The sequence below is a fragment of the Cygnus olor genome, chromosome 2 (genome assembly GCF_009769625.2).
Source record: "Cygnus olor isolate bCygOlo1 chromosome 2, bCygOlo1.pri.v2, whole genome shotgun sequence".
Taxonomy (NCBI): Eukaryota; Metazoa; Chordata; class Aves; order Anseriformes; family Anatidae; genus Cygnus; species Cygnus olor.
The window spans coordinates 11,504,703-11,625,824 of NC_049170.1; the positions used below are offsets into that span (position 1 = coordinate 11,504,703).

Below are 121,122 nucleotides of genomic sequence, written 5' to 3' on the forward strand. Positions count from 1 at the left end.
AGTGTAGAAAAAACATTTTATGACATTTTAAAGAAGCCCCAGGATCAAAATGCAACAAGTTTCTGTGATAGTAAATACTGTCTGGATACTCAATTGCATTTAAATCTTCCCCATTTGCTATTTCTCCTCATGCCCAGTATGAAAATAAACCATTTCTTCAGTGTGAACATTGGGGCAGCCATCATCTGTCACTTCATACTGGGGAAAACTTGCACAAAGGGGACACTGCCTAATTCTGTTGTGTGGGCAGATCGATCCCGCGTTTCGCCCAAGCAGGGATGGCCCTGAGGAGCTGCTTCAGTATCGTGGCCACAACACTGGTGAGTTTCCGTGCATTTCTATGTGTTAGGTAATAGGGGACTAAGTTCCAAGAGTAGAAAAGCACACTCTATTCTGACGTTAAAATTGGTTGTCTTCAACTACTTGTAGTCCACACGAGGACCAAACGTTTAGCTGGCACACCAAGGTTTTCTATCATGCAGAAGCCTGCAGTGCCCAGTATGCCAGGGACGGTGTACGCCGACAGTTCAGTGCTGCTCCACTCTGTCGGGCATACAGTCGGGGAAAAAACAGCAGCACGCAGCCTCGCCTGTACAAAAGCCTACAGAACATCCAGCCTGTAAAATAATACTGCAATACTTCCCAAGATGAACACTCAGACATGGAAGTCTTAGGAATTATGTCCATCATTAAGCCTGGTCAAATACAGGTGAATGAGACACAAACCTAAAAAAGAAAAACTGTTATAAGCATTTCTAAAACAGATGTGCTTAGAGGGGGAAGCTCTTCTTTCCTAAAGAAGGCACAACCACAATAACCTAAAAATAATGCCAGGACACCCCCAGATTCAAGTAACCAAAACCTTAAAATGAATGTTTTGAATAACGTTCTGACTCAATCATAGACTCTGAGGAAAGCACTAATAAAGACAAGAACCCCTTGTGAACAAAGCATCATATCAACTCTTCCCCCCCGCCCTTTATTCCCACCCTCAAGTTAATTATAGTTAACTAAGAGAGATATTGCTGCCTCCACCAGCGATGTTATTTGCTGCTGCTGCTGCATAGCCCTACGTGATGGTTACAACAGCTGTGCTGAACAGGAAAGATTTTTTTTTTCCCAAAATTAGAAATAAAGAATTTCCAAAAATGGGAGCAAAAGACAAAAGGTAATAAAATACTGCTGAAGAAAGGTTTAATTAAAAAAATCAGGAATTCAACAGTGCCTAAATCTTTATTTTTCATAACCTACATATTTTTTTTTTTTCAAATTAGACAGTTTTACATTTTATGACACAAAAGGAAACTTAAATTACTGATAGTTTACATGTAAGCTTGATTCCAGTCTTAATGGAAGAAGAACAAAAACAAAAACCCTCAAGAAGGCTTCCATATTACACTTCTATTTCATGAATTGGCAGCTGTTAGGTCTCCTTAGAAATCTTCGATTGTCTGCTGCTATTAGTGTAATAGGTTACAAAGCACATAAAAATCCCTAACTGTAGCTAGCTGAAGGAGATACAGAGATAGGTATGCACCATTACAGTCAGCTGTTGCTTGTGATACACTGCACCACGCTCAAACAAGGGCCTTTCTGTGCCAACTGCTGAAGTCTTTAAAAGGATAAAGCAGCAACCGAAGAAAATTGCCACCGTTCATAGGTTTCCACGTGGCAAGTGACAAATGTCGTGGTGGGGGACTGATCCGAAACAAGATCACACAAAGTTTTAAAAGCAACCCTTGTTTTGTTTTTTTTAAATTCCTGGAAGAAGAGTCTCAGATCCCGTTTTAGCTTGTTTGCAAAATGAAGAGCACCACCACACAATCCCACAAGGTAAAATGCCAATTTTAATTACTGTATCCCTGAACCTTTAACTCAGCTACTGCTTTGGGGAGGTTTTTCATTTTAAAAGCCACATTTTATTATCTCTATGTATCGTAGCAACAGTCTGCATGCAACTTCACAACTCTACTCCGAAAACTCCATTTTGTCAGAGTGGAAAAAAAATCTCCAAGTAAAATGCAGTAAGGATAAGTTGTACATTACACAGCTATTTGGCGTGTCACCTTTTTTTTTTCTTTAAAAAAAGCTATAAAAACCACATCAGAGGAAGATTTAAACTTTCGATGCAACAGACTGTTGCTGGGTAAGCAGTAATTACAGTGTATTGACCTAGCACAAATGGCAGCAGAATACATTAGAACAGCACAACACATCCTGCTGGTCTCAATATATTACCTTATGTACCAGTTGAGCATTATGACTAGCTGTACACAGTCGCTGTAAGTAACCACTTGTGATTGTTTGCAGCTGGTAAGCCTTTCACTTTCAGCAGACAAACAAAATGAACCATACAGCTGGCCTAAACCATACACAAATCTAGCTACCACTTTCACTGCCACCGGGGAAAGGATAAGCATGTTAAAATCCAATGACAGAACTAGTTGAGCAGTTTTGGTGATGTTGTCAGAGTCCTATCTCCTCCCACGGCATTCACAAAGTGCGCTTGTTAAACGAGAAAAATCAACGGCTTCCAGCATGCCCTATTTTAACCAATTCTGCAGCATACAACAGGCTGGATTTAGAAGGTCAACTAGTTACCGATTGATGCTTTTAATAGGAAATTTATCAGGAGTTAACTTCTACGGTTACTTTACAGTTCTACGAATCATACTTAGGAAAGCACTGATATTCTTGAAAGCAGACAAATAAGATTCAGTGTATATTTTCTTAGCAGTCTGAAGATTTTTCCAATTAAGTTTGATTTTATTAATGACTTAAAATTACAGTTTGACTGCTAAAATTCAATATTTACATTGCAGAAAACTTTGGAATTGGTTAAATCACTTGTTTTTAGAGGGATTTAGGAAAACATTTGAGGGCTTTCAAATAAGACTTTCGTTCCATTTCCCTTTTGCAGTGAAGAGGCAGAGTCAGTTCAGCACACCAGAATAAAATAAGAAAAAGAAAAAACAACAAATTAAAGTAATATTCAAACCACAACATTTAGTTTATCTACATCCAGCTCAACAGCAACATTTATAATATCAATAATTTTTATCAGATTTTTTTCTTTAGGGTACCTTTTTATATGTTCTGATTATTTACAACTGTACAAGCAAAGCACACACTTCCAAGTGCACATATTTAATACAGTATTGACTATTTGCATTTACAGATTTTTCAACAATCTGAAAAAGATCAACTGTTTAAGATCTTTAAGGTATATTACAAAAACTGCTGCTAGTTCCTGTACTACAGTATGTTTACCCAGTAAGACCAGTGACAATAGATACATACTGTAACTGAGTAATTCTGTATTCCACTCTTGCTAACCCTCAATGGGGTCAGACCTCATTAACTCTAAGCTGTCTTGTACAAAAGTTAAGGCAAAGTCATTTTCAAGTTTAAATAAAATTCAAGTCTTTAAATATTGGATGGAAATAATTCTTTAAAAAAATCAGTTGTTTAAATAAACATTTTTGTGGAATAAACTGTACTGTCATAGTCAGCAGGAATGAGTTTAGGCTGAACTTCCTGCAGTTTAAACACTTAAAGAAAAGCTTTAGGCATTTTAAAACAAAAATAATTTATATTCAACTTTATTAGAAACTTGCTAATTTAGTGCATCCTTGTCCTTCAGAAAGCGCATCACTTCTAAAGTAAGTGTGAGAAACCTCATCCCAGAGGTAAATATCAGGGATCTCTTCCTCCACCACACAAAACAAACACCATTATCTCACGTCTCGAAAAATTTAAATCCTTATGCCAATGCTTGTAGTTACAGGAAGACGTCAACACAAGGCTGACTAAGATATGAACTCTTTCAAAGAGCACTTGGGGTAGAGTTTAAAAAAAAAGTCTACACAGAGCACAGGGGTAACCAGAACATACAGCGCTGACTCAGTTAACTCCCTTACAAGCACAGGGAAGCTAAGGTTATCACAAGAAGGCTACAGTGCTTTCTCCTGATAACATCCACTAATAAGCTTCACCACCATAGAAGCTCAAAGACTTAATTCTTTCTATTCACAATGTGCTTTGTATTTGCAAATTATAACATCAGTTTTATTCTGGAGTGAGAAGATGGTTACTTGCTTGCAGTAAGTCAAAAAAGGAAACGTTTTAGAAAGACTGCTATGGTGCTCCATAGGATTCATTCTCTGTGTGCAAAACATCAAAAAAAGATTCGATTTTTAAAAACGCTAGAAACAACTACTCGTTTAACCTAAAAGTGCAAGTTCATTTGCTGACATTTAGTACAGCAGCCCAATAAAAAAAATCTTCAAGGTCACATACTAACTCGTAAAATGTATCTACTTCCTTGCACTCTACACACTAGCTGCCGTTATCAGTCTTTTGGACACTTTAGATATGTACTTGCAGACCAGTTTATTAAAAATATTGCAGCAGCACATTTCTGCTTAACAGTTTAGAAAAAAACTCACTATACAGAGCTTGCACTCACACAGCCACAGAGAGGCTTAATAAAAAGTTGATTTTTTTTTTTAAGACAAATATTTTACATCTTGAAAAAAATAATCACACTAAGCTTCACCTCCAATTAAGCACCAACCTAAAGGTAAGGTTTAGAACAACTATCCAGAAATATCCAGAAAAAATAGAATGTTTGTTCAAGAGGGGAAAAAGTATTTCACAGAAAAATAACTTGCAGGCATTGTTATATGCCTAGTATCACTGCAAGCTCCTAACCAGCAACTCATTCTCAGGTATCTTAGTGGGAACATGGGTTTAATTTGTGGGAAGCAGACCTCTTTTTGAATCCCTCCCAGTTGTTAGTTTCATCACTGAGGAGATTTGGGAGGGGTGTTCTGTTCTTTATTTAAGCGTTTGCCAACAGCTGGAGGGGACGATCTGCGTCCTGACTGTCTCCTCTGGTCTTTGGGTTGTCCAGGATGTGACTTCGCAGGAGGAGGTTCTCTGTTTTTCTCTATTGTTTCTGTGGGCTTTCTTTCTTCTTTCCCACATGCTACAGTGTTTGGCTTCTGTTCTTTCTGGGGTTGCAATGTAGGAGGATCCTTAGTTGTTCTCTGGCAAATTTCTGCATAACTAGGTTTTCGCAGTTCCTGTGAAATCAACAGCAAACAGGACAGCAGAGTTTAAGCATCCTGAGCAAAAATCATTTACTTTAATGAACAAAAAAGGAAAACCTTTAGTCACAAGTGACTGATGTGCTTAAATGTGTATAAGAGTTAGAATATGAAGTTTACAGAAGTGGTACAGAAAACAAGGAGCGAGACAAGGTAAAATGCAGAACACTATTCCAGAACAACGGAATACTGTGACAGAGAAAATACTTCTAATTCAGGTAAACGCTAAAACAGCTGAAAGAGCACGAATACTCCGGTTTAGGTATCAACATACAGATTAATACTTCTACCTCAAGGCAACCACCAAGTAAGACGACAATTCGGGTAGCGCTATCATTCACTGGAAGTTATCTTGAACATTTTTGAACTGTTAATTGCGTATCACATGATCAAGCAGCAATGGAGAGCAACAGAAGCGATATTCTGTTAAATACACCAAAGTGAATCATTAAGAGAAAGTGAAGCAGTAAGGGCACTTACTGTGGCAGCCCCATTGACCTGTACCGATTTGCATGCAGTACTGAGTGTGGAAGAAGAAAGCCTTTCTGTGCTCTGTGTCTCTCTCTGCTGTTTATCCACAACCTTGGAGTCCCTGTAAAGCATCCAGCAGGAAAAAAGTCTCACGAAAACTGAAACATCAGGATAAGTGATTGATCTAATAATGGCTCTGAAACTGAAACTGTGTTTGAGTATGACTGTGGGAAGTTATAGCTATAATTTGCCTGGCACACTATGACTAGCATTGCATTTAAAAAACACTATCAAACAAATATTAGTGTGGAATTTGACATGACCTAGTATTTGTGACATTCTGATAGCTTTTGGTAGTCAGTTATCTTACTCCTGTTACTTGAACACCTCAATGTGATTTGCAGGCTCCCTCCAAATGGTCTTACTGAAAACTTTCTTTCTCCTATGAAGACAAACTGAGGGAGTTGGGGTTGTTCAGGGAGACCTTATAGCTACTTTCTAGTACCTAAAGGGGCATACAGGAAAGCTGGGGAGGGACTCGTTATCAGGGGGTGTAGTGACAGGATAGGGGATAATGGCTTTAAACTAAAAGAGGGGAGATTTAAATTAGATATTGGGAAGAAATTCTTCACTCAGAGGGCGGTGAGGCACTGGCACAGGCTGCCCAGAGAAACTGTGGATGCCCCATCCCTGGAGGTGTTCAAGCCCAGGCTGGATGGGGCTCTGGGCAGCCTGGTCTGGTGGGAGGGGTCCCTGCCCTTGATGGGGGGGTTGGAATTAGATGATCTTTAAGGTCGCTTCCAAGCCAAACTCTTCTATGATTCTTTATTGTATGGACAATGACACTGCCCACAGGATCATGGATTTACTCCCTATGCTTCAAAGCTATCTAAATACAAGACAGTAAAGTACTCAGTAATTTTTCTTTAATACTTGCCAAAGCTAAAATACAACACTAAACTTTTGTCTGTTGAATGACCGTCTGGATCACTATTATGATACTGTTCAGAAATTAAGTTTTATTGCCTTTACTACAAGTACAAAAAATTACTTTCATCAATATTTTAAAAGCAATTTACAGTGTTCCATCTTGCATTCTGATGACAGCAAATGCAAACATGACAGAGTAGAATAATTACAGATGTGTAATTAAGTTCTTACTCAGAAGACTGGGTTGGCGAAGGAGACCTTTCAAACGTCCTGGGCAATGCAGAAGAGACTGGCAACAATGGCTCCCGAGGAATTCCAGATGGAATAGTGTTTGTACTTGCATCCACATTAAGGTTCTGAAGGAGAAAAAAGGCACAGAAGGGCAATCATAGTATCCAATTAACATGGTTTGCCTGAAAATTAATGCAATCGGGAAACAGTTTGTATGTTGATTTTAAATTGTGAATTAGCTACAGGAAGCTACAGAATTAGCTACATATATTGGAAGGGTCCAATATATGGATTGGAACTAAAGTTTTTTCCTTTACAATTACTTAGAAACACTGACAAATAAATCACATCGAGGTTCTTTTGCAAGGAGTCTGAAGCTTTTTTCCCTGTGGGACATATCTGGATGACAAAATCACTTTTCAACCTTGGAATTTTGCATCCAGTGGTGACAAAGAAGGCTTGGTGTCTCCTTACATACCCATAGCTAGCTTATTAAGACAAAAGTCTCTCAGAGTTATACACTAAAAACCAGCTTCTGCAAAGCTCTAGCTTCTAACTCAGCACCATCCTGATAGCTGGTGCTAAAACCAAAACAACTCTAAAAAATTAAGTTTTTGCAAACTAGGTTATGAGCATCAATTCGAAGTCCCTTTTCTATGCTTACACTGTGATTTGCTACGAAAGAGGCGGCTTCTGCAGCCCTGACAAGATTGTTCTAATATCAAGTGACATGGTGCTTCCGGATAAAGGCCAGATAGATTCGAGATGCACACATGAATTTAAGTTGTCACAAAGTAAGAAGAAAAGTGAAACAAGACTTTCTCTAATTTTAAAAATGTATTTCTAATATTTTAACCATTTCAGTTGTTCTAAAAAGTGCTCTTTTTCATACTGCTTCTGACCTGACTGATTCTAGAACCAGAACTGGAAAGAAGGTAGATGTTTAAAAATAAAGGAACAGCTTCTATAGTCGTACTCACTGTAGCAGTACGTGCCTAGTCTTGAAATTGCAAGTTGCTGAGTATTCTGGCCCAAGTTCATTGAAATTCACAGGTACACGGTTAATTGAGAATAACTTCAAGTGAAGCAGGCATGCAAGTGCTGTTGCTAGGCCAAAACTCTCAGCCTCTCACCTGACAGAGCTGCAGTTTCCCAGTTAGAAAACATGGGATGATTAGCTCCTGCCATTCCCCAGAGCTACATCTAAAGTGCAGAAAGACATGATGCCTCTCTAACAATTGCTGGAAATCATAAAACCTAAGTCCGCTTAGCTTCTTTACACGGGTCTTGCTGATCTATAAAACAAGAGCACTACTGCATAAATCTAATTCAGCACTACGTAACTCTATGTCACGCAAGAAAAAATTGCTGAGATTAAGATGAAAAGTAGCCTGTATAAACTGGCAAGATTCCAATGTTAACCTTACTAGCAGAACACAATTGCTCTTTGAAGCCAGTTACTGCTATCTTATTCATTATTCACGCCAACATGGAAAGAGTGCAGTTCCTCTCTTGCACACAATGGTACAGACATTAACTCATGGAACCCAGAAAAATAAAAATAGGAAATCAAAGGAAACTTGACAGTGCGTTGTACCTGCACGGTATCACAAACCATCAGTGCCTCTACAGGGGAGAAGTGCAAATTCATTACGTTAAGTACACTGCAAAGCAAGTACTGGATTTGCAACAGGAGGAGCAATGCGTTTTAAATCGTAGCAGTGATAGTGACTGCTGAAGTTACATTTAAAACATGAAATATGATAGCTAAAACCATTCTAGAAATAATACAGGTAAAATACAAATACACAGATTGCCAAGAACAGATCACAATCTAGATTACTGGCACACATTAAAGACTGCTCTTATCACGGCACTGTTCTGCACATTCCTTCTAAACACAGCCCTGGAACGTAGCTGTCTCTTGTCTACATACGCAGGAGACAAAATAAATACCACGTCTGTGTAATTTCGTTTGGATGGGGACTGCCCTGCTACCACTACTTTCCTTTACCAACCTATATCCTAACAACCTCTGATACCTGGGCAACAAGAAAACATCTGCAACAGTCCAGGTTCTAGAGGAAAAATCAAAAGATTTTGGCATTCATTGGGTTGCTTTGCACTGCTATATCCAGCAGTTAGCTTCTTCATTTAGAAGTCAGCCCCTGGATATAGAGCTAGCAAAAATTTTAAATGATACAAACTTCCATAGCCTGGGCTGTTCAGTAGTGCACAGGGTGTATCACTCTTGATAGAGAACATACTGTCACTCACAGTTCTAAGGATGAAATCTATGAACAGCTACTGAACGTCAATTCTCACCTGCATCTCTACAGTATCTAGAGAGCAAACTTTGGTTGCCAAATCATAGTTATATTTTATCTTTGTGCAATATGACAAGACAACTCTTGGATCCAGCTGGTTTTGATAGCAGTTCTTGTTCCAGCTGTGATGCTTTGTGTATTAAGATTACATAAACAGCTTCTTTATATTTCAGCACTTAAGTTTGTCACTTGAAAGTGTTTTATATACAGTTCAGAAGTTTTGACTTTCAAATAGGACGAAAATTAATCATTTTTCACGTGGGTCCATCAAAAACGCTGAGGCAATCAGGAACAGTAAAGAGTACATTTTCTAATCTCTGATAATCTACTTATGTGGGTGCATGTATTCCACACCATTTCAAAGAGAATACCCAACAAATTCTAAGATATAAATGCGGAAGGCAGTCGCACGACATTTGACAGCTGTTTTTTTTAAAAGCATTTCTCACGACCCATGTCTTTCTTACATATAAGACACCAAATCTGAAAACAAGAGATACGCAATTCTTTGTTTTCCCAATGAAAACACTGACTACTCACTCTTTCTTTTGACGTTCCTATTACCACACTGGACAGTCTGTTTTCAAAAAGGTCTTCAGTCTTTAAATTGCCAGCAGCCCCAGGTAATGGAGGAAAGCTAGATAAACCCAATTCAAAGCTAGGAGATGGAGGTTTTGGTGGTGGTGGAGACTGTGTTTGGCCTCTCTGGAACAGAAATAACATGCTGAGGTTACCACACTGGGTGACAGAAAAGGAAGTCATGACAATAAGTGGTAATTTGCATTTGATTTATATGTGCGAAGCCCTACAGACCTCCCCCACCCCACTTCCCAAGAAAATCACAGTACCCAGGAACTCATTTCCCATTGGTGCCCTTAAAATGTTTAATTATAATTTAAATAGGATGGCATAAGTATCTTTAAAAATGTCACATGCATAAACTTTAGTGCTGCTGGTATAGTTAAGTCTTCTCCCTGACCCTTCTTTCAGGATGTGCAATACACTGACATGGAAAAGAAAAAGACCCTTTTAGATATCATCATATAGTGAAAATTCAGATATAAAGCCCATTTACGTGTTGCTGTTAATATTCTACATGAAAGACAAGAGTTAACAAGAATCTTATATCGTTCAAGTTCAGATATGTTAAAAATTGGCAAGACAGCATGCCTTGCATTTAATGTAGATGACGGCACTTTTAATCAAATTTACTAAGTGACCATATGAATTCACATTAAAAATGCAAATAAGCTAAGTTATTTTTGAAACATGAACTTTTCTAATTAAACCTAAGAAAAACAAAGTTCCAGGCAAAAACATTATTGGGGTAAAATCTGTACCACCTACAGCATTTCAAGAATTAAATGAGTCCTTCAGGCAAAGATCACCCATGGAGACTGCTTGTAAGAATTTGTAAAACTGTTCTATTTCCATTGAAAAACTAAATTCCTTATGTTATACACTGTAACTTAAGTTACCCATTAACTTTGTCTACAACATGTAAACAAAGATGTAACTGTTTCATGACTGTGCTAACATTATCTCTGCTTCAAAATAGTAAATGCAAAGTTGTCTTTGAGATGATTCCTATTTTTGACAAGGGAAACAGTTACTGGTATATCACTGAATGTGAGAATAAAGCTTATAGACAGAATAGGAAAAATGTTGCATTACTTACTGTTTTATCCCCTTCTTTTTCACGAAGAGCAATAGACATACAAAACTACCCTTGAGATCCCTTCACAAACTACATTCTATGCCAAAAGATGTGTGTATCAGTTGGGAAATAGGGAAAGAATAGACACAGAAGCAAGAACAACTGCAACCCTCAGGATTGCTACTAAATCAGCATTGTGCCCCTCCAAAGACAGAATTCAAGAGTGTTACAGCAATGAATGGTGTAAACCTCCCAAAATAGAAGCTAGGTGACCCATCAAAGGGTCGTGGAAAGAAACTACACTTTATCCAGCTCAAACTGTAAGAGGGACAACCTTTTCCTTTTTAAGACAGTATTTCAAATCACAGAACTTTGTTTTCTTAAACAGGACTCAAGTCCTGTAATAGATACTGCTTTAGATATTCCTAAAAAATAGATCCCCCTAAAACTATGTAAGAGAGAAGTAGCATGGATATATTAACATCTTGAATTAGACGGACTAGGAAAGACTTAAACATAACTTAAGCTGCCAACTGCATAAAATTTCTCAAGTCAACTTATAATTGGCTTATGTCCCTATATAGCCTCAGATATAAACTGATCAATTTCAGGTTTTGTGTGCTTTCTCAAGCGAGGATGCATTCTTCCTGTAAGTGCTCCTTCTAAAAATTAAAAGGAGTCATCACTCCTTTCAAATACAGCTGGCTGTGCTGATGTCCTACATACAATACACAACCACTGCACATGAAATAGGATCCTGGATTGTACAGTCTGAAGGTGTCAAATGTCAATCTTTCACTTCAGGATACGTTACCTAACAGTGTACGCACTGAGGGCATGCAGCTGCTCCCACCTTTGTTGAAGCTGCAGTATGGGACAGTAGAGAGTACAGATTCATGGGCCAAAAGAGACTGGAAGGAACCTGACTACACAGGCTGCAGTTAAAGTCTGCTGCTGAGAAAAGGGAACTGGTAGACCTGACTTCCAAAGAAGTCAGTTTTATCAGTTTTATCAGTTTTAAAGTTAAAACAACCTTTAAAGTCAGCCGAGTCTGAAGAGCCTCTTTGTTCAGTAAGAGTGCCCCAGGTAATCCTTGCTCTTGCCACTCATTTATACATCATGCCTAACCTGTACCACTTCCTTATTCTTTCAAAGGAAGGAAAAAAAGTCATTGATGGAAAAAACATCAAGCAGCTCTTAAAGAGCAGAAGAAATAAGTACTGAGAACCTTACATGTAATCTGATCTTACTGAGTTTTGAGAAGTTTGACAAGAACCAAAAGGAACCACTTGCCCTGTTATACTTCCTAAAGCCTTGACGTTCTTTCTTATCCACGTCCCATTAAACTACTCAACAGCAGGAGGCACCAGTATGCAAATGCAATTATTTCAGACTTCTGAGAATGTGTTATGGCTCAAGCAGTGGCATTTCTCTGCAACTGTAACGTGAATCATGAAATAATCCAGTGAGACTTCATGAACTTGCCACGTGAAGCAGAAATGAATTGCAGAGAAGTGTCTGGTTTTAGCAAACCAAACCCTAAGCGCTATAAAAATATAGCTAGTGGGTAGAAGAAAGAAATAAGTCCAGACTTTTCAAGTATTTATTTAGGTATCCACCTTGAGTTTAAGTTCACAAAAATCACAGTATTTCAAGTGTTAGTATATCCACCCTTATCAAGTGGTCCTGAACACCTTAGTGCCTCTTGCATAAGCAGAATCTCTCATACACTCCCTATAAATGAAGGATGATAATATGGTTCCTGAAAAAAACAGCTTTGTCCTTCCAAGGAGAACTAGAACTGTTTATTTTTTTATTTTTATTTTTTTTTAAACTCAGAGTTGGAAGTAGAAATGGAGAAAGAGGTATTAGATTTAAGAAATATAACTGATCTCTTCATAACTAACATTCTAGTTATACATTATGTGACACATAGTTCTATAAAATACTCAATGTCTACATGAATGATAATCAAATCTCAAGCTAAGCTAAAGTTGGCCCTCCGTGAATGCGAACAGTCAATCATACTGACAAAATAACACTAAGGTAGAAGTCATTTGCCATGACAAAAGAGTAATTTTAACTTTTTCCTGACTTTTGAATTAATGGACAATCTTCTCGGATACCCAAATGCAGTAAACTCCAGTGAATTTAATCAGCTATCTTCCGTCAAACAAGTTCTTATGCAACAGGTCATCTCACCTGCTATTACACATAATATCCATACTATTGCCTTGCTACCCCACTTTAATTATAATTGAATGCGATCATGAAAACTCACCGTAAACTTGTCCTCCCTTTTCTTTCGGTAGCCATACGAGTTTTTCCTAAGGGAAAGAAAACAGTTATCAGAACCTCGCCTTTACATGAATAGAGAGATTAGTTTGAATCACTATTTCATTCATCTTTAGTTCTTAATAACCTGTCTACAGTGTTTTAGGGGAAGGTTAGCAAACTCATTAAAATAAACACACAGACTTTATACAAGTCAGCATAACACACTATTTGCAAGTAATTCCTGAGTTAAAAGTGCATCTCAGTGCCAAATATGTCTAACGCTTAGACAAAACCTTTGAATAGCCAGGGGGAAAGTTGTTTGTTTTTTTTTTTTTTTAAACACACAAGTTTAATACAGGATCATCTGCAAAAGACTCAAGTTATCTTCCAATTCTGGAAGCAACTCAAAATTATTTAATTGGAGACAAAAGCACAACCATCATTAAAGAAAGTACTTCTATAAAGCACTTATTAGAACTGCACTGTATTTCAAAAATTCCAAGATAAACCTGCTAAATTCTCAAATTAAAATTGTTGCCATCAGTTTTCAGCTTCCCCCCCCCTCAAACTGCACAACAATAGGTTTTCTTAGTTGCACATAATCCTTCTTCCTCCCTCCATACAAAGCCATCATCTCGGACATTGTAAACATCTAATATGGGTAAAATTCTGGTCTTTCGACTGAAAGTATTAAGAATAAGCTCTGCTGGTACAGATTCAGGTGCACGATCTACACTGTGACAATGGAATGGCAGAACTGCTTCATTAAAGTCAAACATGCAAAAAACTTTCCAACAACACGTAAAGAAAGCAGAGGATTAGATCCATGTAAATTGTTCATCAGGTGCCTTTAATGGCTTTCATTTGGTAGGAAAGTATGCAGTTCCACTTTGCATTTTATTTCTCTATTTAGGACTTCCTCTGAAGTACTTTCCAAGATTTTAGGTATGAGGAGAGAGTCTCAGATTAAAACAGTAATGAGAACAGTACTGATAGCATTCCTCTTTTAGTAAAAGCAGCAGCACCGATATTGTGTTCTTCAACAGACACCTACAGAAGCACACTCACCTTCCTCTACCTAATCCAGGAGACGAGTCCACGCTGGTCTGTTCCATTCGTCCAGTTCCTACTTCCCTCTTGGTGTAACTCGTAGTAGCATTCTGCATCCGTGTCCTGTTTTGTCCCGGCTGCCGCGTCTGTGGACTCCTGACGCCATTGATTAAACGATCAGCAGAAAAGTTGAATATTGTAGGACTGTCTAGAAGCCCAGGTCCCCTTTCTGCACTGGGTATTGTATGTCGTATATGGGACTTGCTAGGATTCCTACAAATTCAAAAGTCATTTCAACATATGTACTATGATAGATCTTCTGAGGCCTAAGTCTATACACAGAATTCAGAAGAAGCAAAATCTTTGGTCCTCTACTGAGCGTTTCATTTACATGTTAAAATATTCATTTGAACAGGCCACGTGAACCATCAAGTTAACCTTTCCATTGTATTTTCAACTCTGGCTTAACTAAAAACTACTTGAAACTGAAAATGCTAGATCAATAATACTGCTGGTCACTTACTATCATTCAGAATATTTTATCTGAACGTATTAAATCACGGAACAGAAGTTCTCAGCTTTCAGACAGTCCATTTGCAATTAGAAGCAGCATGTTCACTAACAATAGCAACACCATCTGGCCTTTGCTGTCACTTAACCTTGCACCAAGTTCAGTTGCACAAGTATTTTCAAGTTAGGTGGTGTTTCTAAGATAAGTAGATTAAAACCCCATATACCGGCTAATATAGTCCTGTATATATGGCTAAAAGATAAGTTGAACTTGCCTGTTCCTGGGAGGGTATTGTCTGAGTGTAGTCAGTGGAGAAGCAGCAGGCTTGAAGGTCGGAGATGTGAACCCATTGATAAATCCAGTATTTGGAAATGGTGTTACCTAAAAAAAAAAATATATATATATTGCATGCTCATAATTATAAGCAAACTATACTATTTTCTCTTAGCCTTGTATTTCATATCTACACAGGTATTTTATATTCTATATTTTATATTCTATATTCTGTATTTTATATAACTGAATATTCTATATTCTGTATTTTATATTCTACACAGGTCAGTACTTAAAAGAATGTCTCAAACAGCAATAGAGCATTTGCCCAGTACCTTGTAACCATCTTACAAAATGCTTTTTTTGTTTTGTTTTGGTGGTGGTTTTTTTGAGAACACAGCCACTATATACATATATTCAAGCTCTGACTTGTTAAAAGTATTGAGAAATATTGAGCCAAAATTCTCAACTGTAAGCACTCCTCTTATTTCAGACCACACTATGAAGCGTCTCTAACCCTGAAGCCATACATTGTTAGTCTCTAATGTACACAACATGTAAATGTTTCTTATTTATATGCAAATCACTCCTTAAAATAAACCTTCTCCATTAGTTCCTCATTCTAGTTAGTTATCTTCCACATGACACCTACATAAAGCCAAGAGAACTAATGAATGTTAAACAGATCTGATTCTTTTTGCATCTTACTAACTTAAACTGCACGTTACTCACTGTCTCATTCCCAAAAGAAAATGCATTAGCAAAAGATTTTACGGGGGTGGGTGCATATCAACATCTGATATTAACAAGATACCTCAATTTGAAGCACATTCATATTAGCTTCCCCAACATCACTAGTGTACTTTTTTTTTAAGGGTATGAATGGGTTTCATTTAGGAAGTATTATTAGCGATAGCAAATGCTTGCTTATCGTCTTCTCTCCCTGGAAATAACTAAAATGCAGAAGAATAACACTATTTTCAATTAACATTTACATCATACTCAGGAATAAAGTTCCACATAGCACTCTTTCTGTACATAATTAAATGATGAAAAAGACTGCATCTTCCAAAAACAGCTGGGATTAACAGTTTCCTATAAATGGATCAGTAAACTTGTCTAAAAAAGCTTGTCTTTGTTCTTGTGAAACTTAGAGCAAATCACTAATCAATGAAAACACCAAAGCTGTCATCCCAAACTACTGTTTGCCTAACCTAGTGCATGTTAGCAAATGCTACCTCTGACTCCCAAACCAGACCCTTAAGTTTAATGAAGGAACAAAGTTTCATCAAAACACTGCTTTGAAGTGCTTTGTGCTTTGATATTTATAACTTGAACACTGTAAATTCAACCAAAGCTAGCAAACAGCTACTGAACCTGAATAATGAAAAAACACTGAATGCAGAAAAGGAAAATCCATTTAATTCATTGCTTAAATGGACACTAGCAATATTCACCTCTTCTTTCTTTAGAGATGATCCTTTTAGAGATAAAAACATATTTCCATTTTGCAGTAATGACAAATGCCTTAATTTGCTTTCTCCACAGAATTAATTTGATTCCTCAAAAGTACACCTATTTTTACAAATAGTACAAGACAGATCTTTTTTCAAATACTATTATGTACTTGATGAAGAAGTAGGTAATTTTAAAATTTGGAGGCCATGCTGCCGTACTCTAGTTTCAGAATTAAAGCTTTAAGCCCACAGTGTTGTGTGTATTTCATCCCAAGCTGGAGATGAGAAAGAACAGTTAGCATTTATGCTGAAGCAGAAGACAAGAGAAACTTCTGGCATATGTGCACACCAGTCTCTACACGCAAACTGCAATCTTGTCTCATGAAAATTATTGCAGTATCATTGTTCTTCTTGGTCCCTGTTCTCCTCACAAATGATTTCTATTCAAATATAGCTTTTTCTATTGTGTGAAACCACCATGAAGGTTCAATAAATATCATACTACATTCATGTACACAAACCGCAGCCAAATGCTGTAAAGAAGTGCAGCCAACCAATGGCAATATGCCTCAACACAGTGGGAGGCAATGCTCTGCCAGTTAATTTTCCTATTTTTACTAAGAAAGGTATGAGAACTTTTAATGCTGACAAACTTTTAAAGTCTTCCCCCAAAAGCCAGGACTAGTAAGCTTTCAGGAGTACAAAGTTCCATGATAACTTAAGGCAGACGCACGCTACGTTGTGCTTGAACCTGTGGCCAATCAATCTACATGTACATCGGTGCTACCAAATGACTCCACTATTCCACAGCAAGACTTGTGAAATAGCTGGGTTTCATTTTTCTAGAGTAAGAACCACATTCATTTTAGCTTCTGCTTAATAACATGTCTGCCTCTTAGGATAACATTGTTCGCTATGCTCGTTACCTTGTCTCCTCCACATTCTTCATCCCCCTTAAAAAGCCTTCCCCTGCAAGGGCTCTGGCTGCCTTCCCTATGCGTGAAGTGTTTAGCACACCAACTTTTTAATTAGCTTGCTGTTTGGTACACAGGAAGTTTGCTCAAGTTTGTTCAAGGACACTTTCATCCTCTGCCAAAAAAACTAAAAAGCTTCTGATTTTGAAGCATTACTACCCTAGTTTTTCAGCTGCGAGCAAAGAGGCATTTATAGAGGGGACAAAGCGGCTCCAACAGAGGACAACATTAGTCCCCGACTCATTAACAGAAAACTATATTCATATTAATTTCCATAGGATGACAATGGAAGACTAAAATGAGCCAAGAATGTCATAATGGAGGAAAAGATGGAACACTCACTGCAGGATCGATGTCCCAATACAGTATAAAAGGACTTACTGTTACCACTCTAGCTCTAAGGCTTACCCTTTTTTTTAAGAATTTGAAAAATAATTAAAAAAACTTTTAAAATGCTTAACAGAATTAATTCTATTTTTTATTGCCAAAAAGATGCACAGAAAATATTTTACCCTGTTTGAAATGTTCTTAAGGGAATTTAGCAGGTTAAGCTAGAACTTCCCTGCTGGAAGACCAAGACACTAAATCATCCTCATTTATGTGATATGGTAGCATTAAAGTTATTCAGTACAGATTTTTTTCTGGTATTCATGTACATATTCTGAAGATCTAGTTTCTACAGAAGATTTTTGACCATTACTGAAAGAAGTCTTCACTTGGCCATTATCAAGAGAAAACTTTGCTAATCTCCGGAAAGAACTACTGCCTCAAAACCTGAAAGGTTAAGAAGAGAATCTTGCTCCAGTTTAAGAACAGATGCTATTCTCAATCTTGTACATCATGGAGAATTTTGAAGAACTGTTTTTCAAGAAGAATCAGCATCTTAAAACTACCCTTTTTAGGATACGTATGCTTCCTGTACCTCAAGATCAAGACTCCCTACCAAAAATACCAACTTTGAGCAGAATTAACTGCTTCTTAAGCAAGAGACTTACCAAAGCAGGGTCAAGGTAGCTGTGTGTGGTTGACCAGGTCTGTGGGGCGATTAAGCTGTACAACGGAAACTGCTGTTGGGGGCTGTATACTGGAGGTAAGTAAAAGGATGTTGTGTAACGCTGCTGCGTGTAGAGGTTCATATCCAGAGGTCTATATCCATTCTTTGGCAAAAATGTGTTTATAGCTATTGCCTTTGCTTTTATCCTTGCCTGCAAAGGAGATGAAATTATTTATTACAGCAGCCTTTCAAATGTAATCAGGATGGTTCAAACTAGCAGATCTCAAACTGGACACTTGTCAGTCATTGCTCTCTCCTTCAAGGAAGGCAGGAACTGCTGAATGCTTCCCTGCCGGCCTGATGCTGGGTTGGACATACTGCTGCCAGAAAGGAGGAAAAGGATAAGTATAACAGCATCTGCTACATTTCAAAACCAATCTCCAGGTCAAATGGCTGCTGAGATTGGACCACCTTAACATATATCAGAAAACACAAGTGGGCCCCCTCAATAGAACAGAACATATGCACACACACAAAAATAAAACTGAAAGCTCTACTTACCTTAATGGGTTTTCCTTGGAAAGTTTTCACTTCTTCTCTAAGGTATCTGTAAGCCTTTAAAAAGTCATTGTAAAATTTGTCAAATATAGTTTAAACAAAGGCAAGTTAAGTTTTGACAGGCTAAGCCTAACAATAATTCTTGAAGTGTCCGTAAAGAAAACCCCCATATTTAATCTGCATTTGGCCAGATTTAAGTTATCACTGCAGAAGTGCTTCAGTAGCATTAAAACAAGATTTTAAGTCTTACAAATGAAGTGTTTCAATGCGTCATTTAAAATATCAATGCTCTTAGTACATAGTATTATAGCTTTGGCCAGGAAGCCAGGATACGCAAACAAGATAAAACTTAAAGGATTATGTTTAATAGTACTGATAACTGAGTATTAGCTAATGGGAAGCACTACTGATTTTTAAAGGATTTTTTTCTTCTTAAGTTCTTACACATTTGTAATACAGCTTATAACACCTTTTCCAGGAGGGCCCATGGGGGTTGGAGTTTGATGATCTTTAAGGTCCCTTCCAACCTGAGCCATTCTATGATCCTACAACCCAGCCAATCCTCTCTAATTTCATCCTTGTTTCCCGTTATAATTTCTAATGCTTCAAAAAAAAGTGTTACCTGCTGTGCATCAGCTTCTGATTCAAACGTGATGAACCAGTTGTCATTATAGGCAAACTCACAGTTGATAAACTTAGGCAAATTATCTCCTTTGAAAAGTGCTTCAACCTCCTAAGGAAAGCAGTTTTGACAAGAAGGAAGAAAAAAGTGTGGGAGAGAAGAAGTGGACAGATAAAAGAAAACAATTTGAAACAGGATTCAAAAATTCCTGGTAAGAAAAATTAAAAGCACTTTTCAGCTTACAGAACAGGAACCGAGAACTTCAGAACACCTACTCTAAGTGTTCTCTCTCCAAGCTCCCTGGTAGTTTGAAGAAAGAGAGGGAAGCACTGTCTAGGCCATATCAAAGCAGCTCCTGCTTGCTCCCTTGAGCTAGGGGAGATAAGCTATTTAGGCCATAGAGAGACAAATAAACTTGGCATCAAGTGCAGAATTCTTCTGAAAAGCTGTTGCACCTTATCACTCCTGCATAAAACCACTTCTTCCTCCCTCCTTTTGTGAGGCACCAGTGTCCACGAGAGATGAGGAAGCTGATCCAGAACAATGTCTGCATGTCCCTTGTCCCTAGATCCATGGAGCCACAAAAACTTGTCCATACTGCATGGGATAGGAGATCCCTGACCTTTTGGCAGAAATTTGGAGATACACTTTAACTCAAGTGGCTACAGATTAATACATTTGAGAGCAGGGTTTATGTTACCTGGAAAACAATGAACTGATTTTTATAGAAAAACACACCTTAGACTTATTATTTTGCACACTATTCAGTTTTGTCACTGAATTGAGTCAACCAGCATCAAAAAGCAATGCAACTTGGGGGGCCTTACAGTAGGTCAGAACATTGCTGCTTAAATAAAGCCTGACCATGCTCAGCCAGAAAATGTATCCTGTTAAGCCTGGCTGGTTAAGTCTAGATTTTCCAGTCCCACAAGTTTAAACACAATGTATAAAACGTTTCACTTCAGACTTCTCAGAACTTTGTTTTTGTTTTTAAGCATTTAAGAGAGACCACCCAGTGCTAATATATCCAACCTGACACACTGATGACAGTAAGAAAAACAATATATTATATTAAAAGCCAGGCAGTCTTTGAAAGGCTACATTTCATTTAGAAAGTTAAAAGCAGCTGATATTTTTAAGCAGTGTACATAACACATCTAACTTCTTCCCTCTGATTCCTTTGAGCATTTTCTTTTGTGCTCCAGTCTCTCTAGGCCACTTGTTTCTTTACTGTAAGTTTTTAATCTAACAGTACTACTTGCACATTCAAAAAATCAAGCTCACCACTCTTATACCCATTCCACAAGCTAGCAAGATCCTTTGTGACTTGTTGACACATTTACCTTCAGCATTGTGGGAATGTTCGCAGAGCTTTATGAACTTTATCCTGAAAAGGTGCAGCAATGCCATTTTCCATCCCAAGATTTATCTTCTCTCATCTTTGTTTACTATTTATCCAAATAGCTAAGAGCTAAATGTGTATGGATACGCCAGAGTCCAAGAAAATTATGGTATCTCTACTGAACACACAGCATCATCAGTTATTCAGCCCTCTTTAGAGCTACAGATTTTACTGCAGTCTTTCTATGAGTGATATGCTTCTATCAAATATATTTATTATCCAAACAAAAACTATAAGCTAAGGCTTAGAAATGCAGACAGTAATAAGAAACATAGTAAGAAATATGATGCTCTTATTAAAACCTGGGAAAAAAAATCTAACTTCCAAATATTAAGTAAGAAACGTTTCTCCTACTAAACCGTTACTTACTTCAATGGGGGTAGATTCAGGTACTTCACGTAAAATCACAATACAGCGATTCTGATTTGGCCTAACTTTTTCTCCCTTCTCATCCACTTGGACTAAAGGCAACGCTAAGAGAGGAAAAAAATGTATTTTAGCTGTCAGCAATCATAATAGCTTTGCACACCAGAAGATGCTGTAGACACATTTTTACGACAAAATTGTGTGTTAAACTTTAAATATTTTAAAATATTAAGAAATAATAGAAGACTGCTGATAATTTCAAACACTTGAAACTGAGCAGACGTGTTCCTTGAACTCTCCACTCTTTTCCTACGCTTCCAGACCAGGAAATCTCAGTTCATTAGTTATCCCTTTTAAGTTGCACATTGAGTCTTGTTCTTCCTTAATTCTTACTTTAGGGGTAATGTCCAGTAGCCTTTTCTGAGAACCTAAACTCACATTACTCTCGTTCACATAGATCATTACTCAATACCTCAAATGTGAAGTAGCTTTTACAGGGCTACCATTCCAAAAGCGTGATGGTCTAAACTGGAAGATGCCTGCTCTTTAAGCTTTACAGTAAAAAGGATGACAATTTACTGTAATACTTGACAAGCAAAATGAAAAGTTATTGAAAATCTTGATTAATAGTCCTACAGCAGTTACCAAAATGCATTCAAGCATTGAGCTATTTTTACTTACATCTCAGCACTTCAACAATCAAATCCATATCAGTACTGAGTTTCTTGACATGATCAAGGTTTGCTACTGTCATTATTGGCACATACTGATCACTGTCCATCTGTGATATAAGGTACATGTCACTGGCAAGATTTTCTCTGTTGGGAGAGAAAAAAAAATGGGGACATGTCACAGACGTAGCTTTTTGTGATCTTTAATAAACTTGAGACAAAAACTGGGTAGAAGACACATTCCTGCAGTAAGCTGTATTTTCAGTGTTTTCAGTTCCCCAGCCCATTCAACTTACCATGTTCAGCTGTTTCACCTCCCAGAAACCATGAAAATGACTTTTTTTTTCCTTCATGCAACAGTACTGGCATCTTCCTGTTAAGGCAGCACATTACCCCCACAAACATGTAATACTGGTAAGCATTTATTACTTCAAATGACCACTGATTGCAACAGGCGATGCAGGAACATATGGATTAGGAGTTTTTCTAGGTTACTAAAACAGGTGTTTAGGATTTTTTTTAGACTAGAAACAAGTACTGAGAACAAATGGCTTTGATGAGCTTGCATCGGTCTATACTGGAATGTATATGTTTCAAAGCCCTTAATTTTTTTAAACTGATCATTAAAAGATAAAGGAATCTACGGATGCATGTACAAAAATCCTAGTCTGTTTCAAGCCAAATTTTAAAAGATTAGTTTACTCAAAGCTTATCACATGGGTTAAGCTACCCAGTTTTAATTTGCAAAAGAAACCCAGTAACAATACAAGCTGTTACACATCAGGTATATTTTAACAACTCTTACTTCAAAGCAATATATCTACTAGCTTAAGTTTTACCCTCGGAAGTTTCGCATGAGCTTTAGGAGGTACATCAAATATGATACTCTATCATCCTAAAAGGACCATCAACATGATTTTTCTGCTACTTTCCCCAAATTCTCATCCTTTCCAATCAGTTTTAAGTGGTAGTTGTGAAATATATTAACATACATGCCAAATTTGGTATGAGATCTTGTTGGTAATTCACCAATTTGCTACATTTAGGTATATACATACCTAGATAAGCAGAATTCCAGTGTTTTTTTCAGTAATTCTCGTAGATCTTCCTGCCCCTCTGGCTGCAACTGTTCGTTTCCACCTAGAATTAAAAAAAAAGGTTAAAATTTAGTTCTGCTATATTATTAAACGACAGATATTTTAATCAAGTCATATTTACTACTGGCTGTCTATCTAGTAAACAATTTTCAAGTTCAGTAAACATTTGAGTATTATAGTTCACCACCCAATAAAACTGCAAAGGGAACACTTTGAGACAAAAGAAAACCATATACACAGAGATTTGAAACAGCTTTAGAAGAACAGCTACAAACACATCACAGTAAATAGTGAACTGATGTAGCTCGTACACACGTCTTCCAGCCTCAGGAAACTAGCCAATTTCTAGCTGACTAAACCCAAGAACACAGCAAGAACGCAATGCAAGAGGCGGATCCATTCTTTCTTCCGTTCCCGCTCTAAATTCTTGATATAGTAATTCAGAAAAGGTTTTTAAAATGTAGTTATGAAATATCAACAGGTGTGATCAATTAACAACAGAAATGTAATCATTAACCACCTCTCGGCAAAGGAAAAGAAGTTTTTTTCTTATATCCAGAGGCTTCCAAATTATTGCATGGAAAACAATTTTTTGTTCATTTTAGTTTGGATCCAGTATGCTATAGTCAGTCAAGTGAAAGCTAAAAGTGTCAGTGGGAGAACTGTTTAAAGATCAGAACTTCGATAAATTTCTAAAAGCCACACTAAAGTGTTCAGTAACATGTTACGCTATCAGGAATAGTGCAACCAGCAGGACCAGGGAAGTGACTGTCCCCTTGTACTCTGCTCTGGTTAGGGCACGCTTCAAGTGCTGTGTTCAGCTTTGGGCCCCTCGCTACAAGAAGGACATCGAGGCCCTGGAGCATGTCCAGAGAAGGGCTACGAAGCTGGTGAAGGGCCTGGAACACAAGTCCTGTGAGGAGCGGCTGAGGGAACTGGGGTTGTTTAGTCTGGGGAAGAGGAGGTTCGGGGGAGACCTTATTGCTCTCTGCAACTGCCTGAAAGGAAGGTGTGGGGAGCTGGGAGTCGGCCTCTTCTCACAGGTAACTAGTGGTAGGACTAGAGGGAATGGCCTCAAGTTGTGCCAGGGGAGGTTCAGGTTGGAAATGAGGAGACATTTCTTCTCAGAAAGAGCAGTCAGGTGTTGGGTTGCCCAGGGAGGTGATGGAGTCACCATCCCTTGGGGAGTTTGAGGAAAGGTTGGACGTGGTGCTTAGGGACATGGTGTAGTGGGTGACACTGGCAGTAGGGTGATGGTTGGACCAGATGGTCTTGGAGGTCTTTTCCAACCTTAATGATTCTAAATGTAAGTTAGCTAAAGCTATTGCACACAAACTATTACCCTCTATACCCTTCCCTTCTTCAGTAACCTTCATCCTTTTCTTCAGCTCTCCTTAACCTTTCTTCTTCCTAATGCAACTTTTAAATTTCCTGCCAGTATTGTCCTTCACATGTTCTATTTCGAGGTAGATAATGCCAACATCTGAAAAATACATATGTTGCATACTAACCAGTATTCCCTTTCCCCCATCTCCTTTTTCTTGCTTGGACAAAACCTAGCAAACATTATTTGATAAGACCAAAATTATATGCATTTTTAAATATTATAATGAAGAACAGACAATAGTTGGAACCACCTAGATGATTATTTATCAAACAGAATAGATGCAACCTGCTGTTCAGCTGCTTTATAACACTATTCAACTCTTGTAAGAAATTAACTACTTTGGACAAGTAAAGCATATGCTGATTAAGTTCTAACATAAGTTGAGGAAAACCGTTCCCTTCTAGAGTGCTAGGCACCATTAATGTAATTTCTATTTGCCAGTTATTATTTAATATTCCACAACAGCACCTTTAAGTAGAAGTGTCAAAAGAACTGTTTTCAACACAAGTAAGAATGATGCCAGCAACTGTGTCTAATTTCAGGTGTCTTTATTCCAAATATTATGGATGCTATTCTGGTTATTTAAAATACATGTTATCATCAGCTAGCCACAATAAATAAGGGGCAGACCTCTCAGGAATCTCAAAACAGAAACACCCACAGCACATTCTCCTCTTCTTCATCTCTTATCTCAGTTGAACTAGTAATCCTACACAAATCTAGCAGACCTTCTGTCCGTTTCAGTGAAATATAAGCATGGCTTAATCTCTACACTGGTTTCCAGAAGTTTCTTAAAACATGCCATCTGGTATAGACTACAATTGCTAAGGGCTGTACTGGAAAAAAAACATGAAGGTCAAAGAAATTACATTAAGTTGTTGCTTATTTTAGCATTTTAAGTACTAGGCTCATCTTTAAACACACTAAACTTATCACAATAATACTTGTGAAAGACAAATAGTATGTGAATTTCATCTCAGCACTTGACCCAACTAGAAGCATGCAGAGTAGACAGGTGGATTATCAACAAATACAAATATCGGCACTAGGGACTTGCATTCGAAATATTCCAGAAGAAAATATTCAGTTACATCCAAAAGTTACAACTGGTTCTGTATGCATCTCGTGAGGCCTATTCTCTTAACAGGAAGACTGTTTTCTAAACATGCCTGAGACCAAAAAGGAGTTTTTTTCCCACTAGGATGTGTCTACAGACCATATACACTGAACAAATATATATATATATATACACACACACACATATATATATCTTTTAATGGATGTTCATTGTTCAACTTTTTTTTTCTTTTAAATCAAGCCCAAACAAATACCAGCTTTCTGTTACCTGTCTGAGCAGTTTCATGCATAGACTCATACTCAGAATGATCGAGAGCCAAAGGGTTCATATCTGTCTGGTCTGACACCGAAACAGCTGGCGACGGTTCCTGCAGTTCTGTCACCACTGCATTCTGATGCTTTTTGTCGCTGTCTCCATTGGCATCCAGTCCTGTAGTGGAGATCGCAGAGGTAACATACTCAAAAAATCTTCCTTCCAAGCACAGTAACATCATAGCTGAATCTAAATCTCAAGGATAAGAGTTGCTTACATACTTGCATTCGTTTTTTAAATACAAAATAAAAGTTGAAAGAGTTCTGCACTGATTTTTTAACCTTTGCTTGAGCAACAGCCTAAAGACTATGTTATTCATACCTTCTTTACAGGAATCTGGAGGCTGGTCAGGTATTTCTTCCCACGTTTTGCTCACACTACCATCAGTGGCACCACTTGCTTCCAAATGTAACATATGATTTCCCCACACCTTTGCATTAGGATTTAACTCAGAAACCTTGGCTGATTCCTACAAAAGAAATTTTTATTTTGGTTACGCGCTTTGTGGATACGCAGCACACACCTATGTGCATGCACATACATTTCAAAGAATAGTACCCAACATACATCTTAATATGGTAGTGCCAGGTGTTTTCACACCTGAACATATTGACTGAGTTGACATCCAATAGTGATTTTAGGTACAAAAATATCTGAACTGTGTAGCACGGAATTCATTTTCCTGATTAAGAAACACCAGAAAATACTAGCCAAGCGGCACAAATTACAACAGACATTTCACTCTCTGCTTTTGACAGACTGATGCAGCCTGAACTTGCCCTAGACTTCAGGCAAGTCTCTAACACACGTTAACAATAATAACAATTTTATTTCATCTGCTTCTGTGAACGAACAAAATCAAATACAAAACCATGCTTGGTTTTCCTTTGGACTCTCATTAGTACATAACAAATAGTTTTAAGGAAGCATTACAGAAAACTGTGCACGAGATGTGTGACAACTACCTTTACTTCCAGAGAAGAAACAGCATTAGCAAAAAATTAGGGTAGTTTTTTTTTCCCTAGGCAAGACAAAAAAAGGAACAGATTACCAGTTCCAGTTAAACCATCGTGATCTACCTCCGTTAACCTGGACTGGAAATCGTTACGTTTAATGGTAATATATAGAGACATATAACTGTTATGTGAAGAGTTATATTTGCACTTCAGAGACTGCTCTCTGCAGTGCCATCATCTACAATATTTTCTTCTAATAGTTTTCTCTTATTTTGCTACCGCTCAAGCAAAATGTATTATTTTATTCCATGTCCATATCTTTGGTATGTGCTAATATGATTAACATATTGCAAAAAGAGTAGTACCCATGATATCACGTACTACTTAGACTTATTAAAATTTGTTTTGTGAATTAAGGGATGCTAGGAACATCATGTAGTTCAACATCAGCACTTCAAATCTCCGTAGAGCTTTGATAATTCTGAACACTGGCACCCAGGTAAGTTATTGTTGTGCATGGAAAGCAAACCCAGAAGGTAGGAAAATCTAAGGAAACTCAAACACATGTAGTAAATAACAGAGAAAGGGCTGTTACAAAGTAGAAAAGACGTTGGACGTTACTACTTTAATAGTAAGGATTCAAAGATGATAGCAAGTTCCACCAGTTTCCATTTTTTAATGCAAAAAGCTCCCCTAACAGATAAACTTAGCTGCTAGCGTGATCCACTGCTGGCACTGCAATTGCTGGGCAAGGTCAGAGCAGCTGCCGCAACGCGGCCAGTGCGGAGAACAATGCTAAGCGCCAGCTCTGCTCAGAGGCAGAGGAAGAAGAGCAGCAGCTGCCACAGGTCATGTTTGTTGCTTTCTTACCCCAGCTAGCCAAGATGCAGTCTAGCTCATTCCCCATGCTTCTCCTGCAGCCATTCGTTTCTACAGCACTTCAGAAGAATATCTCCAGAAGTGAGCAAAAGGTTTCCTAACTGCTATCAAGCAACAACTTTAAGATTTCAGGAAATCCACAAACATTTCTTCCTATACGAAGGTAAAGAGCACTATTAACAGCCTTCCACATACCAAAGTGCTCGCCTCAAGTTCATCTAGAGATTGAGAATTCACAATCAAGACACTTTACCCAAGGTTTAAGCTTTCAGACAAGGTAAACAACCAAAAAGGAAATATCAATATTTAGTAACATTTTGTACTATTCTGTACATTCTGTTTAACACTACATTTTGCAAAGGAAAGAGACTGATCAGTTTCAGGACAAAAGAAACTCATACGAAACTGTTAACTATTTAACGAAACCAAGGTTTGACTTAGTTTATTTCAATTACAGCTTCAGCCTCAAGCTTTAACATCAAATCACTTCTGCAGAATACTTACAAATTCATCTTCATCTTGCCATCCCCAAATACCAACATTTTCTGATGCTACCAGTTGATAAGGGTATCTTCCCACGGCATGTGATGCACCTGTTAAATCTTCAGTTTTGTTCTGGAAGTTTTTGCTACCTTTATGTCGTCTGGCATTCTTTACAGTTCTGTCAGAAATTTTATTATTCCATAAAAAGCCCATCAGATATTGACCATTATCTGCAGTGACACAGTCAGAAAACAGCTGATGCGTCAAATCAGCACTGCCACCCTGCAGACTTAAGAAGTGTGACCACATTTCAACTTGGGGATTTTGTCTGTCCAGTTTATAGGAACACTCTTGGTTACTCAATACATCTTCCACCAGATCTAATACGCACCTCTCACTGCCTCCCTGAAATCCTTTGGCACCAGAAGAGGCGCTGTGTATTTCATATGAAGGAGTAGCAGCATATTTGTCTACCTGCTCTGGGTCAACAAAAGCTCCAAGCTCTGTATTTGAGAAAACCTTGTGCTCTGACTGTTCACAACTTGTGGTCAAGTCATTCGTTTGAGTGTTTAATACGTAACTGGTATTTTTCAGTTCAGTAGACTTGGCTTCTAACTGCTTTGAATTCCCAGTGGTAAAAGCATCTACTGTGCCAGCTGACAGACTAGCAACAGTGAGGTTTTCCTCCGTTGAGTGGATACTGACACACTGTTTTGCTTCATTCTGAAGATGACATTCATTTACATCACACACACTTTTTTCATGAGTTTCTGACTGTACTTCAGTAACGGGCCCAGAAGAAACTTGGGTATTCCTGAATTCTGGCTCTGGGCTGGCACGGTTACATAACTGACTCTCTTCCATTGGTTTATGATGCACATGAGAATATGAATTTTGATGTAATGAAGGTAAACAATCAAGGTCTTTATGAAAAAGATTAGTATCTTCAGAAGTTTTAGAGTCGTTTATTAATTTTACGCTCTTGTACATACAACTGTCCAAAACTGCAGGTACAGCGAGCCCAGAGCAAGTATTTTGATCACGAGTCAAGTCTTTATAGAAATTTAAGGTGCTGCTGTCATGATCAATAACATTAGCATCAGAATTCTGTTTTACATTTTCTGTCTTGTTATTAATCGTTTCATTTGGATGAACTTCAAATTTTGTCTGTTTCACAGATTCTATTCTATCCCCAGCTACTGTGTCCAAGTCAGTCCCTGCATTCCACTGATCTTCCACTGCATGGAAGGAACATGCAGCCTGTTGCTTGTCTTGTCTACAGTTTGAGTCCACTTTATTCATATCCTCATGTTCCACAGACACAGAAGAGACACTGCTTTTGCTATCTGAATTTGAATAGTTGCATACTTTACCTTTATTCCCTAGTGACTGTTGTGAAATCTGAAATTCAAGGCTGTTTTCCTTTAGGAATATTTCGTCTGTGCTTGTGTTATGAAGTTCACAAGATGCCAAAGCACCACTTACCCATGATCGAGTTCTGCTCAATCTACGACCTTCCTCAAGCACGTCGTCTTTTAGCTCAATGCTACTCATACAGACATCTTCCTGCACGATCCTTTGGCATGCGCTTTCAGTTGATGTCTTGTTTTCAGTGCAATCCTTAATTTGAGTTTGAAAATCAGAATTTTCTTCCAAGCTTTCATGCATATCAGTCACATTCAAAGTTTCACAGCTATGCAGAACTGTACCTGTGCATTTCTCTTTATCTTTCAAAAATTCTTCCAAGGTGCTGTGATGTTCACATGAGTCAGGAGCAAGCTTTTGGCTATTGCAACACCTTCTTCGAAATGTTCCCTTTTCCACAGACGAGTTTTCTTCACTTGCTGGCTTTAGGCAGCATTTTTCAGCAAAGTTTTCTACATGTTGACTCATCAAAAAAGAGTCATTGCTTGTTTCATGCAACTGTAATGATAATTCAAAGTTACCCTTCATATTCTCTACCACTTGCTTAGTATTTACGTCCTTTGCAACAATTGAGGAATGCATACTTACAATCTCAGAATCATTATTTTCCTCAATTTTCCCTGAATTGCATACTCCAGTGTTTAACAATACACTAGAAGTACAATCACTAACACGTTTCATGTTTTCTGAATTAGGGCTGTTTTGGTCCTCTTCAGCAGGATCCACAGTTTTTACGGAATCACAAGTTCTATTAAGTGATTCATTCCAACTGACACCGTTCTCTATGTCATATTCCTCCTCTTGTTGATTCTCAGCAACAACTTCATCGTATACTTTTGCTCTTAAGCCAACTGTTACTATACTGTCAGTGTTTAACATATCCATATGACACCTGTCAGCCAGTAAGTTATTGTAAGAAGATTGGGTGTCCATGTTACAATATTCCTTTGTTTCATTTTTCTGCATATTTGACCTGTCCTCTTTTTTACACACAATCCATTCTTTCTGTGAATTAAACTTAGCTTCCACTTGTGCCGATTGCTGCACTGGAAATTCCTTCCCAGTGTCTAGAGGCTGTGCCATGCTGCACATTCCTTCGTCAGTAACAGCTGAGTTATCTACGTCTGCTGCAATCTCTTCATGCACAGTAGCTGGCACATCTTCATCCCCTCGCAGATCTTCAGCATCTACAACACAAAGGCTGTAAAACTCCCTATCTTTTGAATGTTGTCTGTTGTCTACATCAAGATAGGAAAAGGTTGGAGACATCTGCCTATGCGAACTTGAAATTTTTTGTGAGCTGTCACTCCTATCGTCTTCAACATTTACAATCGTTTCGTGCAGTCTTGAATGGTTGCATGTAACTGCATAATCATCCAGAAAATTTCTATTTAGGGAAATTTCATCCTGTAGGGCTTTGTCTGTGACGGCCGGTACACATGAAGTAGAAATATGATATATCGAACAATGCTCTTCTGCAGATACATTTTCATTATTACTATTATTTTCTACATCGTTCATGTGCTGACCACTATTATTAGATTTTTTAGGTGCTCGTTTTTTAATAACCCCATCTTTCTTTTCTTCACTTTTCTGCAGACTTCTGTACCCACCAGAGACCTTCAAGAGGTGACTAAAGGAACTAAAGAAGCTTAAAGGTCTGTCACATGATCTCCTACAGCTCTCACAGTGACTGTTCTCCACGCTTTTGTATGACTGATACTTTGCTTTTCTATCCCAGAGCCCGGATTTAGAATTTGACGCCGCGCAATCATCGGTACAAACGCATTCAGTGCCGGCTATCCCAGCTGCCCCGTTAACCGTCCTTCCCACTGTACGCAGATCCTTGCTGTCTACAGTTCCTAAAATTGAAGATAAAGTTTTACTTATCCTCGAGTCTGGTGCCTCCTCTTCCACAGATTTTTGTAACAAGCCAGTTTTCTCCTCATTTGTGCTGTTACTCAACTCCTTACTGAAGCAGCAGCCCATGTTCAATTAGTGTCAAAGGAGCCTTCTCATTGCAAATCACCTTCCTCTATACGCTAAGCTAGCTTTCTACAGCTACTGAGGAGACAAGCCAACACCCAGCTGCCAAAAATAGCACTTTAAAACCATGCAGGGGTTCATATGTCAGTGCCACTCAAAGTCCAAATCCCAGTTGCTGAGCAATGTTTTAGTGTTTCATCATATGCGCTGCAATATTCAAGCCAAATAATTTTCCTAATGAGATTACAGTCTGTTTACAAGTATTACTAAGTCTTACGAACTTCCATTGTTTAATTTCCTGAAGGTTCCTTCATCCAAATCATTAAAATATTTAAATGACATCTTTCACAATGTCTGTGCGCCAAAAAAGCTGCCTGCTTTCAAGCTTAATGTGATTCCCACTTTCTATACTAGGAAAAATGCAGTCTGGCTTCACATGTTTAAACCTGACTTGAAGACTAAATTAGTGGAAGCTATTAGATCAAACAAGTTCTGTGCCATTTTCTCCTTCTCTTCTTTCCCCCTAGAGCTGAATCTACACCGAGATGACTTCTTTTGGAAAAACAGGCTAAAGATAGATAAGACCTCATGTATTCCATTGAACAGTCACTGTACGTTATCAGAAGCTAGTTCTGTTCCAGGATTTTTTTTTTTATCATTATCTGTGTGAAGAAAAAAAATCACTCTGTGAATTACAGCACTGGAAGAGGCCTCACAATCATCTAGCCATCTTGTGGAACTGTGGCAGGATTATACTTAATTTCCCCCCCAGAATTGTGTATTCTTTTACAAAAAAACTCTAAAGATTTTAAAAGGTAGTTTGACTAAATGCTGCCTCTCCCAGAAGTCTGTCAACAGTGAGTTTTGTTTATTGCATGTAAACTGACTTCCTTCTATCCTCCTGAGAGCACAGACCATCTTTGTGAATGCTTTTAAATACTGGAGGACTTCTGCTACTCTAAGCCCCTTCATATGTTAAAAAAAAGTGATTCTCCTTCAAAAATAAAAGCCCAGTAAAAAACTGAAAATACCCAAACTTTTCTGTTCTAAACAGAGTTGCTCTTATTTGCTCTTACTTAACGTTACAACATTTATATCTCCTCTCAAATCCATTGGTGTTATTTCAAATTTGGAGCCCCTCCTTCAGAGAGCTTGCAGACTCTACCACCACTCTACCCCATCAGTTAAAATATACCAAAAACACTGACGAAGGCAGGACAAGACAGACCCTTGAAGTACCTATTTCAAATGCTCTTTCAGCCGGACATCGAACTGAGTGCTATTTTTAATTAGTTATGCACCTTATGGCAAGTTTAATCAAGACGTATTTGAACTAGACTTTCAGTTTAGCCTGGTAGTTTGCCTTCATTGTATTCATACAGCAGCATAAAAGGGTACTAATGCTAATTGAAACAGTTAACTTTCAGATAACTGGAACTAGATCTAGTTTAATTTTTACTAGAAACTATACTTGCAGGGTAATTGTTGCTTAACACATCTAGATCCATGCTTTGGTTTTCCATTTTATTTTTTTTAAACATGATAGTCATTGTAACTTACTTTACAGCTGCTTTCGTGGCAAGTCAAGTAGCCCACATAATAAGGCTTCGGACATGATCCAGCCTTATTTAAGTGATCATTACGGTCCCTATCACTGCCATATTGGAATCTTACAGTGTTTTGTAAACTGCAGTAAATTTTGTAAATTACAGTATTGCAAACTTCAAAAACTTCAGGATTTTTTCGTAAACCAGAGAAGCCCATAGTCACTTCTTCCTTTCAACCTCCCTCACTTCCTTTACTCCAACAGGAAAACCTACTGCTATCAACAGAGCAGTATATGTAGCTGATGCTTAATCATAATTAAATTAAGCATTAGTTCTTCTTTTACTCGTTCATGTCTAGCTAGTAAATAAAGTTCACATCTGTTTAATGAACCAAAAGGAAGCAAACTTCCTTTGTTCCATATTGAAGAGTGAGGGGGAAAAATGATGCTGCACTGAACCACAGTAAGCAGAAGCAGGCTGAACTAAAATCAGGTAGAAAGAAAAAAAAAGGTCTTGCTATCTCAAACTGTTTGCAATCTTTTGACAACAACTTGTAAATACAAGGTAGTACTGCGCAAGTGCAGAAACACTCTTGAAATTCAAATGTTTCACTTCAGACAGCCTCCACTGCAGTCACCATGAAGTACTCCTGTAGTAACAATAGAGTTTACAAATTTAGCAGCTTAAACCAGACTAGAGGTCAATCATCCCATAAACCTGACAGGTAATGCTTAAGGGATAATGTCCTCCCCAAACAGAGGTGAGAATCTGAAACCATTCACCTCTTTTCCTAACACAGCCGAAATGCTATTGTTCTTTTCTCTGAAGCTTTCACGAGATATTCAAATATTTATTTCAAGTAGCTTCTTATCCTACTTCTCTTATATTCTGTACACAAATGCTCCACGTAACACAAAAAAGCATAACGCTATAATGAAGCTGCCAGCATAGCTTTTTCTCCCCAGGCAAGCGTTCTGCTTGCAGGACAAAGGAATCAAAAGAAATGATGTTTCAGATTGTGAAGCACAGGTTACTATACATTTAAATGCCATATACATTTAAGTGCCTTTGGCAGACTCAGATTAGTACCTAGAAAAGAACCATACTGGCTAACTTTCAGGGGAAAACTCCTACTCACCACTAATCCTCTGACCATTAAAAAGATTACTGAATTGGCTAGGAAATAAATACATTCCCGCTCAGCAAGTCCACTTCGAAATCACAGAGTACCAAGACAAAGGTTACCCTGCCCCCCGGGTTATCTAACACACCAAGCCTTCCAAGCACCTGCAGCTATACTGCTCTCAAGGATAGGAAGTCTGATGCATCATTGCTGCCATCTGCTGCATTTTTTTTTTAATTCTCCCCTGAGACAAAGTTATTCAAGCTGTATCCAGCTTGATTCAGACTTAAAGCTATGCCAAGGCACTCCCCTCTTTAGCATTCCCTGGAACGAAGTGCAGGGAAAGGGGGAGGTGGCTGTTTGTAAGAGGTTTTGTTGTTGTTGTTGTTTGAAGAAATGCCACGGGCAAACAATTCAGCTGTTTTTAATGTCTGCATAAAGCCTCACCAGTACTTCCAAAGTTTCTAACTTCTCAGAAAAATCTCTCGTCAGGTAAAGAAGTAGCATGACTTCCCCCCCTGTGATACAGCCATCACTAAGCACATGCTTTCTGGTGAGGAACTGAGAGCCTCTAAAAGACAGACCTGGGCAAAGTCCACTTCTCTTGTGCCTTAACAAGCAATTCTACTATCAGCTAATGGAGAGAAAATGGCAGAAGCAGTTCAGGCAAGCAGAAGGTTCTTCTGGTTTTCCCATACTCTTCTTATGTGCAGAGGTGCATTCTGTACACGTTCCTTTGGATTTTATCTAAGCACCTATAGCAAACACGAAGTCACACTTCTCAATGCTGTTCATTAACTTCCAAGACTCACTAAGTCTTCGAAGTCCTCTGACTAAGCTAACACCTCCACCTGACTTGAAAAGCACTACCAAAGCTAACAGAATTTGTGCTTTAACACTTCAGAGCCTGATTCAGTGGAGTGAGGCATTTGTATTTGCATTTTTTTTTTCTTTCTTGCAATTTTGGTTCTTGTGTATTTCTCATATACTCAAGGTTTCCCTTCACCATGTCACAGAACTGCTCCGAAGCTGCACTTTCACAGCTTGAAATTTTTATTTAATTAATGTTTTAGTCATATATCCTGCATACATCTACATAGGACACCACAGGTCAACATGCTCATTAACAGGAGTATACCTCCAACCTACTTTCATTTCTACATGTATCTATTAACGCTCTCAAGGAATAAGGGTTTGAATCTATATATAGACTGTATTTTAAAACTAACGTCTACAAGGCTATCTGTAAAGTTACAATAGCACAAGTTAAAACAGTCCTTACAACCTTCTGACATTTAACTTCATTTATCCTTTTCCTACAGTAAAGTCATGCAACTGTAATCGGCTCTGAAACAGTTACCCTAGGCAATTACCTGATGTCATGCCCACCACCAGGTACAGGAAAAGGGCAGAGCAGCGTCATGACAGACATCGCAAAGACGCTGTTGCAGGTTGCAGGAAGACAGCTGATCAGACTGCTTAACTTCCCCCCAGTACATCAAGGTTAAGTGTACACATCAAAGCAATTTAAAAATAGCATTCAAAGTCACCTAAATGTGCAGAGCTATTAAATACTTCTCTTATATTCTAAATGTATAACTGTGTGACAGAAAAAAAGAACACTGAGCAATATCAATGCTTCAAGACGCGATACTGCACATGTTTGGTTTAAGGTCTAATCCTCCCATCTCTTGTTTAAAGCTATTCATGACCTCTTGAATTATTAAATATCACCTACATGTTATACAAACCGTTACTTAACTCTTAATTGGCACATACTGTAATGCTGTATATTGTCAAATGGTCTCAGAATTATATGCTATACCGAATTTTTGCTCAGGGCCTTGTCTTAAAACTAATTTCCTTAGTCCCCTTTAAATTCGATCAGGCTTATTCTTGAATGGGTTGCAAAAGAATTTTTGAACATAACATAGCAGCTTGTAAGCCCAAGACATCCTTTCATATTAACTGCTGTGAAAAACTTCTTACCAAGTTACCATCAAGTCCCATCTTATGCTTTTGAACTTGCTAGCTATTTTTATTTGGCTTAGAAACAACAATTTGATTGAACTTGTATTTACAGTAATTATGAACACCGGCAAAAGCCAGCAAACCACAACAGTTTGACTTTCCACTAATAGAAACCCCTGACAGCACCTGACAATTGTTGAGTTAGAGACAGTATGGGTGATGTGCACATCACAATCAGCAAGGGGTTTAGGAGACACCCCCTGCCCCGCAACCTCCTCCACTGGAACAAACATTTGCAGAAGCAGTTGCTGCTTTATGTCAAGAATCCCTTCTAAAGCTTGATTTCAATGTCCAGATTAGGTCTCTGATTCAGCTGATCAATGAAAGAAAATCCTTTGGTCCTTGGAAAGTGCTCTAGAGGCCATGTTCAAATGACAGCATGGCAGGAGAAGAGTTTAGGGTCAACGCACTAGGTAAGACTTTAACACTAAAGGTTAGGTAAGTCCTGTCTGGCAGAGAGAGGTCATACAAGCTACCTCCACCACGGGACTTGGATCTCTAGTAGCAAAAGGTTACTGATCAAAAGTTCACAAAGGAGTGAGTGAAAAGCGAGAGAAACATTTCTCAAACACAGACTTTCCTGGGTCCAGTTTGACAAGGGCTTTCCGAAACAGAATTATAATCAGGATACCAAAAAAAAAAAGAAACTAGAGAAACTGTGGTTTGAAATGAAACACCTAGTGTACTGTGATATTTTAAGACAAAAGAAAAGACTGCCTCCCTCACCATCAGGTTAAGACTCTGAAAATTGTTAGTAAGCAAATGACCTCTGTATCGCTAACATAAGCAAGCCTGGCAAGTGACTTCTGGAGGGTTCCGTCATGAGTCACAGCACCAGAACTTGAGTCTGAAATCAGTCACTACTGACTATCTGTTCAATGTTAGTAACAGCAGAACACGTGTTAAGTTTTGGTCCTGCCAAAGAAAACAGAACAAATGTAGCGATAATTAGGAGAATTTAATATTTAAAGATATAGTAACGAATACATCATATATTCACTCTGGGGAGGTATTTTTCCAGAATCTAAAGAGCCACATGAAAACTCCCAATAGAAATTCTACAGCTTTCTTCCTGAAGTGCCAGAGAAACACTCAGCCAAATTAGCTAGGGAACATAATTCAGCAAATTTCTCTTAAAGGTATTAAAAAAGACTCCTAGAAATCTTGCCAGATACCATGGAAGTATGGCTTCACATCAAATACACACTGGAGGATGGATCACCAAAGACATGTATCAGCCCCGTGGAAAGGGATCTGGGAGTTTTGTTCAATGGCGAGATCAGGATGAGCCAGCAGTGTGCCCTGGCAGCCAAAAGGGCCAGCCGTACCCTGGGTGCATCAGGCACAGCACTGCTACCTGGTCAAGGGAAGGGACTGTCCCTTTCTGCTCTGCGCTGGTGCAGCCTCACCTCTAGCACTGTGTGCAGTTTGGGGGTCTAGATGGGAAGATGTACGAGGAGCGGCTGAGGCCCCTGGGTTTGTTCAGCCCAGAGCAGAGCAGGCCGAGGGGAGGCCTCATGGCGGCCTGCAGCTCCCTCACGAGGGGAGCGGAGGGGCAGGCGCTGAGCTCTGCTCTCTGGGGACAGCGACAGGACCCGAAGGAACGGCATGGAGCTGGGACAGGGGAGGGTCAGGCTGGGGGTTAGGGAAAGGGTCTGCACCCAGAGGAGGTCGGGCACTGGGACAGGCTCCCCAGGTTACGGCACGGAGCTGCTGGAGTTCAAGAGGCATTCGGACAACGCTCTCAGAAATGATCTGATTTTTGGGTGGTTCTGCGTGGAGCCAGGAGTTGGACTCAGTGATCCTTGTGAGCCCCTTCCAACAACCTTGGACATTCCTATGATTCTATGATGAAACTATACCTCTGTGCAGGCTAAGAAAAAGCTTTGCCCTCTGATCCCAAAATAAATAACACGGAAGGAACAGCAGGCAACTTCAGTTAACTTGTAGCACGCACTTGCTAAATGTAATAGAATCACAACTTCAGAAGTTTTTCTCCTTTTTACCTACCACACTCTTGGAGAGGTAAGACTGTCTTCGGAAGTTTTACTCAAACTATAACATTGTTATAACATTGTTACAGTTTGCAAATGAAAATTTGCAAAACTTGCAAATGAAGTTCTGAAACACTGTCAAAATACACTCATGCACGTACACCATTATGAAAGAGACCTCCTTTAAAAGAACATGGCAGCATGTATCGACAAGAATTCTGATATAACAAAATCTTGTGATACTGTGCATACAGAAGTATAATACTGGCACAATTAAAAAAACTTGAAAACCTACAGAACCCATCTTTTGGGAATAAAATATTCAGAAAAGGAAAAGCTTTCCTCTCAAAATAATAAGTTATTTGAAATGCATTATAGCACTACAGATAGATTCCAGGATATCCATATTAATATTAAAATAATGGATTCGTCTTCTGCTAAGAAATTGAGCAGTTTTCCTGAAACTGCAAGAAATAATCTTTCTCCAAGTATGAAAGAGCAGAAATTGAAATTTAGATCCAAGTTTACATATAGCTTTATAAACTTTTAAGAATACCAAATTACAAGAACTACCATCAATGCAAAGACTAATCAAACTACCTCTAATACTAACGCACTTGTTAGAAGTGCACTGAAAGTTGCAAGTTTGTGGCAAATGGCCTCTTACTCAAGCTTACACATTGGTTGAAGCATGTGGCAAAATAACTTTCAGAACTTCAAGGATTTCTTAGAATTAACAACCTGAATAATCAAAAAAGGTTCAATTTTAAGCCCACTTCTGTGCCAAAACTTACTCCTCTACTGTCAAATAGAAGAAATTCATACCTGAGAAAGGTAAGACAGTAGAGATGAGATCCCAGAACAGCCAACACTTTTTTTTTGGGGGGGGGGTAAGGGTAGGGGTGTGCAGCATACAGGAACACCAGCTCCATTAGTTAAGCAAAACACAAGTCTGAAGTGTATTTGAAAACGTTTCTTAGTGCTTGCTGCAAAGTAAGTTTAAGCAGCAAGCATCCACTAATGCATAGTACAGATTAAGTGCCTAGCAGAATATGCAGTGAAACCAAACCCTTCAAGATGTTCCAAGAGGAAACATTCCTCCCAATATACAATTAACTATCAAAGATGAAAACATAACATTATGAGTAAAGCTTATACACAAATCAAGTATTCAATCTACTTGAAAACATCTGTAACATTTACTGCAACATATATTCATAGAGCACTATCCACTGTATTATCTGCCAAAAAGCATCCCATAAAGCAGCTTACTGGATGCTGCACAGCAGCACCAAAGCAGCAGCAGCACGTGCCATTTGGCAGAACTGACTGAGCAAATCCTATTACAGAAGGCAATTTTCTATTTTTAAGGGTTTACGCTTTTTTCAGTTGTAAATTCAAGTGCGTTTGCTACATGTTAGTTAATCTGTGAGCCAGAATCCAAGTCAAGACTGGCAGTACAAATCCTGTATAGGCTACAAAGCTCTGTACCTTACTGAGTGAAAACTGAGTTTATCTATCTTCTCTGTAGGGTTGAAAAAAAGTTAAGGTTCCTACCAGGTATGGAGACGTAGCCACCTTCAATAGTTCTGTTCTAGGATTTTATGTTGCAATGGTATCATAGCCCACTGTCTTCTTTTAAAACATTCTGAGATATAGTTTTGATGAAGAAATACTAAAAACCTGCTTCACGCAACACTTATGTGATGGGAATGTGTAATTATAATACTTACTAGATGAGAACCGTCTTTAACTTCTTGTACTTGCTGCACCTGCGGTTCAGCCACAACTTTAGTGTCCTGATCAGAAGTCATGAGCTGTCTGCTTTTTGGCTGCTCAGAGAGAACTTTACTGGTCACCTTTGGAAGCTGTGGAAATACAAAGACAAAAGATTCTCTAAGCAGTGGTTGAAATTGCTGCAATTTCATAGCCATTCCTGACGTGCCATGCTGATTCAGACCAAAGGCCCAAAGAACTTCCCCACGATGCAGTCATTATGGGTTCAAGGAAAATGTTAGGGCAGCAGGCACGGATAAAGCAATCCTGTAAACGCGCCCAGCTTCTAGTAGCTGACAGCCCTTGGAGTGCAGATGAATAGCACGCACAACACTTGCCGTCGCACAGGACAGGGAAATTCCATGGGGAAGTTTCATTTCAATCTCACCTTAATTATTCAGAGTGGTTTTCAAACTCTTCTTTACACCACTTGGTAGACTTACTCATGAAGAAGCATTCTAGTCACAAACCAACCTTTGTCTTCTACAGCTACTCTGACAGTCACTTAATCTTCGCCAACTGTAAGAAGCATGTTACAACACTTCTGCTCTATTAGTGACGCTCAACAAGTTGTTCTGCTCCATCATCCTAAAATGTTATTTTATTTGATTAGACAAGTGGAAAACTAAGGAGCATTGAATGTCTGAATGGCTTAGCTTTGAAATTCGAGCCTATTACTTAATATTGTTATTGTAAACAACACCTGGTCAATAAGCAAAGTAAAGGTTCATTTAAATGACGTTTCAAAAAGTAAATACTGGGAAGTAAATCAGGGTAACTTTTTTGTTTGTTTCTGTAAGGGCTACAAACAAGCTCTACTACGCTTCTTGGTTTACATATTCACCCAGAAATTACAATTTTGCAGCACAGGGAAGATAACTGTATGATTCCACTCCTTAGCTGCATAAGCTCCTTTTATGGTATCTTGACACCTAAAGATTGGAGTTGAAGAGTATTCCTGTCAATCTATGGCTTTACGGCCTTCTGTGCAATCCCTTCCCCATTATATTCTGAAAGGAGCAAGTCTTTCATACAATTTAATACATTCCAAAATTTTCAAGTGTAATCATAATATTCATCTACGTATGGGACAAACTGATTCAAGTGTCTGTACGACAGTCATTCAGGAGAAAAGTTGTTTTGCCAATACTGTTGAAAAAACTGACATCCCGGACAGGAGCTGATATTCAGCTTAGATGAACACTTGAACATCATTTCATGCTATTGGTGTAAAGTCAGCATAAAAAAAAAAGCACGTTTTCAACAGAAACACACACACTATGTCACCGTTCAAACACTCAGAAGCTTGTTTTGTGTTTTTGAACACACTGCCTCTCATCTTGGACTAAAAGCTATTCAAGTACAGGAGAAATGAATTCGACACGAAAAGCAAACAAAGAGGAAATAAAAAACTATACTGACCCACACATACAAACATACACAGAGTCTACACAGGAGAAAGTCTGGAATTAATTTGGGATGCTTGTCTTTTAAAAATAAAGAAAAATCATCCTCAGGATGAAAACCATTCTTCAAAAGCTAGTAAGTAGCATGATCCTACGTCGTCCAAAGCCCCGCATGGGAAGCTGTATGCACAGTAACACTACAGGTGTCCAAGCTTCTTGCTGGAAGCTCCTGTTAAAGAGAGGCTAAAACCACTTCCTTTAAAATTTTGGATTTTTTTTTTTAAATATAAGAACGGCACAAAACTTATTATGCATTTTATGTTCACTCTACATAAACCACATTGCTGTTCATCCTAACCTCAAGCATGCACGTTAGTCCTCATCCACCAGCTAAGCCCTACAGAAACACTGCTGTGTTTTAGTCTGTTATGACATTATCTCCTCTGCACGGTGATTCCCGAATCAATGCCACGGTACTCTTTGCATCCCTCTATGTCACCTGCTTATCTCATAGATTCCCGTTTCCCTCCCAGGCTCAGCTCGTCCCCAGTCACACCACAATCTCTTCCACCCTCCAGTATGTCGTGTAAGCGCCTGCACTTTGTAAATCCATGGATTGTGGAAGGAAAACAGCCAGGAACATGTGATTCTAACAAACAAGAGTAAAGTTCCACTACACATATGCTCTTTAAAGCATTTGCTGACTGGCCATCGAGCACAAAATATTCAGCTAAATCATTAATTTAGGCTGAGGGTAGACTAGTTGTTAGCCAGCTTGATAGATAACAGATGCCTGCAATGTTCACATTACTGGTGGCTTGCCCGAGCAGTCTGAAGTTGCAAGAAGAACAGTACAGCATTCTATTGCTTTTCAGAAGCCCTTCAGATGAGATTACACAAGACCCTTATCACGGACTAGGCCCAGATTGAAGCTCTAGGTAACTTTGTTTGGATTGCTCAGACTAATAATTATTCTCATTAGCGCACATATTTGTTGAGATAGACATCACGACAAATCCACTGACCTCACGAAGAGTTATATTAACAAATGTATGGGATTTGCATTGTTGTTAAGTCGCATTTCCACCATTAAGGATCAAAACATTTCTCAAAACAGATGAAATATTATCATCTGTTTTAAAGGACGTTCAAGCTGCCTTTTAAGTCCTATGCTTTTAACAAAGCCCAGCTATTGCCTTTCTACAAATGGGTAAACCATACTGAAACATCCTGCAGCCTTCTTCCTTTAGTAGTCCACACGGCTTGAAGTCTGCAGGACTGCAAGTGCTCTGCTGCAAAATCCCATCTGTTGCGCTGTGCTTCAGTACAACTTCACGTGCTGGGCTGTTCTGGGAAGTTAGTTGCATGCACTTTTCCACCACAGTTTCCACTCGCCAGTCTCTTAAAGCATAAAAGCTGTATGACAGCAGCTTCCATGGCTGTCATGTCAGAGAACAAAGTGCTCGTGGAAAAAAGCAGTGCTATTTCATAGAGAAGGAAAAAAATAGGAATTAAAAAGAAAACAACACCAGATGTTAAAGGCTACTGGCAGGATGTTTTTAGCATGCTATTCATTAATATTGGTATTGTTATAAATACCTTCACACACAAGCTTATTTGCAGAACCAGCCAGTATTTGATAGTACCAGCAACTACAGATAAGGATTTATAGTTCTGAAGAGTTTATCCTCTCTTGTAGTTTAATGGTCAAATTCACAAGTTCAACGTGGCATTTTAAGACAGCAATAAAGTTTTTAATTCCATTAAGCAGTTAACTTGCCCACCACTTTAACAGATACACTGGCTAGCTGATTGCTAAACCATATCTTTGCATAAATACATACTGCCACGGTAAGTAGGAGACAAGGAAAATGCAGGTCAGCAGAGCGCTTTGGGACAGACAGAGCATTCCCTATGGCACAACACTGAGCTGTCAGAGGTATTTTTTTCACTCAAATTATTTAAAAACGAGAAAAATCGTCATAGGCATGCAATCTTTTAAATAATATTCTTAGCCTATAGGAAGCAGATTCACAAAAAAATCCATGTCTTCTATGAATTATGTCTTGTCATGTAGCCTACAGAATGGCTGGATTTATGATTTGATTTGGAAGCACCCCATTACCATTGCATTCTTATATATCATTTCAATTCTGTAAATATGTACACTACATCATTACTTTTCCTTCTGCCTTGCTGTTTGATCACCACAGAATAATAAGTCAAGTTGAACAACGTCAGGTCTATTATGTGAAGAGCAAACGAACTCTTGAGACATGCAAATACTCATTTTCAGAATTGCCTAATCCGAGAGAAGCCGAACGGCTTTTACCTCAGCTTCTCCAAAGCAGTTTGGACTTGGTTTGTAAGCAGGCAAGACACTTAGCCCCAAAAGATTAAAATACAGGTGAAAACAAATTTCTTTAGAGACGACAACAACAAAATTCCCAGAACATTCAGCCATGAAGCCCTTACTACTCCCCAAACTGTAACCCTACCTGGTCTGCTAGACTGGTAATTGCAACAGGAAGGGGAAACGGCGCATTAATGCGGCTGTTTTCTCATTAGAGCGAAGACACAATGAGCGCAGTAACTCTTTACAGGTACTTGTACAGAAGCTGTCCCTGTAGGCACCTGGTAGCAGTGCTTGATCTGAGGAGCTACAAGAATATTCTCAGCAGGGACCGAGCCACACCGACGGCAGGCATTTCAGCCTCTGCTGAGCTGGTCTCCCTCCGAAACAACGCAACCATCTTGACCAAGGTTTCTGAAAAGTTGTCAACGTGATTCTCTACAAAGCCGCATGCCCCTTGTTGTAAGAAGTGTCGTTCCGGAAGATCCCACAGTGCCCACGGGACACCTACAGAGGCAGCGCGCACAACCACGCGATCGCCCTTGTCTGGGTGCCAGGCCAACCGCGGCTGGGGCTGCGCTCATACACCGGCCACACGTGCGTGTCAGCAGAGTGCCGACATCAGGCTAACCTTTACACCGCATGTTAGCTCGGGCTGAGGTCTCTTACAGCACTGGCAGAGTTAATGTTCAACCATCCGAAGGTATTTATGCACAAACACACCACATCCACGTATACCACAACCTTGCCAACATCTCCCGAGACATCTACCGAGTCGTTACGCAGCCACTACTGCGCCCCCTCAAATCCCCCAAAACCTCCCTTGAGCGCAGCTCCCGATCCCCCCACACCTCCGCCTCCATTAGTCGCCTCTAATTTCTCTAATTCATATTCAAAGCACGCTGTTATGTAGGCTGTTTTGCTGCCTAGAGTTACAAAGGTATGAGTAGCAGCATGCATTCCCTCAATCAGACCGGTCAGATAGATCTGTTATTTAAAAACATGCAAAACCCAAAACAATGCTCTAGGGCTGAGATCTTGCCTGCCAACTTTCAGCCCAGTGTAATCAGCCCTTAAAAAGAGATTTACAAATGCAAGCGCTGACAACTAACTTTCACACTGCAAACAGCAACGCCATAACACAAAAAAGCTCGCTAGAATAAAAGATCTTTTCACCGCTCTTCCAGCAGGCAAAAAAACAAAAAACCAAAAACAGATTTGAGCCCGGCTGTGCGCGCAACTCTTCCTCACAAACATTTTCGAAACTTTAAACACAGATTAAGATAAACTTTTCACAAGGCTAATAATGCAGAAATACGCTTCCAGGAACATGAGAAAGCATTAAATGTTTTCAAAACAGAGGTGCACTTCTCAACTTACGCCTCATAACAACCTGCCAGTTGCCGGCCAGAAGCCCTGCTTCCCCTGGCACGCAGCATACTTTCTCACCGTCTTTCACACCCTCCTGAGAGCATCCATGAGGATCAGGAGAAGCAAGCACAACTACCACTGACTTCAGCTTTGAAGAGAGCTCCGGCACCTGCCAAATACATCACATAGCTGGTTTCCTGCAGCAAGAAACACCCGAAACATACTGATCACTGGGTTAGCTACGTAGCAGCATGAACTCTATTAAATACCTGGCTTCTGCATTCAAGCCTGTAATAGAGGATGGAAAAACAGTATTTAACCTCCAAAATCACTTTCCTAATTTGCCATGACACTGTCTCATATTCCTATGAGCTAGGAGAGTCTGAACAGCATTTGGTTTTAGAAATTTACTTAAGACTTCACAGTTGATAGGAGAAACAACACATGCCTCTTCCAAAAGTATGTCACCAGTTTAATACATTACCTGCTGGTTAAGTTTACTTTTTTTTTGTTTTGTTTTCTTGCTCGTCTCATGAGTGTTTTGAATACCCAAGAAATATGTGGTCAACTCTTGGCATATTGCACTCTCACTCCAAGTAAAGCTGCTTATAGAGCACCAACAAAACCTGGTGAATCCAACTCCTTAATGGCTGCAGGTTTCCCTCCACCTCAGCGTTGAAAAGCATTACAAATTGGAGCCTGCCATTTTTAATCAGAGGGCTGTTTTAAAAGACTTCCAAAGAAAGATTCCAGCTGTTAATGCCAGAGCAGCACCATCATCCCTCTGCATGGGACCAACGGTACTGTTTTGAAGATAAATAACCACACAAAGCTCCATCGTCGCGATGGTCCCCCCAGAAAGCCCGCGACACAACTCTTACCTAGATGTCAGGTTCACATATTTCCTTCCAAAACGGGAAATCAATCTCCTCCAAGCAGCAGATGGGAAAAGCAATACATCATTCAAAGGGCAGTATTATTTAAAAGAAGATACACTATGAGGTGGTTACATTACCACAGTGGACATCCAGAAGCCCAACAACACCAAAAAAAGAACCATTTGTCAGCGGCGATCTGTGCAATCACCATCACGTCTACAGAAGTTGTAAACTCCGTGTTACCCAACAGCAATTAAAGAGCTGACGCGACATAAATATTTAGTCACAGCGTGTGTCCGCAGAAGTTAAATATTGAATACACTACTTTAAAAATCAGCACACGGCTCCCGATTTGTTTAACTGCTAATTAACTCCACAGCAGGGGGGAAAAAGTTGAAAAGTTTCACCCAGTTTGACCACATGCCCAGACGTTACCAGAGCCTGCCAGAGGAAGGCTTCGGAACACGCATGCAGCCAGGGCAAGTGCCGGCACAACTACGGGGAGGTTAGGTTTCAAAAAACCTGAGAAGTACCAGCGGATTCTCTTCATTTTTCCTTCCTGACGAGAAAATTGCCTGCGCCCAACCACTCCCCGGGAAGCACCCAGAACAACGCAGAAACTGGGGTTTTGACGAGGAACACGTACATACGCACGGCAGGTGAACCCACACCCGGGTACTTACCTGGCAGATGCGAGGCATTTTAAAACCCATGTGGCACCACGTCTTAACGACACACTGCCCCAGAAGGCCACCTACATTTTAGTGCTGTACTCTCTTTAAAACGTTCTGCAACAGCAAACACTTGCTCTGAGGGTTTAGAGCTGCTGCCTCTGCTTCCCAAGTTTTTGTTGTTTCTGTTCTTTAAGCAGTCGATAGCTTCCAAAACTATTCCGCGATCCCAGTAATGATCTCTTCAGGTGTAGCTGCTCCTCTAAGAACGGTTCAAATTTCAAGAGCACGAGTTAACTTTGCCATGCAAAGGGAACACCGAGTCTCCTTATTTCAAGGCCTACCAAACATTTCTGTGCTGGGCTTCGTGAGCGATTTGCAATCTCATCCCGGGCTAAGCTTCCTGAACCCGACTCGCACACAAACACAGGCAACGGCGCTGCGCGGAGAACTGATTACTCTGCAAGTCTAGAAATTCAGATCGTTAACAGTAATTAGCTGTCCGAGAGATACCGAGCAATAAGTTACCGAACAAAGGTGACAGATTACCAAAGAAACCTGATACTAGCGAATAAGTGCTCTGTGCAGAGGTATATGGAAAGGTCTGGCAGTCACAAGCGAGAGAAATCGGGGGAAGGGCAGAAAGTTGGAGCCTTTTGCACCCGCTCAATCCCAGACAGTAAGAAGAAAGTGTGACAGCCCACGGAAGGTGAGGGGATGACCCTGGCCAGCCAACAGTCCCGGTTATCATTTTCAAGTCTAGCCTTCCAAGCGCTAGATTTCAAATACACACACTGAAAAGGAAATCCCTTTACTCTACCGAAAGGGATCACAATTTCTGCTGGCCTCTCGCACACCAAGAAAGGTTTACGTGCAGGTACTATCCCGTGCACACCTGAACATCACTCCAAGAAGAGTAACAGACCTGTGGAACACGTCCTCCTCGTAACACAACACACCACGGACTTCACGGTATATAAGCTAAGAAATCCTGCCATTTAAGAACGCTTAGGAGCACCCACCAAATCAGGAATAGCCTACTGGGAAGAAGCTTTCGTTCCTGATAAGAGCACCACGTGCCCCGAAGACAAGTGACATTGTGTCAGGAGCAGTTTCAGTTTGCTTACAGCCTGTTCTCAATTTTCAGATCTGAAGCAGCACTTTCCTGCCTGCAGACCGAAGCACATAACATTATAAACCCCAAAGTATTAATTAACCGGAGTTGCTGCATGCAGCACATCCATCACAAAGCCACAAGCTTGTTTTCTTCACCTTAAGTGGACTAACAGCACACACCCTGCAGGTTATCCATACAGACGCATATTTCATTTCCATTATAACGACTGCATGTCAGATAGGGTTGTTGTTTTTTTTTTTTTTAAATCAGATGACGATTTCAGAAACATTCCAGACCTAATTAAAATAAACTCTTCACTCTCCTATTGTGCATTATTTCAGCAACCCTCAAATGGCAGCATTAAATTTGTCGGTAGCTCAGCCACGCCGTGACAATTTTGCAGAGAGAGGTGGAATGCCACCTCGGCATAAAGCAGCTGCCATCGCAGTGCTCCTCAAACCCATTCTCTGGAGTAAGCAGATAAAAAGTATCGGCTGATGTTTTCAGCTGGAGAATCACCAACACCACGCTCATTACCAAGGCCTACCAAAAGCAGAAGACATCTCACACTCAAGGAGAGAGGTCTTAGCTCTTTCTCAGGAAGGAGATCACAAATGTGACACTCGAGCACTTCGGGGAAGTACCTGAAGGTAGGATTTTCCATTCAAACACTCCCTCGCTTGCCCTCAGTTCGGTTCAGGAGCGTTTGACCTCCACCCTACCTCCCAGCCCTGGTCTCTCTTCTTATTTACCCAGGATGGCAAGCAGCAGCAAGAACAGAGATGCAACAGACCTGAGCGAGCTCCTTCCCACAAGGAGCTGACCAGAGACCCGCACACACGCACTGCTACTTCTGGCACCACCAGCAGCGCGGTGGAGGAGACGGAGCCCAAGCTGAACAACTGATACCATTAGTGTTCCTTTCCTCCTGCTCCCCAAGGAACCATCTCCGTCAGCAGAGCGCTGCTAACCCAGCGCTGCTGCTCTGAATGAAGTTAGCAGGGCAGGCCCATCTCTGCTGCTGCTGTTACTGGCCTACAAAGCAGCACCTCCGCTCCCAAGCCGTAGGATGGGGACCACGCACGTTAAAGGAGCCTGACCATAGCGGGAGGCTAACTTGGCAAACAGTCCTCTAAAACAGCCCGCACGTATAACGGCCCGAACTAGGAAATAAAAGCCATTTCTGCTCAACGTGGATTAAAAGCAGCTATAAAACGTGGTGGAAGCTCCCTCCTTCCACGAGATTTTTTAAATATATGGACACGCAGACAAGAGAAGCCCACCGACGAGGCTTTCGTCAAAGCCCAGGCACCGCACGCTGTACTCACACGCTACTCGTTAATTTCTCGTGATGCTCCCATCCATCCGCATTCACCTGCTACACTCGGCTACACCACGAGGCATCAGCCCGTGTCCACGCGGTGCCCGGAGTGCTGGGACTCTCATCTGCAAATACTCGTTTGCAAAAAATGAGGCAATACAAAGAGAATGCGTTGGTACTTCAACTAACAGAAATACTTGTAACCGCTAAAATTGTCTCCCTACTGCAGAAATACTGTAGATGCTTTGGTGGGATCTTTTATAGGCTAAATGCATCCTTCTCGGAAAGTTAAAAGCTTCTCAACAACTTTAGAAATGTTTACGCCTACCAGCTCCAGGCTTTTCGTGTTGTACCACTGTTCACTGATGCAGAAATTATATATTTTTTTGATGCAAACGTTAGGAAAGCATCACAGAAATACAGTTCCGAAGTTTAGCACCGTCAAATGCGAAACCTCATCGAATTCCTCATCGGCTTCCATCACCCACTTTGCTCATCTGCGCCGAGGTCACATGAATTGACAGTTGCACAACGCCTCTGTGCACACAGAAAGCAGAAGACCACGACAACTGACTGGCAGCCGGGAGCCGAACTGGGAAGAAAATTACAGCTTGACCTGGAGTAGATGGGGCAGGAGCTGCTGTCTGCTAGCGGCTAGGGATTTCAGAAAATACTGCTTTTCATTTCTGTACTATTTCTAAATAGGCATTTGCAGAACACCGGATGGTACCTTAAGGTCCCATTTACTTAGAGAAACTTTACAAGAACTTGCACTCATCTTTAGCCCAAGCTACTCCTTCCCACAGCCAACACCCTGATGAGGAGATCAATGGGACTATCCGAAAAAGCCACGTGAAAGGCTTCTCAGGTATTTTTCCTGTAACCTACAGTCCTTCACTTTGACACACCTTATTTCCAGGAGGTGAGTTTACTGGGGCACTCGGGATCCTAAGTCTGTCTTGTTCGATCGTATCTTCTCATGCACAGCTGAAAAATTACTATGCAAAGATACTATCATGCATAATAATGTATTTTCCTTGCTAACCTTCCCTCCAAACATAGCTGCCTTGCTCTCATTTAATTGAGGGTTATTTTTTTCCTGTTAAACTATCTGCTGAAGGGAAGTGGGAGAGATTAATCTTCCTATTCCACGACTGGAGGAAGCAACAACGAGCTATGCTGAGAGCTCATGTGCAGCGGGGAAGTTTACAAAAACGGTTGCGCTTCTGTCATGAGAGGCGATTTTCAGTTTAGCATCGAGGCCGATTCCCAATGTGGACTGGAAAATGTAAGATTCTGAACTTTGCTGGCTACCAACCTCCCCGGCAACTCGGCACGGCAGCCTCACCATAAACGGACCCGCGGTTTTATAAATTGTTTATTTCACAAAACAACCGGAGCGCCTGTAGTACCTTGCTAGCAGCTGCACGCGTTTAAAGCTACGATGCAGCAGCTACTTGGCCTCGTTGAATTCTTCAAAGCAGCCAAACCTTCGGGAGATGACACATGTCAGAGGACCAACTGCTTCAGCACTTACTTAAAGGAAACAGGCTAAGGGCTGTGCATGAAGAGAGGCAGTTTAGCAACGCTGGGAACAACGAACTTCCTTGTTTCAACTACAGGATGTTCCTCCTCCTGATTTACCAATACGATCCTTTAGTTTTCCGCATACTTCTCTGTGCTGCTAACCAGAAAGTCGCCAACAGACACACACACTGCTAAAAATCTGTTGGTGACTCTAGGCAGCGCAGTTCCCCAAGGTAAAGGAAATGACTATTCCTTACAGATCTGCTGATTTCTAGAAAAGCCCAGAAATTTGCACAGAGGAAGATGCAGTTTGTCACGATGAAAGTGCAAAAACATCGCTCGAAGCACTGAGGTTAATATTTAGGGTAGTTCCAAGGGTGAGGTTAGAAGTCTGACGTTCTTTTACACGTCTTAAAAGGCTTATCATCCTCGAATAACCATATTGCTTTTATTTGGATTTCACGTTTCAAGTCTGCAATCAGCGCCGTGCTTAAGGAAGTGGAGGTCAAACACTGCATTAAGAGCTTCTACGGCACTTAAAGAGTAATTCAAAGCACAAAAAAAAAAAAGACAGCAAATAGGCTTTGAAGCTATGCTTAAGTTCTTTATCATCACATTCTTGAAACGCACAATGAACGCCTAATGCAGGGAAGGCGAAATCTTAAAGCAAGGAGCTCGGATTCAAACGCAAGCAGATCTAGGACTCCCGAACAGATCTGGCGCGCCGATGGGACAGCTGCTGCGGTGCCCTCACAGCACGGCTTTGGTCAGAACAGTCTGGGGCAAGTTAGACAGAAAAGGGTCTATACCTGCTTAAAAGTCCAGGTGGGAGGCATATGTGGAACCAAATACAACAGCGACAATTACAGTACTAAAAGGTGCAATACAAGTTTTCTTCCAACAGGAACGTATACAGCAATCCTTGAGCATGCAAGGGTTACGTTAATAAACAGCTGTCCTGCAAAACATACAACCCAGGACGAACTTCCCTCTGGCTCTGGGGTTGGTTGGTTTGTTTTCAGGTGACTTGAAAGGCATTCATTTACTTAAAATACGTTAGTTTAAGTTCTGAAACATGCTCAGGACCAAACCTAAAGTGAAGTGAAGCTACCCTGCAGAAAAAGCGTCATGTAAGGCTTTGTAACACTAAGAGGAAGCTGATGTTTTTGCCAATTATTTCATTAACCTCTTTGCCAGAAATAGAGTTTAACCCAAATAATCCAGTCATTTTAGCATTACTTCCTCTTTTGAAAGAAGCTACCATCCTCCATTACGAGCTTTACTGAAATCAGAAGCAACTTTTGCTTACTTTTAAAACACTCCATGAAAGACTATCACCTGCTGGGTTCAAAGTTAGAGCACCCAGCCTTTTCAGAGTATCACTGTAATCAAAACTACTGGTAATTCAGGTTTTGACTCACTGTTAAAGGATGGACTGTTCCAGTACTGGAGCTTGGATTTAAGGACAGTAACACCTGCACGCGAATCAAAATACCTGAGCAAAGACCCTCCTAAAAATTCCACTGGTATCTTGAATTCAAGCAGTTGAAATACACGGCATTAATTAAGAAACGTATACCCAAAACAAAGTGCATTGTGAACGGAACTGCAGCAGGTTGATAAAAGAGAATCCCTGCTAAGTCTTACAGACATGTATTAAGAAAATATCGAGCAAGCTTTAAGCAGGAACAGGAGCACAGACCTAAGACCTTGGAGACGCTCCAACAGAGGCAGCGCTATTTTGCCCAAATTGTTTGCCTTGCTGCTTTAAACAGCAACATGTTGATCATTTTCTGTCCCTATCTAGCAGGCGGCAACAACACCGAATGGGAATGAAACTCCGAGCTCAGACTGTGAATTCTGCACATACAGGCAGCTCTTTCCTAAGCTCCGATACTCAGCGCTCAAAGTAACTGCGCCCTGATGCACCACGCAGTTTTGCTCTGGTTTTTCTGACTCCTGGAACACGAGTCAGAAGCCAGCTGAACACGTCAAAAGATTTGAGCAGCAACCTCCGGAGTCAGGGTACGAAAAAGCGAGGTGCTTTGGACATTGGCCTGTTGATTCACCAGTTCCTTGTTTGAACAACAGTCAGAGTAAGGCCCTGTTGTGGGGCAACCTGTGACAGCATCACAACCTGTAAAAATACGCTTGTGCATACCGGCACTGCCAGCAAACAAACCCGTAGGGCTGGCACCAGGCTGCACTGTAAGGCTGCTCAAGCATTTCACCAAGTTTCCCACACGTGAGTTTGATAAAACGGTTAAATTTTTTTTTTTCCTCGACACAATTACTATTTGGGTAACATTTTGTTTCTCCAGACTCCCTGTCAGATGGCTGACACCCTGTGACAATAAAATACTTGAAAACAGAGGCAGGATGTCAGGTCTGCAGAGAAATACCAAGAAACACTTTCAGGGAATAACAGCAGGCTACAATTTTGTCAAGTACGCCTGCAACCCCCTTACTGGGGGGTGGGATCTATCTTAGGAATACCTTCGATAAAGCATCGATACTTCCCCGTTGGCACTTATCTGCGGAGGCTAGCAGGGAGGAACCAGCATGAAACTGAAGGAGAATTAATCTAAGCAAAGAGCATATACCTGATACTTGTGCAAGAAAACGTGGGAAATCTCAAAGTTTAGAGAGACAGTACTTAAACTGACTTGCAACAAGCCCAGCACAGCCTGAAGAGCGAGCCTCAGATAAAATAACTACGCTCTGCAGCTACGCTCCAAACACACGACGTTCCCGAAGTTGTGTGTGAACTACTGACAGCAGCTGCGGGTGTCTCTCTGAAGTCGTTACACGGCTGTCCGGGTGCAGTTTTAGCCGCGGTAGAGACTTTTAGGAAGATGTCCCTAAGAGATAACACAATTCTGGGTCCCACTCATCGCAGGCCACCACGCCGGATGGATGCACCGATGTCTGCGTGCGCCAGGCCAGGACTGAACCTCGTGCACAGCTCCTGCGACCTCAAGCACACGCGTACCGTATCGGAGATGCCTGTGAGCACATAAGGGCAATCCAGAATAAACCTCCACTGCAGGATACGGTCTCGGGGCCACCGGCTCCTTACATGCCAACAGCCTGATGCGAGCACCAAGAGCTGCTGGAAGCGCAGAGGCGGCAATCCATTGAGCTTATGAACGAGTGATTCCTTTGGTGTTACATCACTCAGCTCCCCATTACGGAGCTGGACTGACAGGATCCAGAATATGCATAGCCCAGCCCTCCACGGTAAATGAGTGTTAGAAAAGATTAAGGCTCAAAGAAATCGGTGATTCATCAGGGCGTCAAAACAGCGTTTCCCCAATTCCCTGCAATGTTCTAGGCTAAGTAGCTGGCCACATATTAGCAACCCCGTCAGACTTCCAATTTTGGAGTTAATTGCCGTTCCTGAAACACATAGCCAGACACAAAATACCTGCAGCAGCAGCACGCATCACACAACGCTGTCACGGCTATCCTAATCGCAAAATTACCCCGCGTTACAGTCACGCCTAATGGAGGCGCTCCGAAGCGCCCCGCTCTCGGCAGGCACTGCCCCGCAGCACCGCCTTCCTGAGCGAGGGGAAGCCGCTCTCCCCGGGACAGGGCACGCGACAGCAACCTGCAGGGAGCACACAAAGGTGGGAGACCGATGAAAACCAAGTATTCTCGGCTCCGTCACCAAAACTTTTGATGTATCGGCTGAGAGCCAACTCTCTGAATCTGCCTCTCTCTTACGCTGCTTTGTGGAACCGGGCTAAGTTTAAATGAACGGGTGCTACAGAAACCAACTGCTAGTCTCCGTGTCCAACAAGTTCCTCAAACTCCGTATTTTTAAGATAATTTTCGTTTATCGTGAGCCAGTCAGACAAAACCAGTATATTCTTAAAAATAAAAAAACCACCGACTGCTGTGATAGAAACGGGGCTGCTTCCATTATCCAGCCTGTACAGCACCCAATGACTTACTGACCAGCTGAAATATCACCGAGTTTTATACTCAGATTTATATTTTTATTTATATTCATAAAGTGCTTCAGAAGCTCTATTTTCACGTTTGACTCATGACATACTCGCTTGCCTCAAGTTTGACACATATAAGAAAGGCATTTGTAAGCTAATGCCTTGGAGAAGTTCTGCTTTACAGCATTTTCAGTGGGTATTTTTGACACAGTATATTGCTTTTATTTTCTTTTTCTGGGTATCACATAAAACAAGAATTATTCCAAAATGTGTGTTTTACATCATCTTCCCCTCCCTAATCTGCTGACCTTATGAGAATCCATCCAACTGGCTAGTTCTCGTTTTGTCTGAGCTGTAGTGAATAAGTTAGATATATCTCATAAAAAGTTCGATCCGGCAGGCGTATGATTTGCTTAGGGAACAGCATTGCTCAAATGCCTTTCCTGGGCCTTTTACTACATGAGTAGCTTTTACTCATCTTCTACGCATCTCTCCACATGCTATTGCCTCTTACAAAACCGCCAGGGGAGGGGTTAATTTTCTTCCTTACAACGTCCTGTGTTGTAACATCCTTCCTTTCCCACTGGTACCTGGGTGCCCATTCTGAACGCAAGCTACAAGAGTTGTAAGACTGAAGTCAGCGTAGTATCACCGATTCCATACGGAGTTATTTTTAAGAGTTACACAAACTTGTCATCTAAAAATGTCATATTGCTAGTAAGTGCTTAAAGGAACAAAACGCTAGGCAGACCACATTTTTGACACAACGAGTATCTTCCATCATAAAGCAGCCCCTCTCACATCAATGTGTACACGCAAAAATCGCACTTCCAAAGCCTGAAACCACGTTACTTTGCCTTCTTCACCTGGTCTCTTCTGCCTTTTTCTCAGTGCCAGGGACAGCCTTCTCGACACTGCATTTGTTAGCTACCTCCACGGCCACCTCTGCGCCCGCTTTCACAGAAGATCTCCAAGACAAGGCGGCTCCTCTTCAGGAAGGTCGGTAAGGCTGGGGCCCTTGAATACACCTACCCTTCCAACACAGACACAAAAAACATCGATCAAGTGCTCTAGGTGCTCATTTGTATAGCTTAGCCATTACCTTACAAGACTGTGAAAGTCTGAAACGTATCTAAGAACCGTGGAATTAAATATTGTTAGCACTGAGGGGCCAGAAAGCCACCTGGTTAAAAAAAATAAGCTAATGAAAGACATGTACTCCCTATTACTTTGTTCTTTATAATTTCTTTCTTACTGCCTTTCAGCTGTCACTTCAGATTTGCCACGCACCATGGCTAGAAGTATGCCTTCTCTGTGTCTAGCACGTGCCTTTTGGTAGGGAACACACTAAATATTTAAAGAAAGTTTGCGTTACCCTGCCAGTGAAGCTCACAACCAACTTAAAGCCAAAGCCACCGCCAGATCCGAGACTTAGTACGAAATGCAGCAAGAGATCTCCACGGCGCACGTAGATTACGTGAAGGTATGCTGCATTTCTTTTGCATTTCAATGAAATAAGCCAGGTAGTTAATTTCACTTGAAGTTACACATCAAAGCAGGAGATTGCCCATACCGTTTACCACACGTCTGTAAAAAAAACAAAAAAAAAGCAAAAAGCAAAATCCCAAAGTCCCCACGATCGCCTTCAGTTACTGATCCCCCACCCTGCCCTGTACTGAACCAGATTGAAGTTCCAGCCGCATACCTGAACATATACATTATCGTCTATAAGTCAGCCGTACCTTTCTGCGTGCGTATCTGCATCAGAGCAAGCCAAAAAAAAGCACCCAAGGTAGAACAGCTCGTGCTGAGCCCCTCATCCCTTTAGGGCATCCGCGTGTAAACACTTAACAAAAACAAAGAATTACACGGGAAAAAACTCAGCCTAATCCCGAACATTATGTGCAATTAAGGCCCCAATTATATACGAGGAAAACATGCAATCACTTGTCTAGGAACATTCAAGAGGTCAAATGTTTCCTACCAACTCATTTATCCAAACCTTGTATTTCAGTGTCAACAAAGAATATTACTTTTTTTTTTTTTGCCTGAATATAACATCAATTAAACACAACAGCAATTTGGGCTTCTCATACAAACAGCATATCCATACAAATGGCAACAGAAGGAAAATCAAATTATTTAGAGACATTATGTATAACATACATGCCATTTCCTATATTTGCTTTATGAGGACATACCGTTGCCATCTCCCTCCCTCGCCACAACACAGAACATCTAATAGAAAATATCAATGTCACCCTAATTGCCGGGGTGAATAAGCTGATTAGTTTCATATCTCAAGAATTAACTTGAAGAACTGCTTACAAGTCAGCAGGAAACAAGTGAAAGTTCAACTGATAAAAAGTTACCAGATCGGAATCAAAACCCTGGAGTTGTGAAATCCCAGCAAGTTGAAAGAAAAAGCACAAAACACGCTCCAACCTTTTTAAAAATGATCCAGTCCTTTAAAACCCGATCACATTTACATGAAAATGAAGCCACGTGAAAGATTACAGCTTTTCGATCACGATCCTGAGGCAGCATTTAGGGAGCTCCCTATTGCTATTTTACTGAGGGTTCAGACGGTGGCCAACAAAACTAGGCCAGAGACGAGGCGCAGCACTGCCAGCCGGAATTCCCATGGTTTTACCCCAACTGTGACTCAAGTTTAAACGGTGGTTTTGAAACCAACTCTCCCTGCGTGGCCACGGGCAAAGCGTTAACCACGCTGCCTCAATTCCCTCACCTACAGAACATAAATAATTATACTTATCTGCCGCAGAGGAACCTTGGACAACGTTGTTTGGCAAGCGCGCGTCTGTTTAAGCTGCGGACAGAGCTATGTAGTAATTTCGAGCATCTGCACAAACTGAAACCGAGAGTGAAAACAACCCGGCTGAGGCAGCCAGCGACACGATCCCGGGGGGCGGGGGGGGGGGGGGGGCATAACACCGTTTGCGCACCGGCTGCTGCTGCGAGCGCTGCTCTGCGACCTGCACCCCCCGTTCACCTCCTCGGGACGCGGCTCCCTGAAAAGTCCGCGGGGCCGGCGGGGTGCCTGCTGCTGAAGCGCTCCGGCCGTGCTCCTGCAGGAGCGGGTCAGGGCTCCGCGTCCCGGAGGTTTGCGGCCCCGAGCCCACGGCTCCCCCCCAGCCCAACGGCTCCCCGTTCCCCTTCCCCTTCCCCCCGAAGGACCCCGGGTGGAGCGAAGCCGGGGCGGCGCCTGGCCCTACCCCGACGGCAGCACGGCCCGGAGCCGGCCTCCCTCCTCCTCTTCCTCTCCTCCTCCTCCTCCTCCTCCCGCTCCCCCGGGAGCCGCCTCGGGTGGGAAGATGGCGGCTTCCCCAGCAGGCGGGGGGGGGGGGGAGGGCGGGGGGGTGCCGGCGGCCCCGCCGCTCCCCGCAGAGGCCTCCCGGGGAGGAGCCGGGCGCTCACCTGTCACAGCCGCCGCCGCCCTGCGGCCGGGCCTGGCCGGGTTACGATGAGGAGAGCAGCAGGGGCCGGGCGCGGCGGGGCTGGGGAAGGGAAGGGACGGGGACGGGGCTGGGGGGGGACGCAGCCGGCCGGCCGCCGCCGGGGCCCTGTCGCTGAGCGGGGCCGGGCCGGGGCCTGTCCGTGCGTGGCTGCCGCTGCGCCGCCGCCGCCGCCGCCGCCGGGAGGAGGAGGAGGAGGAGGAGGAGGAGGAGGAGGAGGAGGCGGAGGAGGAGAAGCGGAGCGCGGGGCGGGGCCGGCGGCGGGCGGCGGCGGGCGGGGGGCGCGGAGGAGGAGGAGGAGGAGGGGGAGGAGGAGGAGAGGAAGGAGCGGAGGAGGAGGAGGAGGAGGAGGAGGAAGAGGAAGGACGCGGCGGCGGCGGCGGGGCCCGCGACGTCTCCGAGCCGAGCCTCAAGCACCCGCTCGCATGAGAGACCCGCTTCCGGCTCCCGGCGGAAGTCCCGCCTTCCGCCGGCGGAAGGGATTGGGCGGCGGCGGCGGGCGGCGGGCGCGCGGGGCCGGCGGCGGCGCGGCCGGATTGGCGGAGGGGGAGCTGCCCCCTCCCCCGCCCCCTCCCCTCCGAGGGACGCCCCGCGCGGCACCCGCCCCGCCCCGCCCCGCCGCGCGCGCCCGGGAGGTTTGGCGCCGCGCGGCCGCCGTAGCCGCGGGCGGTGTTGCTGGGGGCTGGGGGGGGGGGCGCCGGCAGCGGAGGCCGGGCCCCGCCTCGGGGCTCAGCGGTCGGCCCCTGAGGGCTCCTGGCACAAAGCCGGGGGGGCTGCAAGGGCCTGCCCGCGGTTATAGGGGCTGCCCCTCGGAGTGCTACGCAATCACAGAACCATAAAATAATAAAGTGTAAGAAAGCCCTGCAATATCACCTGGTCCAACCGTCCCCCTACCACCAATGTCACCCACGGAACCATGTCCCCGAGCACCACGCCCAACCTTTCCATGAACACCCCCAGGGATGGTGACTCCACCACCTCCCTGGGCAACCCGTCCCAATGCCTGACTGCTCTTTCTGAGAAGAAATGTCTCCTCATTTCCAACCTGAACCTCCCCTGGCACAACTGGAGGCCATTCCCTCTAGTCCTACCACTAGTTACCTGTGAGAAGAGGCCGACCCCCAGCTCCCCACACCTTCCTTTCAGGTAGTTGTAGAGAGCAATAACGTCTCCCCTGAGCCTCCTCTTCCCAAATACAGTCCTTCATACACCTTCGGTTGTGTACAGCTGAGGTGAAATCCAAGAGTGTGCTTCTTTGCCCAAAGAACAAACCTTGCCAAACAGTTCTGGCTATTCAGTGCAGATCGTAATTTGTTTTAACTCCAGTTACCTAGGGAAATGGAAAATGAGGTGTATTCTCCATCAGCACTTCAAAAAACTGGTGGAAAGAAGCGTGCCCCATAACTGTTCCTAACCCTCCGCTTCCTATCCACCTCAAAAGTGACACACTTACAGCACCTCACATCCATCCAATGACAACTCTCTGTACCACGCACTGCTGCCTGTATTTTTATTTCATGAATGTATCTAGATAAGGCCTCCTGGATCCTGTTTTTAATCCTTACTGATAAGAGTCTTGTTCCTGCCTTCAGGGTATCTGACAGAAAGTCCTGTAGAAACAATGCTACGAGTAACCTGGAACACCTCTTCTTATGACCCACAAGTACCCTTTGGAACTGTTTTTGAGACTGCTGTGTTCTGCCACATCCCTATCAAGCAGAGGCAATAAAGTACATCATAGTGCTGGAGAGGAGGTCAGGTCTTATCAGAGGGGAGGTTTTACTGTTCGTCCCAAGGAAACGTGTCTGAGCATTCATTCTTGGGCAAACCAATATTTCTGCTAGCTTAGATGTTGTTTTCCTTAGTGAGTTGTTTCAGTTTTCCAGAATTATGGTGATGAAGAAAACCTGAGCAAAGGCAGGCGGCTAGGACAGAGACAATTTGGGAAAAGGAATAAAACTTAATTTTTAGCATAGGTGTTTAGAAGGAAAGATGCCACAAGCAGTGCAGGAACTATGACTGATCCATTAGCTGGTGACCATGCAACTGTTCTCTAAAGAATTAATTACTTAAAAGTCTAAAACAATTGCTATTCCTAATTCCTTTTCATATTATAAACGAGCTCAATCTAATTATTTTTCTTTAAAGCTAGTCTATTTCTCAGCAGGTTACAGTTCTCATTCAGAAAAGGAAAAAAAAAAGAAAAAGAAAAAAGAAAGGTTTAATAATAAACTCTCAGATATGATGAATCCTGTTATATCCTTTCCTCTAGAGGGGACTCAAAATTCCTGATGCTTATCCCTTTAGACATACAGACTTTTTGTCTCCCCCAAGCCTTATCCTCATGCAATACTTGGGCAGGAAAGCAAACACAGGAGACCAACACGGAGACTGCACTGCGTCATTCCTTCTGCTAACTCAAAGCTTATGATTTCAGAGCTCACGTCCCTTTCTGTAACTGAAGTGATGGCTGACAGAAGGGGGAAAGAGAGAGGGACACAGCGACTGATTCCTGTAAAGCACCAACACTAAGAGGCATGTAGGTAGGTAGACTTCACTGTAAGTAGGAGTTTCTTTAATCCTTTGTAATGGATAGAGTTTGTACTGTTTGTTTGGGATTTTCTTCCCAAAGTAACTGAACTGTGTTCAGAAAGAAAGAAAGAAAAGAAGAAAAAAATACTCTTGAGAAGAAGAAGAAAAATACTCTTGAGACTAATTTTTTTTTTAAAGGTCAATATTATAAAAATGTTAGATATTGACAGACAGACCAATATATAGGTGTTGGGTTTATGATTTTTATTTCCTTATTGTTAAGTTTTATTGTAGTTCACTAACAGTCTAACTAGTGCACTTTTTCCATAAAATAATGTGAGCTTTCTACTTGCCTGGGTCAGTTCTAATACTCTTCTCAGTGTGGGGGATGTAGAGCTTAATGACTGAATGCTTCTATTTGTAATGGCATACAGCTGAGATCAAAGAGATTTGACATATTTTCTTTTGTATGCTAGTAGCTGAGGAATGTGTGCGCAGGTATGAGTAAAATATTACAAATAATGCTGGATGCTGTGCGGTTATAGAAACTACTCCAGCTCCAACTCAACAGCCTGGGGGAAGAATGCATCTCTAAAAGAACAATGTGGACATTATTAGGACATTATTAGCCCACAAAAGTAAAACAACATTAGACAAAGTAGTTCGTTCTTTCTTGATCTGTGGTCAAACAGATGTAGAAGGGACTATGTGAGTTACTTATCGATATGTTAGTTATATATCATTGAAATTATACTTTGTAAGGCTTTTTAAATCAAGATTCCTAGTTCAATGAAAAAGAATGAGTTATTTGGTATATTTAGGAAGATAATGCCTAATGAAGATGAGCTGCAAAAAATACAGCATTCCTGGAAACTAAGCAAGGAATTGAGCAGTCAGAAACTCGAACACTTAAAAATCACTAAACTTACTGCAACGCTTGTGCTTTACAGTTTATAATTTTCCAATGTAAGACAAAGGATAATACTTCCTTCCTCACAAGAGCAGTGAGGATTAACTCATTAAAGTTTGTGAAGCAAAAAACTTCCACTGAAACGGGACAAGATTTCTGCTCTGTAAGGTAGTTCCTGGTTTAGGCTACCTTTTTTTTTTCTTCTTTTCTTCTTCTTTTCTTCCTTTTTACTCCTTTGCACTACACACTAGCAGTTGCATTCTCGAAGTATTTTATCCTGTGATTCAGTGGAATAAGACTCCATGAATCACCTGTATTTAAGAACTGCTGACCCAGAACACTTGCCTAAACTCACAAACCACTCAATGCTTTGCAGTTTGTGAGACCTCATAAGGCAAGTAATGATACTTTACAGTTCCTGATGCTATTGTGCAAGAAGAGAGAGATCTTTTCAAACATAAGATACAAAATGATTGCATGCAATGGGCTATTCCAGTCATAAAACTGCAATTTAAATGAAATCCAGTAATCATTCTGCATTGCATTGATTTGGTGAGTAGTATTTTAAATATACATTATTTCTATGTCAGTATCTTTCATATCTCACAAGTGAATAGTTGACTGTCTGTGTAAAAGACGGTCCCTATTCCAAGTAAACTACCATCTAAACAGTCAAAGCAGACAAAGATGAGGAGAAGCTAAATGTTGATTTGAAAGGGAGAGGAAAGTAAGACAGATTAATTGACCTGCCCAAAGATTATGTAAGATATCTACGTTTGAGTCACAGCTCTACATAGAATCCTGTAGTTTAGTGAAAGATTCAATCTTCCTTTACAGCTAAATGAAGATTTGTTATCAAGTAAACTGTTAAAAGTCCATTACTGCTCACATAGATCTATGATCTCTATTACTTATACATCTCTAACTGTAGGAATTATCCACTTTCAGATCAGATAGCCATAGAGATGTTCCAATATTATTTTTATTTGCTTTTTTAATGACATATCCTTTGTTTTCAATTAAGTGCTGATGCGTAAATATGGAGTATTGGATCCGTTTCTTTTCTAATTGGAGAATAATTTACAGCAAAGTGGCTAGGCTATCATTAGACAATTTCTTCATTATATTTAGTGCCAAAATTCAATTTGAGTGCAATGATATTCCAATGCAGAGATAGCAGCACTGAGCTATGCGATTGACTCATGTGATTGACAACACGAACATGTGCACTTTCTGACTTTCTTGGATCAGCTGCTCTGTTTGGTAACAAACCTTGTGAAGTGCTGCTGTAGAACTAGTTCAAACAAACCCTTACTTAACAGATTTTTCCCTCTAGCCTTGTCCCTTTGGCAGGTTAGTTATATTTCTTTAACACGCAGAGACAACTTTAAAATAAGGTTGTGGTGTAGGTACCAGCTATTGTTAAACACTGATTTTCATTAATGCAGTGTAAAAAAGCCTAAGCTGTAATAGGTAATGATAAATATTAAAACCATTGTTAACAGCAGCTGATTACAAACTTTCAAGAGATGGTTTAGCAGTAATAATTAGCATTAATTGGGCATAATCACAAGTCTGAAAATTACCATCCTATTTCATGGAGTTTACGCTATCACCAAACAAACCAGTATATAGGCCTTACTCTATATATAGCAGGTCTGCAGCAGAGACAGGACTTGAAACCAGATCTCTCATGTTCCAGGTTTGATCCGTTGATACTGGCTTCCATTTAGTCATTGTTCATCTGGGAGGATGTTTGGTTCTTTAGCTGCTGAGCCCATTTTTAAAACCTAATTAAACCTTAATAAGGAATCATATAATTTACATAGATTTTGTGGTTGAGTAAGAATTTTCCGAAGGGATCTGAAAATCAACTCTGATTTTCTTGGCAATATGCATGTTGGCAATTTTCTTCCTTTGTACTTTGTTTTGTTATTCTATCACTATTGTCTCTGAGCATTTCACATCATTCTTTAAATATTAGTGCAGCCACTGTGTGAAGTATGTCAGTATGTTTATCCTCAATCAACAGGTGGCAAACTAAAGCATGAAGATGTTTGAGCTCTGTCTTGTAACCGATCCTGTGCAAAAGTTGTCTCCTCTGAGAAGTGATTATAATTTTGTATTTCTGTCTTCTTCAGCCGTATGCTGAGACTCAATGATGACCACATATACGGACATTTTTATTTCACAAGCTTCCTATTTCAAACATTAGGGTCTTCAGTCGTATTTCCTGATACTGTTCTCATAAATACCAGAAAAAATATTTTCTGGTTTTATGTTTTTGCTTTTTGATGCAATTTTAATTCTTCCCTTCTCACTTATGTTGGAGGTCTGTGAAGAAAATTGCATGAAAAAAAAATATTCAGTCCCCAGGTTTAATGTCTTGCAAAGCTATAGATATCATACAAGACATATTCTATAATAGTGAGCTGGGATAAAATGTTGGAAGTTAATAACTTAAATTTGAAGACTTGAGAAATAATCAAGTGCCCTCTATAGAAGCATATTTGTGACACCTTTGTTTCCAGTTATTCAGGAAAAATGTACTCCTTAACTGAAATTAACATTTTGTTTAGCCATTAGTCAATTTAGTATCAGATAGACTTTTTAGTACGCCCCACCCATCGTAGCAGAGTATTTTAATATACAGGAATAGACCACACTTAGAACTCAGGAAGTGTTTCTTTTTTGAAGTATATTCAGTCCAAATAAAATACTAATTACAAAAAGAAAATCTGGTTCTAAAGCAAGATTTCCCTGGATCTAGCAATAGTCCTATCGTTAAATGTTATGGCATGAGTTATTAACATAGAACATAATTTACATCACTGAGCTCTCCTAAAAATTCCAATTTACTTGCAAAAATGTGTTTTTCTACTTTAACTCAGCATCAGATATCCCTCTGTGACACAGAAGTGCAGAATAGTTTTTTATGGCAGTTCATCAGAAGTGTATCAGTTCAGTTATAGTGATAATGAAGATCCTTTAGGTCTTATTCATAGGCATATATTCCTATGTGGATAAAGGAGCACATCTGAAAAATGGTAAAACTTACTAATGAAGAGTTAGCAGGTTCTCTGCTCACCTTACTTGAATGTTCATTTGAACTTGGAATTGTAGTGCTAATTGGTTATAAAGATATTCCCTTCTCATTGCCATTGTATAAATGACTGGACAGTGTTGAAGGACAAGGAAATTGGAGTTGCCACCTTGTCTTTTACAGAAACTGATGTTTTCAGGTGATCAGTGCATAGTTAAATCTGTGCTGGGTGTGCATCCTGCACACACTGGTATTACACACAGGTCTCCAAATTACTGTAGGGCAGAAGGAGATTTTTTTCCCCCATCAAACTGGGCTATGGGTAGACTGTGAAGCTGGGCTACTGTGGTTTTTATGGTAGAGCTGTAAGGGTTGACTTGAATATTTCTAAGAGGTCATTTTTGCAGCTTGGTAACAGCCTGCAGCATGGTCAGGCACGTTAGCAGATAGTCTAGGCCTGGATTATCAGGTATGTACTCACTGAGGAAGGGAAGAGGTATGCAGTCCTTCGCTCTTCAGAGTCAGCATTTCTCGCATATTCTGCATGTCTGAGTGGTGTTGCTTCAACTGGGCAGCTTCAGGCTTCCCCTTCTTCTCCTTCCCCATCAAATACGTAGAACAGCAGGATGCTGAGGGTGTAAATTTACCCTAAAACCACAGAAGAAAACTGCTGCAGACTGTTATAAGTTTGTTAGATACAAGGCGGGTTATCTGTAAAGTGGGAAAGCTTCAAGTTTATAATAAAGAGCACTTGTTGGGGTCTGCAGTAAATGCACAAGAAATTCAGATGCAATTTAGTGTTTCAAATGCCGTAAAACAGCGAGGATTAGTAGGAGTTTAAAAATACCTTGAAATACTGTGGGCTAGTTGTAGGCTCTGAGAGATGCTTTGATGTCAACGTGCTGGGCAGTGCTTTTTATCCAGAGATCCTAAGGTCACGGTGGGTTGCAGTAATCTCTTTCACACTACTGCTTTTCAGGGTCATTGCAGCTCAGGCTACCAAGGAGTGTACCCAAAACACCCTTTCAGTGCTAGCGATTCCCAGCTGCTGTCATAGTCCTTTGTGATTGGGAAGGGACTGCCCAGCCCACACCAAGAACAGTGGAACTGCAAAACTGGGTCGAGGCAGCCGTGCTACGCTCTTCTTCAGGTGCACCCAAACTGCTCCGTCTGAATAAGGAGACCGTGTATCCTTTTTCAGAGTACTGGACGTACAATGCCTGGCACTTCATTTCAGCATCCCCTAAGCTGACAGTTCCTGGCTTTGCTGTTCTTTTCACAGCTTCAAGAACTGATTCACCCTGCTGCTTATAATTAAACATATCCAGCAAAAGAGGTTGTTTTGAGAGTTTTACACCGTATGGCTTGATTATGAGGTTATATCTTTCTTAATGATATTAAAAATATTTTTGCTAGAAGAAGTGATAGGGACAATAGCACCAGAAGTGGCAGGAAAACCCCGGCTATATTCATCAGTCAGGACAGGAGGATTTTTTGGTTTTTCTTTTCACATATCCTTTCGAATTATAGGCTTACTGCTCCTGAAGCTGCAGAGCTCAAGGTGATCATTAGATAAGTCAAAAAAGCGTCATTCTTCACATGCTGAAATGTCTAAAAGCTAATTCCATTGTGGATCACCTGTACTCTGCTATATAAATAAAAACAGTGTCAGCTTATGAGTCACAAACATGAATCACATGAAAGCGGGGTCTGTAATCAAGGGGAGTCTGTTACATCCAGTCCTGAAAATCTACAGATCATTCCTGAATAGATTTAATTAATGAATTAATTTTATTTTATTTTTTGTGAATTGCACTTTCAGTTGCACATGTATTGCAAGGTATATTCATTTATTTATTGTTGTCCAGAAAAGCCCGGTAGCCTCTGCCTGCTCTCTGATAAACCAAGCCCAACTTCCCTGCCATTCTAAGGAGAGAAGCGATAGAGCAGAGCTGGTTTTTTTGTAGCTCCGATTACAAAAGCATCCCTACCTTTGTCACCTGGTGCAGAGGGGCAGAACCACCATCAGTGGCTTCACGTTCACATATTCCACCTGGCCAGCATTGCTTGTAAGTCCTTCTAAATCGCCATACCTCAGAGTTGCCTAGGTTTTATCTATGTTAAAGAAATCTCCGCTGCCCTGTCTTCAGGTATTTTATGCCCATAATTTACAGTTACACTATAACGTGTACACTCTGACTGGTTCCCTGGCGTGTCTCTCGTGCTCTGCAAAAGCAGGCAGGCCCTCAGAGAAAGAAGCGGTGCTTTCACAACGGAAGACCGTTAGCTGTTAATAATCTGTAAAGTCATGTCTGACTGTTCTTTACACCTCTTCCACCTCAGTCAGAGAGCACAGCTACTCTCCTGAGGCTGGTAGAAGAATCACTTCACGCTCTGAACGCTAGAAATTGTCAAGATGAGCTGTTCGATACAGCCTTGTGACCCCTTTTCGCTGAGCCCTGTTCCATGACATGGGGATTCGCTTCTGGTTTTCAGGCAGCAGGAAGATTCCAGGTAATTTCAAGAGGGAGGGTTCCTACACCCTTTAGTTTCTAACACTCAGAAAGAAACATTCAGCAAACACTCAGCAAAACCTTGTTTGAGAAGCTACAATGCTTTCATCTCGGTTTAAGCTTCAGATAGCAGTCTTGGCATCTCCATCATGTCTCTAACCAGAGGGCCTTGATCCTCAGGACATTTTTCAGAGGAAGCATTTTCTTGTACAAATCGCTATTGCTCATCAAAAATTCTGACTGAACTGTTCCCTCAGCTACAACAGAGCCTTCTGCTCATGCTGCTGCTTGCTTCAAAACTCTCTAAGAGGGGCCTTGCTAATGTATCTATCTCCAAGGAGGAGAGAGGTCAGAGTTTATTCCTCCTCTCTTCCTAGTGCTTCCCTGGCTCAGCTGTGATGTTGGCATCAACACACCCTCTGTCCTCTTCCAAACTGGGATGGTGACACTTAATGGCAGCTGGTTTACTTAAAAACTTGCTTGCTTTCTTCCAGTCTATAAGTTTCCCCCTTCCTAGGATCTCACCTTTTTTTTATTTTCTACTTACAGATGGGTCTTTTCTTTAATCCAGGCCTTCTCTCTGCTAAGTCTCTGCCATGCTTTATCGCAGTACCCAGCTCCAAGCATGTTGAAGGGAATGCTCCTTGTTTGATTAATATTTGCAGCTCCTCTCTGATTAAAGGAAACGCCCAAGCTGAGAAATGCAGGTTTGTGAATCATCCATAGTGCAGGGTCCTGCACTTGTGGTGATGGGTTTACACTGGGGCTAAAGCTGTGCTGATCCCCAGACTGCCCTAAAAATTGTTGCTGCCCGTGCAACAGGGATGTCTGATCTGCTTATAAAAGAATGAGTTTCTGTGTCACCATGGTTTTCAGTCCAGTGCACCAAGATAAACCTAAACTGAAGTAAAATAAATCAGAAGAGAGGGACTGAGATGCAAGTGCGTCTGTCTCGGTGTACCAGGCTGGAAGGAACTTGGCCATCAGAGAGTGGCTCACGTGTGCCAGACTATGGGGCTGGAGCTACCTGTAAAAGGAAACCCCAGCAGATGGTGACTGCTGCAGACGTCTCCTTGTAACCTACTGACATAGCTGTTACACACCTCAACTGTGCACTTAGTTCTGTGTGGAAACCACCGTGCACCGCAAGGCACGTGTAAAAACAGTACAGTTTATGCAGAGTTTTTGTGCAATCTTAATTCTAACTTCTGCTTCAGTAGAAGGAAGGAGATAGAAATCTGATTTAAAAGCAAAAGCAAAACCAGTTTATGCTACAGGATGCATGAATAGCAAGCCCCAGCTGGCCATTTCCTAAGCTAAATCCAACATGGAAATCTCCGTGCGCCAGGGAAATAAGGTAGCTTTTCCTCACGTGGTGGCACTCAGCCATGATTGTTGTTTTGAACATGGTCAACTAACGCTGACTTTGGATGCAAACTTACTATTATTCATCCTTTTGCTATTGCTATAGAGCAATAGTAAAATCAACATGAGAACTACCCAGTAGTGAAAAATAACAACAACATGTTTATACTGTCTTTTTTTTTTTTTCTCTCCTCAGTATGCTGTTTCAGTCCCGAGTTAGGTCTGTGGGGCCGGGAGCTTCTCTGTCAGATTCTGTGCAAATATCCTGACTTAACAACAGGCTCCGTGGCAAAAGCCAATGCCTCATAGTGAAAGAGGTGAGTCCAGGCGAGACAGAAATGACTTAAGACTTGTGCATATAAGAGACACTTTCTTCACAACCAGCTCCCTGCTCATTGTTTCACTCTAACCCTCTGTGCCTCTCCTGTGTTTGGACAAAGAGCAGAGCTCTGCTAGTACAGCTATGAAATTGGAATAGGATGTGAACCGTGCAAATACATGTCGTGTACACTTAAACCCTCATTTTCAATACTCAGTGATTTTGTAAAAAGTTTGGTACAGCCTTGAACTGTGATATTACCTTTTGCATTTCCAGCACCTCTTTTCTGATGTGTCGGCACAGTAGTAGCATGTTTTTAAGTCTGCTGTGGATAGTATTTGTAGCCAGATGTTTCAGATTTTTCACCAAATTGAGTAATATGTGAGGGGCATCCCACAGAGAGAACACGAGCTGTCTTTTTAAATTAACTGTGAAAGTGATCCTGTCTGTAGGGAGGCAGTGTGCCTGGCAGATAGAGGGAATTCAGTGGTGTGGAGCGGGTGGGACAATGGTGGCTGATGGCCCAGGATGGCACAACAGGACTGGTGGTCCCAGGAAGTCCAGGGGAGGTCTTGCTGAGAGGCCAGCAGGAGGCTGGGTCACAGGCACGCAAATAAACCGAGAGGAGCTAGGGGAACATGGATGAACGTGACCCGCCTTGCTTCAAAGACCACAGGGAGAGAAAGGGCTTGTATGTTCCTGCTGATAATCCAGGCCCGTGCTTGTGAGAGGCAGAAGTGGACCAGTAAGTGGATGGGAGTTATGAACATGAAAAAAAATCTTAAATAGGATTAAATGGAAACCTACAAATATTATTTAAAGTGCAATCTTTCTACAGAGAAATATAAATCACATTAAATCACCAGGAAGGGGGAAAGGAGAAATGGAAAGAAGGATGCAGTTGGTGTTTTGTTTTGTTTTGTTTTGGTTTTTTTAATTGAAAAGCATATAATTACAAAAAATAAAGAGCAGGGGAAAAAATATTTTGACTGACTTAGTGACTAGTACTGTTACCTCTTTTGCCCATCAGCTTTCTCTCTTCTTTTAAACTCTTGGCATCTTGTTTTTTTAATTAAATTGGAAGCTCTTCAGGGCAGAAGCTATATTCAGATATGGAGCAGTAAACACCCTGCAGCAATGAATACTTACCCTGATTGGCACCGCTGAGCAATATAAACACTATGTAAATAATGAGAAAGCCTGAGAGGTGCTGAATCCTGGGTAAACACAGTTTCTTTCCAGCAGCTTATGTTATAGTGAAATGAATTCTAACAGTATACAAAACCATGTCGGTACATGGGCTAAATGCAGCCTGGGCATTCCGTGGAGCTATGGAAACTCAAGAGCTGAAAGACCCCCATGAAGTTCTCTGGGAGTGAAAATGCTCTGGGGAGAAGTTGATTTGGAACTTAGAGCCAGAATTTCCCACCCTTTGGAAAGGGAAAAAATGTCAGAGAGTCCTCTTCTTAATGTGACATTCAGGATGGCATTTAGCTCATGGATTCAATGTTTGTGTGTGAGGTAGAGCCTAGCTTCCATTGCTTAGTGAAACCTGGAGAGCCATCCAGCTGACTAGTGTTCAGCTGCCCACGTACATTTCTCTAATGCAATTCGTGATGCCCACGTATATATTGTGGTGCCACAACACACCATAGCTTCTGACTGCCGCTTTCAAAAGGGGAAAGGTCATGTTTAATGTTTGGCAATTCCCCATAAACATCTTGGGTACCACAGGCAAAGCTGGCACTAGACATACTTAGCCAACTGTGTGTGTCCTGAGAGGTCTACTTTAGGATGAGGTGGGCAGAGCTCTGGATTCCACTGACTGCAGTGAAAGCCTGGACGTCCAACTCACATGTAGATACCTGCCAGGTGTCTTCATCTGCAAGGTGAATCTTAGTGTCCTTTAAGGTGTGTCCTAAGACTTATCTTAGTGTCCTTCAAGATAATACTTAAAAAATAATGCTAATAGTGTAAAAGTTCTTCAACCTCCATTTTAAAATCAGGAGTCAGTCGTGTTTGAGTAGGCTTCGGATCTGCTCTAAGTGTGCCCCCTCTAAACAGAGGAATGAAGCTCGCTCATGCTGTGTAGAGACACCTGAGCTGGCTCTGGACCAGGAACAGTCTGCTCATGATAGTGTAATACCTGCTAGACTAACCAGCGTGGAGAACCACTGCCCTCGCATTGTGCAGAAGGCTGTGCAGAGAATACATGTTCTCAGATGTTACAGAAAATGCATTATACATCTCCAGATCTTTTCTATTTTCCTTTCCTTCTCCTTAGTTTTCCTTTTTCCTTAGGAAGTATTTCCTTCTGAATATGAGAACTTATTGCAGCAAGAAGTAACTTTTGTTTATGTATTTATACAACACAAATACAAGGATCATCTACTCACTGAGAAGGATACCGGGGCAAAACAAATTACAAATATGGGTAGAAAGCAAAGGTGCACACAGGCACACTAAGGCAAGGCTGAGATCGTCTGAGTTTTGATTCAATACTTCAAATATAAAAATACTCATATTCATTTCCATGCATTCTCTTATATACTAAAAAAAATGGTATTTGGGTAGTGCCCAAAGGTTGTTGTTTGTCCTAGATGTAGGCAAATGGAGAAAAGAAACAGTCCTTGACCACAAGGGATTACAGCATAAGGTCAAAGAAAGGAAATGAGAAAGGCATTTAACCTTCCAGGTATGCTGCCCACGTGTAGCAGCAGGACAGATGGACTGGTTGCCTCTGCATTCCCAGATGTTCTCAAAGTGAGCAGAAACTGAACACCACTAAGAGTTTTTATCTGAAAGTCAGTACCAGTATGTTTTTTCACCTCCTACAAACAAAGAAAAAGAAGGGTTTGTTCTGCTTCACTGGAGCAAAAAAAAAATAACACAATAGACTTCCATTCAGGCACACAAACAGCAACTGTCCTGTGACTTCTCTATTTAAATGGGTATCCATGGTGAGATGTGCATCGCTTTCGTTAGATGGCTGCGGAACTGTGCTGTGGTTTACAATGCAGACAGGAAGGAAAAGAGGGCTGAAAAATTCCCCTTACAATGACTGACTGAAAGAATGAATGAATAAATGCAGTAAGATAACAAGTCTGCATTGCATCACACTGCAAAAAGATGATGCCTGTGTTGTCCATCTCTGCGTTACTATTCCTACACTCTGCTTCTCCAGGCCCACTCAAATGAAATGCCAACCTGTCCTTGGAGGCACAGCCCTGACCAGCAGATGGTACGTAAATAGGTGTGAAAACTGCAACATCGCAAAGAGCTTCCTTCTCAGGCTGCATTTCTTGCTTGCTTTCTTCTCTCTTTGTTGGCAGATGGGATTAGCAGTTTGTCCTGTGCTATAAGTAGGCTGCCCTGCATCTTGCCCGGCTCAGGGTGCCCAGGGATGACCTGGCACTGCAGGGGTCTGCTGAGCAGCTGGCCTGGGATGGCAAAAAATGAGAAACTGGAGTAAGATTGTTGGGTTTCCTGAACTGCCTGTTTTCTGGGAAGGATGGCAGAACTGTCGAAAATTTAGGATGCCACTGGTTATGTCATCAAGGCTGTTTATATCGGTGAAATAAAACTGAAAATCAACTGAAGAAGTCTGAACTGATGAGTGATGACTGCCTGGTGTTGGAGTAGTGGTTCAACTTGTTCACAACAAAGATTTGCTGTTCTGCAAATATATATATATATTTTAAATGGTACATGGACCCCAAAATAAGCCAAGAATGGCTTAAAGATTGAAATATGAAAATATTACCTTAGAGTTGTTATTTATATTTTGCATTAAAATACTGAAGGCTCACACTTTTGAGATTTTATCTGTATGTAAATCAGCTAGAAACATTTTTAAATGTCATATTCTGGTGATAAGTTGAATGTAAATCTCCTTTTATAGATCATAACATTCACCATAAAATTATTAGCCTTACCAGTGCGGGATGCAAGTTGGAAGATACTGATAAGCCAGTGATAATGCATCAAACTTTATGTTCATCAAAACTAGTGGAAAAGCTGCTCCTGGCTTCAAGTGAGAACCAGCTCTGACCTACATATTCCTTTAAATGTTATGTTGAGGTGATAAAAATTGAAAATATTAATACAAATGGATTCTGTCATTGTTGTCATCAAGGTAAAGTCCCAAAAGCTTTTGTATATATACCTTGTACTGTTCATTATTGTATTTTGCTTGCATGTGAAGGCTGAAAGCGGACTGATCAGTAAGCGTCCTGCTTATTCAAACTAAGTCAGGAGCTAGGTGCTAAGCCCAGCTGTTAACAGTACAGCAGCTATTGAATTGTGAGAGCACAGTTAAAAAAGAGCTAACTTTAAAAGTGTTTTCCTGGGGAATCCAGCCAGCTTTTGAAATCAGACTATCACTGTCTTCAGTAAGCCGTCCAAACGTTACAAAATCTGGAAACAGTGCTCGGGAAGCCTGCCAGTCCCCTGGCGAAGAATGATCATCTCACGTAGCTTCACTGCTTGGCTGTCAGGGCATGCCAGGGTAGATGCTCGTGGCATGTTGTGGTGTGTGCTTTTCTTAGGGAGCATCTGAAGAGATGCCCCTGTGTGTGCCTCTAGGTCTGTGATGTCCTCAGTGCAGCCCGCATCCACAGGCTGCCCTGCAAGGCCGTGAGAAGGCAGAATTCAGCAGTGCTGGCAACAAGGACAAGATAGGAGGAACAAAATCGGCTGTCTGGGATTCTGCAAGGAAATGGAGAGGAAGAAGCGTGGGCAACATCTATCAGGAGGTGGAGGCAAAGCAAACCAGGCATAGGTAGATGTTTGTGCAGTCCTGAGGGAGGACGTGGGCATCCGCGCGCACGAAGGCACAACCAAGCATGAAGAAGAAGCAGAATCAGTTCGCGCTCAGGAGGCACAGTCAACAGCCCGGGTGTTTTTGATCTGTGCTTGGGAAGCAGATGCCTGTGGAGTTAGAAACAGAGCCTTGTGGTTTCCAAGTGCTCATATTTAGCATTCTAGCAAGTTGGAGCAGATGGCAGGTCTGACTACCCTGGGCCCCATTTCCGGGCAGCAGCTAGAAATCCTTCAGGCCTCTCTGAACATTGGTGCGGATATGCCTGCTTAAGGAATGGCATCCTGGGATTCCCCATTCCCTTTGCCGCCTCCCCCTAGGTTTCATAGGGCTCTCAGCACGCAGGAACGTGTCCCCAGCCACAGTGCTGCAGGCCGGGGACACCCCGCTGGGCCGCCCGGGGCCAGGCCCTCTGAGTGGGGTGGCGCGGGTCTGGCTCCACGCCAGCCGTGCTGTGCTGCCTCTCAGGTGGAGACATGGGAGAGCAGACGTATCTGGGCTGCCTGAATGCCTTCCAGAAACCAAGTCATCCGTGAGCACCGCTGAAGTGAAGTCAGCACGCTCAAAAAAGTAGGGCATGGCTGGTTTCCCGTCACCGTTCGCCCCTAGAAGCAGAGTGCAGGAAGTTTCAGAGCAGCCTTGGCCACAGGCCGTTAGGATGTCCAAGCCAAGGCTCGCCACCACATGCACCCACCTCCCCAGCATGACTGTGGGGCACGCTGGTGGGCAGCACCAGCTTTATGCCACTCTATTACCCCGCACAAGCCGAAATAAATTCTTTTTTTTCCTTCGCAGTTTGAGAGGACCCGCACAAAGGAGGTAGAACGGAGGGCAGGTTTTCGCCTTACACATGTAGCTTACACAGAAACCTGCAGCCTTTCAAATGGATTTCTAAACTTTGCTCACTAGCTTTAGCAAATTTCAATGTGCAACAAAACAGCTGTTCTTACCGAAGTATTGTCACCCAAAATGAGGCTTCTTAGATTCTCCAGCTATTGGTAAAGAATCCGTATGATGAACGCCACGTTTACATCCTTCACAGTCTGTTTTATCTGTGCCTTTGGAGAGAACCAACACAGAAATTGTCCAGCTGCGTGGCAAATAAGCCGTGTGCTTGATTTTTGTGCAGGTGTGAGGTTCATTGTGGACAAAGAGAAAAAGGGGGAAAAGGCAAGAACCTGTCAGTGAGACTGAGGAAGGGGCTTGGACCAGTCCCAGTCAGTCCCTGGTTTACCAGGCTCCACATGGGATGATGTGAGGCGGTAAGTGTGGGCGCTCAGTCACCGTGGAGCATAACCACACTGTGGGGATTAGGCACTTCGCTACACATTCACCAGTAAAACTAATTCTGGAAGAAGAAAGAGATGAAAAGCAACTCAGAAGGAGAAGGCTGTCATCGGTACTAGATGTGACACAGCAAATGAAGTAGTGGGAAAATAAAATGATGAGAAGTGGAAATGACCTGTCGAAAGCTGATACATGGAAAATTAATTTCAGATTGAAACCACCACTTTACCAGGATGAAGTCAGAGAAGTTCTCTCAGGAAAGAAGCAAAACGCTCAGAAATTCAAGTTTCAACAGTGAGGTTCTACGTGAGCTGACAATGCCTCAGGGAAATGGCAGGCAGATCAGCAAATAACAAATTACCAAAGTGAAATTAGCATGTAATAAAAGTCTCAGTACCCATTTGAGATAACACTTGCTTTTACCTGTAGAGGTTCCTGAGAGGGTTGTGGGAGCTTGAAAGAAAGCAGATGCTCCAAAATCTCAAACCTCAGAAACAGGAAGAAAAGAATTGATTCCCAACGAAACACATGGGTAAGAAGATGCCTCCGCTGGGAGAGGTCATGTCAGAACAGCCATGTCTTTAGTCATCACTGAAGTCCTGAAATCAGAAAGGCAGTCATGCAAGACAAAAGGAATTGCTCTAAGGGCTTTCTCTCTTTCTTTCTCTCTTTATTCCTTCCTTCCTTCCCTTCTTTTTCTTTCTTTCTTTCTCTTTCTTTCTTTCTCTTTCTTTCTTTCTTTCTTTCTTTCTTTCTTTCTTTCTTTCTTTCTTTCTTTCTTCGTTTTTCTTTCTTTCTTTCTTTCTTTCTTTCTTTCTTTCTTTCTTTCTTTCTTTCTTCCTTTTTCTTTCTTTCTTTCTTTCTTTCTTTCTTTCTGTCTTTCTTTCTTTCTTTCTTTCTTTCTTTCTTTCTTTTTCCTTCCTTCCTTCCTTCCTTCCTTCCTTCCTTCCTTCCTTCCTTCCTTCCTTCCTTCCTTCCTCCTTTCTTTCCTTTCTTCCAATCTCTCTCTGTATATCAGAGATGGGGCCCAGCCATGAAGTACAGCTCTGACTTCATCTCTGGATCCAAAATTCATAAAAGATAGGATTTGGGATTTCAGGACTGGGCAAATTCCTCTGAACCTCACAGAGTTTGGGAATTTGTTCAGTTCCATGGTTTTGGCTCAGGTTTTGCTCCAATTTATCCTGTCTGGTGTATAAATCCCCACTGGAACTGAACCAGCAGAGGACTCAGGACATGTATTTTGTGCTGTAATGTGGTAGCTCTGTTCATGAAGGGGTGGGACGTTGTAGCTTTAGTGACTTGCTGTGTCTGTGCTCATCCTGCTTTTTGTTGAACTCAGTAGCACTGCATGGCTGCTGCTGCTGTTGCAGCTGTATGGCTGTGCATCCTTAAGTATACGGGTGCTCACAGTGCTAAATGCCAGTAAGGCTTTGGGGCTGGGAGTGTAGATGGAAAGCTCTCTTTCCTCACTAATCCCTCCACTCATCAGCCAGTTTTGTCTTGCAGGGCCACACAATCTATTCCTTGGGGATTTAATCACAGGAAGCCACGGGATGTCGCAGGGGACAGGAGCAGTTTGCCTTCAGACCTTCTCCACTCCATTTTATGGGGATGCTTCAGTCATCCTGACCCAGATCCATTTTGGGGTCCTCTGATTCCTCCCGTGTGTCAGAGAAAGGGAGGAATGCTGGTGGCAAGGAAGCAGGAAGGCTTGGAGGGAAAGACAGTTTGCCTGTCCCCACACGGGAGCACAAAAGGGAGGAACCATGCCATCCGGGTGGCGCAGAGCAGGGCCAGGCAGCAGCGTCGGGCACACGACTGGTATTACAGGTTGTGCTGCTATTGCCTCAGGTCCTGCCGCTGCCTAATAGCCGTGGTATTGTTTGGTGTCCTTGCCGAGTCACGACCTTGTGGGATTTCTGGCACTTGGGCAAACCCCTGACACGCAGACCGGTCGCGTTCCTCCCACGCAGTGCGTGGGCAAGCCCGCATGTGGCCGCCTGCCCCCGGGTGCACAGACAGCCCGTACGGAGCTCGTGCCTCTCTGGTGTGATGGCAGCACCCCAAAACGTCCTTTTATATATCATACTTGGCCGTTCCTCTCTCGAGAAGGGCTGTGGCCCAGGCCTGCTGCTGCGGGGGGCGTGCTAAAAGGCCCTGCCTTGTGCTGTTCGTTGGAGGATCCCTAGGAGGCCTCACAGAGGTTTCAAAAATGGTACAGTCAAAAGCTGCTGTAGCCAATATACACCTGAAAGTATCATCAGTGCTGAAGAAAAAATAAATAAATAAATAAAAAGGAAGTGGGAAAGGTGGTTGCTAGAGTGGTCAAGATATATTGATAGGAAACACCAAAACTACAGGGGATTTGTCTGGAATATCCTCATCAATTTCTTCCTTTTGGAGAAGGGCAATAAACCTCTCTTCTAGGTGAATTTTGACTTTATTGGATAAAGATTTCCTGTCTTTTTGATAAATTCAGGGGAAAAAAAAATTCAGTGAACAGCAGCAGCACAAGTCCCAGGTGTTTATAGATCCTTTATGGTCTGTTCTTAACCCGTGTGGTTTCCGACACATAGGAAGGAGCTCTTTTCTACTTTCCCTCTTACCAGAAGGCTTTGTTCCAGTGTGCAGACTGTTTATATTCTTACACACTAAGCTGCAGTGTCCAAGATTCCAGTCAAAGGTCGAGGCCCTGTTGTGTAAGACAGGATATTTGCCCAGAAGCTGGTTCCTGCCCCAAAGAACTTCCAGAGACAAAGACCACGGCACAGCTTATGGCAGGGAAGTGGAAGACACTGTTGAGACACTTACAATTACAGTAATGAGCATCAATTAGATGACACAATAGCTACCTAATCTTTGTCAGGTACTTTTATGGGCATTACAACACAGCTGGATTGCAAAGAGAAATGACAGGGGTGTTAAGTAGGGACTACTTCCAGGACAAACTCTTTCCACTTCTAAATGCAGGTTTATATGAGACCACATGAAATAAAAAGTAGAGTAGCAGCAATTAGTTGGGATATACCTAAACTGTGTGCTGCCTGTTTATCCACAAGCGCTGTGATCTCCCACCTACTGCCCACCTAATGCCTAAACGAGGTCCTGGCTCAGATGCACAGATGCAGAATACTAATCTCTGTTTACAGAATTTTACATGCAATGCAAGACCGAGCCAAAATTAAAACCACTCTTTCTAACTAGAAAATGCAGGCACTGGATCAATTGTATTGTCAGAGGAGACTTCTTGCCAATGGAATTACCTGCCATTCACAATCAAACTAGTTTTGCTTTGTTTTGTTTGTTTAATTGTTTGCTTGTTTTTAAACACAAATCCTTGCTGAGATATTCTGGAAGGTCCTTCCAAATTTCTCACACGGATTTTTAGAACATCTTTACCATCCACCTCTGCTTTACGTTTACTGCCACTGCATAGTGAGCTAGATTTTGGGGGCAGCTTTTCAGTGTGCAGTCTCTGTGTGTTCATTCACAACTTTCCATGGGTGAATTCCTTTTCCAACAAGAAATGAATGTTCATGCAAAATTGCAGTGGGTTGAAACGTGCACTGAGCCAACTTGGGAACTGTGGTTTTACAATCCCCCTAAGACATTGACCCAGAAGGGACATTTGCCTGTTGTGTGTTGTATAAAAACCTAAAAGAGACTGGTGGAGGGATATGAATTCATTATTCATGCATGATTCAGCATTCATTATTCTTTGCCCTTCTCTAAAGGCCCCGTGGTGTCTTAACTCACTCTAGTCAAGGCAAGTTTAATCAATACAGGCAGTAGACCACAGAGCACGACTTGGCTGACCAACGTTGGCATCTGGTTTTGGGCAGCCTGAATCCCACCCTATGTAACAAGCCGGTGGACATATATGCTCAGTGACCAAGGTGTATATGAGCTGAACTGAACTGTGCCTCAGACCCTCTATGTTGTTAGCAGGTCAAAGAAACAAAGAGCTCATGGAAGTTTTCTCCCTGATGCTGCTGCACACACTGCAGTAAGACTAAGAAGAAGCAAACTCGCAGACCATAAAGCTGAAAATCATGTTGTATATAACTGAAAGGTCATTTCCCTGTATTTAGGATGAAAGGCACAGACCTGCTATAACTAAGCCTTGGAAGCTATGGTAACGTGTGAATTTTTCATAGGCCTGCTTCCAGGATGAGTACATCATTTAATTTATTTTATATGTAATATGAGAAGGTTGAAGTGATGTAGCGTAAAGTCATACAAAAAGAACCACACACCATATCTGTATATATTAATAGAGATATCTATTGATGTATCATGTTACATACTAATATGCTCTGTGTTAATATTATTTACTAAAATTCAAGCAATAAATATTGTTCTCTAAGATACAGAAAATGCATACAAAACCAAAGCCTATGTTTTAGTAGATTTATTGTATCCTTAATAGCTCAGAAGTCAGATAATCAATATGCCTGACATAGTTTAAGCTGCTAAGGCAAATGAGAGCTGTTCTGTGGTGGGCTGATTGCAGAACCATAGCAGTAATCATTCATATGGCTGTGAATGAGAAAAGAAAAAAAAAAGAAGGCAGGGAAAACTTCTCAGCATTACTTCCTTGGAATCACAGGAATACTTTCTGAAGTTGCAATGATTTTTCTGTTATCTCGGTAGTCACTCTCGGTGCTTTTATATGCCTAATTCCTTTATTTCCCAATACGTGCAATCAAATATCTGGCTTGACTCTTTGGTTAGTACAGTATCTAACAGCTAAAAATGTCATTCTGCAATTTACCAGGTCACTGTCACAAACGTTGCTGGGTGACCGCAGATGTTATCAGACACTAAAATACACGCATTTTCCAGATGTAGTCATCAAATAATTTTCACCCGAGTGATTCTGTGTTGCAACAAAGTTGAATATCTATTTAAGGGTCTAAGTGCTTAAAAATATACAAGCTAATTTGACTGGTATTAAAAACTGTTGTGCTTCATGAAAGCAGAGGAAAGGGATCCAAACGTGGGGTAATCTGACCAAGGGTTTCTTCAGATTCAGCTCCCTAGGAACTGCAATTTTATGCTATCCTCCATTTTTTTTTAACTTCTGCGCATACCTAATGCTCACATTCTGCATCTAATTATTCTACAGCTGATCCCTGCTGATTGGCATTTGTATCAGCTAGTGATATGACTCATTAACCCTTTTGGAAAGCAGTATTTCAAAAGTTAATAACCGTAAAGTTTGAAACTTCAGGCTGATGCGATACCCAGGCACAGAAACGCATGAATTTCCAGGCAGGTTTAGATGTCATTCTGGAAGCTGATTTTGTCAATCATAACGAGTGTGGATGAGCTTGCAGATCAAGATCCCCAGACGTGTCAATGTCATCCATGCCACCGGTGGGACCAGGAGAGCTGCTCAGCCGAGCAGATGTTGGTCTCTACATCAGGGTGAAGAGCTCCCAGGCTCCTGGAGTGTGCTAGCTGCATTGGCAGTGACAGCAGCAGGGAGTTAGATACTTGGCTCACATGTGAAAACCTTCATTAAAGTGATTTAATCTGCAAGCTGACTCCATACTACAAGTAATAGAGGAAGAGCAAGTAATTTGGATAAAATCATTTACTTTTTTTTTTATTTTCGGATGCAATTATTTTTTAGACTGGAAGTCAGCTTAGATGATCTAGGGGTTAATTCTAACCTCAATATCTGTGAATGCACATTGAGTAGATATGAGGTAGGGTTCAAAGAATGTGTTACTGCTTGCATTTTGCCTAGAGCTTTGACCTGTAACATCTGTATACACTCCCTAGTTCAATGTGTGTCTTAAATGATGAAGAGATGATTTGGGGTAGATTGGCAGGGACTTGCAACATCACACTTTTCAGCTCTGATCATGCTGGAGTTGAGGTAATGTGATGTGTGTTTATTTAAGTGTAAACTGTCCATAAAGAGTAATGTGCTAGTATTAAATACAAAAATACCTCCTTTGGCTTCGGAAGTTCCCAGGCCACCAATGGTGACAGGCTGGGAGGTTGTTCTGAGAAAATACCACTATTTATTTTCTATATTCTCCATTTTTTTCCCTTGACATCCAATTTTGGCCACGTATCAGAGACAAAACACTGTACTAGATGGATCTTCTCCTGACCTGTGTGGCTGGTTTTTGGCTATGAACATATAGGTGATTTCCAGAAGTGTATGGCACCCATATCGTTGGTCTCCAGGGTGTAGTGATAGGTATGGGAAGGAAATATCAGAGAAGAAATCCTTAATCTTTCTGGCAAAGCTGAAAGGACGGCAGTTTGGGAGGTTTCTGGTTACTGTAGGTGCAACATCTAAACATAGCTCAGATAGCTGTGTTTGCTATGCCTAAGCTAAATCTGTCTTTACCACATCAAAAAAAGATCTAGACAACATATAATAATGTCCATGTGCTCTGTTCTAAGAGAGTTACAAAGCATTTCACGGACTGTCTGCGAGATGCTGTGTTATTATGCCATTGCTCCGGGGAGAAGTGGAGTTGTAAGGCAATCATTGCTCTTCCTGTCTCAGTTTCACTGGCATCAGGTAACAAAAGATGAGAAAGTCACCGTGAATTTTGGCTTGGGATGCTCAGTGTGGACCAGGCGACCTCTGGAAGTCCCCTCCAACCAACATTTCTAGAGTTCACAGAAGACCTGCGCTCGTCTGAGTCAGGAACTCCAGAGCATCTCAAGTGGCTCTTCCTATTTACGTGACGGCAAATAATCGTGCTCCTTGGTCAACACCATTAATGGAGAGTGATGCAGCTGACCAGTTCCTCGACAAACTAGCTGACAATTCACCAGCCAAGCAGGTGTATATAATGAGTGGGTGTACGTGCACCAAGCAGGTGTACATATGACCAGCTCCTTTTGGGACAACCTAGCGCATCTGACCTGCCCACTGGATGTCATTTCGGAAGGACATGTATCCATCATAGGTTCTGTGTCATATCTATGTAAACATCTCAGGTACCTGGAGGTGTCTCCAACGGCCTGACACATGTCTAGGCAACTGAACAGAGCCCTGGATGTTTCCTAGGGTGAGCAGAAGGGATTTGGCTTTTTCACCTGCATGAGAGCGGGTTTCAGGATGTCCTCAGTGGCTTGCTTACCTTAAATGATTGTTCTCTGTGGGGCTGTGGTTGGTATATTTAGCTTACAGCATCACAGCACCAGGTCAAAAAAATACACAAGCGCTCCGCTACAGAAATGTTGATCTGGGATAAAGCCCTGCTGTCAGATCGCATTTGTTCAAAAACCTAACCACAGCCACAAGTCACAGTCATGTTCACTGCAGCTCATTTGCACATTGGTTGGGTTTGCTTAGTTCTTCTTACTGTCATCCAAACTGGAGCTGGGTGGAGGTACTGGGCCTACTGGTTTTATGGGCAAAAGCCACTCTGTAGCAGTTCCCCCAGCAGCAACACATGTCGTGCCACAGCGTATATCCCATTTTCATATTGATGTTTTAGCACAAACATCAAAGGGACTTGAAAAGCTGAAAAGCATCTGTAAGAAGGCCATGTGCAGCAGTCTGAAGTGTAGGGATGATTTGGTGGACCGTCTGTCCAAGTAAAAGTTAGTGGCATCACCAGCTGAGATGTCTACGTCGTTCCAAAGTGCAAGAGATGCTCCACGGCTGAATATCTGGATCCCTTGAGGCTATTACTGCAGGTAAGAAAGAGCACTGATGGCTAAACTGTTACTCCAGATAAAGCCACTGTACAAAAAGAGCAGATCCCAGGTAGCCTCTTCCAGATGTCGGCACCTCTTCCACAAGCTGGCATCTGAAGGATTCAGGCCAACAGCAGGCCATGTGAAGAGTGCTGCGGTTCTGACCCTTTCCTGACTTCAGTTTTGTATTTGTTTCTGCTCTGGAATATGAGGCTTTTACTGGGCATGCAGCCAGGTCTGGCACTTTGCTACCAGGGCGTATTAGTATGGCCACTCATACAATATCCAACCTCAGCCTCGGGAGCTGGGCTTCCAGGGCTGCTCCACCTTGCTGGTCTTGCTTGGTGTAAGACTGTGTGAAATCCTATGCTTAAAAAAGAAGGGAAAGTGGTCACCAAAAAAAAAAAAAAAAAAAAAAAAGAGATATTTGGAAACCCAGCCATTTCAGGGACTTGCTTTTGAGTGACACAGGCAATTGAATTGGTATAATTAAGGGTAGCAGGGGGTGGGGATGGGACTGAGTGGACAATGGGGACGGGAGCTGGCGTCAGACTGGCCGCACAGAAGCGGTGACTGCGAGTCCAGCGTGAGCCTCACCTCCCCCCAAATGACACTCCTTTCCTTTGTTTACCTGCAGCACCTTTATTCCTGGAGTGGACAGAGACCATGGGTCATAAATGAGGTATGCTACCACTCAAAGCAAATGCTTTTACCTTAGCTCTAATTACTCCTTTGCATTCCTTTCAGGTAAAACCATAGCCCACAAGTAGATGTAAGTCCTCCCCTCTCCTCTCCTCTCCTCTCCTCTCCTCTCCTCTCCTCTCCTCTCCTCTCCTCTCCTCTCCTCTCCTCTCCTCTCCTCTCCTCTCCTCTCCTCTCCTCTCCTCTCCTCTCCTCTCCTCTCCTCTCCTTTCCCGTGAGAAAACATGAAGAGCTGATGGGAATCGTCCGTCTCTGTTAACAATTTCGGACACATAACAGTAACAAAGGATTGATACGGCTTTGCTTAAAAGCAGATGTTAAGTTTTTAATGTAAAAGAAGTTTCATTACTTTGAAGTATAAATTATTTACATGAAAATGTCATAAACTAACGTTTATTTGGAAAATGCAAATTTGTATTTTAAGACTCCTTTTTAGCCTTTTCCAGAACAATATCTTTTAGAATATGTTTAGCCTGGAATGAGTTATTGCAGTTCTGGGTGATAGGCTCAATGAAGAAAAAATCATTCTATATATTTAATAATAATATTAAACTTTTCTTAATTCTGAATACCTTAACGTGTGGGAAAAGCTCAGTTTTATACTTTGTCTTTCCTTTTTGTGAAGACACAAGTTTCACGAGCACCATTTTCCCTGCCTAACAAAGGATGTGTTTACGGGGATCTGTTTAGTTTGTCCCCACGCTGGGAGATGACTTGGTGACAGTACATAAGCACCATCAGCGGAACAGAACGCGGGAAGCCAAGGAAGTGTTTAATCCATCACAGGCAAGACTAACGTGGAAGAAAAGCTAAGAGTTAAAGCCTTGTTGGTAATGAACACTATTTTAACAATATGTGCAAATGAGCTTAGAGCAGTTTACGGAAAGAAAACCGGGCGTTCCCCATCACTTTTTGTCTTCAGAACAGGCGCATGACTGTCAGGGCAGTGCTGACCTTCTCTTGTCATAGTGCTGTGTTCGGGCCTCTTCATCAAGCTGAGGGAGACCTGGTGGGGACCTGTGCAAAGAGCAATGTTCGCAACACCGAATTTTTCTCTTCTAACAGAGTTCCCTAATCACGATCAAGCAATTACCTCTCTCCACCGACTCTAAAAGGAAAACAAGCGATCATTTAAATGAACTAGGTGGCTAACAATTTTTCAGAGGTGTAGAGCCTACACAAACTTCACTAAATTGAGCAGGCTGGATCCCACTATAATTTAAATATGCTTTTGGTGACCAAGGCTTCAGTATTTCTCCCTCAGTTCAATGGACTGGGGCCCAGCACTGCTCTGCTTAGCTCACTCTTTGGCAGTAGGGCGATGGTTGGACCAGATGATCTTGGAGGTCTTTTCCAACCTTAATGATTCGGTGATTCTCTGATTCTCTTCTGATTTGGCTGCATACAGCAGGCACTCTGTGCTAGCAGCCTGAGATATTTAAAATAAAACTTTTTTATTGGTGGATTGTAGTAACTGTCACAAAATTTTAAGAAGTGTTATCTTCCTACAGCCCACTGGAGCAGAATTAAGTAATTAAAATAATGTATATGTGTGTGTTTATTTATTTTTATGACATATTAACTGGAGTTTAATGGGCCAGGCAACTTTGCTGTTTCAAAATAAAAAGTGATTAAATATTGAATATGCTTTCTAAAGCATACGCATCTGCATCCGCTGCTCAGACTGTTGATCTGATACTTTATTATTTTAAAAACAGCAAATTAAATGAACTCTCCAATGTTAATATACAAACCGCATATACACATGCACAAATATTCTCTCATTTCTGATGAGACTGAGTTTATTAATAGAAACATTTCAGATAAATCTATTTACCAGTTTATCTTCAACACAAAACACCAAATCTTATGGAACAAATATTTTATTTTTTTAATTTATTTTTTCCTTGGTGATGGCGTGGTTTTTTTGTTTGTTTGTTTGTTCTGTTTTGTTTTGGTTTTTGTTTTTAATGTGAAGAACATGGTCCCAAACGTCCCAAGACTGGTGGTGGCAGGAGTGTGTCACCTCTTTCAGGATGCAGTTGTCGCAGCTCCTTTGTTATGTGTAGCTCATGGTGCTTCCAGGAAGCCCGCGTACTCTTGCTTTTCTCAGTACAGATGTTGGGATATCTTCAGTGAAGCGCATTCCTACCGACATCCCTTTTAGTGCAGTGGCAGAAGGTTCCAAAAAGAAGTTTAAGCTGTAGAAACCTGCAGGAGTGGCAACACTTAAGGACCAAGCCTGCCTATGGCACCACTGACAAGAAAGTTTTCTATACAGCGTGTGCTGTTACTGAGGGCCATGTTGTACAACAAGGATCATTAAAAATAAGCAGAGAAATCCGTATTTCTAAAGCCTGTCTTATTGGCCTTACTCCTAACAGCTTTTGACATGACTCGGTAAACTTTCTTCATTCCCACTGTGCTGGAAGCATGCTCTCCAGTGTTCCCATCACATCGGTCCCCCAGGTAAACGCAGCTTGCCTGTAGGCTTTATTTGTCAGCATTTTGTAGCCTCTGAGCCTGATTCAGCCTGAGTGGCACAAGGCTGGTTTGGGGAGTGGACAGACCACGTGAGCTGCTGAAAGCAAAATAACTATGCATGGTCTGAAGCTGGGGACACGCTACTAAGTTCACATGAAGTACGGATTGGCGTTGAGAATTTGGCTAAGTTAATGGGAACGCTACCTCTTGGCTCGGGGGTACTCAGAGGACTAGAAAGTGTGGGCCTGGAGGCATTTTACTGGCACACTGATGTTCTGGCAGGGTACACTTTGAACACAGGATGAAGTAACTAGGATTTGTTCTGCTTTTTTTTTTTATTATTACTATTTATTTCATTGGACTTGTCTACACATGTCTAAGCCTCAAATTCCATGCCAAGCTTTAATCCTTTCTCCTCCAGAGCCCTTGGAGGTGGAAAACAAAGTTGTGGTAAATCATATCATTAGACTTTAATAGCCAATGAACAGTAAGTAACATTTTTTCCTCCCAAGGGAGTTATTTAATGTTTAATGAAAATACCAATTTGCATAATTCACTTGCAGTCGAAAGGTCACCATCAGTCTGTCACTAGGATAACAGGATAATTACTTAAGATAACTATCTTCCAGCCATAAAAGAATATTAATTTGTTGAAAAGGACAATTTAAAATGATCGTAGTTTAATTATTAGATCATTTTTATTCTATTTTTAAGAATGTCTGAACTTCTGCAGCACAGCTATCAAAGCTGTGTATCACTTTCTCAAATGCGGTGGATATTGAGACCAGTCAGACCAGCTTTCTGTACTAGCTCCTAAAAGGCTTTGCTTTGCTCCATTTTTTCTGTCTGTCTTGCTCACCTTCGGTATTTGACAGCCAACATCTGCAAACCTGGATAAATGGCAAAAACAGCCATAAAAATGAGAAGTCTAAAGGGAGCCAGAGTGACAGACCAGCATACATTGAGGTCTCTCGGGGAAAGACCCGGCTGCCCCGCTCTGTGCCCCCTCCGAGTAGGGGGAACATTCTCACTGTGCTGTGGTTGGGAAGACCCAGCTCCAAGCAGACCTCTCTGTCAGACCCCATCAGCAGGGCCACCAAACCCTGTTAGGTCCCAAATAAAATATTACCCAATTACAGGCCCACTTCTTTTGAAGTTGTGGTCTAAGAGGAAGCGGAGAGCGGCTTTTAGTAAAGAACATCTAAGCCAACAGCTGCAAAACTTCTGAGCCATTGCACGGCCAAGCACAGCCAAGGGCTTAGACATCAATGCATTGACACAGGAGGAAGCAGTTTATGGAAACATCTGCTGCAGCAGCATGCGAACACCAGCTATTGATTCCCTTACAGCTGCACACAATACGCCGCTTGGGGCAAGGGGCGCCACCAGGCCCAAATGGCCTGCTGGGATGATCCCAAACGGGCATCCAGCTGCCAGCAGTGCTGGAGGACTCTGTATTCCCCGAGGAACACATGTAAGAGCTGGTCTGTAATAGGGCCTTCCTAAATTGCTGGTACGTGCAACGCAGCCACACTCATGCATGAGTACTTGTGGTGCTGGAGCAAATGGCGTCGCTTTGTGCTTCACCCTACGTCCTCCTCCTCCTCTGGGGAGACTCCTGCCAGGGCCTGGAGAGGTGACACAGTGCAATTAACTCCTTTTCCCCCTTTGCTCTAAAGCTGGGATGCGATTTCTCTCTTGTGTCATTGGATCCACCGTAAGGGTGTCTTTAAAACCGGGAAGTGACCCTGTGAGTTGCTCACGCTCTGCTGAAGGACAGACCTACATTTTCAACTCAGCACCACCAGCCAAAACCACACTATGTCTCTTTTAATGACTGCTCCTACACAAAGCTTTCAAATAATAGGCACTAACCTATTTTAAACCTGAGCAGCCTAAACATTTCCTTCAGCGTTCGCTTGACTCCACTTCAGCTCATTAAATCCTCTGCTGCGGTGGAGAAGGAGAGAAGGGCGATACGATTAGGACAACAGGATTAGGATGGGACAGACGGGTTCCTCTCAGCTGAGAGCTGAGGAAATGCTGCTCGTTCCCTTAAAGAGACGCAGCAGGGTGCTGGTGGCCCCAGCCAGGACAGGGGAGCTCCAGGCACCAGGTTCCTCTGCCTCTCGGGTGCCCCGCGGGGCAGCGTGTTGGGGCTGAACATTGCACGGCATGGAGTGAACCCCGCTATTTACCCACGTGTCTCCGGAGAAATATTTGTTAGGGATACAAGAGTGGTAACTCAGCTCTCATCTGCTGTGATTCAGAAGGTGTCTTACTGCGTTTACACAACGGACACAGATGTAAATGTGAGATTTCTGCAAAATTCGTGTTCTGTTTGTGTTTAATCGCTAAATGTCCTTTTCCACCTCCTCCCAAACTGAGACCCAGAACTATAGTATAGAAGTCAGTGCAAGCCTTCCACCACCCCACGATAAGCCGGTGTACGATGATCTCTTCAGGCATAATTTCCACCTCCTTCCTTTTCTGTGCTCTGTGCAGAAGCCAGCCCTGTTGGGAGCAGGGGCTGGTCAATTTAGTTATGAATTTAAGTCTCGTATGATTTCCAAATGCAGAACTCCCATAAAGAGAATTGGAGCGCAATAAAAACGGGCTTCACAGGACTGGGCCATCTAGTCTGTCAGGAGGGAAATCCAACAGCATGAGGAAAAGGAGGTTCCTTATAGGAGGGTATTCATGATACAAAAGTATATAAACACACAGCAGTGGCTTTTTTTGGTATCCTTCTTGACAGAGGCCAATAGCACATATATGGAAGAGTTTCTTGACAGCAGCAAATGGTGATACTTCTCATATAAAACCCCAGCTTTAAGCTGTCTGACACGGGCCTCCTTAAGCCAGAAGCAACATCTTCATCTTTAAAATAATTAATGGAGCTCAAAATCTAAAAATAATCCCAGAGTCATACGTTCTCTTGTTCTTCAGCATTTCAATCATTCCGGCTACACCACAGTGTCATAAAACAGATTTTGAGGAAATAAAAACCCCAACCTATTCCCAAGGTTCCCTAAAGCAAAATATAGAGTAGGTGCAACCTCTCACTCTTAAAGTGCATACCTAAATCCTATTGTTTCAGGAGGTACTGAAGGCGTGGGATGAGAAGCACGGGGATGCCCTGGTCACTTCGCTCCTCAGGAATGCAGCACGACGGCCACGGGTGCCCATCAGCGCGTGTCAGGATGCAGCAGGTCGGCGTGTGCTGGGCTCTCGCTCATATTCATTCTCCTGTATGAGTTCAAAACCTAAAAACAACCCGACTGGTAGAAATCTGATTCTTCTCCAGAAACGAGATCCTTGGCGGGAGTCCCAGGAAAGCATCGCATCAGAATGGAATTTGGAAGAAACACCAAACGCGCTGGCTACAAGCAACCTGAAGCAGGGAAATTGTCTTCATTAGTGTTACACGCTTTTGCCTTTTCTACCCAAAGCATGAAAGTGGCACAGAGGCATGGCTGGACCTGGACCTCAAATAAATTGTTACTAAATGTGTATATATGTAAAACCCTGTTGTTAATACTCTGCTGCTCAGGTGGGTTTCGGCTAGCCCCTAAATCTACAAGAATACTGTGATCATCTCTAAAATTCTCCAGTTATTTAAAACAACAGTATTTGGTTTACATACACTACCATTTTATATTCATTTTCTTTGGGAGTGCATGAAGGAAATGAGGTTAAGCTAAGACCCAGACTTAGGCAGGTATTTTTTCTTTAAGCGTATGAAAAGGAAAAGCCTGAGACACCTTCATTCCAGTGGCCCTGATGCGTCACCCAGCGCTAAGTCCCAAACTTGCTGTGCGTCATCGGCACTGTGTGTGACAAATACTGCTGAACGCCTGGACCACCACCGGTACCCAAGACCTGATGCTCCCTGATTTACGAAATCGGGAAATGTTGTCCTCAGCGCATAATGGGTGTCTGATGTGAGACCCTCGGTGGGTGCTTGGAACAAAAGAGGTCTGCAAGGTGCTCCTAGGGAAAAGGAGGCAGAAGCCAGACAGCATCCAAGGGGGGATGTCTGTCTCCAACCCCTTCTAATTAGTTTTGTGACCTGAGCGCTCATAATCGGCCTGGAAATAAGTTACACCGGCTCCTCCTGGTGGCTGACTGCATCAAGCTCAGCGCGCAGGGATGTGGTCGCTAGCAGCACGCTGAGCGCACTGCGTTTACACTGCCACGGAGCTTGGAGCCTTCAACCCAAACCACCTGGCCTCCTCATGCGTCTCATAGTCATGGAAATGATCACCGCATTTGACCTTTGCATCGTGCACTTTTTGGTAACCACCGAGGGCTGGTGACAGGCCTTCGGCAGCGTGGCAGGAGGCGTGGGGGACGGCTGTGGGGTATAACCAGCTGCTGGTGCTTCAGAAGGAAAACCAGAATAATGCAGCTGTGAATCTTACTGGTGGAGGAGATAACACACGCAGTCAAGTCATAAAGGAAGCAGCTGGATTATGACTTGAGCCAATCTGTGTTCCCTAAACAAATCCACCTGGGGTTCATTTTCCTTACAAAATGGCATCCCCCAGCCGGGGAGGTCCCTTCGGGAGGGGGAGCTGTGGGAATGCCAGAGAACACCAAAATTTGAATAAGTGTTCTGTATTAAAGCAGGCCCAGTGACTGAGCGTGCCTGGAGGCTGGCCTGGGGACCTGCCTGCATCTGAAGGGCTGTGGTTATAATGCTGTCACCAATGTTTGCATCAAGAATTAAAACCATGCGCGTTTGGAGGCTCATCGCTTTTAGTCAGAGCTTTAAAGATGGCTTGCTTTTATACACGCCCAGTGCTTTCCTTGACCTATTTTTGGACAGTTAGAAGATATTTTTGTATCTAGACTTACCAATTAACTATGATAATAAAATGAACAGAAGACTGGGTGTGCTTAGGAGGAAGAGGAGAAAGGCAGCAGCTGGCTGTGTGCTCTCACCCAGGCCATGTAACGCAACAGGGAGAGGGCGCTAGGTGTAAGGTTGGTTGGTGTCACAGAAAACCAGTTTACCAAAAATGTGGATTGGTGTTACAGCATACAGAACAGTGGATGGGGATTACCTTAAGGCTATGTTTGTCTGATGATCTGTGAGGACCATCTGGAAGAAAAGAAGAAATTTGCACAAACCAGGACACGTTACAGGTGTGAGATATTAGACCTCTACTATTTCCTTCTCCATCTGCCTCTCTCTTGACAACTGATGTGTTTAGTAATTGAACTGTATTAAAGGTTTATCTGGTTGTTCTGTTATAGCTTCAATGAGTATCTGTCTGTAGGCACCCTTGACACTCAGCACTATGGCATCTCTGACCAGGCAGTGCTGAGGAGTGCCAAGTTGTCAGAAGAAAAGCAGAAAGCCAGAGGGCAAATGAAAAAAAAAAAAAAAAAAAAAAAAAAGGAAAATGGCTGCCTCTCCACAAGAAAGAGAAAAGCCAAACTGATTATGAAGAGAAAAGACACAAAATGTACAGATGTGATCACAGACCTAGGCCAGAGACACAGGAGAACCTATCTGCTAATCTTCTCTTGAGCAATAACACATTGCTCACATTCAATTTGGAGATCAGGTGAGTGATGAAACATATACCCCAAAATGTGTAAAAAGGAAGAAAGTTTGAAATAATTCAGATACATATTTTAATTGGGGAAAATGTAATTTAAACATGGAAATATGAGCAGTAGTAGAGGCAGTATATACATATAAGCAGTGGGAAGCCATGAGAAGTTGGGTGTATCTGTAAAACTTCGCTTCCCCATGCCTCAGGGGCTGGCACGAGAGGGAACACCTCTTCAAGTGCAGCATTTCCATGGGAAACATGGGAGTGGGTGGCCTGGACCAGACTAAAGCTCTGCCCAACATTGTGCTCTGCCTCTTTCACTATCTTACAGCAGATCTCTAGAAAACAGCATAAAAACCAGGCAATGTGTAGTTTTGCCTGAATTGCATATGTTCTGGCCCAGGCTCCAGCAATGTGTGGCTCAGGGGCTTCCTCAGCCACAGGTAATATCTTTACGTTTAGTACCTGCTCCTGGACCCCTTGCTGATTCTGTTCTTGCAGGGCATGAATCCAGGCCATTCATTAGTGTGCTGCGGTGGCACTTCACCCTGAGACGCCCTGCCAAAGTTGCTGTACTAGTCAAGTGGCATGTGCTGTATTTTCACTTTATCTAGGCTATAAAGTCAAGATGAAATTTTTATAAAATGCAGCCCTGATATATTGAAAGGATTACTTCTATAGGTGTGAAGACTTTGAAGGTGGCAGTAATATATTTCTTTAGGACTTACTTTGTGTTTGTTCCTGTGGTGCCCATTACCATGATACCAAGTAGCATTTTCTGAATAGCTCTGCTCCACAAAAGATATCTTTTCCCAAAGCATATCTGTGCGTAGCTCCCTTCATCTCCATATTTAAAGCAAACGGTCCATTTTCTTCTAATTGTTATGCAGAGTCAGAGCAAATATTGATAGATAGTGACAGAATTTATTTCTTTGTTGAAGATTGATTTTTCTTGGGCTTTGACAGTACTGGCTGCCTTCCCAGAAACATCACTTAATTTATCTTCGCTGGGTGCCAAACTGAGTCAGAAGGAACAAGTTTTAAATACAAAACTCCTCAAAGCATGGGGACATCTCAGTGTGATGGAGTTCCAGCCACGGCCCTCAGTGCTGTGGTGCAAGGACAGCTGAGAGGAACCGCGGCAGGGCATTAGCAGTGCTGATGGTGTGGGCTCAGTGTTGGAGTGGGGTGTCCCTTTCTGCCAAGGGATAATTAACCCTCACCACTAGCTTTTGCTTCCTACTGAAGACTATTTCAAAGACACGGTTATGTCTAGGAAGGGAGTGAAGGGAACGGGAGCATAAACTAAGACAGGCAGACTTGCCCGTAGGCAATACTTTGCAGGCTCCATCACTCGGCGCCGCCGCAGGAATCCAGCTGCTCCAAGGGCGGATGGACAGCAGTTTCACTTCCTATCTTTTCCAACCTTCATGATCTATGATTTTCTGGCAGAGGAAAGCTCATGGCCTCGTTTCTTCAGTCCTCTTCTGCCCGCCCTCATGAGCATTAGCAGCTCCCTCCTGACTGTCATCTCCACTGAAGAGCGGGGCAAAGCCAAGCAGTGAGGCCCACAAGGTGACATTCCCCAGGGGCACGCAGAGATGCCGCTGGTGGTGTGACGTGCACTGCACTTTTCAGCGTGTCACTGCAGCTGTACCTGCCTGCAACACGGCTGAGCTGAGCTTTAGCACTCTTACAGAGAAGTACAGCTTCAGGGCCTACCCTCAGTAACATCCCACAGCACAAATCGGGAGCCAAGGCGAGACAAGCTGAATTTCACATTAAGATGCAAATGTTATATACTCCGTTGACTTAATTAATCTGGACTTAGATCGAGGATATTTCAGCTGCCAAGATGCACGGTTCATAGCTCAAGACTGTCCACCGCGGGTAAGGAACAAGAGGCTGGCAGTGATGCTGTATGCACGTGCCATGCCATTTGGCCTGTGAAGGTAGCATGGCGTCTTTCTGAGTAAAACGGAGGCAGCTTCTCCTTGTTGTCCTGAGCTGCCTTGTCAAGCTCACAGTACAGCCAGGTATCCTTGTGCTGATGTGGAACAGGCACAGTGGAAGCAGAGAGGATAGGCTGAAGATGGGTGTCAGGTGAAACAGCTTCTTTTATCAAAAAGATCGACAAGGCAGTTAACAAAATGTCTGGGTACTGACAAGATCAAACGGGATCACTTCTTTTTTAAAGGAAGCAGCCTCCATTTGTGACGATCTCTGGTTTCCACCACCTCGAGGAGATGTGGGGTGTCCTCATTTCCCAGGTGGGAAAGTGAAAGGCCACAAACCAAGCCATTCCCTGGAGAAGTCCTTTCCCTTACCAGTGTCTTGTAATCACAGAATTGCAGGGGTTGGAAGGGACCTCGAGAGATCATCGGGTCCAATCCCCCTGCCAAAGCAGGTTCCCTAGAGCAGGTTGCCCAGGTGGGCGTCCAGATGGGCCTTGGATATCTCCAGAGGAGACTCCACCACCTCCCTGGGCAGCCTGTCCCAGTGCTCCGTCACCCTCACCATGAAGAAGTTCTTTCGCGTGTTGGTGCGGAACTTCCTGCGCTCCATTTTTTGGCCATTGCCCCTTGTACTGTCCCCACAAACCACTAAAAAGAGGTTGGCCAAATCCCTCAAACAGAATGGTTTGGGTTGGAAGGTACCTTAAATGTCATCTAGTCCCAGCCCCCTGCCATGGTCAGGGACCCCTCCCACCAGCCCAGGCTGCCCCCAGCCCCATCCAGCCTGGCCTTGGGCACTGCCAGGGATGGGGCAGCCACAGTTCCTCTGGGCAGCCTGGGCCAGGGCCTCACCACCCTCTGACTGAAGAGTTTCTTCCTTGTAAGTAATCTAAATCTACCCTTTTTAAAGTTTAAAGCCATTATCCCTTGTCCTAGCACCACACCCCCTGACCAAGAGTCCCTCCCCAGCTCTCCTGCAGCCCCCTTTAGGCCCTGGCAGGCCGCTGTGAGGTCTCCCCGGGGCCTTCTCTTCTCCAGGCTGAACAACCCCAACTCCCTCAGCCTGTCTTCGTACTCCAGCCCTCTGATTATCCTTCTCCTCAGGGCTGCTCTCAATCCAGTCCTCATGAGCCTTGCTTCTCAATCCAGTCCTCATGAGCCTCTCCTTGCGCAGGAGAACCTAGTTGTCTCTTTTCTAGGTGGGAAGCTCCTCCCAGATGATTCACTCTGGCTTGAAGAGAAGAAATGCTTTGTACCAAGGCTCTCACTTCTCTGGAGATTGTTCTTTATGTTCTGCTCCCCTCTGGGCTCTTGCTCTGGCTTGGTAGTAATGGCTGGTGCTGTGAAGCGTAGCAGGCTTCACTGTGAAGCCCTGCATCCTGCGTATCTTCCTTTCTTTTAACATTTTCCATCAGAAGAGCAACCAATCTCTATTTCCTACGAAAATTGCTTCTGGCTGCCGGGCTGGATGGGCTTTCTGCTAATAGAAAAGCAATTGGAGAAGTGACACTGTGCAAGCCTTTGCACCTCTCTCATTCCACGCACAGCTCAGGTCTGCTCTGCAGAGGTTTGGTGTGCTGCAGAGCTTTGCTCTTACACTGTGTGACTGTCAGGCCAGCATTGCGGTGTCGCTAGGACGTTAGGCAGGGACCAGCAACCCGCCTCGGGTAGACTGAGCATCACAGATCTGTACCTTCCTGGGCAATGCCACTGCCAGCTTCTCTGGACCTGGAGAAGCTGCTTGCCCCTGGCACCAGCTCTTCTCTTCAGCTTCTTCTGGCACCAGCTGCACTTCCAGACAAGCCCGCAGCCCTGAAAATCCCAAATAAATACTGATCCTCACAACATTGTCTGAACGTCAGCCACTCTCACCCTTTAAATGAGCAAGACTTGGGGTTTCTCTGCTTCTGACAACTCAGAATAAGCAAAACTGTATGAAACGTTTCCACCCATCTCAGGCTAGCGTGTCTAATCTATCTATGGCACTCCTGATTCATTTTTTTACAAAACCAAAGCAGTGGGGCTATTCCTCGGGCACTGCATCTTCGCCTTCCGCAGCAGCCGACTCTGCCAAAGCGAGCACAGGGCTGAGTCACCAACACTCGTTTTGAGACACGACACTCTCTTTCTCTTCTCCTAGCACTGGGCTTTCTATTTAATTTCTCCATTTGAATTTTGACAGCATTCTCTTTTAAAGGAAGCTAATTCCTGCATTATCCTCAGCCCTGCTGATGTGAGCCGCAGACCCTGGCAGGGTCCCCAAGGAGGGAGGTGGGACAAGGGGGGAACGCCAGCAGTTTTGTACCCTCAGGAGGTGAGGACAGGGTGAATTGCAGCCAGCCCATAGCACCACTGACTGAATTTCAGTACAGCTGAGGCACTGCAGTCACATTAAGTTGTAAAAGACAGGAAACATTCTTTATTGCTTTGTCTGGCAGCTTTCTTAAGGAAAAAAAAAAAAAAGAAAAAGAAAAAGAGCTATAAAGAGCCACTGTAGACGTGCTGCTTATACTAAACGTAGCATCATACCTGGAGGTCCTGTGCACACGTTAGGGCCCAGTCCTGCCCTGTGTTCTCTGAGGTTTTCACACCCGGCAGCGTCGGTCTCTGTGCCTAGTCTGTCTGAGAGTGCAAGGTGACCTGCTCAGGGGAAGCAAGAGACATTCTTCATGCAGGAATAGCATATTTTTCCCTTTAGCACTAATAATGTGCTCAGTGGATTTCAGTGTAAGTGCATGAGAGAAATTCATACCCCAGGTCTTAGGTCATACATGCGTTTAGATGACACTGAGATGCTCTTTGCTGCACGCTGATGCTGTACTGGAAGACTGATGAATCTTCTGAAGAGCTCAGTCTGACTGAGTATAGGGAGACTTCTATTTCCCATCTAGCTAATTTCATAAAGCATGGGGTAAGATTTCAGCTGTTTGGGCAACAAATACCTTTACTGTTTAAAAAACCCCAACAGCTTGCTTGTGTACTGGAGAGCATCTTTAGGCAGATTCAAAATTGTATAACATGCCTTACTGCCTGAGAAACCATGTAAAACACAGTGTATACAAGAAAACTGGAGTAAAGAAATTGTAATACGATAACCATCTTTTTAAAAAAGTGACCCTGGGCATGATCTTTAACATCTCCAAACTTAGCCCTCAATAATTACCATTAAGAAGGATGGTAATTCACTACCTATATCAGAGCATAACAAGTTCACAAGCAAAAATTCATTAAGGAAAACTCCTTCCATGAAAATGACTGCAGGGATTCACACGCATGCCCTTGAGATGTGTCAGTTCTCTGGAAATGTAATGCAGAATTTAGTGCTCTCAGACACCTTCCTCAGATATGGAGAGATAAATCACGGCTATGCTTAGCCCAGACAGCAAACTCCATTTTTTTCTAAAGCAATCCTTGGTCTCCAGAAAGTGAAGGAAAGGGAAGCTCATAGAGCTGCCTGGGTGTCTGTTTTCTGAAGGGGACAGACCCACAGCCAAAGACCCCTATGAGCCCCTTGGCTGGTGCAGTAATCATAGCAGCGTATGGACAGGAATGAATGACAACGTTTCTGCTATAAGACATGTAGGAGGTAGGACAAACCAGAGGAAAGTAAGAGGTGAATGTCCCCAGAGTATTTTCGTTCAGTGAGATCAGTAAGACTGTGGAGGAACAGCCTTGGGCATGCAGGGAGACCTTTCCCATGCGCCACTTGTAGCTGCACCTGGCAAAGCACCAACACCCGTGCAGTGAGAATTCCCCTCGTGTGCTCAAAGGCGACGGAGTAGCTGTTCAGTATCTCTCTTCCATCCCTAATTTCAGATTTTAAAACAGATCGTTGCTTTCCTTTTGCGACAGAAGTAGGGTGTACAGATAGATAGGAACAAGCGCTATTGCTGAAAATACTTTTTGTTTGGGCAGCCACCTAGAAAAATTGCATCGGTGTCTCAGTGCCTATATGCAGTGCATGTTGATGTATTCATGAATACATGAATATATATAGAAAGTTAGGTAAAATCCTTCCTCTTCTGAAATCAGCTGAAATCATTAAATTTACTTGTTTGTTATTAACAGGGCACTCAGAAGCACTTAATTATGTATGCGTATGTATAGAATTCTTTCTAGAAGAGGATCTAGCCTTTGAACTCAGTAGAACCAAGATTTCAGCTTAACTTGTACCTTTATATGATTTTTCTCTCAATTTCTGTTTTACCTAAATCTTGAGAAAAGTGCTTTTAACCACACTGTTTTTTGTGAGGTAGGCAATCTCCTGATTATTAATCTCCTGTAGGTAATCTCCTAAAATCTATATCCTAGTGTGCAAAGATCAAAGTTAACGATGTTGGTTAACCTCTAGGATTTGGAAGATGGCTGTGAGGGCATCAGCACGATATTCCTAGAGATTCATCTAGTTATCAGCATCGATTGTTTTGCCACTATGCCGCTTCTGTGGAAGACAATCTGGCACAGCCCGTATGTTCCCAGGGAACTCCACCCACATTGTCACAGTCCGTACAGCTGATCTCAGCCATCTGCACGCACCTCTAACCCAAAAGCTTGTCTTTCAGTGTAAAATGCAGTAAATACATCAAAGAGCTCATGTGTCATTCAGTAACAACTTTCACGCATGGAATTTAGGCTGCATTTCTTTCCCCGTGTTAGCACTGAGCTGCGTTTTCGCCCTGTGGCTTCTGACGGAGGGGCCAGGCTCACACCATTTGCTGTCTTTCCAGTGCCAAATCCAAAGTGCCCAGCCCAGCCTCCTAGCCTGGGCTCACAGAAAGGATGCGGGCTGAGTACAGCGTGTCCCTCTTTGTTTAAAGACATAATCATTGGATATTTGTCCTCCACCCCCGGATGGCAAATCCCAGACACTGAAAGGGCTGCATGTGAGGGCAGGCTGGGTTACTATTGCCCCATTCTCTTTTTTTCAATAGAGACAGCGTCGATCTCTACCTTTCTGCTGTTGTAACATGTCAAAACACACTAGGAACCACTGACCTAAACCGCTCAAACTGGATTTCACCTAGAAACAAACAGTAGGAAAATAAATATTTGTCAGCCCCTACAGAAATGACCACTGCAGATACACCACTACCATCTGACGTGTGGGTAACCCAGCCCTTGAGGAGTGGAGCAGGGGGCTGCCTTTAGGGTCTGGTGGCCTGTTCCTTGCTCAGGGTGTGTGCTCGGGCAGTTGCACCGCTCCTGAACCGTGCCCAAGCCCTGCGGGACACGCTGGAGCAAATCCGGCGTGGGTGGTTTCAGCCCCGTGCTGCCCTCGGAGCAGGGGGCACCCAAAGAGCATCGTTTCCTTCCACTGCCAGACTCCTTCAGAGGAATCAAGTGGCGTAGAAAAGCACCTTAGCTTAACTGACAGCCATACCCATCAAGCGTCCGTCTCACTCAGAGGGAATTCAGCAGGCTCTGCATTCGGCCCGTACAGGATTTACAATGAACAGCTTCTGGACCCCAGCACTGTTCACTGGAAAATGCCGTGCTCGACGCTCCAGCTGTTCCTGACTGCTGGTTACACAGACGTGTTAGCAAACATCCATTTCTTTGGGCACTGTGGGTCACTTGACAGGGAAGATGAATGATGTCATCAGGTTTCCTTTTTTTTCTGGATGAGTGATGCAGGGTTGCTGACATTAATATGCAAGCATTGTGCAAGGTCCCTTCACGTGGCTCTGCACTTGGAACTGGATAGCATCAGCACTGCTATCCCACACCTACCTCCTGGAGACAGGCCTTTTAATTGGGCATTATTTTTGGTCCTGTGGACAGTGAAAGGTTGAGGCTGAAATTTGAGAATTCGCTTTGATTTGATTTGCAGACATTTCCAGAATTTAAATTCAGATCTCCCATATGGAAAAAGGAAAAAAAAAAAAGGGAAGAAAATCGCTAGTATATTGTATTGCCTCCTCCATTATGTGATAGTTAATAATTAAAAACATGCTGCAATTGCTTTTGTGAATTCATGATGTGGAGATAAAGGATTGCTTCAAGTTGTAATTTGACATAAAATAATTGCTATATTTCAGTTATTCCTTAGTGAAGCTTAATTTCTATTTTTTTCAGTTTTAATAATACAAAGAATTAACATCAGATGTTTCCCCTGCGCTTGTGCAATTCTGAAGTGCTTTTATTTAAAAGAAAACAACACTGCATAGAGTTTGCGAGAGCACCTCTCCAAAACCCACCTCACACGGTGTTGTTATACCCCAGAGCCCCTAATCCCTCGGGAAGAGCACTGTGCGACCGGCTGCCTTGGGGACTGCTACCACCGATGGGACGTAGCAGGTCCCTTCAGGCCCTGGAAATGCAGCCTGATCCATCAGCAACTCCAGGGGTTTTATGCCCTGTAATTTTATCCTTAGGTGGCTTAAGTTTATTTATGTCTCGAGATGTACAAGGAACACCAGCAGGCATCTAACCCCCGGTACGGCCACGAGCAGCGGGTGGCTCGCTTCGGAGCAATGATCATTTGCACCCGAGCTCCCAACCAGGCCTGGGTTCAGGCAGGGCCACGGCTCGGGCTCAGCAGTCCCCAGACCCACGCAGTCCCACCGAACCAGGTGTCTCTGCATCCCCGAGGCCAGGCTGCACCTGATGTCTGCACAATGCCCCGCCGCGGTGGCACCTCCTCACTCCTGCAGGCCCGGCCTGTGAGCTGGGGCAACCCCCCCGTCGCAAGAGACAGGTCTCACCGCTCTGATTCTTGCTCAGATTAAAAAAGGTGAATTAGCTGGGGTGAATGGGAAGGAGTTACACTGCTAGGTAGTTATTAAATGTTATGATATAGATTGATAGACTTCAGGCAGGGAGGAATCCTCTGGCTGCGCCTGTGATGTTGTTAGTGGGGCCATGGAAACCTCACCTCCCAAATACCTGCCAGCTCTGTGGCCGGGCCTTCCAGCAAACCCCAGGCTAACAGTCCCTGTACTACTTCCTATATCCCAGAGGGCAGGAATCACCTTGTGGCTTATGGCAAGACCAGCTTCATTTGGTAGCAGCCATGAGGTGCAGGACGAGGGCGGAGGACATAACCATTGGGTTCCATTGACTATGAAGAAAAGCTGTTAGAAACGAGCAAGACCAGCGAACAGCAGGCCATTAAACCACTACAGCTGCTTCACAAGCAAACAAGGCAGGGGACCACCCCTGTGAACAGACAGAAATTGCGTTTCTACTTGTGCTGGCAAGGTCAGGACAAGGTGAAATACTTTTGGAAGGCACCCTCAAGGTACCAAACGCAGCTGATTCTCATCCTCTGGCTGCCAGGGCCTGCAGACCACGAGTCAGTGAGCTGTCACTGAACACAGCTCACGTGTCCTCTTCTCAGGCCCTCTTTATCCTACAGTAACATGGACGTCCTCATCAAGAGTTTGCTGAAGCGAGGTTTCTGCCCTGCGATCTGGTTGCGTGCTCTCAGCCAGCTGATCTCCCCAAGGCTGCTTCCAAGGACGGCGGAGAAGAGAACATACCAGAATTTGGAGTCAGGGCCTGCCTGGTCCTCTCTCTTCCTCTCCCTTTCTCGGTCTTTCTCTCTTCAGCTGCTTTTGTGAGTCTGAAGAGTCTGAAAAAAAAGTGTGTCTGTCAAGTTCTGGCACGCACACCTAACTGCCAAGGGACCATGAAGCACCATCATGGTCTCCCAAGTACCAGATACAGTTTCTGGTGCCAAAGCTGGCCTTTCCTACCTGCAGCCAAAGACTGTTTTCCGACCTTTCCATGTTTATACACAACTTCCAACTTCTTTAATGCAATCCAGCACTGCTCAGTTTTAAAAAGCTGCCTGAACTTTATATGTCTGCTATTTCTTCACATTTCTGTTGGAAAATCTTCTTGCCAAAGAAGCTGTGGGTGCAGGCATGGTTCTTGCAGATGTTGACCACAGACACAGCTGCTTCCCAGCCAGCCAGATGTGGCTTTTTGCAGTGTATCTGAATGTGAAACACGTAGGTAATGGCATAGTGTATATGTGTTTAGGGAGAGGCATGGGATGCTACGTGGCTAGCTTTGGATGGCATATGGTAGCTAGGAAAGGTCCAGGGGAGCTATTTTGAGCTGGACCTACAGGCCAAGACGGGCTTTTAATTCTCTCTAGTCTATGTCTAGTCCCAAGCCATGGGCAGGGACCCCTCCCACCAGCCCAGGCTGCCCCCAGCCCCATCCAGCCTGGCCTTGGCCACTGCCAGGGATGGGGCAGCCACAGCTCCTCTGGGCAGCCTGGGCAAGGGCCTCACTGCCCTCATAGTGAAGAATTTCTTCCCAATACCTAATCTAAATCTCCTCACTTTTAGTTTAAAGCCATCACTCCTTGTCCTATCACTACACTCCCTAACAGAGTCCCTCCCCAGCTTTCTTGTTGCCCCCCTTTAGGTACTGGAAGGATCTCAACTACTATAGATTTGTCTGACCACTTTTACATTTGCCAATATTCTTTTAAGAAATGGAAATGAGAAGTGTGGAGCCAATATTCCAATCATGTCCTCAGTATTGTTGCTTTTAGAGGAAATAACGTTGTTTATACCAGATTTTTTTTTTTTGGCTGCTGCATCACACTGGGGGCTCATGTGTTCTTAGTTAACTCATCAGGCTTTCCCAACCATTTTCTAAGTCATTCTTTTCCAAGTACCAATCTATAACTATGACCTACATTTTTGTTTCCTACATGTATGACCTCACCATTAGCTTTCTAACAGTGCCTGTTGTTCAGCTGAGCTTTAGTTTCCATGATCACCACACTGCTCATGGGAGCTGACCTTATTAATTATGACTCCAGTAGCTTTTGGGTCATCTGAAAGCTGTTATGGCTAATGGAGATGCCAACTGACTTATTTGTCTGGCACATCTTGCTGCTCATACTAGAGGTTGACTTACATCGTTGCAACCTCTTTGGGAGCTCTGAACAAGCTCCGTGCTTCATACCAAGTTTAACAGCACCATGTTTAATAACTATGTGTATCAGTACGGGCTGGGGGACAACCTGCTGGAGAGGAGCTCTGAGGAGAAGGACCTCGGGGTCCTGGTGGATGACAGGTTGACCATAAGCCAGCAGTGTGTCCTGGTGGCCAAGAGGGCCAATGGGATCCTGGCATGCGTTAAAAGGAGCGTGGCCAGCAGGTCAAGGGAGGCGATCCTCCCCCTCTACTCTGCCCTGGTCAGGCCTCACCTGGAGTACTGTGTCCAGTTCTGGGCTCCCCGGTACAAAAAAGACAGGGATCTCCTGGAAAGAGTCCAGCGGAGGGCCACAAAGATGATACGGGGCCTGGAGCATCTTCCCTATGAAGAAAGGCTGAGAGACCTGGGTCTGTTCAGCCTGGAGAAAAGAAGACTGAGAGGGGATCTCATCAATGTGTATAAATACCTAAGGTGTGGGAGACAGAGGGATTTGGCCAACCTCTTTTCAGTGGTTTGTGGGGATAGGACAAGGGGCAATGGCCACAAGATAGAGCACAGGAAGTTCCGCACCAGCATGCGAAAGAACTTCTTCACGGTGAGGGTGACGGAGCACTGGAACAGGCTGCCCAGGGAGGTTGGGAGGTTGTGGAGTCTCCTTCTCTGGAGATATCCAAGGCCCATCTGGACGCCCACCTGGGCAACCTGCTCTAGGGAACCTGCTTTGGCAGGGGGGTTGGACCCGATGATCTCTCGAGGTCCCTTCCAACCCCTGCAATTCTGTGATTCTGTGTTTCAGAGAAGCCCCCGCACCTGGGCTCTCTGGGGGGGAACCTGCTGGGCCATGCTCCACGCAGCACAGGCACTCCCCTTTGATGCTATGGCGTTCTGTTTGTGCTACCTGAAGGCATGCCCTCAAGGCGCCGGAGCTCACCCTAAGACAGGCAGAAGGACTCAGGAGCTGTCTGAATCACCACCAGGCAGTGCTCCTAGGGGCTGTCGGAGCCCTTCTAGAAGTGATCGCAGGCTATTCCGTTTGCCCTGGGATGGCAGCACCAGAAAATAGCCGGACACAACACAATGCTCCAGAGTCTGACCATATGCAGCAATGTGCCATATGCAGACCCTAAAGCACGCCATTCCTTTTTATATATCCTGTCTGGATTTGCCCTAATTTTAGTCCCAGTTCCTTGGAGTACATGGAGTGGGGTGTCAGAGAACAAGGGCTTCGCACGAGGGCTCGAGGCTGTTCTCAATGCACACAGTAGATGAGGCCCCAAGTTCCTTCTCGTCACCTTGGATATTTGAAGATGCTCCTTCTCTGACTGCGGATGGGTGGGACAAACAAAACTAATTATTAACAACCCAGGATTTACACCTTTCCTTGCACAGCAACAGGTTGGGATCAGGAACATGGCACTGGCCTGCAGACTAAGTGGGAGAGTTGTTCTGTATCAGTAAATTGTGCATCAGTTCTCTAATCCCAACAAAACTCCCAGTTCAGTGACTGGGCATTTCAGGTTGACTTCTCTCAGACACAAGCACGGAGCAGAAGTACTTCCCAGTCATTAATGTTAATGCACTGAAAGCAGGAGTAATTGAACACTAATTACACTTCTGTTTGCACTCTGTAGTCCAGGGTAGCAGCTGCTCTGGGTCAGATCACAGGCACGCAGCAGCAACACGCGTGCAACCATTGCTGCTCCTTCCAAAATGACTGTCTCTTGAGCCTTCTGTTGGATCTTTTTTTGGAAATCTGCTAATTAAGGTATTGTTTGAGAATAGTACTTCCTATGCAGGAATGTTGCAAAGATTAATTAATCAGTTTTTTGAAAGTTGGGAAAGTGAAAAGCGCTACAGAAGTGTTCCTACGTATTATCAAGTGTTGCACAGCAACAGCTCGGGACCTTTTTCCCCCGATATTTCCTTGCAGTTTTAGCTTCCTATCAAGTACCATGCACGTTTCAGCGAACAATAACAGCCCGGTATACCACCTGACAAATGGTAATTCCCTGAAAATGTGTGAAGTAAATCCTAAAGACAGTGTTGTGATTATGTAAGTCTGTATAGGTATGTAAAATGCATATATTTACAAAAGAGTGTGTATATATGTATACACCCACATGTATGTATTGCAAATTGTATGTATGTCTGGTAACAATAAAATAAAGGGAGGTTTTAGTAATGCTTTACAAATGATGCTGTGGTAACACCTTCCCCAAGGAGTAATATGCAGGGCCCTTTAGGTTCAATATTCCTGTGTTTCTGGTACTACCTTCGTAGCAATTATTCATAGTAAATATGAGATTATATAGCAAATTATAATCATTAAAACACTCACTATCCCAGTTTGCTACAAAGGTGCTCCTGGATTTACCCCACTATTATTTAAAGAACTGCTGAAGACATTTGGGTACTTCTGCAAGGCTCTCTAACAGCACAGGGACAAGGTGACCTTATAAAAACCCAGACAGGAAGAAAGTGGTAAGGAAGTTGTGTTTTTTTTTGTGTGTGTGTGGTTTTGTTTGTTTGTTTGTTTGTTTTGTTCTGTTTTAATCTCTGTAACACAAATGTCGTCTTTGCAAAGTGCAGGGTGTTTGTGTGGCAGATGCAAATACAGGAGAAGTGACAGCAAAGGGAAGCCTGACATGCTGAGTACTAATTCACGTTTACGTCTCAGGGACTATTGTTGATTTAATGGCTAAGAAAAAATACTGCAAGGACTTTTATATAGAGCAAGGATCAATGAAAGATTAAGAAAAAAAATTAAAAGAAATGAATTTGTAGAAGGAGGAGTGACAAAACTGGCAGACATTTTTAGTTTTTCTTCAGGAAGGATGCCAGTCAGCACTCCCGTGACTGACAAGGACAGCGTCGGTGTGACCGATATATAGATCTGTACAGCACCGAATGAAGGATGTGGAAAGAAAATGTTTGTGATGGGTGGAGAAACGGGCAGTTGGGAGAAAGAGGTCATGAGCAGAATGTAAAGAAAATACAAAATTCAAACTGTGAAACGTCGGCTCCTTTGGTGGCCTCGTGTTCAGAGGACGGGGAGCTCCTCTCATCCGAGGAAGTCTGTGTTTCACGTCGGGATGAATGTCCTGCCTCTTCTCTCACCTCAGTGACTACAGGAATACGGAACTGCAGAAATGTTTCTGGCTAGCTAAACAGCAGGCTGCAGCCTTTTCACGTTCCTGATCACGGCAGCTGATTTCGGCCTTCAGGCCGCCAGTGGTCTGACATGGCCGGGGGACTACAGGGCGAACCCGGCCACGAGCTCCAGCCCTCGGACAGCCAGCAGGAGCTCCCCAGACACACCACAAGCACAGAAGATCCCGAGGCCACCTACAGAAGTCACGTCTACCCGGAGCGGTTAGGCCAGCTGGAAACGATATAAATAGCCCCAAATACAGCACTTGGCCAAAGCATCACTGCCATGCCTTAAGCCACAGCTGAAGATGCTGCAGGATGCCGTAGAGCTCCCTTTACACGGGGCTGCTTTGGGCAATGTGGAAGAGCTGCGACTCGAAAGCACCACCTGCTGACTGCTAGCACAGCGGCACAGCTTTCTGAACTGCCACCTCCCAGTCCTCCTTTATCTGCTTGCAGCCACCTGGCTGCATCACCGCGTTTAACAATAACAGGGTGATGTTTTATTTCTCAAATGTCATTACTGGCACCTTTTAAATATATGCTGACAAGGATCCGATATTATTATAAAACCTGAAACCTACCATCTTCGGTCCAGCAACGTGAGGATGAAGGCATTACTTTTTAAAAGGACATCAACTCGGTTTCCAATTTTACATCAAGAATATGTCTGTAGATACAGTTTATGTCACAGCTGATTGCAGGGGCGTTTAAATGTCAAATCGCTTGGTTTCCAGCCAAAACAAAATAGACATGTAAGTACAATGAAATGTGCCTGCAATTACATGTGCCAGCAAAATTACACCTGCAGATGTTCTCAAGTGCAAAAATCTGAGAATGCTAGAAATCATCTCCAGAAATATGAAATGTGAAAGAAGTAGATGTGAGTATCTGAGCACAAAGCACATCCTGCTTCTGCACTGTAAGGGATATCCATTCAGTAATCCTGATTTGTTCTGATATTTACACTTCTGGATCTTAAAGGTTCTTAAGTCTTAATTAAGGCCAAATAAAATAACGATGAAATAAAATATTAATACTGCCCTCCTATGCCTTACTTTCCAACGCTGCTGTTACTGTTTGTTCTTTTTTATTTCCTTTCCTTTTCTTGCCTTTTCCTTTCTCACGCGGAAATTTTTTCCTAGGCTAATTCCTCCTATTGCCATTTAGGGCAGGTTTGCAAAAGTGATTAGCCTTTTGTGACTGCAGTTTTATCCTTAGTGCCAGGAATTCCACACCTTGGGCTGCTCTGGAAAAAGCGTCTGGTCGCAGGCAGTGCCAGCACAGACCCTGCCAGCACTTCATTTTCCATGGAGCTACAGGGAGTCACAGACGGGTCAGCAATTTAGGATTTGCAGTAATTTAAAATTAGGGTGGTCATTCAATATTAGAAAGCAAGCTAGTGGAGCATAAAACAAAAACAAACAAACAAACAAACAAAAAACAACACTTATTTTGGACCTAAAAGGTGGGCAATAGGCCACCATGCCCTTCAGGTGCCTCAGAGAGGTGCCCAGGGCACACAGGGCTGCACTCACTTTGTGAGCTGCTTCTTCCAGCAAACAAAGGCTGGGTGCAACTCCTTCTGAGAACATAACCCATGGATGCCACTCTGTCTGGGCCAGAGCGTTGACAGAACTGACAAAAGGCACCTCTTTTTGCAGAGGAATTACCTATTCCTTAAAGCATTATGGAACTCCGCCAGCCCTGAGGCTGAGCATCCATATTCAGAAAGATTAGCAAAGCAACTCTTTCCTAACCACAATAATCAGCAGATTGGATTGTACCTGAGGATATTTTCACAATATCAGGAATTAAGTATCAGTAACCGATCTACTGAGGCGCTCTGTTTACTTCAGTTTGGCTGTTGACGCCTTGGGGAAGCTGGGTGAGACGGGATATTTCAGAAGCTCCCCTTGGGGCTCTTTAAGGCTTTTGAGGATTGTCCCAGCCTGTACGCTTGGTCAGATGCCTGCACGGAATCAAGCACAGAAGGCAGCCCTTCATGAGCCTTTCCCTGGATGTACAGTTGTGCCCCAGCTCTGGCAGCATGGATGCAGCCCCTGTGCATCCAGACGCTGAGGATGAGGGGCTACTTCCACAAGGCTCCCCCAGCTCCCTTTTGGTTAAGCTATCTTTTTGCTCAAACAACTCTAAAGAGGAGGAGCTGGGGAAGATAACACAGTATGTCCTCATTATACTTCCTTTAACAACTTGAAAGTTTACCCAGGATTACAGGGCAGCTACAACCATTAACATGCATATATTGCATTCCTGAGAGTGTTCCTAAGAGTGTCTCAGGCATGTTACCAAGACAGATCAGAAGGCATTACTCATCTGCAGCAGCATGCTGCTCTCCAGAGCTCTTTGATCTATTACTATGCGTGCCCTTTGTAATGATAATTTAGTAAAAAGAGTCTGATACTTACTAATTCAATCTTGAGACTTCCCCTTACCTGCCTTTTGTGTGCTGATACTAATTGACACTGTTTCAAAATAAAATCATGCTCTCACTATTTCAGATACTGCAGATCTGTGTAAGCACGATTGCCTGTTTATAGCTCTATTCTCCGTACTTAATGCAGTGCTACTGGGTTGGCAGTTTAGAGTCTGATGTTCTCTGATCAAGGCCTGAGTAGTGGCGAGAGAAGAAGCAGTAGTTTCTGTTACTGCCTTCTGCCAGGATTCCTTGGCCTTGACCTTTGCATCCAACTTACAGAGCAAGAGGTCGGGGAAGTCGCCAGCTCCGTCCAGGCCTGCGTCTCTTCATTGCGATGGCCAGAATGGGACTGGCTGTTTTTCTGCAAACTGACAACTGATACGATGCAGCTTTTAAAATCTGTCATGATCTTAAGAGTTCCAGAGATTACAACAGTGGGTTCACAGGCTTCTGTAATACGCAAGGACATGGAGGCTTTATTTCCGAAGTTTTTCTACTTTATTATAGGTTACTACAAATCGCCACTATCAAGTATAACTGTGATTAATACAGAAAGCATATATCAAGCTATTATAACTGTTATCAGGAAAGCAAGTGTATATATATCAATCGTAGCAGAAATCAAGAGCAGCAGTAGTCAATAATACGTCAGCAACGTGCTGCTTTTTGGTTGGGATAGAGTTAATTTTCTTTATAGAGGCTTCTATGGTGCTATGTTTTGGATTTGTCATGAAAACAGTGGTGATAACACACTGGTATGTTTAGTTGTTGCAGAGCAGCGCTCACACAGAGCCAAGGGCTTTTCAGCTTCTCGTGCTACCCTGCCGGCGACGAGGCTGGGGGTGCACGAGGAGCTGGGAGGGGACACAGCCAGGACAGCTGGCCCCAAATAACCAAAGAGATATCCCATACCATGGGATGTTGTGAACAGCAATGAAAGCTGGGGAGAAAGAAGGAGGAGGGGGGGAATGCTTGGAATTATGGTGTTTGTCTTCCCAAGCAACCATTACATGTGATGGACCCAGCTTTCCAGGAAATGGCTGAACATCTGCTGCTGATGGGAAGCAGTCAATGAATTCCTTGTTTTGCTTTGCTTGTGGGTGCAGCTTTCATTTTACCCATTAAAATGTCTTTGTCTCAACCCATGAGCTTTCTCACTTTTACATTTCTGATTCTCTGTGTGGTGCTCGGCTGCCTACCAGGGTTACACCAGAACAAGTATATACATGCACTGATACTACAGGTTACGACAAACCCATCACCAGGAAAGCAGCAAACCTAGTTATGACTGATTACTAATATGCTCAGGGATATGCTTCTATCTATACAAAACGACACCGGTACCAAGCGCTATCAAGCCCATCCCAGAAGGGGACTCAAAGCCACCTCAGAAATGGGCCGGCAAAGGCCGACCCCAGCTGTGGGCCCAAACAAGTAAGGAACAAAGTCTCACTGCGAGGGGGCTCCGCGTCACGGCGTCTGGAAGCAGCCGGGCGTCCCCAGCGAAGGGTCGGTTTGTGTCGGGAATCCCGGAGGGAAAGGAGAAGTCCGTGCGGCACGGGACGTGCTCCCAGAGAGAGGCTCCATTCTGGACGGAGACCAGGGCCCTGATATACCCTGGAGACCCAGGGGGGCGTAGGGCACCACCTCTCGGAGCACCCAATGGATGCGGCTGGTTGCCGGTTCTCACCTGAGACAACCAATGGTCGAGGGTGTTTCCAAGTCCCTCAGGCAGAGCCGTCCTTTCCCCAGACTGTTTTCCTTTCTTTCAGCTAACACAGACAACGATAAGCTGCTGTTACAGATCCTCGCTTTTGCCCTTATCCATGGTATCTGCAGGATGTCTCCGGTTCCCATGTGCTCAGCTGCACTTCAGAGGTGCCAGCGGTGCCTCTCAAGGATGCCTCTAGCTCACAGGCCTGGTTCCCAGGCTGGCGGCTCTCAGGCTGACAGGCATCTTCTGCCTGGGTTCCAGCAGTCATTTCCTGTCAGTTTGTCTCCCGTTATAGCCAGGTCACCTTACGGCTGCCCCCAGCACTCCCCCTCTTGGCCTACGGCCACCTGTGGGTCACTAGGAGTGAGACTACACCGTGCTTGGTGCGTCTCTCTTGCCTCCTAGTGCGTGAGGCGGAGGAGACTTATGTCCGTTTATGTCCAGTGTTGTTTTGCCTCCTGAGACGGTTTGTTAGTTGAGACACAAGCAAGTACCGGATTACATAAAAGTGATACAGTGATTTGATACAATACAGAAAAGCACAAATCCTACAGCTAGATTGAGAGCCAATACCGTTAAATGTGCTATGCCCATGGTCCGAGGTCTGACAACCAAGACCCTGACCACTCTGCTGACAGGCTTCCAAGCAGGGCTTGTTGTTGTTTTTTTTCAGTGAAAGGTACAGACACTGCTGAATAATGTTAACATTGCATTCAATTCGTTTGGATTTGTTAGCATAAAAGCAACAGGCAGTGTTTATGAACATACAAACACCTTGTGAGGCTAAAAGAGGGTCCAAGGCCCAATAATTATGGATAGCCAACTGTAAGAATGAATTTATCTCAGTTTGTACAGTCTTTAGAGCACCGACAGTAGCATTTTGTGTGATTTCAAGGTGTGATACAAAAACTATTAATATTTAAGATTTGAGAGGTCTCACTAGGAAGTTTATCCTAACAAAAGGCACATGCCTTTTGACCAAAAGCTAGCAGTCTGATCCTTTCCAACTCCCACTTCTGTGTCCCTTGTACAAGCCCCACCACAGTGTCAGTCTTGGCAGTTAACAAGACATTCAAGGAGCCCATCCATGAAGCAACGGGTACTTGGCCTCGTTAACATATATATTTTTGGCTGCAGTCCATTCTTCCTGACAATGCACACCTGGCTTTGTTAACATTAGAATGCTTCTCCTCACTTCTTTCATTTCTTTGAAACAGTAAATGAGGTGGGTCTCTGCAGCCACTGGGTGGAGAACATGGGGGCACAGGGACAGATGCTGCCCTGGTGCTCTCTCGCTATGATTGTAGCTAATAAAGCCTCTGTCTGGCTTATCTCAAATTGCTTGTGTTGTTACACACTCAGAGTCCTGATATTCTGCAACAAAGGGTAGCAGAAATGTTAACGATAGCTCGTTCCAATTCAGCATACCCAAGTTTGGGCACAGTGCATGTACACATTTCTGAAATTTAATTGGTCTTGTCACTAAGGGCTTAGATACTCTGCGCTTATTACTTACAGTTGTGTTGAAAGTTTCACGTTAAATCTTTAGAACAAAAAGCATGGAGGCCAAGATGGGCTATGGTGCAAGTACTGCCCACTGTGGTGGTAGACTCCTACAGGTATTAGTGCCACAAAGCCAGAACCATCCAGGTACTAAAAAAAAAAAAAAAAAAAAAAAAAAAAAGAAGAAAAGTTACCAGCTCTGTACAGAGTTATTGCAATGTTTGCATAATGAACACCATGGATTAGAAGAACAATTACATTTCATTAAGCATCTTTGGCTTGATTGGCTTGTCCAAAAGGGGTTACAACCCACACAGCCAGACCCGTTGTTTGTGCTGCATGTATCCCAACTACGGTCAGTACTCAGCCAGCCGTTACTGCATGGACTATAGTGTGTAGAATGAGGACTGTGACAGTTCATATGATTAACATTTGATGTGAGAGTCCAGAATTTCATCGCCTAAAACCACCCTTGTTTGTAAGTACAGATTCATTATCACAGGTCCATGAGGTTTTCAGTTCAGAATCAATTTAAGTTTGTATTTTGTCACATTTAAATTGAAACTGCACTTGGTTGTGATTGTAATATCAGGTGTAATTACCACTGCTCATCTTTCCCACCGAAGTTGAACTTGTACCCTGGGGCATTTTATTGCTCCATGGGGCCTTATCATATGAATGTGCTTCAGAAGGTTTGTTGTCAATCACAGAATCACAGAATGGCTCAGGTTTGAAGCGACCTTAAAGACCATCTAACTCCAACCCCCTGCCATGGGCAGAGACACCTCCCACTAGACCAGGTTGCCTAAGGCCCCATCCAGCCTGGCCTTGAACACCTCCAGGGATGGGGCAGCCACAACCTCTCTGGGCAGCCTGTGCCAGTGCCTCACCACCCTCTGAGTGAAGAATTTCCTCCTAACATCTAATCTAAATATACACTCTTATAGTTTTAAACCATTCCCCCTTGTCCAGTCATTATCTGATTGAGCAAAGAGTTGCTCTCCATCTTTTTTATAAGTCCCCTTTAAGTACTGAAAAGCCGCAATGAGGTATCCCTGGAGCCTTCTCTTCTGCAGGCTGAACATCCCCAGCTCTCTCAGCCTGTCTCTACAGAAGAGGTGCTCCAGTCCTTTGATGATCTTTGTGGCCCTCCTCTGGACCCGCTCTAACAGCCCCACACCCTTCTTGTGCTGGGGCCCCAGACCTGGACGCAGGACTCCAAGTGGGGCTTCACAAGGGCAGAGCAGAGGGGGACAATCCCCTCCCTCCCCTGCTGGCCACCCTTCTGTTGATGCAGCCCAGGGTGCAGTTGGCCTTCTGAGCTGCAAGCACACACTGCTGGCTCACGTCGAGCTTTTTGTCCACCAGAACTCCCAGGTCTTTCTCTGTAGGGCTGCTCTCAACATGTTCTTCTCCCAGTCTGCGCTCATGTCTTGCATTGCCCCAGTCCTCAATAATTTGGAGTACTGGGGAGTTAGTATGCCAAATTATTTTGAGACCAAGATGCCTCAGGGATGGGTTCTGCTAAGCACCAAAATTTAGCAATCGGTGTTCGTGGGTGGTATAAGCAACACCAACTGCCTGATTCATTGCCCACTCGAGAAATTGTATTCATAAATTAACCAATGTGATTGCTATTCCATCCCAGGGGTAAGTGAATGAGTGTGATTATGATTATTAGGTATAAGCCAATCACTGCATATATTAAATAACAATTATAAGAAGGGAAGCAAATTGCTCTTGACATTGTTTCCTTCCATGGCAAGCTGCCAGTCAATCAGCTCGCTGAATAAGGTCGGAGCAGGATCCCAGGAAAATGGTCTGAGTTCCCAGTTGCTGATGTTGCAGCTCGGATAACCTGAAAGAAAAACAAAATCGCTTCATTCCTTTTGGGTACTAGGTATTTGGGACATTCGTTGTTCAGAAGTAAGGTGCTCATTACCCTGCCGACTGAGCACCTTCCATGTAGCAGTTTGAAGGAGAGTTTGTAATATGCAAGGAAAACTTCCCTTTGCAGACGATTTAACAGGACGGTTTGTCCAATATATAATTGATGATGATCATTTACATCTGAAGTGGAAGTTACATGAAGTGGGGATGCTACCGGAAGCTTTCCAGTACAGGAGCCACTGAGCCCTTGCTGCACAGGACTCGGCGTTTCCTGCCCAGGGCCAGCACCGTGGCCAGGAGCTCGGGCACTTCAGCCGCCCCATCCAGCTCCTGTCCTTGAGCTGTTCCGTCCTCAGGTCGCCAGAGAGCAGCCTTGCCCTTCCCTTCCCCTCCAGCCCTCTGAGCTGGTCCAGCTGTGAACCAGATGTCAGACCAAGCCTCGGCATCTCTGTGTAAACCGGACATCCTGACCGAGTGAGGGTGGATGGAATTTCCAGGGGTGGTCTTTGAATATTACAGAATCATAGATTCTGAGACATAGATTCCTGACTCGATGTCACTCAGATGACATAGATTCCTATGACATAGATTCGTCACTGAACTTCGTATGATCACCTATTATTTGGGCCTTACTGGGGGAATCTCCTCTGATTAAAATGTCATCTATATATTAATATTACACTTTCACCCCTGGTTCCTGTCAAACGCGTTCTAATTCTTTAGCCAAAGCCTGATGTGACAACATAGGGCTATATTTGAATTCTTGGGGCAATCAGGCGAAAGCGTACTGGATTCTGCTGAGGTAAAAGCAAACCTCTCTTGATCCTCAGCTTGCAATGAGACCATGAAAAATACTTCTGCCTTGTCCAGGGGAGACATCCAGGGATGGGGTGCTTGCTGTACGGCAAAAATAAGATTTTTAACAGAGAGAACAGCTGCATGTAAGGCTCTGCTATTTCCACTATTTTCACACAATTTTTGCTAATCTACTGACAAATGCCAGGTGCCGTTAGGCTTATGGACAGGCCACCCAGGGGAGTTATATGGGGACAGAGTTTTCTGACTAACACCCCAATGTTCTAAATCCTGACTGACAGCACTTACACCTTGCAAGGCTTCAGGGCCAATACGATATTTTGTGCATGAGTTAAGGTACTTCTAGGTAATTTAGGAGCAGCCTGTAATAGAAAAGCAGTAGACCCTTCAGCTGGTATTTCATCTACAGAAATTAGAGTTCTGTGTTTGATGGTTTGGCACTCAAGTGCCTAAAGGAACCTTCATAGTCTGAGATTTTAATATATCCACACCTAATATACCTGAGGGTCCTACTGCCACTACAGCTCTCAGTGTTCTTCCATTGGGCACAGTCAGATTTATCTTGGCTACGGGAACCTCTTGTCTTTTTCCAGCAACTCCAGGAAGCCTTTTAAAGTTTTTTTTGTTTGTTTGTTGGTTTGTTTTTAATTAATCCAGGGGCATGCTCCGCTTTGATCATTGATATTGGGGCTCCCATATCCATGAGAAAACAACAACAACAACAAAATATTTACCGTTTACTATTAATGGCATAGAAAGACTTTTGCTAATACTAATTCTAAAAGTTTCAGCCTCTTGGGACAGGTCGTCAGAACTCCCTGGGCTGGAAGCTGGGGGTTCCCCCATCAGTTTCCTGAATCAGAGACTGGGGGAGGGGATGGGTTATCTGGGGTCGGGATCAGAGGAGCAGGTGGATCAACGCTGTCTGTCAGCTTCTCATCACTCACGCTGGGGGTGCAGGAGCAATCCCTTTTGCGATTATCCCACAGTCTCTGTAAGAGGAACGTGGGCATCTTGTCTAATTGTCCTGGCGTGAATCCTATCCCTCGCAGGAGACCCCATAAGCGTCTCCGTTCCAGGTCTCGCTCCTGTTTGTCAGGGGATCTTCTTGTGTCAGACCGATTCATTTCAACGGGGAACTTACGAACATTTTGCCCCTTTTTGTGATTTCCTCTTGGTGTTTGGGTGACCCTGACCCACCCTTCCCTTTGGCGAGCTGTTGATTTGGGGGTGCTTTTCATAAAGGCTACCCAATACTGCAGCCCTTGAACCATTATAGTGTTCCAATCGTAAGTCCTACTGTACAGCATTAAGGCTAAACCCTTCGCTCCCCCGTACGCTGCGTTTTCCAGTAGCCTCGATTTCCCTGCTTCTGTAGCCATCATAGACATCATGTCCTCTGGTATGGCCCCCTGGGCCTTAAGGGCATCCCAGGCAGCCAGCCTCATCGTCCACTTGGCAAACCCATCGCGGGTATTCCAGGGAGGAGGGGGGCTGTATCCCCATCGTACCTGCATTTGTCTGACAGCATGTATTATTGAAGATAGTAGAGAAAAGGTGTTTTGTTCGGCCCCCTCATCGGGGTTGTGAAGAATTATCCCCCCTCCCAGGAATATTTGTCTAGCCTCGTTCTGATTAAGAATAAGTGTTCCAGCTCCCATCTGATAGCATCGCGCCACCCACCCTAGCCAGTCCTCGCTTGATTTCTTGCTGAACTGCACGAACTTCTGCCAGAGCTGTCCCGAATTAAAATTTAAAGTGGCCAGCGTCACCTGAGGAGGGAGGGGAGAGCCTTCATCTCCTCCAGGAGCCGGGAGCTGTGTGATAGGGTACAGAGCGGCTGTCTCGTCTGGGTTAGATTCAGGCAACGAGGTGGGCGTAGACAGCCCGTTGCTAAAATCGGAATCCTCGTTATCGGTTTTCAGCGTGTGCATTTCGTCAATGATCTCACTCTCGGAGACCGGGCGCGTATGCTCTTGCTCCAGCTGGCTTAAAGCCAGGGGTCTGAGGTTAGTCTCTAATTGTTGCAGCAAGCGGTTCTTAATAAGGCTGTGAGATTCGTAGGCAGCTGCTCGTGCTTCGGCATCCTTAGCTCGTGCTTCTGCATCTTTCGCTTGTGCTTCGGCGTCTTTAGCTCGCTGCAAGGCATCCTGTGAGGCAGTTTCTAGTTTCTGCCGTGTAGTTTTAAACAAAGTGCCTGCGGCTGCTAATGCCTCTGTGAGGAGCCCAATGAAGGACCCTTTCCCTTCCTTGCCTTTACTTTTATGACTTTCCTGCCACCTCTGAAACTCTGCTCGCAAGGCTTCCCAGTTGAAACAATTCTCGGCTACCCAATTCCTGTCCCACCTAGGGGTTTTCCATCCCTTATCCTGTTGCCATTTTCGCTGCTCTTCTACTGCCTCTTCCCAAGCATCCATGATTTGTATATTTTACAGAATCTGACCTCTTACACCAATTAATATCGCAACCTAAAGGGTCACCGAGCCTGCAGCTTTATAGAGATCACAACAGTGGGTTCACAGGATTCTCTAATACACAAGGACACCGAGGCTTTATTTCCTAAGTTTCTCTACGTTATTACAGGTTACTACAAATCACCACTATCAAGTACACCTATGATTAAAACAGCACGTATATATCAAGCTATTATGATCTATTACCAGGAGAGCAAGTATATAGATATATTGTTATTAATAGTAGCAGCAATCAATACCAGCAGCAATCTATAGTAGTAGCAGTCAATAATATAGCAGCAAGTATACATATATATATTAATACTACAGGTTACAACAAACCCATCACCAGGAAAGCAGCAAACCTAGTTATGACTGATTACTAATATGCTCAGGGATATGCTTCTATCTATACAAAATGACACCGGTACCAAGCGCTATCAAGCCCATCCCAGAAGGGGACTCAAAGCCACCTCAGAAATGGGCCGGCAAAGGCCGACCCCAGCTGTGGGCCCAAACAAGTAAGGAACAAAGTCTCACTGCGAGGGGGATCCGCGTCACGGCGTCTGGAAGCAGCCGGGCGTCCCCAGCGAAGGGTCGGTTTGTGTCGGGAATCCCGGAGGGAAAGGAGAAGTCCGTGCGGCACGGGACGTGCTCCCAGAGAGAGGCTCCATTCTGGACGGAGACCAGGGCCCTGATATACCCTGGAGACCCAGGGGGGCGTAGGGCACCACCTCTCGGAGCACCCAATGGATGCGGCTGGTTGCTGGTTCTCACCTGAGACAACCAATGGTCGAGGGTGTTTCCAAGTCCCTCAGGCAGAGCCGTCCTTTCCCCAGACTGTTTTCCTTTCTTTCAGCTAACACAGACAACAGCAGTGCTGGTTCCCACTTTCTCAGGATGTTTTCCCCTTTCTTCCAGACTGTTTTCTCTTTGTCAGACGATAAGCTGCTGTTACAGATCCTTGCTTTTGCCCTTATCCATGGTATCTGCAGGATGTCTCCGGTTCCCACGTGCTCAGCTGCACTTCAAAGGTGCCAGCGGTGCCTCTCAAGGATGCCTCTAGCTCACAGGCCTGGTTCCCAGGCTGGCGGCTCTCAGGCTGACAGGCATCTTCTGCCTGGGCTGCTCCCATCAAAATCCGAGCAGCCCACTGAAGTAAAATTGCCTTCAGAATTAATATATTGCTGACCAGCCTGTTAAGGTTTTGACCAGCTTGACTTAAGGTGTTGATATCAAAGGTGAGGGGGACTGGATATTGCTGCCAGACCACCAGGTTATCTAATAAATCCCACTCAAAACTATTTTTTGATAAGGAAACAAGAGGCTAAGCTTTTCACTTGGGCGAGGTTCAGTGCGTGCAGGGTTTGCCTGAGAAATGAGCTTTAAAACTTGAACGCATACATACGTAAGGGCTGATGCTGGAAATAGCTTTGCAACAGCAAATTGTTGAAATGGTTTAAACTTTAACTTAATTTGGGTGAGATTCTACAGAATGAATGTACTTACAGATGGAAGAGACCTGTATGAGCATGGGATCTTATTAATGTATAGGATTATCCGAAAGGAAGGTGCAAAGAGGACAGAGCCAGGCCCTTTTTAGTGGTGCCCAGTGACAGGCCAGGAAGGATTGAGCCCAGACTGAAACACAGGAGGTTCTGTCTCAACATCATGAAATACTGCTTTACTGGGAGGGTGACTGAGCGCTGGCACAGGTTGCCCAGAGAGGCTGTAGTCTCCCTTTCTGGAGATCTTCAAAACCCACCTGGATGTGGTCCTGAGCACCCTGCTCTGGGTGGCCCTGCTTCAGCAGGGGTTGGACCAGAGGGACCCAGAGGTCTGTTCCCACCTCAGCCCTTCTGTGATTCTCTGACACTGTGAACTGGTCTTCTCATTTTGCGGGACAAGAAAGCAAAGTTCTGGTCTATCTAATCGAAACACTCCAATTTTTTAAGTATATCCAACACAACAAATCCTTGTACAAATCAAATTCAGACCCAACCCCCCAAATCTGAGGCTATGTTTGGAATTTTCAGCTGACACTTCAGAGAAACTATGGATATCAAGCTAATGCCATAGCTAGGCACAGCACAATGTCACACATGTCCTGCAGGAGTATTTGTTACAGAAGAGTGTTTCCTTGGCTCCCTCAGGATGCCCATTCTCATGCTGATTTTCCTGAGCACCTCTCTGAGCATGGTTTGGGTCTTGCTGGGTGCTATTAGCTGCTCTTGTACAAGGCACAACAACAATTTTGTTTTTAATTTCAAAGTGGTATGAATTACAGTCTACTGGAGCAATGTTTTTAAAACATGAAACTATGCCTCGAGTTTGGCATGAACATGAACAAGGACATCGGAGTGCAGAAGGCCAGCTGGGGTAAAGAACCATGTGGACTGAAAGAAAAACAGCCTGATAAGGTCTCATCTCTCTTGGCTCCTAGAAGAAGTCTCCAGAGGACAGAATATCCAGAACAGTACCCACATTTTGACTTGGAAGGAACTAGTTCTCTTCAAAACTGCCCAGGAGAGTAGCAATGTACACGCTGTGTGAGAACAGGGCATGCAGGGGGCAGCTACTGGATGATCCCAGCGTCTGGGGTCAGTTTTGTGGAGGGGTGCATAATGCACATCTGTGCGTCACTGTTTTGAGTACCAGCAAGTGGAGCAGGGCTGTGGGGATCAGAGTCCACATGTAGAAGTGCCAGAAACTGGGGAGAACTGGGGATATGCTAGATAAGAGCTCCTTCTGCTCTATAAACCCATGTTTTTGGAGGCAAAACGCATATAAAATGTGCACACACAAAATGTGAAGTCAAACCTCACTGTTTCAAGAACGCATCAGGAAAGCAGACTGAAGTACTGTTATCAAAATATTTATGAAGCAGCACGCTCATCATAATGGGGCAGCTGCAGCATTGTTGAGAGGCTATAGCAACAGGGATGGTTCTAACAGCGTGTTTATGATCAAATGATGTTCGTACAGTCATTACGGAAATTAATTTCTGGAAAGGATTAGCTACTGGCTTGACTGATTATAGGGACTCTTAATTTTCTAATACCTTAAAAATTTCCACTGCATTGGAGCGTGCCAGCAAAATTAGTAACATGATGAAATAAAGGAAATGTGGAAGGAATTGTGCATTTGAATTTCTAGTACTGTAGAAAAATGTGCAGTGACAGAGCAATACTTGACTAGATTCTCTCAAGTGGAAAATGTCATGCTTTGTGTGGAGAGAGGAAAAAAAGTGTGGAAGCCAAAGAATTTTCAATTTTTAATCTAACTTATTTTCCAAAGTGTATCAAATAAAATGTAATTTATCTAAAACAGATGTATTTTGGTGCATGCCAGCTTAGTGTTAGCGTCAAGTAGAAAACAGGAACGGACAAGCACATTGCATTACAGGCCTGCATTTCGGTGCATTTCAAGTTTATGTCCTTGGTCTATGTTTGGGTCTCATGTTTGCTGGAGATAAGCAATGAAGAACAGGGCACAAGGTGTAGTCAAGATCACAAACTGCTCCAGAATTCACTTAAGCTATGCCTTTATCTTAAAGGTTTTACACTTTTGTGTGAGACAAGCCACCAATAGTTATTATTAAAGAAAAAAAAAGAGAAGTGAGCGGATGTGTGTTTGGGGTTGTTTGGGTGCGTACCCATGATAAGCATATACACGCACACAACAGATGGAATGTCCTGGTCCTCTTCCCCTTTCTACCTGATCAGCATAACCTGCTAGCAGAAAATGTACAAAATATACGGACTCCACCACCTCCCTGGGCAACCCAACACCTGACTGCTCTTTCTGAGAAGAAATGTCTCCTCATTTCCAACCTGAACCTCCCCTGGCACAACTTGAGGCCATTCCCTCTAGTCCTACCACTAGTTACCTGTGAGAAGAGGCCGACCCCCAGCTCCGCACATCTTCCTTTCAGGTAGTTGCAGAGAGCAATAAGGTCTCCCCCGAACCTCCTCTTCCCCAGACTAAACAACCCCAGTTCCCTCAGCCGCTCCCCACAGGACTTGTGTTCCAGGCCCTTCACCAGCTTCGTAGCCCTTCTCTGGACATGCTCCAGGGCCTCGATGTCCTTCTTGTAGCGAGGGGCCCAATACTGTACATAGTACTTGAGGTGCAGCCTCACCAGAGCAGAGTACAGGGGGACAGTCACCTCCCTGGTCCTGCTGGCCACACTATTCATGATACAAGCCAAGATGCTGTTGGCCTTCTTGGCCACCTGGGCACGCTGCTGGATCATGTTCAGGTGAGCATCAACCAGCACCCCCAGATCCTTTCCCTCTGCACAGCTTTCCAGCCACTCTGCCCCAAGCCTGTACCACTGCATGGGGTTGTCGTGGCCAAAGTGCAGGACCTGGCACTTAGCCATGTTGAACCTCAGCCCATTGGCATCTGCCCATCAACCCATCTCGTCCAGGTCCCTCTGCAGGGCCTTCCTGCCCTCTGGCAGATCAACACTTCCCCCCAACTTGGTGTCATCTGCAAACTTACTGAGGGTGCACTAAATTCCCTCACCCAAAGATTGGTGTCCCTCCCATGCTAGCATGTGTGTCCACAGTGGCACTGTCCCAGCCTGTGCCAGGAAGTGCCAGCACACACAGGAGTGGAAAGGTTGGACGTGGTGCTTAGGGACATGGTTTAGTGGGGGACATTGGTGGTAGGGGGACGGTTGGACCAGATGATCTTGGAGACTTTTTCCAATTCTAATGATTCTATGAGTCTAAGTAGCCAGTCTTGGGCACTCAGACCAAGTAGCTGGGCCCAGTATCTCCTGGTCTCCAGTTTCTGGCACTTTCACATGTGAACCTCATAATCCCACAGCCCTGCTCCAGCTGCTGGTGTTCAGAACTCTTTCACACAGCCTTGCCCTATGCACCCCTCCACATAATGAGCCCCAGACACAGGAACCCTGCGGTAGCTGGCCCTTGGATTCCCAGGTCTCCCAGTTACATGCATACACACACCGACATACACAGCCATGCAGTGTTTGTGCTGCTGTTCCTGGTGCCCGGCGTGTGGCCCCTCTGAACCACTG

The 121,122-nt window shown here is 43.2% G+C and overlaps 1 protein-coding gene and 3 long non-coding RNA genes across 8 annotated transcripts; 3 read left to right on the forward strand and 1 right to left on the reverse strand.

Annotated features, from left to right (window-relative positions):
- Positions 1 to 1,214: 1,214 nt before the first annotated feature.
- On the reverse strand, positions 1,215 to 58,197 carry LARP4B (La ribonucleoprotein 4B). 5 transcript variants are annotated; one of them, XM_040547753.1, is made up of 17 exons: positions 57,992 to 58,197; positions 39,914 to 40,048; positions 26,078 to 26,225; positions 25,712 to 25,873; positions 22,941 to 23,022; positions 21,893 to 22,029; positions 21,215 to 21,318; positions 19,444 to 19,554; positions 18,825 to 18,878; positions 18,265 to 18,474; positions 14,840 to 14,946; positions 14,073 to 14,327; positions 13,009 to 13,054; positions 9,611 to 9,775; positions 6,744 to 6,868; positions 5,592 to 5,703; positions 1,215 to 5,087 (listed from the first exon to the last, which is right to left on the reverse strand). In XM_040547753.1, exons 2-17 carry the CDS (start codon positions 39,992 to 39,994, stop codon positions 4,806 to 4,808), a joined length of 2,181 nt encoding a protein of 726 aa, XP_040403687.1. In that variant the 5' UTR covers positions 39,995 to 40,048; positions 57,992 to 58,197; the 3' UTR covers positions 1,215 to 4,805. The 5 variants fall into 5 exon arrangements, with proteins under 5 accessions (XP_040403687.1, XP_040403690.1, XP_040403689.1 ...); XM_040547756.1 differs by having other exon boundaries at positions 14,073 to 14,210; positions 57,992 to 58,193; XM_040547755.1 differs by lacking the exon at positions 57,992 to 58,197 and adding an exon at positions 57,790 to 57,879 and having other exon boundaries at positions 14,073 to 14,210.
- Positions 58,198 to 58,734: 537 nt separating this feature from the next.
- On the forward strand, positions 58,735 to 65,863 carry LOC121066364. Its single transcript, XR_005817711.1, has 3 exons — positions 58,735 to 59,783; positions 60,467 to 60,572; positions 65,494 to 65,863. It is a non-coding gene; the product is annotated as an uncharacterized LOC121066364 (long non-coding RNA).
- A 2,729-nt stretch (positions 65,864 to 68,592) lies between these two features.
- On the forward strand, positions 68,593 to 72,359 carry LOC121065697. The gene is made up of 3 exons (XR_005817262.1): positions 68,593 to 68,709; positions 71,896 to 71,952; positions 72,044 to 72,359. It is a non-coding gene; the product is annotated as an uncharacterized LOC121065697 (long non-coding RNA).
- Positions 72,360 to 82,270: 9,911 nt separating this feature from the next.
- Positions 82,271 to 84,305, forward strand: LOC121066363. Its single transcript, XR_005817710.1, has 3 exons — positions 82,271 to 82,497; positions 83,135 to 83,179; positions 84,122 to 84,305. It is a non-coding gene; the product is annotated as an uncharacterized LOC121066363 (long non-coding RNA).
- Positions 84,306 to 121,122: the final 36,817 nt, after the last annotated feature.

Bases quoted from the DNA above. Each gene is read 5' to 3' on its own strand.
- LARP4B (XM_040547753.1), bottom strand. From the start codon at position 39,994: ATGACTTCTGATCAGGACACTAAAGTTGTGGCTGAACCGCAGGTGCAG. The intron at 22,030-22,940 runs GTATGTATATAC...CTCTCCCAACAG, and splicing joins CTGGAATTCTGCTTATCTAG to AGAAAATCTTGCCAGTGACA. The intron at 14,328-14,839 runs GCAAGTTCAACT...TTGAATTTGTAG, and splicing joins CAATACCCTCCCAGGAACAG to GAATCCTAGCAAGTCCCATA.